Consider the following 122,938-nt stretch of genomic DNA (forward strand, 5'->3'; position numbering starts at 1 on the left):
TTTTCTTTCTCTACACATAGAGACATGCTTAATATCAATTTTAAACAAAAACTGTAAAAACCGTATAAAGATAATTTATTCGTGAACACGCTCCATAATATACAAATTTTTAATGGTGATATTTTCATGAATTAATTGCTAAAATATACAAAACTTACAAACTAAAGAATATATATATATATATATATATATATATATATATATTGTTTTTAAGAACTTCAAGTGAATTTTATTAAGAATATATATATAAAACAGCAAAAATAAGGAAGATGTTTGATAATGTTATTATCAAACCCTTTGCTCTAAACTTGTTTCTGCTTCCAAATCTTTATGCATGAAAAGCTGATTGAAATGTGCAATGAGCAATGGATTTCTTTTTAAGCAAGTCATGAAATCATCCTTGCTAATCTTACCATCACCATCAATATCAAACAAGTCAAAGAGTCCTTGTACCTATATACAAATCCAAAACTTTTAACACAAAGAACCGTTAAAGAATCATTTTTTTACGGTTTAGAGTGAATGAAAACGGATTAATGACCTCGCTCGTGGTCAAGTCGGGGATTGCTTGGGTGGTTGATCCTCCAAACTGTTTATTATGCATAAGAAAATAAGTTAAAGACTTCAAGAAAGTAGAAACCAACAAAAGTATTAGAAAAGTTTATTAAATAGTTACTAAAGTGAACTGCGGTTTTTGTCTCTGTGGTTTGTCAAAATCTGCGGTTTTAGTCCAGTAGTTTCAAATTTACATTTTTCGTCCCTGTGGTTTCATTTCACTTGCAATTAAACCCGAATTCATTAACCCCGTTATGTCTGGTCGTTAAACCCATCAGCGTGTCCCTCACGTGAAGGGCAACTTTGTCCTTTTTCTCCCCAAATAAACCCCAACCCTACTTCGCAAGCCCCCTCGCGTGGGGCTGAGGTTTATTTGGGGAAAATGGACAAAATTGCGCTGATGGGTTTAACGACCAGACTTAACGGGGTTAGTGGGGTCGGGTTTAATTGCAAGTAAAATGAAACCACAAGGACGAAAATCGCAAATTGAAACTATTTGACTAAAACCGCAGATTTGAACAAATCACAAGGACGATAACCAAAGTTTACTCTAGTTAATATTACCTCAAACAATGAAATGTAACGATCTCTGTCTTCGTCGCTTTCATTAAAAGCCACTTCACATGCGCGTTCGAAATAAGGCAGCTTCAGAACGTGAATAGACCCGACCAAGAACTGCGTGATCCAAACGAGATGAGTACGTAAGCCTTTCGGTAAATATCAAAATGGGGCCACAAAAAATAAGCAACCATAGAGTAATCTTACTATGAAGTAAGAACCACATATAATCAGAACAGAAACAACTCAGAGAAATTGGACCTCTGGTGGTCCATCCCAACACACATGGTCCTTTTTAAAAATGAATACTTTTTGGGGAAAATTCTCTAAATGATCCTAAAGAAGAGAGAAAAAAAATAATCATAATTAAGTCAAGATTCCCAAAACAACCCTTAAAATATGTATTGAGAAGAGACATTGGGAAAATAAACGACGATATTTTTTAACCAGTCAAAATGTGACACATGTAAAGGTACTGACACACCAGAAGAGATTTTCAAAAATCTCGTCTGGTCCGACCATATTTTTAAGTTAATTAACTTTTTAAAAAACCGTCTCTTCAGACGGTTTTTTTATGTTTCTCGTCTGGTCCGACCACATTAATTTTTTCTTGATATTTGAGCTTTTTTAATTTCGTCTTGGTAGACGCATTTTAATTGAATTTTGTCTTCCAAGTTCATATTCCAAAGTTTCTTATTTGGTGGTTATAAAAGTTTAAAATATCGTCTGGACCGATAGTTTTTTTCGTATTCTATCTTGACCGACAATGTCTTTTATTATTCCGTCTAATCCGACGGTATTTTTAATTATGTTTTAGGTAGACCCCACTTTACTAAATTAAACTATCAACTTTTCAAGTATTATTGATTCATCTTCATCTTCTTCCTTTTTATCTTCAAGTTCTTCTAGTTAGCTTTCAATTAGGTTTTATGGAATTTGATAATATTGTAGTTTGTTATGGTGGTAAATGGCAAAACAATGATGATGGAAATTATGTTACCGCCGTAGTACGATCCAAAAAATCCAGGACCCATCCGCAACCTCGACTCGATCTCCTCTCTTATACTTCATTTCGCTAAAGTGTAGTTATGATTTTCAATGATCGGAGTTATAGACATAAGAAGATATAGTTAGGAGAATAAAAGAGATTTGAACTCACAAGATAAGAAATTTTGGAATATGAACTTGGAAGACGAAATTCAATTAAAATGCGTCTACCAAGACGAAATTAAAAAAGCTCAAATATCAAGAAAAAATTAATATGGTCGGACCAGACGAGAAACATAAAAAAACCGTCTGAAGAGACGGTTTTTTAAAAAGTTAATTAACTTAAAAATATGGTCGGATCAGACGAGATTTTTAAAAATCTCGTCTGGTGTGTCAGTACCTTTACACGTGTCACATTTTGACTGGTTAAAAAATATAGTCGTTTATTTTCCCAATGCGTCTTCTCAGTACATATTTTAAGGGTTGTTTTGGGAATCTTGACTTAAATAAGATTATTATTTTTTTCTCTCTCTTCTTTAGGATCATTTAGGGAATTTTTCCTACTTTTTAACTTGTAAAGGTAAATTGAATTATATGTACAAAGATTAAACTAATTATCTGCAAAAGTAACAAAGGTATTTTAATCTCATAATCAATACTAGAATCATACAAAGATCTCATATTCAATAATGGAATTGCGGTTTTCGTCTCCGTGATTTGTCAAATCTGCAGTTTTAGTCTAATAGTTTCAAATTTCCGATTTTCATCCCTATGGTTTCATTCACTTGTAATTAAACCCGACCCCACTAACCCCGTTAAGTCTAGTCGTTAAACCCATCATCGTGCCTCTCACCTCAGGGGCAGTTTTGTCTTTTATTTTCCCCAAATACACCCCAGGCCCTCACGTGAGGGGCTGGGGTTTATTTAGGGAAGAAAAGGACAAAACTACCCCTCACGTGATGGGCATGCTGATGGGTTTAACGTCCAGACTTAACGGGGTTAGTGGGGTCGGGTTTAATTGCAAGTGAAATGAAACCATAGGATCGAAAATCGCAAATTCGAAACTACTGGACTAAAACCGCATACTTGGACAAACCACATGAACGAAAAGTCAAAAACGCAGTTTACTCTTTTTTTTAGATGAATTAACCAAAATGAAACTTATATAGACATTTGGTGTAAAATATTTGAGTAAATATAGTGACTTGGTTGGAAAAGGTTGTTTTCAACATAACACCAAGATTTAATGTTTTGTTGCGTACACCATTGATGACACACAAAGAATATGCCATACAAGTCCTGTTCATTCAGGCCAGTTTAACTCGTGTTGGTACATAACCGCATAACCAAAGGGGACCCGTAAAGGATGAGCTATGAGATTCATTTCGCATCTTGGATCCCGTTGTTTTATATAATTAATAAAGAGAAATGAGACCCACAATATTGTTACCTCTTTGAAAGTTATAAATCCATCCTTGTCACCATCAACAAATCCAAAAATCTGTCACAAAGAAGAGAACTTGAAGCACAAAATAATTTAATAAGTAACATTCTATGATAAATCTATACTAGTTATTAAGAGTTTTACAATTTATAAGGCATTAGGTACATGTTTAAGTGGGGATAAATTTGTCTTTTACACACATATCACTCACGTTCATTTTATTTGTATAAAAATAATTACAAGTATAGGGAAAAAATCCAATACAATAATACCTTAACGTACAATAGGTACCCGAATCCCCTTTTTTCACGAAATCGATCCATGAAATCACATCTCAGAATCGTCAATACATATCCAATTAATCATTGGTTCACCGAAAAATAAAGTTTTTGATCGTTAATCGATCAATTTTTTTACATTTTTTTCACGAAAACGTTTTTGAGCGTTTTAGGGTTTGGTTGAGCGTTTTTGAGTGTTTTAGTACTTTTGCCTTGTTTTTTTTTTTTGCCTTTGAGCGTCTCACGTACCTATCGTACGTTAAGGCATTATTGTATAGCAGTTCAACCCTATAATACCTAAACTTTACTTAAATTTTGAAAATTAAAGAAATAGTTACAACTTTAACCTCTCATGATTATCCATTTTTTACTCCAACTTTATTCTTTTTAGTTTTCTTCATATGTTTTACAAAAATATGGTTAAAAAAATCTGAACATACCTATTTAAACGAGCATATTTTTGTCAACGTTTCAATATATTTTTTTTTTCAAAACAGATCGACAGTTTAAAATATACAAGTTATTACTGCATGAATGTATAAGTTTTTTGAAGAACAAATGTTTATAATGTCATGTTTTCATATAGCTACATATTTAATCCTTTATCTTTTTAACTTGTTAAATTCAAAGTTTAGCTAATACTTACAACTTTGACCCCTCATGTTTATCCAAATATTACTCAACTTTAATTTCTTTTCCTTCTTATATGTTTTATAAAATTGTGATCAAAAGTATTCAAGTTATCTAAACATCTAAAATAATAAAACGAACGTGAGTCATGCTCGGTATGAAGTTCAAGTTGAGCTAGAGCTAGCCTTGGCTTGGCGTGCTAACAACCTTTAAGTATTGTTTCTCGCTACATCGTGCGGGCACCTGACTAGTTATAATAAAAATGGAAGGAGTATGTTAACTGACATGTTCCGAAAGGTGAGAATGTTTCAATCTTAAACCCCTGATAAAATCTTGATATGCAACATAGCCACTGCATTCAAAATCAGATTGTAGTTTACAAAGATTTAAATAATTAATAATTTTATAAAAAATGATTTATAGCTATATTATATATACCTGCTGTCTGGATTCATGGTAAGAAATCTTTCCAAGAACTGTACAGCTTCTGCAGAGCTCAACTGATATAACTGGAAATCATAAACAATAAACATATGATTATATGAACATTGTAACTATTTACTTCATCTAAAAGGCAAATATTCAAGATTTCAAGTGAGGATTAAAGGGTATTTTAGACAATTATCTATTTATAAGTTATAACTTATAACCATGTCTATAAATTTGGTTTAGTTTTATAAGAGAAACACAATACTAAAAACTTACTTTTTGAACTTGTGCCATTTCAACCATAAAGGGTGAGAAATTCTCCTGCAAAAAGAACAAATAATAATGCTTAACATTTGACAAAAAGTCAAAACAATTTCTTTGACAATGCGCATCGGTCAACCGATGTAACTTTAGTATAATATACCGGTGAGTTATACGCATCGGTCAACCAATGTAACTAAATTAGTGACAGTGAACTAAAGGGGCAGGCAGCCCGGTTATAACTTTTATCCCATTTATTATTATTATTATTATTATTATTATTATTATTATTATTATTATTTTCTTTTTTTTTGAAGATTTTTAACACTAATATGTGATTATAAATAGGTGTCTTGTACTTGTAATTTCTCATCATGAGTGGTGAGAAGCATAAAACAATAAAAATCTTGGCTGCAGCGAGTGGAAATAGGTTTCTTGTTGGAACCGAACAACGTAAAATCCTTGTGTTCTTGTGTTCATTTATATTCTTTGTTTGATCGTTCGTGATTGGGTGTTGTTGCTTCTGCATGCATATGCATATGTAGATACTCTAACATATACCTGTCCAGCTTTGTTTGCCTTTGAAAGAAGTGCATAATCCGCAAACGAATGGTATGTTTGTCCAACGTTTAGAGCCGAAGCCATTGCTCTCCCAGTCTGCACCAACACATACACATAGTACTTAAATTATTATTCGAGTGAACTGCGGTTTTCTTTCCTGTGGTTTGTCCAAATATGCGGTTTTAGTCCAATAGTTTTAAATTTGCGATTTTCGTCCCTGTGGTTTCATTTCACTAGTAATTAAACCCGAATTCATTTAAGTCTAGTCGCTAAAACCATCAGCGTGCCCCTCACTTGAGGGCATTTTTGTCCTTTTTATCCCCAAATAAACCCCAGTCGTAATTCGAAAGCCTCCCTCACGTGAGGGGCTGGGGTGTATTTGGGGGAAAGGACAGAACTGCCCCTCATGTGAATTCGGGTTTTACGGCCAGGCTTAACGAGGTTAATGAATTCGGGTTTAATTGCAAGTGAAATGAAACCACTGGGACGAAAATCGTGAATTTAAAACTATTGGACTAAAACCGCAGATTTGGACAAACCACATGACGAAAACCGCAGTTTACTTTTTTATTCCACCAAAAAACATTTTAAATAAAGAAAAAATAAACTAACCCTCTCAGCAAACCGCGCAGTACTTTCCTTATAATGTATTGAGGGTGACATAACGGGAAGATATTCAACCTGTTTTATTTAAAATAAATAAAAAAAATTTAAAAGTTTAAAAACTATAAAATGTTTTCAACTTATGCATACCTCCATGAAATTGTGAAACTGCATGAACATTCTAACCAAGAGGTTCGTTAACGCGATATGGCCCCTATATAAACATGATATACCAAGTAAAGATAATATTAACATTCAACAATGCAAATGAAACTATAAACGAGAGTCGGTTTTACCATGATTGGTCAAAATGTACATGAGGATAACGAATGACCACCGGTTGTATAGGATAACCAGGAATGAATGCACCGAGTTGGAACGATATGAGTTGCTTCCCGTTTGTTGTGGTCCCCTCGGGAAACAAAAGTACGCGAGGATAGGCGTTGATTGAGACCTTTCTCTGTATTGAAATCCTTGATATAACACATCTGTATCAAATTCCCTATGTTTTGATTCAATGCAAGTGTTTTGTAATTTGGAAAACATTTTGGTCAACTAAAGTCAACTCACCAATTTTCAACTATTTTTTTTTCTAAAAGTTCTTGAAGTCCCCAAAAACAAAACTTTTAACTATATTTGATTGACTGCAATTGTTTTACAACTTTGAAAATATTTTGGTCAACAAAAAGTCAACTGGCTAAATTTCAACTACTTTTTATATTACTTCATGAAGTAAAAAAAACAACTTTTCCCTATGCTTTGACTGGATACATACATGTGTTTTTATAATTTTTGGAACATATTATGGTCAACAGAAGTCAAGTCACAATTTTTCAACTAATTTTTTCTATTAGTTCAAGAAGTCCAAAAGAAAGACTTTTATGCATTGCAGTATTTTCTAATTTTGAACTTATCTTGGTCAACCAAAGTCAACTCACCAATTTTAAGCTACCTTTTCCTCTGACTTTTACTAAATGCAAGTGTTTTATAACTTTGAGCATATTTTGGTCAACAAGGTCAACTCACCAATATTCAACTACTTGTATCTATAACTTCATGAAGTCCAAAAAAAGAAGCATACCCATAAGTCCATAACTTATAATCAATGTTTTCATAACCGGATAGGCAACCAGTTCACCAGTTCAACCAGTCGAACCGGCCGAACAAATTTGGCCAAAAAAATGACGTGTTGGGCTGAAAAAAGTTTTTTCAAAAAAAAATATATTCTTTTTTCATTGTAAACCGGTTCAACACGTCCAGTTTTCCGGTTGGACCGGTTAGGACCGGCCGGTTCTCAGAGTGCCGAGCGAACTACATAGAACCGGACTGGTCCGTGGACCAAATCCTGGTCCGACCAGCCGGTCCGGTCTGGTCTCAACAACATTGCCTGTAATAACTAAAAAGGCGAAAACTTGAAGCTAGTAAAGCACATTTGTTAAAAAAATCAAACAATTTATAAAGATTAGGAACGAAGGCTTGTTACCTTTATTTCACTTACAGCCTGCTTCCGTGACTGATACGAGAATCGATTCACATATATCACCTAAAAATTAAACATTATAACAAAAATCAAATTTAATGTAACAAAGTCATGATATTAATAACATTATAAAACTTAACATAACTTTTTAATTACCTGCATAGCTCTAATTATGACTCCAACAAAGGGCATGGAATCATGGGACTCAGATGTGACAATTGTTGGACATAATTCATAAAAAAAGAAAATTGGATCAATATATGACACATGATTAGATATAACCATAGGGGCAGCTTCCCTTGGAACAGGTTTTCCTTTTCTTTTAATCCAATGGTAGCTGCATAATTTAAGTTATATAAAAAGTAACCATTAATACTATGATTTTCACAATCATTAATCTATGTAGGCTCCAAATGTAAGAAAATTAGGGGGTCAATCTTGTTGGGTTGAATGTTTAACCAAAAGACAGTCTGTATTTTTATTTGTGTAAAAAACATCAACTCCAACCCGTGCATACCTGCTTAACCTATTTATTTAAACGTGTCAAACAGGCTGGCGGGTAATAATCAAGTTATAAACTTGTTAATCAGGTTGTAAAAAATGTGTCACGTCATAAACGGGATAGTGGGTAGACATATTTAATTAAATATGTTGGCTGGTCAAACTATTTAAATAAACGTGCTAAACAGGTCAATCGAACACGACCTGTTTAATTAAACATGTTAGCTCGAACACCACCTTTTTTTTTTATGTAAAAAACATTTAAGCTAACCTTGAAATAGTGTAACCCCATTTTTTTAACGTGTCAAACGGGTTGACAAGTAATAATCAAGTTGTAAACTTGTTGATCGCGTGGTTGGAAAATGTGGGTTAAATGCATCCTAAACATGTTGACATGCCAACCACCTGTTTATTTATTTGTGTAAAAAACATTAACCCTAGCCTTGAAATAGTGTAACCCCATTTTTTTAACGTGCCAAACGGGTTGACAGGTGATAATCAAGTTGTAAACTTGTTGATCGGGTTGGAAAATAAATACATTATAAATAGGTTGACATGCCAACCTGTATAGCTAGAATGGTTAACTGGGCAAACTGAACACGACCTGTTTAATTAAACGAATAAAGATTCAATCTTACCCGAATGAAAAAAGAATAGCCCTCCCACACAACCTTGTGACATACATAACCCTACATCTCCATCTCGGCATGGCATTCTGATTATCTTTCCAACCATGCAAGGCACATTTCGTCGCAATATACCCAATAATACAAAACAATACAAACAACACAAGCCGAACCAAAGCTATGGGCAAACAAATCAACATTTTAAGCCACTCGTAAACTCCTTCAACTTTCGGCGTTTGATTTCTAAAGGGGTCCACCGTGGTGGACACAGGCGCTTCAAATCCATCGGACCCAAGAACCTCAAACGGGTTTTCATCCGTTCTTGCAAAAGCATTTGCAAAACGAGATGACTCGGTTGTATGGTGGTGGTCGTTGATGGTGAGGATGTGTTGGGAGGGGGAGTTGTCGTCGGCGAAGGTGTGTGTGAGGCTGTGGGTTGTTAGGATTAGAGGGCGTCGGAGATCGGAAATCGCTGCCATTGTTGGATGATCATGCAAAGGTGGTGGAATTTTGCATGGAAAAAGTTGGAAAAAGAAAGAGAGATGATGATAATCATTTGTATGATTTGGGACACCATGGAGTGTTTTAAGGGTGTTTTAATTTGTGTTTATGGTTGTGGTGCATTTGGAATTTTTGTTGTTATTATTATTGTTATTGTTTATTATTATTTGATTGATTGATAATATTTATTCTCAGCTTATTGCATTTCGATTCGGGTCGTATTTTATGGATACGATTATACCGTACATGTCTTTTTCATTCCGTCGAAAATCTATATTACGGTATAAACGCTCTATGTCCTGCGATAATGATTCATCCGGCATTACGACCTTTACCACAATAATGTTGTCCATAGATCAAATTATTTGTCATTTGAGTTTTGAGTACTTGTGGTTTAAGGTACCTTGAATTGTTATAAACCATGAGGAAACAAAAGTTGTTTTATTAGGAACTAAAAGTACTAATCTATGAATCATATTCTTTGTTTGAATCAAACAATTAAAGAGTAAAATGGTTACTAGTTGCATTAAGATTGGTGATGTCTAGACAACATTTTTTAAAAAATACCTTAAAGAAGTTAGCTACATATATAAACCTTATCACAGAGACAGTTGATTTGATACGGCATAAATAGTGTAGGGGGGGGGGGGGGGTCATTTTATCTTAAAGAAGTTAAAACCTTATTTGTGTAGTCGTTTAGTTGTTAACCTTTTGTATGGGAATAGAAGATGTCGATGATTTGAGAATTATCTTCTTCTGTGTTCTTCTAGCTTCTCTTAATCGATCATACGCTTGTAATGCCTTATTACCAATTTGTAAATGTGACAAATTCGGGTACATATTTGACGTTAAAACTTTCATTAACGTGTTAACATTGAAATAATAGTACAAGACATGTATGTGCACACTTTGTTATATTGTTCATATTCCAAAATGATATGGGAAGTGTCAGTGGCGGAACCAGAACATTTTAATCGGGGGGCGTAGCATAAATGGGTTTTTTTTGTTAAAGCACATCAATCGCTTTCTTTTACCAATTGACGTAGCGACTGGTAATTGTATCTATGAGACCCCATAGCTTGAAAGCTTTGTTAAACTGTTTCTTTTTCAACACTTGTAAAAACATTTTTCTCAAAATAACAAAATGGTTTTATTTTCAGACCCACTCAATTTCCACTCGGCTTCTTTTATCATTATTTTCATTAGAATTTAACGAATTTGTGATATTTGGGTTGTCTACGTATGCCTACAGGTGCATTTCTAAACAAAAAATTAATACTGTAGAAAATTTTGACAATAATTATGTGAATATTAATCTAATTGAATGTAACAGCATATGACGAAACAACCATACACCCTTCAATTAAATTTACTTATTAATTATTAAAATAACAAATAATAATCAAGAAAATTACTAAAATAAAAGAAACTTAATTATTGTGGTGATAGAAAGCTGGACCTATCATCTATGTTCACATATTTTTGAAAAAACTTGATCAGATTTTTTAAGAAACATAGATAGTTAATTATGACTTTCTTGAAAATATAAAATACATCAAATACAAATATAGGTTTTTAATTTAAACAGGTGGGCTAAACTCAAATTTTTAAAAAGCCCATAGTAATATTCCAAGTTTTTAACCCACTAAACGTTAATATACTGTGTCTTCTTCTTTGTTTACTCTTCAATTTCCTAAAGCATAACAATCCATCGGACCTCCGCCGGAAAACTTTTGTTCATCATTTCTTTTATTCTTTTAACCTTAACCATTTTTAAGACAATCATGAGGGTCAACTATAAAAAACCTTTTTGGCTGAGTACTCTGGTAACCTTCGAATTTGACCGACTGGAGGGTCGACGGACCCTGCTGGACCCTCCAGTAGATCCGCCCCTGGGAAGTGTGATCATGAATATAGACTCTTAACCAATATTAATGTATTATATGTCATTTAAATTCTTGTGTTAATATAGTAATATCTCATTATGTGAAATAATTTAATTGTATTATAACATTAACAAGATAATACATAAAGAAAACACATCAAAGCCTTTTCCTCATTTTAACAAACATGAACAAAAATCTTGAATATGTAATGGCTTAGGACAATCTACTTTTGGTCGAAAATTTAAGGGCAAAAATAGCAAATAGGTCAAAGTACAAGGAGTTTTGAGTCAACTATAACTATCTACCTATACTAATAAAAGAAAATAATTCTGGACACATGACATTCTGAGGTTAATTTTCACTATCAAATTCTCGTTAAAATCGCTTCTCTTCTATTGATGAAAAAGAAAGAAAAATCTCGGTTCTAAATATAGTATTGTTTATAAATTCAACATACCGTATTAATTGGTCAATCTCCATTGATTGAATTATTAATGCCATAAATTATATTCTAAAAATACTTAAAATAAAAAAAAATATTAATATAATAATTACGTGTCATAAATATATTTTCTTTAAAATGGAAATGTATATATAAAAGAGTTTGTGTTTAAAGAGTACATTATCATTCAATTTTTTGAGAGATCTTCATATTAAAGAAAACTATAGTATTTTTTTTTAATTTCTTTTACAAATATTCAGATTTAAAAATCATAAACAATTTTCCATTTTTGTATTTATTATAAGACTATTGTGATAGTTGAACAACAGTGTGTTTATAAGGACATTATGAAAGTTGTTCAAAAAGGAAAACCTGATGTCATTTTTGTTTATGACCGGGTATGGAATGTATAACATTTTTGTGAAAGACTTTAGCTACACATTTCATATCGAAAGACCTCATTGTTTTAAACGTTATTTTCAGTGGTATTGCTTCATTATTGTATACTGATGGTAGAACAACGCATTCTCAATTTAAAATTCAAATATATTTGATGATATAAAATGACTATATTTGTAATACATTTATTTTACATAATATAAAGAGACTTAAATTTCTTCTTTTAATTTGTATTAAATTATTCATTATAATTTATACATTAATTTATCCCATGTAAAACACGGGTTTCTAAAGCTAGTACCATATAAAGGAATTTGAGAAAGGATGGATATCCTTTCGACTATACATCATTTTCAACTTTAAAGATTTAGCTGGTGGTAAAGGCTCTTACTTTCGGGAGTAAAGATTAGGTTCAAACCTTGACATAAGTTTAGGAATAGAAATATATGGGTGTGTGTAGCCATTACAAAAATCATTTTCAACTTATCTTCTTTTTTACGGTGTTTGAAACAATACTTGGGTGAATTATTCTGAGAGGATATGTCAACCGTTCATATTGACATTGACGCTCATACCTGATTCACTGAAAAACCTCATCGAGTCAGGTTTTGAATATGTGTTAAAAAAAACTCACCTTTAACAATCACCCCATGCCATTGGACTACTAATAAAATGTTGTTTAATCAGCTTAAATATAAATCCAAAATATCCCAACTTTTTAAAATCGTATATCCGAATAAGTTATTCGGATTAGTTTATTTCTGTTTTGGTCTTCATAAATAGGGGTGTTCAAGAAATCTGAAATCCGAGAAAAACTGAAATTCGAACCAAAACCGAATTAAACCGACCCGAATTCTTATTCAGATCGGATCAATCCGAATAACTAATTCGGATATGGAATTTAAAAAATTCAGAATGCTCGGATTATTCGGAAATCCGTTTAATCCGAATAAAAAAACATGTTTTTAGTGGTATTTTCTGGTTTGGTATATTTATTAGAATATTATTTTGATGTTTGAACTTTAAATTCATGTTCAAGAGTAATTCATATATTTCGGTTTGTATGTTTATTGTGATTATAAACTATTAAATGTTATAAACAGAAAAGTAGGAAATTTTTTTCGGTTTATTTCGGATTATTCGGATATTATCCGAATCCGATCCAAATTGAATTCGGATAAATTCGGATCAGATATGAATATTCCTAAGTTGGATCGGATCGAATCGGATTTCAAATAGAATCCTAAAATTTTCAAATTCGAATAACACGAACAGAATAATCCGAAATACCCCTTACTCTCTCGTGGGTAAGATAGTAAACTTTTCTATCTTTTTTAAGACGCTTGATTATTATTATTATTAAGACGCTTCTATTCTTCTACCTGTCGATGAAACCCTAAATCGGCGAATTCACCTTCCAATTCACAGGTCCGTTGATTCGATCTCATTTCTAATTCCAATTCACATCTTCTAATTTCGATTTATTTGCTTTCATTCTATACATTATTAATATGTTCAGTATTATTAACAATAAATAGATGTGAATAAAAAGCTCGAAATGAGCCTAAGCCTCTAATAGTCTAATAAAGATCGTTTAGTTATCGAGCCCGAGCTCGAGCGTCGAGCTTTGTGTATTTTTTAAAGTTTTTACCTGAAGAAGCGTGGATCGACTTACTTATATACGATCAACGTTCCTCGGGTATGAGTGTGCTGTATCACCGATGGTTTTTCGGAATATGAGTTCTTCCACCTACAAAATGAGCAGCACCGTGAACTTACCCCTCAGAAAGGGACAGAGGGGTCTGTAACACCCCGACCAAAGGCGGATTATACATCGGGGCGCCACATATTGTTTCATTACTCGTGACACTATTGGGTGTCAATATTTAATAAATACATTCATTCGCGCACGCGCAAAGTAAAAGTAAGATAACATAAATCATCATAAATCAATATATTATCAATCAAAATATTCGAACAGCAATAACTTGTCTTGATACATTTTAATCTAGGTCCAAAATAAAGAAAACTTCCTATGTGTCCACAAGCTCCAAAACAGCTACTGCAACCCTGAACATGTGTTAAAATAAACGTCAAACACTTGCGTGTTGGTGAGAAATCAAGTTTAATACAATACATAGATAACCATAAATCTGCGCGCAACATGTGTATGTCTGGTTTTCAACAAGGGTGTAATCTGATCGGGACCAACTCTAAGATTCATAAGACTGCCAGTGCTCACAATTGAGCTCACAAACAAGACAAACTGTGCATGTGTAAACAAAAGAGAAAATCATAAACGATAGTTCTCCCGTGTTCATCTAATGGTACCATGAGAACTGCGGAATAGACCGACAAGACGGTTAATGATCCACACATACAAATAAACAGCCAAGTCTACGTCCTCAACACATGGGATACTGCGCAACTAAAGTTCATAAACAGTTTAAGACTCTAAGTTTGTATGAACACATGAACATCCCAAAACATTAAAAGCAAAAAGGGATTAGGTACGAGATTACTCACTTGATAAACGATGCGGTGTAAGATAAAGCAAGAACCAACTTTAAACAAGCACAAGTTAACCTATAAATAAGATTATTGTTTTAATGATTTGTTTTAAGTCTTGATTATAAGTTAGCATAATTAATAAGTAAATTATTATATATAATATATATATATTACCGGAAAAGCAGGGCAGAACAGGGAGGAAGACGGAGGCAGAGAGGAAGACGGCAGAGAGAGCAAGGAGCAAGAGAACAGGAGAGATTAAGTGTTTTGTGTGTGTAGTGTTAAAACATTATTATTATTTATAGGAAAACCCTAGGAGACATAATCCCTAGAAAAGGGGAAAAGATCTTTAACAGGATCAAGCAAAAGATATCAAAAAGCATAAGAATCCAAAAGCAAAAGATATGGAATGATATGGCAGCTGCAGAGGCAAGATAAAGCTGTCAGGGAACAGTAAAAAAAAGCATGGGCGGATCAGATAAAGGTGCATGTCAGGCATGGAAAAAGCAGATCTCCAAAGATAATGTCAGTCACTTTTTCTGCCAACCAATGGGGTTGGTGCGCATGCTGCGCCAAAAGTGGCTTTTCAGACATAAAGCAGATTAGGTCAACAGCTCAAAAGATAAGACAACACAAAAGCAAACGGCTAGATTAAACAGAAGAAAACTCAAAGGGTTTAGCGCGAGAAGGCTGGAGCGCGAAGGCAAAAGTGCGCGAGCGCGAAGGCAGACACAGAAGGTCAAGAGAGCGCGAGCGCGAAGGCAGACAGAAACAACCTTAACGCGTCGCGGAAAGAACTACATTTCTAAGCGCGCCGCGGGAAGAATCACATTTCTTAGCGCGCCGCGGGAAGAACTATAATTCTTCGCGCGTCGAGGGATGAACTACGATTCTTAGCGCGCTGCGAGAAGAACTACAAATCCTTAGCGCGCTGCGAGAAGAGTTCGTCTCGCGTAACGCTGAAACAGGTGGTCTTCACGCAGGATTCCTTGTAAGGGGTCTGGCGCGTGGAGCTGCGCAGACAACCTTAGGCGGGAAGGAACAAAGGACAAGCAAAGAGTTAGAAGAAAAAGAGGGAAACAAGGCGTAAGGGCGGGACGGCGACAAGAGGGAAAAGAAGGCGGAAAGAGAGAAGGAGAGGGACGGGACGGCGGAAGGAAAAAGAGAGAAAGAGGCGGGAAGGAAAATATATATTATTATTAAAAGTAAAATATAAGTATAAATAAATATTAAATCATAAAGAAAGAGATCGGGTAAGAGAAACGGGTACCTGGGTCGGGTCGGATCAGGGCAGATGTTACAGTCTCCCCTACTTTAAGAAATTTCGTCCCGAAATTTATCTCGAAGTAGGTTGCGCAGAGAACAGGTGCGGGTACTTGATCTTCATTTGATCTTCCCTTTCCCATGTAAACTCGGCTCCGCGCTTGGACTCCCAGCGAACTTTCACGATAGGGATACGACTGCGCTTGGTTTGCTTAACCTCGCGATCCATAATCTCAACAGGCTTCTCAACGAAATGCATAGTTTCATCAACTTGAACTTCATCAAGCGGAATGTGAAGGTTCTCGTCAGCTAAACACTTCTTGAGATTGGATACATGGAACGTTGGATGCACATTACTGAGCGCGGGCGGCAGGTCAAGTCTGTAGGCAACTTTTCCCACACGCGCGAGAATCTTGAATGGTCCAACATATCGAGGAGCAAGCTTACCTTTCTTCCCAAAGCGGACAACACCCTTCCAAGGCGACACTTTGAGGAGAACAAGATCACCAACTTGAAATTCGAGAGGCTTTCGTCTGCGATCTGCGTAACTCTTCTGTCGGCTTCTAGCAGTCAGCAGATGATCACGGATCTTGGCGATTTTATCGGTTGTCTCTTGAACAAGTTCGGGTCCTGTGATTTGAGTTTCACCCACTTCATTCCAACAAATCGGGGAGCGGCACTTACGACCGTAAAGTGCTTCAAATGGGGCCATACCGATACTGGAATGATAGCTGTTATTATAAGAGAACTCGATCAAAGGCAGGTGCGAATCCCAATTACCTCCAAAATCAAGAACACTAGATCGGAGCATATCCTCAAGAGTTTGAATAGTTCGCTCAGACTGTCCGTCAGTCTGAGGATGATATGCCGTACTCATGTCCAAGCGAGTTCCTAGCGCAGATTGGAGAGATTTCCAAAAGCGAGATATAAAACGGCCATCGCGATCGGATATGATGCTCAAAGGAGTACCATGGCGGCAGACAATTTCCTTGACATAAAGCTGCGCGAGTTGCTCAACACGGTAGTTTTCACGAATGGGCAGAAAGTGAGCAGACTTAGTCAATCGATCCACTATTACCCAAATGCTATCATGTTTGCTTGCTGTCAAAGGTAACTTGGTAATAAAGTCCATCGCTACACATTCCCATTTCCACGTAGGAATTTCTGGTTGTTCGAGCAAACCAGATGGGCGTTGGTGTTCAGCTTTTACTTTAGAACAAGTCAGACATTTAGCTACGAACACAGCAATATCCTTCTTCATACCGGGCCACCAATAAGTTATGCGCAAATCCTTGTACATCTTATCAGCGCCGGGATGAATAGAATATCGAGATTTATGCGCTTCAGTGATATTCCAGCTCGGGCGGTATATGTGATCGGCTTCCTGCAAACACAAAGCAACGCAAAAGCAACGTTTTAGTCATCTAAACACTAACCTGGAAGTCCGCACAGCGGAGCAAAACAAACTTATACCTGCGGAGAGCCGACAAAAAAGTCAGCGCCAGCCCCACGAGAAGAAGGCTGCGCCACGAAATCTCGTGGCGTTACAGGGCTTGCGCGGCCACCATCAGAGCCTTCAGAATTGACCTCCTCATCATCCTCTGTAACAGGTATCTTCTCCTGCGACTTGGAAAAATCAAAAACAGTCTCACGAGGGCTGCGCGCAGGAGGAGGTGAGGGAGGTCTTGACGCCGTTAGATCAGCGCGTAAAATAGTCTCCTGCTCCTTAGTAATCCCAATGAGAGGAGATTCAGTGCTTGTTGGAGCAGGAGCAGAACTAACGGCGCCGGCGCCGGCGCCAGCAGTGCCACCAGCAGCTTGTGTGCCAGCTATAATTCCTATGAAAAAACCAACAAGGAGAAATGATTCATGACTTGATCTAAAGGAAAAAATCAGAAAATCAAAGCGCAATAAATACCTTGGCGCACCGCCGTCCGCGAATTGAGCATCGCCATGAAGTCCATTTTCCCCCTTTTCGAGGGTAAAACAGGGGACTTCAAAGCAACCTTCGGAATGATAGCTCTTAATCCTTCAAAGCAAAGGATAGCTCAATTCGTGGGGCTGGCGCTGACTTTTTTGTCGGCTCTCCGCAGGTATAAGTTTGTTTTGCTCCGCTGTGCGGACTTCCAGGTTAGTGTTTAGATGACTAAAACGTTGCTTTTGCGTTGCTTTGTGTTTGCAGGAAGCCGATCACATATACCGCCCGAGCTGGAATATCACTGAAGATAGCTCATTTCAATCCATGGGCGTATGTGAAGACTTCTGGGCTCACTCTGTTCCTCCGGCTGAGAGGAGGTTTCAAGAGGACCGCGCTCGCGTGGACTTGCTTAATGACCACCTTTTTGCTGGGTCTGCGTTCTTTGCTGCCTCCCAAGAGCTTCGCAATGATTATATAAAAGTGCGTGATGCCCTTGTGGAGGCCAAGCGAGAGGCTAAGGTTTCAGCTTGGAATCTTTCTGATGCCCGAGAGAGGGCTGAGAAACTCCAAGCGGAACTTAGCGAGAACCGGGCAAGTGCCAACGCTGCTTTTGTGAAGCGCGGGCATGAGCTGCAAGCTGCGCGGGAGAAGCTGCAGGTGGCAGAAGCGGATGCCGCCAAGTACGCGCGCCGGGCGCGTGACCTGGAGTTGGAGGCAGAGGCGCGTGACCAAACTCTTGCGCAGGCTAACACTAACAAATCTTTATTAGAGAATGAGGTTGCGCGCCTGAAGCCGAGCTCAAGATTTGTCAGTGTTACCTATTTTGTACTTTACTAGTTTTGCACTCTATAGCCGAGCTCAAGCCGAGCTTGGGCTCGTTTAAGGTACTGCACGACATTGAGTTGAGCTTAGGCTCGTTTATAGTTTTCTCAAAATATATGAATATAATTAAAAGCTTATATAAATTTAATTAATAAATAGAAACGAGCCGTGCTTGAGATCGAGTAAGTCAAAACGAGCTCGAGCCTAGTCTAGCTCAGGCTTGCCTCGGCTTGTTTACACCCGTACCAGTTACGATTGCGTTAGGTGGTATAATATATTTTACTACCACCGAACACAATCGGTGCGGGTACCGGTACTCGTTTTTTATGTTATTTTCAATGGTACCAGTATCGGTACCGGATTGATAAAAACTCAAAGTGAGCTGAGCTATTTCGAGCTCAAGCCAAGATTGGGCCACAAATAAAGCTCGTTTAGTTATCGAGCCCGAGTTTGAGTCTTGTGTATTTTTAAGTTTTAAGCTATTTTGTACTTCTATGGTTGAGCTTGAGCCGAGCTTGGGCTCGTTTAAGTACTACACGAGCTTGAGTTGAGCTTAGGCTTGGTTACGGTTTTCTCAAAATATATGAAAGTAGTTAAAAGCATATATAAATTTAATTAATAAATAATAAATGAGCCGTGCTCGAGCTTGAAGAAACAACTCACGAGCCGAGATCGAGCTCAAGTAAGTCAAAACGAGCTCGAGCCAAGTCTAGCTCGGGCTTGCCTCAGGCTTGTTTAAACTTAATACCCGTACCGGTAGCGACTGTGTTAGGTGGTAAAATATATTTTACTACCACCGAACACAATTGGTGCCGGTATGGGTACTCGTTTTTTATGTTATTTTTCAATGGTACCAGTACCGAACTGAAAAAATTGGTATGCAGTTTCACTCGTTATCGGCATGGTACCGATACTGGTACTGTATCTATTAATATACACTTATACAGTATTTTGATCTGCTTGTGTTTTAAATTTGCTTTTGCTTATAATACAGTATATTTATATGCTTCTGGTTTAGATTTGCTTCATTATGTATATATGTTTATGAGAAAACAAAGGTGTATATGGATATGTTTCTGATTTTCTGGTTTTAGCGATGTGAACGAGCGGGACTGATGAAGCGATGATAAGGATGATTGTCTAATATGTTATATTTTTTAGTCAAATCTATACCACATCATAAGATATGTTTATATGTCAGTCAAAAGTTCGATGACTCTAGGAAGATTTAATGAGATATCATTATAGCCATAGCTGATGTTAGAATTTTGTAAATTAACGTGTAAGGGTAGACGAAAACTTAAAAAGTTAGAACACTAAATGCTTAATAAGTCACATCAAGAACCATGAAAATAATAATATCATATGAGCATTTTGTTGAAATTTGTGTAAACTCAGATTGCATAATTCCTGGACTGCCTTTAAATCACAATTAGTAACCAAAATATAAACCGTGACTTGTTTGTAAATACTACAGATGAATATAATGCAACTAAATTTTTTTTTTCCTCTTTTTAAGTTACAGAAAGCATTTGTGCGTGTGTGTATATTAATTTTATTTAAGCATTAAGCAATATGAAGAGATAAATAACAAAATCTGATAATATTAATGTTTATCATATACATTAATTTTAAAACATTTGCTTATTTCATCAATTTGCTGTGATATGTGGATATTGGGTATGTGTGAACATGTGAAATGATATTGCTTTTATGTTTCAGGGTGTGTTTCCAGAAATCAACGATCTTTCGCCCATATTTCAAAGGTTAGCTTTACTACAGTGAATGATTATTAATACGAATCTGTCATTTTAACTTTTATCTCTAGCAGGATATAGTAAATATTAAGTCTGCAAAGTCGTAATTCATATCTGTTTAGTTACAGCTTTTTATAAATATGTTTATAACTTTATATGTTTATTGCATGATGCTTTTTTAATATTGCTTATATAATTGTTTAGTAGATATCGTTAAAAAAACAATTTTAAGGTTCTATAGTTACGTTCGTGGCAAATTAGATAAGTTATAAACTAGAAAGTAATTTTTGAATTTCATGGATAGATGTAAACCTTATAATAATTATATGAAGTAACTGTTAAATTAACAAAATATAAGTCATTTAGGGGTGTAAACGAGCCGAGCTAGGCTCGTTTTGACTTATGAGGGATTGAGCTTGTTTATTATTTATTAATTAATTTATATATGTTTTTATTTATTTTTATGTTTTGAGAAAACCATAAATGAGCTTAAGCTCGGTTTGAGCTCGGTTGTGGAGTGTGAAATTAGTACATAGAAGTACAAAATAGGTAAAAACTTAAAAATACACAAGGCTTGTGAAGGCTCGACGAGCTTAAACGAGTTTCCCATTTAGCTCGGGCTTGATAACTAAAGAGCTTTACTTGACGCTCAGGCTCGACTCGAGCTTGAAAAAGCTCGGCTCATTTCGAGCTTTTTATCAATCCGAGCTCGAGTAGCTCGCGAGCAGCTTGGCTCGTTTGAAACATAATTTTTGATAGGTAAGCATTAATTTTTAAAAAAAATATTTGCTTTAAACTTGTGGTTAATGATTTTTTGTGTTTATCTTTTGCTATGTACTATGTGTCTTAAATTTTTTTTTACATGTAATTACAATGATTGTCACACACATTGATGGAGTATGACACATTTTTTCCCAGTTACAGCGTACACATCCACCCGAAATGCGAACACGCACAAGAAAAGTCCCGCTCGATCCAGTGGTCTCACTTGCACTACGAAGCGCACGTAACAAACGATACTATGAGTCACGCAAAGCCGCTAAGCTATTGCTTAATCTCGCAACGAGCAATCAGCCCGAGACTGCTCCAACAACAAACCCAACAACAACTACTAACAAAACTGCTCCACCAACAAACCCGACAATGACTACCAAAACAGGTCGGCCAGATCCAGCGGCCTCACTTGCACTAGGAAAAGAAGGTACTAAACGATATTATGCATATTATGAGTCATGCAAAGATGCTAGACAATCGTGTAATCTCGCAATGAACGATCAGGCTCAACCTGCTCCAACGACTAACCCAACAACTACTACACAAACCGAAAGCTCAACTGGTATTCTACAACACCCAATACACTTCTTCTCATGCATCTACACATCATACATATCATTGTTACTAACAAGTTTAACGGTTTTTTTTTCAGCGTCTCCTGATTCAATAACCACTACGCCAACCGAACAGGAAACTCGTGTTCCGGTGTCCACACATGTAAACAAAGACATGACCCAGTAACAAACCACAACAGATTGGGACGAGGAGTGGTGGTCGACCCACATGGAGGAGATAATCAATATGTGCGAATCTCATGACAAAAACTAATCTTGCAGCGTGTATCGGCTTCTTCCCACCCGGATGTTTATTTCACTTTTTTGCTTCGTAATAATGGCAATGTTCGGGTTCGAAGGTGGAAACATCTTATGTAAAACTTTTGGTGATTGAAGCATAAATTGAATCTTGTGTTGACACTGTTTCGCATGTGCTATTATTTCTCATGCTGATTGCTAATTTTTTTAAGTCATTTATAACCAACCACAAAACAAAACAGTTAACTAACCAAAAACAAATAAGACACCCCACACCGTCGACTGTCACACGCGTGGGTACCCAACTAGTTTAGGTTACCCAACTGTTTTTCTCTTTCCACTGTTTTTTGTTTTGTTTTCTGTTTTGAACCCAGTTCATGTCGACTCGTCGCTGTAACGTCCGGGTTTTAGAAACCAAATAAATGTTGTATAACTATATTACTTCTTTGTATTATAAGCTATATGAGTGTTTTGAGAGTTTGCTAAATTAATTTTACGGTTTAGAGCTAGTACCGTAACGAAGCTAACCGATGCCAACCGACTTTGTGTCCCTTTGTCATAAGCTGCATTTTATTATTATAAGTTACACAATTGTAGCTGTTGTTTTCTGCGTTGACATATTAACCCATACCAACCGAATAACCAAATGCATGTTGATTCACCACCACAACACAAACCTAGTTTATTATTATATTTTAGTATCTATAAACAATTAATGTGTTAAATATGAACCAAAACTATTTTACTTACAAGGTATAATGCAATTGGATATATTTCATACAACTTATATTAACTGTTTTACAAACAGACTAACCAAACCTACAACTAGGTTAGTGTTAATGATTCTCATTTCAATTCACAAAATTAATATCTGGTTACAAATATGTATAAATCTGCTCTAACCTCAGAAAATCTAGTCAAAATTGGATAAAAGAAATCCTGTCTCATATGTTGCCAAGAACAACAAACTTTGCAACACATTTCACCTTCACCTGCAATTGAATTATTAACTAATTAAATATAAAATCCAAGCATTTCAATTATTAGGGGTGCAAACGAGACGAGCCCAAGCTCAACTAAGCTCGAGCTCGGCTTGTGAGTTGATTTTTCAAGTCGGGCTCGGCTCGTTTATTATTCATTAATTAATCCATATTTGTTTTTAATTATTTTTATATATTTGAGAAAAACCTTAAATGAGCCTAAGCTCGGCTCGAGCCATCTAATACCTTAAATGAGTCAAAGAGGTAAAACTTGAAAATATAAAAGGCTCGACAAGCCTAAACGAGCGTCTTATACAAAGCTTGAGCTCGAGCTCGAGCTCGAAAAAGCTCGACTTGTTTTGAGCTTTTTATCGATCTAAGCTTGAGTAGCTTGCGAGCAGCTCGGCTCGTTTGCACCCCAAATTTCAATGGGAATACAAGTACAGTCAGATAACAAACAGTGCAATACGCGTCATTTTTTGGTAAGGGTCGAAATGGGTCGGGTTGACCCGAAATAATTTGTGTCAATAAATTCAAATTTTTATAAAAGCAATTTTATTAATAAATGATGTTTAGAACAAAATCTACAAACAAATTCAAGAGTTATTTAACCTCTTTCTACAACTATATACACAATTTAAAAATAACAAAAATCATTACCTGTAAACAATATGTGCTCCAAGCTTTCAATGATCTTTTGTTCAAAAAGCCCATCATTTACGGGCCCTGCGTTTCTTTTCGTCGAATGGAATCCGAAGATCCCAAAATTATAAATGCATATATTAAAATTAAAATTCAAGATTTCTTGATTTTAAGTTTTTAACTTATTCAATCACCTAATGTTACAGATGTATGTGGATTCAAATGACAACCCTTTTCCTCCATGACATCAGCAAGCTCCGAGCACTCGTCACGCAACCCTCGTTTCAACAATCCGTCAAGAAAAATCTTCCACACAACTTCGTCCGCGTTGTATTTATACCCGTCAATCAAACTACAAAAAACCTCCTTACCCTTTTCGTGTTTTCCTTCATCATATAACCCGCAAATCAACAGCTTATACGACTCTAAATGAGGTAAAATCCGGTGTTCAGTCATAGTATTTAGTAAAGTCAACGCTTGGTCAAACATTCGCAAGTAACACGAACAGTTTACTAAAGAAGTGTATATATGTTCGTTCGGGTAAAGCCCGATTGTTAACATATGACGAACCAATCTACACGCTTCTTCGAGCCGGTTTTCGTTACATAGCCCAATGGTTAACGCCTCAAACGTTTTGACATTCGGTCCACACCCCCGTTTGACCATTTCTGAAAACAAACTCATAATGGTCTCTAAATCGATTAACTTCCACACGTTACCGATATTAATATCGAAAGTTTGAAACTTCATGTTTTCTTTTCGTTGCAAGATTAAAAGGTGCTTCACTATTATAGCATATGTATGGTAAGACGGTTCGTGTTTAGCATCCATCATACGTTTTAAGACATCGAAAGCCGAATCTAACCTTCCTGCACGAAAATACGCGTCGATGAAAACTGTATACGTTGCTGTATCGGGTTCTACACCTTCTTCTGTCATATTATTCATCATGTCTTCTGCTTCTTTGACCATGCCTTGACTACAATACGCAAGAATAAACGAAGTGTACGTACAAACATCGGGTTTCAATCCAGAAGTAAAGATTTCTAAGAAAAGCTTACGGGCATCAACAAAATCGAATCTTTTTAATAACCCTTCGATAAAAACCGTGTACGTAGTAATATCCGGCTTGAAACCTATCTTAATCATCTTTCCTATAAAAACCGAAGCTTCTCGAATCTTATCTTCTTTACACAAGCCATGAATAAGCACATTATACGTCCAAGAATTCGGTAAGCAATCGTTAATAAGCATTTTGTTAAATAAATCCAACCCGATATCGATTTTCCCAATTTGGGAATATCCATCTATAAGAGTCGTAAAAATAACTTCGTTCACATTTACGCCATTTACGTTTAGAAAATTTACCAATTCATGAGCTTCTTCTACGCTCCCTCGTTTACATAAAGCCTGTATAAGCGCACCGTAGGTCCACTCATCGGGAACAACACCGTTCTCTTTCATCAAACTAATCAACCTACGCGCGTTATCGGCATCATTGTGCTTACAATATCCGTTAACTAGCAAATTGTAGGTCATAACGGTCGGTGATATCTTCATCTTCGTCATCTTATCAAGTAAAGCCACAGCTTTATGAATGTGACCGGCTTTACAATATCCACCGATCAACTCGTTGCAAGTACGCACATTCGGTTTTACTCCTTTCGTTTCCATCTTTTCAAACAACTCGACTGCATCATCCATCTTTCCTTCCTTACAATATCCATCGATCAAAGCATTGTATGCCGTAACAATCCCAACGACTCGTTTCTCTTCCGTAACGTCTAATAACTTTCTCGCTTCATCCATCTTTTTATCTTTACACAATCCATCAATAAAAACCGTGTACGTATGAGCATTCGGCTCACAACCTCTTCCACACATCTCGTTAAACAATCCCGACGCTTCTTCTATTCTACCTAACCTACTTAACGCAGATATCAAAACAGTAAACGTATGTACCGTCGGGGAGCAATTATCATCACCCATTCGACGAAACAACTTTATCCCTTCTTCAACCCGCTTGTCTTCACAAAACCCGTGTATTAAACTCGTATACGAAACATCGTTTCTCCGACACCCTTTCTTAGGCATTTCATCAAACACCTTATACGCACTATCAACATCTTTATTCCTACAATGTCCTAAAATCAACGACGTGTACGTATGCATATCGGGACTAAGCCCCGCTCGAACAATCTTACTCACATACACACTAGCCGCATCAACTTTTCCTAACTTACAATACCCATTCACCATCGAATTATACGTGTAAATATTCGGCATAATTTCATCATCCAACATCTCGAAAAACACACATTTCATATCATCAACCATCAAAAACCTCGACAAACACATTAACAATGTATTATAACATCTAACACTAAGCTTAAATCTAACATCTTTATAACCATCATCATTATTATTAGCACAATTCATTTTCCTCAAAACCCCTAACACAAACCTTGCATCATCCTCTGTTACGCACGCTTTGATCATCGAAATCCGGGTCTTTTCGGCGACACCCAGAAGCCGATTCTTGATCAAGATTGTTACCAGTGAAGCAAATTGGTAACAATTGGGTTTTTTTGATAAAAAATTGAAAATTTCAAGAATTTCAAGAATCTTGTGTGGATTCAAATTAGGGTTATTGGTGAAGAAATAAGTGATTTGGGTTGTTGAAATTGATGGGATTAGGGTTTTGAGAAGTGGGTTTTGGCGCCAATTGGGTGATGATAAAAGGGTGAGTAAATTGGGTTCAATTGGTGGTAAAGATTGTGATGGTGAAACAGGGGAATTGAGAAATGATGATAATGATAAAGATTTGAAGTTGGTGTTGAATGGATGTGTGGATTGTTTGAGAGTGAATGTTGATCTTATTATTATCATTGTTATAATGTTATTGTGATGATTGGTTTACTGATTCATTTTTAGATGGGAATGGTGTTTGCAGCTGCAACTGCAAGCTAGGAAGAAAGGGGGGAATCTTGGGAGAATTTGTATATATGTATCAGGATTTCGGTTTTCCCGAACACCCCTGTCGATACGTACGGATGCAAATGAACCGAACGAATACAAAACATGCCTTGTTTATGTTCGCTTGTTAATTGGGACGAAGCTTACTTAGAGCCCCCCCCCCCCCCCCCCCCCCCCCTTTGTGCGGTAATGTAAACTGACCTCTTTTTCGTCCGAAAATTTGAGGTCGCCCCCCCTATTTTATGATTTTTATACCAATACATTTTGAGTCAGGCCTCCCCGACGAACTCGTCCAAGCTTCGCCACTGTTTGTTAAGGAAATAATGTGTTCACGAACACTTACCGAACGAGATTTTTATGTTCATGTTCGTTCATTAAGGAAATGAATGTGTTCACGAACGGTTCACGGACACAAATAAAAATTGGTAGTAATATTTAATTATTGTCTATAAGTAATAAACGAACATAAATAAACATACATAAACAAACACAAACGTACGTTCATGAACATAAATGGACGAACAGGACATGTGTTCATGTTCGTTCGTTTAGTTAAATGAACTTCCCATCGAACAGCTCACCGAATGTTCGGTTCGTTTACAGGCCTATCTATAAAACATGTATTGGCTTATATGGGTCGTATAGATGGGAGAGTGTGTCAAGAGAGGTTGATCAACAAATTATACGCATCGTGTAGGTTTATACGATTCATATCTATCTATACAAGTCATATAAACGTTCATACACAGATGCACTTATACGAGTCGAATAGCCTTATACTAATAAATATAAAACTTTCGGATATTGGATTTTAATAATCCAAATTTTGTCCAATTAACCGGTGATAAACCAAACTTTAAAAATGTATCACTAGTCACAATTTCACAATATTGTTTTAAGATATTTGTGGATTTCAATCCTTCTGAAAATGTGGGCTGGATCCTGCCTGGGCCTATTTCTTCAAATCTTTTCTTTGGTTTTCCTTCGGCTAGTCTTTACTTCTAACCCAAACCCACCAAATCAAAAGTAACCGAAGAAAATCAGTTATAATCTTTTTGTATCCTCGGTTTACCAAACCAATCCACTCATATTTCATATATTGCTAGCTTCTATATCTATATTTTATCATTTCATGTATTTATACCTCTATTTTATATATTTATATCTTCATTTTATATATTCCTAAGCATAAGATTTGCCAAAGTTTGATTTTGGTTATTAACAAACCGAATACCAACAAACTAACCGAAAATCGGTTATCTGAAAACCGGTTGATTAATTCAGTTGAGCTTAATAACCGACCCGAACCGAACGTAACCATAAACACCTTAATGTGGAATTACCAAGTCTTTTTTTCTTTTTGTTCTACATGCGGTTATAGTGCACAAAGTACAACCAATGATGCATAGACTAATTCAGGCCTACAAGTTACAATGTATGGAGTACAAATAATAATGCATGTTGCATAAACAACGATGTCGTGAAGGAATCTGGAAGTCGACGTTATAACATGCAGACAGACATCTCCAAATAATAAGCCAAAAAGTTGGGTACAAAATTTACATAAGGCTGTAACCTTTGGTGTTTGTTGACTAGACTTCATCATTGCTAACATTTTTTAACGTGTTAAATTTGCAAAGGACGTGTGGCTTTCATGTGTCTCTCACGAGTTTTGGGTATGGGTCGTGTTCGGGTTGGGCCCACCAACATACTAACACAACCTGCTTAACACCCCCACCACTACCACCCCCACCCCCCAACAAAACCATTTTATTCAATTATAAGTCTGATATGATAACACAAAATTTAGTTACTTTTTTGTTGTGTTGGAATATACTCAACGACATTTTTCGTAACATGAACATAACTACGTGAGATTTGTCTAGGATGTCATAAACACCACCATAGCACTAATAGTTCACGATGAGATTTGTCTTACGATCATAAACTATACGAGTGACTCTAGCCTTCTTATAAAGGCGTGAGGTTCTTTGTAATCACGTATCTATTATTTGGAACTCGTCAACTAAAGCAAAGTTAAAAATCTATCATATGTATTAATTTGAAATCGCAAATAGTTAAAGTAAACTTTAAGATGAACTTATGACTTTATGAGCTTTTAAGTAATGTTTTAAAATTTTCAAATACCTTTGACTAAAACAATGACCAAATAGCAATTTGCAATAAAAAAGATAACTAACTTAAGCCAAAGTTCCATTTTGAACTATGCTATTAAATGTTATCGGGCTAATAACTTTGATTATGTAAGAATTTTAGTAAGGTATAGTAAATTACTACTATCTAGAATAAAAATTTTTGGGGCTACAGACTAGATACATAGAATAGACTTTGTTCCATGGACCGTCCGAGAGGGGGGAGACGGAAAGGTGCATGGTCCCTAGGAGAGGCGAGAGAACGTGATGTTTCGTAAGGGGTAGTTTAGAAAGAGACGTCATCGTGTTACAGTTGTACTATGGTTTATGCTATTGATTGATAATAATCTATTTACATAATGTAGAAGGTGTACAAATTATGTCCATGTAATTTGTCAAATGTTTATGCGAAATTACAAGTACCGTTTTATAAATGATGAACTTGTGTTTAAACATTCGATGGATCGTATTCATGAACTAGTTAATGTGGTGCGATAGTGTTTATGTTAACGATTATTCGGTTTGTGGAATCAATATATGCTACGTCTATAAGCCAATCAAATGGTTCTTTTGTTTTAGTTTTGTGTGTAGGTTAGTACTTGGTTTAACTGTACGTAATTTAATCTAGCATTAGCATAGTTTGTCATGAATCAACGACATCTTTGGTTTTAGTTATCATATTCAAATGAACTTTATAATACTAACAACATGCCGATACCTTAATTTCCATAGTTTATGTAAACTTGCCTTTTATGCACCACATTTCAAGCCTACGAAAAACAACGATGGCAATCCATATATACTAAGGGTTTCCCGTGCACAAAAAATGACGATGACACTTGGGTTTTTAGGAGTAAAACTATTCGAAACAATAAAACGCTTATGTAAAGATGTGAGTGAACTAACATTTAGGCTTATAAATGATACCATTAGTTTATAAGAGAGAATATGTATGTATAATAACAAATACGCTCTTGGGTTTATAACACATTAACATTGAAATAGACAGAAGATAGTGTTAGATCCTGAAAGTATCAGATATTCAAAACCAAAACAAAATAATATCAAACTTGTTATTTTGTAAAATTAGACTACCATCCCGTTTATGTATTTATTTTACTTTTATTTTAATTTTGAGTGGTATTTTTATTTAACTTCAAAAATAAAAAACACGAAAAAATTAAAATAAAAACATAAATATTTTTGTACAGTAAATATTCACATTCCTCATCGAGACATGGAACCAGAATTTATGTTTGGTGGACCCATTTGACAAAAGACATGTAGGTGAAATCAAATAATTACTTGACTAAAAAACACAAATAGTTAAATTGTTTTTATTTTTGTTTGTAACACTCAATATATTCTTTATTTTACGAGACAATAAAAATACAAAACCAATTTATTTCACGCTACAAAAACTATATGGATTCTTCATACGAAAACTGAAAGTACACTAGTGTGTCATAAAATACATAAAGTGACAACAATAAAAATCAAATAATTATATGTGTGTTAAAACTAGCTTTTCATAGGGTTTAAAATCAAATAACTACTTTTTAAGTAGGGTGCAAAGAATAAAGCTGCTCACGAGTTACTTGATTTCGAATCGACAAAATTTTGAAACTAGCTGAGCCTTTTCAAGCTTGACCGAGCCGAGCCTCAAATAAAGCTCGTTTAGTTATTGAGGCCGAGCTCGAGTTGCGTGTAGGAAACTAGAATAGGGTCGTCGAACTTTAACTAGTCTTGTGTATTTTATAATCTTTGCATCTTTTGGACTTCTATGTATTTAATTTCACACTACACAGTTGAACTTAAGCTAAGCTTTGGCTCGTTTAATGTACTAAACGAGTTCGAGTCAAGCTTAGGATCATTTTAAGTTTTTTTTTCTTCACAAAATATATAAACAAAAAGTTTAAAATGTATATATTTTAACTAATAATAACGAGCTGATTCCAAGCTGGAAAATCAACTCACGGATCTTGAGCTCAAGCAGTCGTATGTCAAAACGAGCCAAACTCGAACCTAATCAACCTCGGGCTTGATTACACCCTTACTTTTAAGTATAACAAATTATAGCATTAAAGGAAAATTATATTTTTTATAACAAAGATTTTTATCATAGGTGATAAACATCCAAAGAGTTCTAGTCTTCTAGATAGTATGCTCTTTCAACTTTACAACACATTGTAACACTCGTTGTTAATGATGTAATAATATTTGGGTTGGGCATTTGATCAAACACCTTTGGTACCATTTGTCCCCACATTATCAAAGAATGGCCTTGTTATTTGTATGGTGGTCCAATTCTTGGCCCCAATACTCACCCATTCACCATCATTTACCCAATCCCACATCTTCTCTTTCTTTCTTGAATTTAGAGAATCGAAACCAAACCAAAAATCGAAACTTTTTCACATCTTTTCAATCCCATCTCCAGTTCTGCACCACCATGTCCTCACCGCCGCCATCACCACCACCGTCAGTTCCTTTAATCCAACTAAAGAAAGAAACTGTATTGGAAGAAGAACAGCATCAACAGCTGTTGTCCCAACAAAACCAACCGCTGTTGTTGCCACCTCATCCTTCTTCCCCGCCCCTCTCTACTGCGCCACAGCCAGCGCAGTCTTCCAAACGGTCCTCCACCAAGGACCGCCACACAAAAGTGGAGGGTCGGGGAAGAAGGATCCGAATGCCCGCGACATGCGCGGCGCGGGTATTCCAGCTCACCAGAGAGCTCGGACACAAATCCGACGGCGAAACAATCCAGTGGCTCCTACAACGAGCCGAACCATCCATAATTGCCGCCACCGGTACCGGTACCATCCCCGCAATCGCCACGACAGTAAACGGCACTCTAAAAATCCCCACCACCTCCACCGCCACCACCAATACCAATAATAAAAGAAAACTCCCATCCGATTTCGACATAAACCGAACCGGAACCGGAACCGGAACCGAAAACGTAAATACCACCTCCGCCACCGTCACCGCCACCGTATTCGCTCCTATCACAACCACCACCGCCACACACCCTCAATCTTTAGTACCGGTATGGGCGATACCGGTTAACGGAACGACGGCGTTTTGGGCGTTTCAACCACCCGCAACGCCATTCGTAAACTTATCCGCCGCCCCGATTTCATTCCTCGCCACCGGAGAAAATAAACCAAAAATGACGAATGTCACACCTACTGCCAGCTCCACTTCCACCACCGGTACTCAACTAGTGAGCAACAGCAAAGAGTTTCATTTCATTCAGACAACAAATAGTCCAACACCTTAACAACTAGTTTTCAACAAGTCATGTGTTTGTTCATCTTCCTCAATAATAATAATAATAATAATATTTTTTAATTTTGTTTATCATGTGTGAGCACGTGAGTGAAGAGTGGGGTCTAAAAGGTGGGCAGGCATTGGGGTCTACGGTAAATGTGGTGGGGTCCATGTTAGGGGGCCGTGGGGCCCAGTAAAGGACCACAGATGGTGGAAAGTGGGCCAGTGGGTTTTAAAAACCGTTGATTTTATGCGCGTTAAAGTGGGGCCGGGCTTACGGTGGGCCTGCGAAGCATACGGCAACGAAGTCTGCCATGCGTTTTATTCGGGATGGCTTTATAATACTTTGTAGGGCTTTGACACGTGGGTGTTTTACATTGGTTGGGTGTTGTTTTTAAGTTTTTAGTTTTTTTTTTAATATTATTTTAGTGGGTCCATATTTAGATGCACGCGGGGTAGTCTAGTCTAGTGCTCCTCCACCCACCTAGTCTTGTATTCCTTGCTTTAGTGACTTGTACTTTATGCGGTTAAGTATGTACGATCTTCAAAAGTCAATTTTAGAACCTTACACCCGGAATGTTTTTAACTTTTTATAATTAAGCTAAAAATAGGGGTGCAAACGAGTCGAGTTTTATCAAGCTTGTGACTTAAATATATCTTGTTTTGTTAACGGGGTGAACTTGAGTTTTATATGAGAAGCTCTTTTAAGCTTGTCGAGTCTTACGAGCGTTTGTATTTTTTTAGTTATATCTATTTTGGATTTCTATGTTTTAATTTCACGTTTCTCGACTGACCCCGAGCTTTAGAAAAAAGGTTTGAAATGAGTTGAGCTCGAGTGATTCAAGTAATGTTAAAGTTTTTATAACCTAGTGATAGTATATAAATTTTTTGAATGTCTTCTAACATTATAGCATAGATGAACAATTTTTCAAAGTTAATGACACGATAACATTATAGCATAGATGAACAATTTTTTCAACGTTAATAATACGTTAAGAACCATGAGCATAACGTATTATACATTTTGAATGTGATTTAAACAATGTCTATGTAGCCACTTATATATTTATCTCTCTTACTACTTGTGATTATATTATGTGCACAACGTATGTAATAATCTTATCATATTATTGGTTATGAAATGAACATGTTCCTATATCATTTTATTTGAAAAGATAAAAAGCATTGACCGGTTAAATGAAGACCTTCTGTCTCCAAACAAGGACTAACATTCGATATTTATCTCTCTTACTACTTAAGATTATCTTCTAAGCAAGACGTATATATATGCTACGATCTTATCATATTATTGATTATGAAACAAACATCTTCCCATATCATTTTATTTGAGAACGGTAAAAATCAAGGACTAAAAATCAGCATATTAGATTTTTAATAGAAGATATAAGTTTTAAAAATCCCTCATGCTTCATGAGTAGTTTAAAAAGGTATTATAAAGTTGTTGATATATAGATATATTTTATTAATTGTGATCTCTATAGTCTATAAACCATCATAAAGCAGCTTTATATCCATCCACATGGAGTTCGTTACCTGTGACATCCAGTATGGGATTCAAGTTTATTTACTCTGTTTCTGGACCAGTTTTTTAAGTGCGACCATTTAAGATGCTTTTTTTCAGACTTAATTACTTTATTAAATGTTGGTTCGGTATTTGTGTTTAATAAACATTGTGTATATTATTGAACTAGATGGGTGCCCGTGCGATGCAACGGGAAACACATACATATGTAACCACGTAACGAGTTTATGGATGTTCGTTGTTCGATTTGAAACCGAAAAACGTTCAAACTGGTCATTGGTTTGATTTCACCATTGAGTTTTTTCATTAAATTTTGGCTGGTCGTTTTCAATTTTTAAAGGTTCGTTCTGGTTTTCGACGACAAAAACCGGTTACTAACGGTTTGACCCACGATTTAATTTAAAATCCATTAAAACCAGACAACAAACGCCTCTACGTAAAATGATATTTTTTAAATGAAAAAACTATAACAATATGATACTCAAATTAAAAATAAAAACATGCTCGTTTTTATGGTATAATTTCTTTAAAAAAATATTAGCACATGAAAAAGTTATTAATAGTTAAAAATAATGAGGGAGGTTGAGTTAAAAATGAAAATAAAAATCATATAAGAGTGAAAGATCAAGGATCATAGTTGTAACTATTTTTAAAATTTATAAAAGTTAAGCAAAGTGAAGGGGTCAATGTTGTAACTATTTAATAACCTCTTTTAGTTGTTGACAAGTTTGCCCTTATTCTATATGCATTAAAGGTTGTACTATATGTTAATTGATTTGTGAATCCCTTAAAACCAAGGTGTTTTAATTTGCCCTTGTTTGATGTATTATATATAGTATAGACAGATATACAATATAATCTTAAAATTTGAAAATGAGTTCAAATTTAGAATATAAACAAATATTGTTTAGTTCAATGGAAACTATTAATATGTAATTCTTTTGAAGATAAACAAATAAAATATTTTTTGGTTAAGTTATACGTTCAAAAGTTAGACCAAGTTCATGAAATACAAGAGGGACCAAGTTCAAAAGTTTGCACATCAACTTTAGGCTATGTGTAATTGATGTGTAAGCACGGGAGGGCTCATCCAGACATCCACAATAGCACCAAGCCCACAGAACCCTACGTCCGTTGTGAATGGGGCGTGGGGAAATCTATCGTGAGCAAGCCCACATGTGTTATACTCGTTAGGCTATGTAGAGGATTTAAAACTTAATTTGGGAGCCTATCACATATACATATTATATACATATTAAAAACCAAAGTTAGTAGCTTTCACTAAAAACGCTATTCATCATTCATTCTTTTTTTTTTTTACTTTTTCTTAAGCCTATCTACAACTACATTATGAATAATCTCATGTCCATGTGTTACATCGACACGTAGTCCCCCATGGTAAGCATAATCTTTACCTTAAGTTCATTATTTTATGTTTCCACATATTTTTTTTAATAATAAATAATTTGTCTATATTACGATTTACTCAAAAATATGTACATACATCATCGACTTTTATATGTTTACTAATTTTATTCGTATTAACTGTTTTTAGGCATGTTACAACTTTGTTTTTTAGGTTTTCTGTTTAGGTTGCTATACCAGAGTGTCGGTAACATTTCAATATTGTAATGAAGTAAACCGATGCCAATTGAATTTTTGCTTTAACGCGCATGGAAACTTTACTAGTTACCATAAATTTGGGAAGTAAAAATTGGGCTCTCAAATAATTTGGGCTTTGAAAATAGTGGAATGGGCTTTGGCAATTAAAAAATATCGGTAAAACTAAATCTGAATATGAGATGGGCCAACAACACAGCTACACTGGATTGGTTGCTTGTCATGACTCATGAAGATTACATTAAACCAGCTAATTTGGCATTTTTTTTCACTGGAATGTAATAATTGTTTGAGCTATTGGGATATTAATATACGCAATAACTTAATAAGATGGGTAGATGATAGATATATGGTGAGAGAATGAGATACATTTAAATTAGTTATCTGTCATTTTTGTTTATGTGATTTGATTATTTTTTTTCATTTCCGTTCAAAAACATATTTTAGTCACTTATCCTAAATTGATATCCCGTTCATTGTCTTTGTACGCTTATTCTTTGATTCATAGAATTCACTCTCAAAAATCTCGTACTCATTCTTGATCTCGTTGAGTTTTATCTGATTGAGACATTTAAAGAACCACAAAATAGTTTCAAAGAAATCGAAGTTATTATTCTCAAATTCCTCAATAGTGGTTTCATATCATATAATTATTTGATTTTGATTGTTTGTCACGTTATGGATTTTACGACACACAATTCGCCTTTCACCTTTCGTACGAAAAATCCATATAGTCTTTGTTGCGTGAGATAAATTGATTATTATATTTAGGGGAAAGTTAACGTACAAATGAAATTAACGTGCTAATTGTGAGAATCAAGTAAAGTGATTATATAATTACATCATAGAGTAATTACTCTATTTGTATATTTAATTACTTTATTTGATTTTCATATTTAGGACGCTAATTTTATTTGTATTTGATTCAACCCATTAATATTTATTCTCATAAATTAAGAATTATTGAGAGTTACAAACAAAAATAAGATTAAATTTAACTATTTGTGTTTTTAGTCATGTACCTTTTGATTTCACCAACATGTCTTTTGTCACAAGCGTCCACCAAACATTAATTCTGGTTCCATGTCTCGATAAGGATAATGGTACGTGAATATTTTCTGTTATTAAAAGATTACGTTTTTATTTTTAATTTTTCATGATTGTTATTTCCGGGGTTATATACAAATAACGTTAAAAAATTTACAATACATACACAAACGGTATATTAGTCTAATTATAAAACTAACAACCTTGACGTTTATCATGTTTAAATTTTGTGATACTTTCGGCTCTAACACTAACTTGTGTGTATTTGGGTGTTAAATAGCCCCAAGTGTTATTTTTCCTGCCTTGTCTTCGGCCCAGAATTTTAACAATTTTCAAAGACAGCCATTCATGTCGAAACATGTGAGGTATTATTTTGAATCGGAATTTCAATAGGAGTGGTTCATTGAGTTTTCTACAATCGTGCGAGTTAGATATACCGTGTCGTATAAGAAGAGATAATTTTCATATTCACGACACATCATCATGTATATACCAATAGATTATAAATCAAATTATTGTAATCAATGCTTCGAATATCTTGTCACTAATGTGTTTTTTTAGATGAAGTTTTTGTTGCTTAATGTGTTTTCTTTAGTTGAAGCTGAACTAGATTATGTCAAGTGCATGTGTTCTCATAAAATCGATGAAGAAGAGATGCTTATATGATTGTTAGTGAGTAAATAACCATGTATTGAATTAATGATTTAATAAGCAATCTCAATAAATACTAGATGATAGCATTTGTGTTTTACCATATATCTAATCTAAAATCTTACTAATAATTAAATCAATACAATTTGCCACATGTCATTCTACTAGGCTATCCACCTAGGCTTCCACCTCACCAAATTTCCATTCTAAAAGTCTCTATTATGCTGACATGTGTCATCTCACACACTATTTAAACCTTAGAATTTTCCACCATCATTTTAATCATTTTAATCTCTCTCTCTCTCTCTCTCTCTCTCTCTCTCGGCTTAATTATTAACTCCACCATCTTCTATATTCCGGTAATGTATATCGAGATTAATCGTTTTCCGGTAAGGTTATATATTATATTTTAATGGCCAATAATGTTATATGATTTTCCGGCAAGGTTATATCTTTTTCCGGCAACATCATATTTTCTTCCGGTTATTGTAGATCTAACATTTTTATCTTTATTTTCATTGTTAAGGTTCTAAATAAAAAGGGCAATGAAGCTAATATTTGTACGTATTTACGTTAATCCTGTAAGTTATTCCAGTAAGTTTTCCGTTTATGTGTTATATCTATAACAATGGGTGTTTTATATTTATTTGAAGTTTAATATTTTTCCTGTTTTTTTGTTATACATGTTTTTCTTCTAGGTTCTATATAAATCAGCTTCATCCATATTCAGTATCATTATTTCGTTTTTCCGGTAAGGCACATTTAAATTATCCGATTATAAATTATAATTCTAATATTTCAAAATATCAATGTTATAACAAAACTTTATTATTTAAGGTAATTTACCAGATTGATTTACGGAAATACCATGGTTATTATCATTATTTGTTATTTTCCGGTAAGACATTTAAATTTTTCGGTTATAAATTAAATATCAAATGTTCCATAACATAAACATTAATATTCTACTTTATAATTTCAGGTAAATGTCACGAGTCATACAACCTAATTTCAATTTAAATTCTACGAAAAAATCCGAGATACCATAGTCATTCTCACAATTTCGTTTTTCCGGTAACACCTTTAAAATTTTCCGGTTATTAATTATAATTAAAATACTCCATAATATCAATATTAATATTTGATTTTATTATTTCAGGTTATTAATACAATTGATTTAGTTTGACTTTTCTTATTTGTCTGAATAACTGAAGTAACATGAATATGATAATTTAAATACTTTAATTATCTCAATCACACTTTAATTAGCATCAATGTTGAATATTGACTTTCCTTATAAATAATAGTCCATAATAATAATGATTTGACTACAATATATTATTTTATATAGATTTAAATTTTGACTAAAATTTAAAACAAAACTTATATTACCGTAGTTTTATAATTTACAAAATTATTTGATTTCTATTTATATTCTAATTTAAAAAATTTATCATCGTTGTAAATTTGATCACCATATATAAGTATATATAATGGATATATGGTTATGCTCTAATAAACATTAATATTCTACTTTATAATTTCAGGTAAATGTCACGAGTCATACAACCTAATTTCAATTTAAATTCTACGAAAAAATCCGAGATACCATAGTCATTCTCACAATTTCGTTTTTCCGGTAACACCTTTAAAATTTTCCGGTTATTAATTATAATTAAAATACTCCATAATATCAATATTAATATTTGATTTTATTATTTCAGGTTATTAATACAATTGATTTAGTTTGACTTTCCTTATTTGTCTGAATAACTGAAGTAACATGACTATGATAATTTAAATACTTTAATTATCTCAATCACACTTTAATTAGCATCAATATTGAATATTGACTTTCTTTATAAATAATAGTCCATAATAATAATGATTTGACTACAATATATTATTTTATATAGATTTAAATTTTGACTAAAATTTAAAACATAACTTATATTACCGTAGTTTTATAATTTACAAAATTATTTGATTTCTATTTATATTCTAATTTAAAAAATTTATCATCGTTGTAAATTTGATCACCATATATAAGTATATATAATGGATATATGGTTATGCTCTAATAAACATTAATATTCTACTTTATAATTTCAGGTAAATGTCACGAGTCATACAACCTAATTTCAATTTAAATTCTATGAAAAAATCCGAGATACCATAGTCATTCTCATAATTTCGTTTTTCCGTTAACACCTTTAAAATTTTCCAGTTATTAATTATAATTAATATACTCCATAATATCAATATTAATATTTGATTTTATTATTTCAGGTTATTAATACAATTGATTTAGTTTGACTTTCCTTATTTGTCTAAATAACCGAATTAACATGAATATGGTAATTTAAATACTTTAATTATCTCAATCACACTTTAATTAACATCTATATTGAATATTGACTTTCCTTATAAATAATGGTCCATAATAATAATGATTTGACTATAATATATTATTTTATATAGATTTAAATTTTGACTAAAATTTAAAACATAACTTATATTACCGTATTTTTATAATTTACAAAACTATTTGATTTCTATTTATATTCTAATTTAAAAAAATTATTATCGTTATAAATTTGATCACCATATATAAGTATATATAATGGATAGTCATAAAATTTATCACGCACTCAAAGTTGATCTTACATATTTAAGGTCAATGTAGGTCAATGCTTTGAATATGGTAATTTTAAACAATTTTGGTATATGATTAACCATTAATTTATAATTAATGGTCCATAATAATAATGATGATTTGACTAAAATATATTTTTTATATACATTAAAATTTTGACTATATTGTTACATTTAAATAACTTAATTTTAGAATTAATAATCAATAATTTAAATAATAAGTTGACTAAAATTTTCAAAGATAAGTTATATTACCTTATTTTGATAATATTTTGATAATTTACAAACTATTTGATTACTATTTATATTCTAATTTCAAAATTTTATTATCGTTTCTATTTATATTATATCTTACATAATATAAGATATGCAAAATTCGGCATATCGTTTCAAAATTTTATTATCGTTTTTATTATTGTTTCTAATTTCAAAATTTTATATCGTTTCTATTTATATTATATCGTCATCCAACTTTTCATTTGTTTATATTTGATCTTTTATAATTACGCCTAAATGTTAAAATTAATGTCTAAAAATAAACCCCCAAATTAATAATTTCAATCTTCTATTAGAAATTCAAATTAGAATCATCATTATAAGTTACTTTTAAGTAACTAAAAATATACTAAGGTGTTGCTTAAATACGAAATTTAAATAAATCATTTCGAATTTATATTTAAATTTCAAATTTTAAATAGTCATTATAATTGCTTAATTTATTGTTAATAGTCATAACATAATTAAACCCGATTAATACGTAATTTTACAAATTAAACACACACTTTTAAAGCTTTCCATAATTTTCAATCTCAACAAAATTTCCATTTTTTTATATTTGACCATTATTATTATGTCTAAATGTCAAAATTAAATTCTAAAATAAACCTCCCGATATCGATGTTTCAAAAATAAAAAACATTTCTATAATTTTTTGAAGTTGACTAATTAACCATTTTTTTAATATTTTGTAATTATTTCGAAACGTGTTGTGTTAATTTTAAAAGAGTATCAAATTTGTTCGGTATGAATTCTTGTCGTCACAAGTTATTTTTAAGTTATCCTATTTTTTTAACTAAAAAGGCATATTCATTTTTCATCTATAAATCATTTCGTAACCAAATTTGACAAAATATCAAATTTGTTCGGTATGAATTCGTGTCGTCACATGTTTCATCTACATAATACGTTTAACAAAATTAATATTATCTAATCCTATTATGTTTTAATTTGTTGTCAAAATTTTGAATTTCAAATAAGAACAAATTAAATTCTTGATTGTTTTTACAAACTATTTTTGTTAAGCAGTCAATAAATTAATTTAAAACCGATTTGACATTTCCATAATAACAAATTATATTTTAAAACTTTTTAGAGTTAAATACATATTTTTTTAATGGGTCAGCTCGGGTTTGATTTTCCTTTTAACACACACACACACATACACACACACACATACACTTATTTAGCAACCAATTTTATGATAAATTTAATCTTTCCAAAGTTATTTGAAAATTCATTTATTGTAAAACGTTTTAAGTTTTGAAAGTTTAACAAAATATTAATGTTAATGATTTAAAAGTTTGTTACAAGATTGGTCAAAAATGAAAAATAAGTGTTCAAGATGAGTTTCTTTTGGTAGAATGTTTGAAGAAGTTTACAATTTATTCTAATAACAGTATTATTTATTATAATATATTTAATTTGGATGCTATTATTTTATTAAATTTTCAGGTGGTGAAGCAAAATGAGTTTCTTTTGGTAGAATGTTTGAAGAAGTTGACGGTGGTTTAATATGAAAGAACATGTTTATGTCTTTTGTTGATGTTTTTTATTTGTTCGGTGTAAATTAACTTATTATAACTTTTAACTTTTAATATCTAGACAAAGTAAATGGTTAACGTTTTGGTCTGAAAGTTTGAAGAAGTTTTGTGTTGCTTGAATTTGTTATTTAATTTTATTATGTTTGTTGACATGTTTTTCCATCCGCGTGTTACGTGGGTATATACCCTAGTTCATAATAATTAACCACATATCTACAAGATAGCATACCAAATTAACATCCACACTAACCAATAAGACTAGAACCCAAATTATAAACAATTAAAGCTTAGAAGTTCATTAAAACTCTCTTATTTTAACCATATAGCATACGAAATGACAAAGCCAACACGCTGGCATAAGTAAACAAAAAGTAAAGAAATTTATGCGTGCCTTTAACCATGAAGCATTGCTAGACTAGCAGTATAACTAACAACATGAAAAAACGAGCCATACCTCTAGTCTTGAGTTCTTGCACCTCCTTGATTGCATCAAGCAACATAAGCCTTCCATCATTCAACACAATTATGGATACATTTTAATTCTTGGGCCAAACTTAGCTATTAAGGACTTAATTATCGTGTCTTTGGTATCTTGCTTCACTAGATAGTCAATCATGTATATTTTCTTCTTTGTATACTTAAATTTTTAGCGGTTGGGTTTAAGTCCCGACCATCCATAGCTTCCAACACGTACTCAGGATCGATAAGATACAATATTAGTTTTTTCAATGTGCAACATCGATTGAACATAGTTTATGGTGAAAGATCTATGGTATCATCATTTTCTTCCTGTCTGACCATTGTCATCATAGTGAATGCGACATAGGGTAAACAATTGTGTGTGTCGTTAATTCACATAGAGGCAGATATAGGGGGTAGCCGGTGGGAGCCTTGGATACCCCTCAACTTTCATGTTGAAGTACAAGAATCGTGCATTTTTTTCTTCGCTGTTATATTTATTTGGATACCCTGAGCAAATATTTAGATATCTCTAGGTTTAAAAAACTTTTTTGGAAACCATTGAACTTATCTTCTTTATCTGCCACCAAACAATACTATGGGATAAATGTTGGCCGTTGAAAACAAAATTCCAACATTGTTAGGAGTTAGCCTGTGTGATTATGGTTTTAATAAATTATACAGAAGAATATAACTTTTAATGATGAGTTTTTCATAGAAAACAAGCATAATTAACTATATTATTTTTGAACGCCAATTATTTTTATAAAAAACAAGCATAATTAACTATTAATTCTTTTTGAACATCAATTATTTATTAACTAATATTTACTTATAACATTTTGAGAAGCCAATTTAAAAAAAAAACGAACTTAATAAATTTAAGTGAAAACGTAAATAATAAATTTTGTATATAAATATCGTTAATTTACCTAAATAAAAATATGAGTTAAAAGTTAAAACAATTCATCCTCAATGTTTATACAAGTTTTATTGGTTTTTTTTTGTTTTGAAATTGAGAAATGTTGAGGTGGCTTAAAAAATTTTAAATGAACATAACTGAACTGATAAACTTATATATCATCCTACCTTGATGCTATAGGGTGAATAAAAAATTAATCTTTAAAACTATTAAATAAACCGAAAACAAAAACAATCTTTTGAAACGTATAAAATACTGATTTTACCTTTTGTTTGAAGATCGCATCTCATTTTATAAAGAGAAGCAACAATGGAGTGAGAGGTAGAAGTAGAACATTGTACCTCTAAATATGAGTATGAGTAATTTACATAGTTGGTCCCTATGGTTTAGGCAAAATCTTGGATCTGATTTTCAAATAATGTTTTTGGCGAATTCAGTCCCCATGCTTGTCTTTTTTATTCTTTAAAGACATTAACAATTCAGCATCTTTTAATGCTTGATATTCTTGTGATAATACGCAAACATCTTATGTGATTGATGTTTTAATATAACTAAAATTCGATGTTATCATCAAGATTCCTACATACTATTTTTTTTAGATGAACATACAAGTATACAACTATATATTCATGTAATTATTGTATGATGGTAAATATGAATACTTTAGATCAAGACTTTCGTACCAATCCAACATCCAATGAGTTCTCTATACAATAAAACCATATTGCACACCATTTTAACAAGGCTCAATTGCGTTAACTTCTTATCACCAGATATTTGCCAAAGATCAAAATACGCACAAAGAGATTAGGTCTAGATCATATGGATTATGGATAATGAGGATGTACATAAAGATAAAAGATGCCAACAACTGGGTCCTCGGCCGGAACACACACAAACAGAGTGACGGATACAAGAAATTTCCAAAGGGACAAAACACGGTTGGATATTAACGCACGTAACATATATGCTAAATAAGTAGATTGCCCTTACATCTTGTAATTTAAAAAAAAACCATCCTTAAATCTCGTCCAACTCCTTTGATAGGAGACTAAAGATCTTTTAGTTGAAATAAGAAATTTATTGATTTCGCAAATTCACCTTTTGAGGAACTTATATCAAATATATTGAGTTATTATGAGAGACCAAAGTAAACATATATAGCCTGAAATTGCTATTTTGCATAAGGCATGTCGTATGTCTCACTTCATGGGCACACACTACATCAAGCTTAGACATATATGCCAAAAACGTTAACCCATTACTCGAAGGCGTATTTGAAAAGTCTCTTCATGTTTAGCGTTGAGATGTTTATCATCATAATCAAGCACGTTCTTACTTCTTAGACGTTCCACTTCTCAAGACACGCGTTACGCAAATGATGAGGAAAATCATGGTGACATAGCTAGCCACCTTAATTATTATTGTTAACTATGTGGCAAGGCATGTCAACCCTTTCCTAATTGAATCACAAGTTGAAAACTTCTTACGTAATTAGGCCGATAACATTAGAAGTTGATAAGATTTTATCGATCCATTAAGTGATCGATGTTAACAAGATAATACGACTTGGTTTACGTCTAGAAGTTGAGAACGTTACACCACCATATATACTCGCTTAATTGATTTTGCCAACCAACCACAAATTACGTTATGCAAATGAGAAAATCATAGTGATATAGTTTGCTACAACTATTATAGTTTATCAATATTCATTCATGTGATTTATAATGTAACAAGTTTCATGTTATAATTTTTTTTTTGAACAGGCAACTAAGTAATAATCCAAAACTTTCATCACTAAAGAACTAAATTATTTTCTTCTAGGGTTGTTCTTAAAAGGGAAAATATTTTTCTTACTTTCATTGGCTTCCTCTTAAGGTTACACACCTTCTTCATATAATACATATGGATGCAATGTAGCATTGTTACTATTGTACAGCACTCAGCAGCTTTAAGCAGACTATACAAACAATAAATGCTACTATTTTTGGTTTTCTACATTGTAACTTTTTTGGTCGTTTTTGACCTTATCTATTTTGAGGAATGCATTCAAATGGTGTTTAAAGGACACCAAAGTAAAAACAAAAATTGGAAAAACTAATTTCTCTCTCTTCCACCTATACAACCCAATCCAATCTAAAATTTCACTCACTGTCAAAACCCAAACTAAACCAATATTTTATTTTAAAAAATATGCTTCATTTTTTATCAAATTTATATAAAAAATGTTCAATATTTTTTTAAAAAATAAACCATGTTGTTGTATTTTTTTAAAAGGTTAAATGTTGTAATTTTCATGAAAAAACCAAGTTAGATATAAAAGTTTGGTTGCAAACTTGGGTTGCTGGAACAACCTAGGTTGCAACCGGTTGTGGACAAAAAAGAATTTCCAATTATTCAATTAAAATGTTTTCTTGTCATTTTGTGCCATCTTGCAACCGGTTGTGATAAAATGCTCATCATAATGGATAATCTTAGACGGTTATTACTATAAATGGTCACCATAAGCTTCGTGATTGTGAAAACGATTATTACGAGTTTGAGTTTTTTTTAACTCAACGTGACTAATTACATATATATTAGTGACACACTCGTTACCGAATAAAATTTATGTCGAAACGCACCCCCACTTGGATTTATTCCGTCGAATCAAAATGTATAATATTTGACCCGACTTGTTTCCTAACAAAAATTACGTCAGACTGTAGACCACTTGAAATGTACATAAAAATAAGTATGAAAACGTGTTATATATACTTGACGTGGAAATGTAGATCGACTAAAATTTAGACCAATGCGAACATAAAAATAAGCGTAAAATCATATCAGACTTGACAAATGGCGTCGAAACGAAGATCAACCCGAATTTATGCCGACACGTATATAAAGTTAAGCACATATAGTTAGTTTTTTTTAATATATATTTTTAACTTAGGAAAATCAGATTATGTATACTATAGGGGGTAAACCCAAAAGTTTAGACATTTTAGGAGATGAAAGCGACAATATACAAAGTTGAAGGGGTGTTTGGTCGGTAACTTCTAAATGTGTTTATATATGTAAGTTTGTTTTTTAAAATTTACAATTATATACTTTATTAGGTTAAATATTTTCTTAACTTGCTTAATCAAAATATATTCAATTTTTATAACTTTTTAAATTAATATAATATTTGCAAAGAAATCCATAATCGAAAATAATAGTAATTATATTGTATTATGATACATACCGAGTGTAGAAAGCCCTTTGGTTTTTGTAAAATGACAACCGAGTTAAACAGAGAGGTTTAAGAGATGAGTCATAATGTTAAAAATGGATTACATGGAAGACACCACTTAACCAAAGTAAGTAAACATAACAAAAAACAACGTTGAAGTATCACAACCAATGTTGTAAAAGTAGGATTATAAGGCCGAGTACTCTCTGAGTACTCGCTACAAGGTATGTCACCGAGGCGAGTTTCAGTAAATCCGCCTAGTTACTAAGAATCGGTCAAATGTGGTCAACCTCAGCCAGAATCACATCTTATCGGGGAACTTGGACCGATTTTGACTCAAAAAAATAAAATATAATTGTTATTTCAATAATATTAAAGAACAAATATTATTTTTTTAATTAATGGTTAGTAATTTTTAGAATATTTTATATTTAAAAATGTATTTCTTTTATTTATATTGATATTCACCTATTTTGTTATAAATATTAGTAAACTTAAGATATTTGACATATATATAATAACCAAGTGTTAATTTTCTTTATATTTACTATGTCCGAGTACTCTCCGAGTACTCCCCAAGTACTCTGAGTACTCCCTCCAAGGGGGTCGGCCGCCTAGGGACCGCCTAACGACTTTTGCAACATTGATCACAACCACGTTCCAACATGTTGCGAACTAATGCGAAATTGATTAGTACCGGGACAAAATCGTGAACATAAATTAGCACACACAAACGGTTACATGTAAAAACAAAAAAGTACAAATAAATAAAAAATAACCAAAATGACATGGCACAACAACGTATTTTCGAACAAAATTTACATCGGAACATAGACCAACTTGAAACGTACATAAATATAAACACGAAAACAGCTGATTTACAAAAATAAAAAAAAAACAAAAACAAAATAAAAAATGGATATATTTGCTCATAATCGATGCATTTTGTTTATATCAAGAACTAGACATGTAAGTGTAACGTGTTTCGGCCCAAACCAAAAGCTCAATCAGCTTCGCTGAAAAAACAACAATGTATTCTCAGCAGTCAGCACCGTCTAGTCTTTGACTGAAAAAAGTTGACCAATATTTTAGTCAAAGTTAATATGTTTCCCCATCTTGTTAATGCACAAACATTAAAAAAACTCAAAAAACCAAATTTACAAACTATACCGTGTGTATTTGCTATTTTGCCAAAAGTTTTCGTCTTCTATACTGTTTATTCAAATTACACATTTCACATTAGTCAATTGTCTAAAATAATCTTTACAATTAAAATGCTATGACAAGATTTCAAAAATGAAGACCTGATCGAAGAGAAAGAGTTTAGATATTTGTAATGATATTTGACGTATTTTTGTTGATTAGCTTAAGTTGGATTATTTTTTGTAATAATATTTTGGAATACTTTTGGTGACTCCCTTTTGTAATGTTATTTTGAAGTACTTTTGTTAATTATCGTTAGTTTTATATTTTTATACAACCGAACCAAAGCAGACCAAAATACTTGTATAAGGCGATAACCTCCACAAATCTCCGGGGCCCATGAAAAGAATTTTTGGGTTCGTCACGTGTTGTATATGTTTTCATATTTAGTAATTAAACATTCGATTTCCAATCTGAGATTTTAATGGGTCTTTCACATGTGTGAAGGTATTATTAATAATCGGAATAAACCTAAGAGGGGTTCATTGAGGTTTCAACAATTGTGCGAGCTGAATTTATTTGCCTAAAATAGTTATTAGAATTGAATATAAAATCAAAGCCTTTAAATGTTGTATATATATATATATATATTATACCAATTAGTATCAAACCCTAATAACAATGCATGCTAACGTAAAAGTGGTGAAGGACGATGATAAAGATCAAATTAGTAAGTTACCAGATTGCTTGCTTTCTCAAATCCTTGGTCGTTTACCTGACACAAGATACGCGATTAGAACGGGTACACTCTCCAAACGATGGAAACATATTTGGACCAGTGTTCCAAATCTAGTTTTCATACATCCTCACTCTATTAGCATTAAAGTGAACCCGAGTTTCTTTTCTTCTGTTGACAAATCCATAACTCAACGTCAACGATTAAGGTTGAAGAAATTCAAATTGCATAGCAACTACAGTCCTCGGTTCGAATCACAAGTCAATAGTTGGCTTCATTATGCCATCCATTGTAACGTTGAAGACCTCTTTTTGAAGTTATATGGTTTGGAACGTAGAAATAAATTTTCGTTGGATCAGATTTTTCTCAGCAGTTCATGCTTTACTGATTTGTCATTGGCAGGCTGTATGTTTGATCCAACGAGGGCGGTTAGTTGGCAAAACCTGACGAGTTTATGTATTTCGTATGTGACTTTAAATGAAGATTTGATTGAAAACATACTATCGGGTACTCCTGCGTTGGAAACTCTAGAGTTGAAAAATTGTTATTGTTATAGGTATCTCAATATCACCTCAAAGAGTGTTAAGAACCTCGTGCTCTCGGGACAAGTCCCTCCTTTGCAAAATTGTTCGGAGATCATTGAAATCAATGCTTCGAATATTTTGTCACTAACAATCAAAGGACGTTACGCTTTGTGGAAGTTTGTGTTGCTAAATGTGTCTTCCTTGGTTGAAGCGGACTTAGATTATGTCAAGTGTCCCTGTTTTCGTAATACAGATAAAGAAGATGAAGAAGAGATGCTTAAAGGATTTATACTCAAACTTCGCAATGTTAAGAACCTCAAAGTTGGGACTTCCTGTTTTGAGGTTAAGTTACTTTTCTTATTTTGTTAATTTAAAAAAAGTAAATAATAATAATAATAATAATGATAATAATAATATTTGACATTTCGTTCTCATTTTTTGTTTGTAGGTTCTTGCTCGTTTGAAAGCAAAAGGTTTTGTTTTTCCATCGAACTTGAAGGTTCTTGATTTTACTCCTTAACCTTTACATTTTTTAAAACGACATCTATACCATAAAAAAAGTATCTGGAAAGCAATTAGATAGTACGATACATCAATACAAATCAACCTATAATTAAAACCGAAGAAAACTACAGCTAGATAGAATGTTACTCCTTGAACTTTGTATTAACAATCTTAGTTGATTAATGTTACTTTATATTCATGTTTAGTTCCGAAGTGATTTTGACATATAAGTGTTTTATTAAACCTAATTAATTACGACTAAAATATATTGCAGGCGCCGATCATGATGATATGATGATCTTTGTCAGCTCAGCCGTGTAATCAGTTTCTTGTTTCAAGATGTGCTCATTGCAAAGTCCGGGCATTTTTCACACAAAGAGATGGTTTGCAGTTTGCAATTTGTGTGAAAAATTTTAGACTCTTCTTTGTATTAAGAACAAAGTATTTGGGTTGTTTATGTTTTATTTAAACATCATAATATATACCTATTACATCATAATTGTGAGTAAAATGAATATATATATATATATATATATACTAGTTTTTATCCCCCGTATTACAGAGGTTGTTTTATATTGTTTGTTCTAATATTTATTTATTCTTTGAATTTATATTTTTTTTTATTGTATGAAAGTTAATAATATACTAATGGTTTGATGATAAATTGTTTCACAAATAAATGAGATGTTATAACCCGGTTTAAAAGCTATATGGTTTTGATAAGACCCAAGACCTTTTAATTTTTTTTACTATAAAATTGGGTTTTTAATTATAATTAAACAATATTTATGAAAGTTAATAATATACTTATAGTTTGATGAGACCCAAGTTTTTTTACTATCAAATTGGTTTTAAATTTAAATAATATATTTATCTTTTTTAAAATAAATAAGATATTAACTTTTATTATATTCTATTTTATAGGATTTTTACATCAATAATTTGGTGAGAATAATTTTAACTTAATGAGATGTTATAACCCGTTTAAGGAATATCTGGGTTTGGTAAGACCCATACCCATGAATTTGGGTCAAATGCATGAGAAACCTCCATTTAAAAATCAAGCAAATCTGGTGACTCCAAAAAAAAGGAGAGCGACTACATCGCGACACATAAGATTTTTATGTCTTCGTTTATATATATTATAGATACCAACCGGTTTACGTTAGAACATAAAAAATATTCCTTAAAAGTTGACGAATAGTACAATATAAAATCTAAGCCCTTTAAATATTAAATTGAGCCCAAAGGCCGAAGCATAAAATCTTATATATATACCAATTAGTAAACCCTAATAGCCATTAAAAAAGGTATCAAACTTCCTAACAACAATGCATGTTTCCTCCCCTACTGTATCGTCACCACTGTAGAGTTTAACCACCAAGTTCGGGATGGGTTGGTGTGGTTTTTCTACGCCTAAGACATCAGAATATCAAACCATGGACGAAGAAAGGTATAAGGATCATGAAGATCGAATTAGTAAGTTACCATATTGCTTACTTGCTGAAATCCTTGGTCGTTTACCAGACACAAAATACGCCTCCCCCGAGGGCATCATGGTTGGAAAATCAAAATCAATGCTCCGAATATCTTGTTACTAACAATCAAAGGACGTTTTTGTTTGTGGAAGGTTTTGTTGCTTAATGTGTCTTCTTTAGTTGAAGCTGACCTAGATTATGTCAAGTGTCCGTGTTCTTATAATTATAAAACCAGTGAAGAAAATATGTTTAAAGGATTTATACTCGAACTTCGCCATGTCAAGGACCTCAGAGTTGGGAATTTATGTTTTCAGGTTAAGTCGCTTTTCTTGTTTAGGTAATTCAAAAAATAAATAATAATATTGACATTTTGTTCTCGTTTTTTTGTTTGTAGGTTTTTGCTCGTTTAAAAGCTAAAGGTTTTATTTTTCCGTTGAACTTGAAGGTTACTCCTAGTCCTCGACCTTTAAAGCTAAAATTGCGCTATCAGATCATGAAGATTGGATATTGATTACAAAATCCATGCATTTTTCACATAAATAGATGGTTTGCATTTTGCAATTTTGTGTGAATACAACTTTAAATTCCTCTTTGTATTAAGAACACATTATTTTGGTTGGTTATGTTTATTTAAATAACATAATATTATTATAAGCTATTTGCCCTGCTTGCGGTGCACACATATAATGTATATGTGTGTGAATCCTCTGGTGGGCAAAAGTGAAATTGAACTAATTTTGACGTTATTTTACTAATCTCGTGAAAATAACGTTAAAAGTGGCGGAATGTTAATCAGGCATCATGTGGTGGCGTTGATAGCCGAAAGACAAGGGTACATGCACCAATCGGCGGTGTCCCGATGGTTGAGTGTTATGCGCCTTATGTCCAAGGCTTGATGCAAAACTACTATCGAGTCGGGGGTCTCACCGGAAGCAGTCTCTCTATCCATACGGGGTAGAGGTAAGGCTGTCTACATCTTACCCTTCTCAGACTCTACCATAGCTTTGCTATTGGTGAGATACTGAGTACGATGACGATGACGAAGAAGAAGAATATTATTATAAGCTATCAAAAGACACAAGTTAAATCCATTTTGGTCATTTTCATATGATGACCCCATTTCAACCTCAATTTTATTTCTTCTTAAATGTTTTCTCTAACTGAATTGATCAAAGATTTACCCATGACATCAAAATTGCGCGTAAAATGTATATGTATTAGTTTCCGTACCTTTTTTAACTAACTACGCGGATGATCCATGTGGTTTTAAACTAGTAGTGTATAATACCCATGTAATTATCCATCTTTCGGTTAAGTTATAAGTCCGAAAGTTGAACCAAGTATCAAGTTAATGAAATATGTAAATAAAGTTTGCACGTCAACTTTAGGCTATCTGCAACGGGTGTGTAAACTAGAGAGGGGCTTGGCCACATCAACACTACGACTACGTCCACATAACACCTTGATGCAGTTTTGTAAGCGGGGAGTGGAGGGGTCTATCGTGAACAAGCCCACGGAGCGTTGAGCTATGTCAACATGGAAATTTTAGTTCATGTATGCTTAAACTAAAGAACCCAACTTCAACTTTTCTTTTAACTTTTAGTTTTCGACATTCGATAACCAACCGGTTTAGGTTTGAACTTAAAATATTTCTTAATACTTAGAAAATAAACACGCCATGTTGTCAACCCATATACCCAAAAGTAATTGATCACAATATCATGCCTGGATCGCTAATATTTAAGGGTGGTACCGACTACCGAGTAGGGATGACAATGGGTCAGATACAAATCAGGCATTGGTATCATATATGAAGATAAACAAATATCCAATGATTCCTGGATCGCTAATATTTAAGGGTGGTACCGACTACCGAGTAGGGATGACAATGGGTCAGATACAAATCAGGCATTGGTATCATATATGAAGATAAACAAATATCCAATGATTACCTTAAACTTAGTTAACAAAACATTATTATTCCATAAACGAACGGACTATCTTCCAACTTCATGAGAAAATTGCATGCATATCAAACTTCTAATGAAACTTGAAGTTTGGAAAACATTTGATTTAACTTACCATTGTATTTCTATTTTAATCAAGAACCAGACATGTATGTGTAACGCATTTGAGCTCCAACCAAAAGCTCGATCAGTTTCGCTGCAAAAACAACAAAAGAACAACAGATCTTAAAAACACGATATCAACAAATTTTAAGAATACAGAAAGAATGTCGTTATTTTAACCGTTGTTACCTGTAAGAAACCCGACAATAGGTACATGTTCCAATGTTTTCTCGGCACCTTCTAGTCTTTGTCTGAAAAAAGTCAACCGATATTAAGTCAAAGTCAATTTGTTTACTAATAAAAAATCGAATTACAAAATATACCGTGTGTATTTTCCAAAGCACGGGTCTCTCATAAGGTAAAGCGCCAACAAAAGTTTTCGTCTTCTCATCTGAATTTTATTCAAATTACACATATGTCAATTGTCTAAAATACCCTTTACTACTAAAATGGGAAAAATAAATAATAAAAGCATTTTATTTTTACCTCGTCCTTCTCGGGGTCAGATAGACGAAGCTTCCGGTCTTGTTGACCGGTCAACAACATAGTCGATGAGCTCATCCCAACGAGGTCAATGGTCAAAGAGACAAACCAAGGAAGCCATGACCGGGATCCGTATTTTCTTATTAATAGAACATAAACAAGCGGTCTTGCTATAAACATTACCTCCCCAAATAATAATAATCCCCCGGAAACACCTTTCTCGGACAAGAAACCAGAAAGTGTAGGTCTTTTTACGTCAGTTTCTGTAACCATTTAACCTTAAAATCAGCAAATAAAAAACATGAAAAAAAATAAAAGAATGTTTAAAGTTTAAACTTACCGGGAAGTGGCATAATTGCACGTTGATGATGTTCGGCTCTGCGAAACCATGTTGGATCAGAAATCATTCTAGCATTTTCACCAAATCTACTCATTGCAGATAGAGCTCTTCCTTCAGGTGTGAAATTACCATTTCGCCCCTGATGGAATAAACGTCCATGGGTCGGCGGTTGGTTTGCATTGTTTGCAGTTTTTTCGTCATTTATCGTCTCACCTCCTTGTAATAACATTTTGTACCCACTATTTCTCAATAAAGCTAGTCTAGCTAGTACCCTGATGACATTGTGACATTATATAGTCAAACCGTCCGCTTTTCAACTTTAAAATTTTACATAAATGTTCATGATTATATAGGCCTGTAAACGGACCAAACATCCAGCGAACCGTTCGGTAGGAACTGAGAACTTCGTTTATGTTTTTCCGTTTAATTAATGAACATGAACAAAGAATTCCATTCGGTAAGCTTAGCGAATGAACACGAACAGAGGCCGTGTTCGTTCAATTGTATTCGTGAACGTTCGGTAATGTGTTTGTATAGGTTCGTTCGTTAATCTTTGTTTACGCTCCTTCATTTTCGTTCGTCCGGTTACGTTATTTACGTCTGTCAAGTTACGTTCACATATACATGTTCATTTATTAAAATTATACTACTACTATTTTTTATCTATTTATTTATTACTATTACTATTCGGATATAATTATGTTCAAAATTAGTTAACCTTTTTTTGAATATTATGTGGTGTACTTCCGGATTTATAGGGTAATTTTGTGATTATTATTCTCAAATTAATATATGTTCGTTTTTGTTCGTTGATGTTCATTTGTGTTTGTTAGTGTCCATTTGTGTCCATTTACGAACAAGCTCAATTCCTTAACGCACGAACACGGACACGGAGTTTCGTTCAGTAAAGCGTTCATGAACCGTCCGTTTGTCCGACAAAAGCTTAACGGACGACCACGAATAAGGTCTCGTCCGGTCCGGTTCATTAGAGCCTAATAATATATAGTGTACAAGAACTTTACTAACAAAAAGATTCTAAAGCGAGAAAACTGCGGTTTTCGTCCTTGTGGTTTGTTTAAATTTGCTGTTTCAGCCTAAAAGCTTAAAATTTGCAAAGTCTATCCCTAGAGTTTCATTTTCGTTGCAATTTCCGTCCTTGTGGTTTGTTAAACTCTGCTCTTTCAGTCCAAAATATATTAACGAGATGGATGAAAATTTAGCAAATTTCAAACTTTTGGACTGAAATATAAATTTTGAACAAACCACTAGGACGAAAACCGCAGTTCATTATGAAATTATGAAAAATGTGCATAAATTTTGAGTCTTGGAAGAACAAGATTTGACTCGCGAAAGTAAAAGGTTGACTATTGAAAACGAAAAAAGTCATTGCTTACTTTGTGGCTTCTGTGACAGCAATGAAATTCCATTTATTATCATCGCCATAGAGTTGTTGTGCCATAACTTCAACCAAAGACTCCACATCTTTCATTAAAGTCAAAAACAAAGAGTACGGAAAAACCGATCCTTCCGGAGGTCTCGTGTGCGTTTGAGCCGGGTTCGTTGGAGTCGTTTCGATTATATGTTCGTTGACAGATGTCACGATACCCAATATCGACGTTACTACATAAAAAAAAAATTAAAAATGTTAGAAATAATCCGCTTTTGACGTTTAGATGTCTAGATTTTAGTTGTGTATATCAAGAGTAGATTTAGAAATGTGATGAAAATTATTTTGTTACCAAAATATCACAAAACCTGCTTCTGGTATGATTTCTGACTCGGCAAATCTCTCGGGAAGAAGCCATGTTAATCCCTGAATATTTAACAGCAGAGCGTAAACATCAAATAAAGAATCACTAATTCATACTAACACAGTTATCAAAGGAATATCATGTGCTTGAAGCCTGGAACAGTTATGCAGATTTAGAAGTAGACGTATACAAAATCGGTTCAGGTTATACACCGGTTTAGGAGGAAAAAATGTTTGAACCTGTCAAAATGATTCGTTCGGGTTATAAACCGGCTTGGGGCGAAAATATGTTTTTTTATCAAATCGGGTCGGGTCCAAAACCAGTTTCAGTGAACGCGACTACAAAGGCGGGTTGGGTCGGCTCCAAACTGGTTTACCAGTCCCAGATCGTTTTTTTTACACATCTATTTAGAGGTGTGCAAATCGGTTAATGGGCCCAAATCGGTTCGGGTTAGCAGTGTTCAGATTTTGTTTCGGTTATTAGTCTTAACCATAACCGCTAGCTTCAGTTATGGGATTTCACTAACCATAAGCATATCCATAAATTAACCAAGTCAAAATTTAATTAAATAAACATGTAAAATGAATCGGTGGCATCAAGCGGGAACTGAACGAATGTCAATATATATATATATTCTCATGTTTCTTTTGTTACAACATTGACACATACACCCAACCCACACATTTAAATGTATATTCATCTTGACGTAAGCATATCTTAATTCTTTTCAGTTCGGTTAATGTTCAGTTATGAGACTCCCTTATCCATAACCATAACCATAACCGACTAATTGGTTAATCAAATAACCTTCACCAAAACCGTCAGTTAATCACAGTTATTGGTTAATTCAATTCAGTGGCAGTTCTGTTATCAGTTAACTTCGGGTTATAAACCGGTTCAGAAGAAAAAAATATTCAAACCTATCAAACCGGTTCAGGTTATAAACCGGTTTAGGAGGCAGTGGCGAACGATATTGAGGGCCAGGGGTGCCACCCCTGTTTTTTCGCGCAGCAGTGTACATTTAGCCGTTTTTCGTCCGAAAATTTTTATACGTAGTGTAAATTTACTCGTTTTCGACAAAAAATTTGAGCCCAGCCCCCCTCGTTTATAGATTATTAAATACATTTTGAGTCCCCCCCCCCTCTCCCCCGCGGCATTCGTGTCCAAGCTTCACCACTGTTAGGAGGAAAATTTTTCAAACATATCAAATCGATTCAGTCTAGGTTATAATCCGACCCCGGACCAAAAAAATCGCTTTTTCCCCAAACCAGGTCGGGTCTCAAGCCGCTTTAAGTCTCCGAAGTGCGAACTGGTTTACAAAACTGGTATACAAACCACCGGTCTGGGTTGGGCTGGAAACCAGTTTGGTGACTTTGGTCGGTATCGAGACAGTTCAGGAACCAGTTTTTTTCGCAATCTCTATGCAGGTTTACAGTTACCTTATTATTACATATTTCACTAAATGTGATTATTTTAAGTACCCTAAATAACTAAAACACAAAATCATAATAAAGTATTTCAAACAAATACTGAATCACACACTCAATTCATCAATTCCCAATTCACTAAAATAATAATATATCAAAAAACCTAATAAAACACAAGCAAATTAATAATAATAATAATAATAAGATTGAGTGGGCTTACATTAGCAAGAGACTCTAGGGAATGAACATACTCCTTATTCCTCCGAACCCATCTCTTATAAGCTTCCATAGCTTCAAAATCAACTGAATTTACAAGTCAAAACCCTCACTCAAGAAAGTCAAAGATTGAATCTTTATGGCAATTGAATTGCACATCAGTTCGAGTAAGAATCTGGGTAAGAAACCCACAAGAAAGAAGCACACAAAGTTGGAATCTTTATTATAAAGTTTGGTCAATTTGGATCAAATCAGGGGAAAATAATATCATGGATATATTATTAAAACCAAACTAAAAACCAAAACTTTGGTTTTTGGAATTTTTGATCTGTTCGGTTTCGGTTTTTCGGATTTCGTTTTGATTTAGTTCGGTTTTGGTTTTTTTGGTTTTTGTCATTTGAGCTTGAAAATATTAGACTGAAAAAAAAGTTGACAAAAAGTAATGAATTTAGATATATATACTTTGTTAATTATAAAATAATATAATATTATGCATTTGATCAAAAATATTGGAATTACATATTTATTAAATTCTTATAAATCACTTGATGTAAAATATTAAAAAAATAAAAATTTAGGAATTTGGATCGGACCGGTTTTTCGGTTTTTTTCGTGCAAAACCGAAATCGAACCGTTAATGCGGTTTTTACAAAAATATAAAACCAAACAGTCGGTTTTTGTTTCGGTTTGTTTTTTCAGTTTGGAGTTTTCAGTTTCTTGCACACCCCTAGAATCAAGTTGTGTAATTATGTAAGTATACTATGTTATAATCACGTTACATTGTATATATAATTACACTGATTGATTAAAACAGTTAGCACGTTAATTTAATTTGTATTTGATCAAAACCCTATACAACAAAGGATTCATAAGAATAACTGAGATTTAAAACTTTCCAATTGAAAAATGTTTTATTATGAAGAATAATATTATTGTGTGTAAATTATTAGTAAAAAAATATCCCTATAAGGTGGGTATTTTAGCTAGGCGTGAGTAGTCGGGAGGGTTCGGTCATTCGGTTTTGTCTTTGCTGGCTAAACGGAATATTGAAGTAGGCTCCTTGGACTGTCTGGCTTGTGAAAAGATGGATGAGACAACTGAGCATATTTTTGTTTTGTGTACTATGATAAAAGTGGTTTGGCAAGTTATTTCACTTTGGTGTAAAGTCTCAAATATTTTTGCTTATAATATTTGGGTTATTCGTGATCTACATAAATTCACGAAGTTCTGAAGGAGAATGGAGAAATCATTTAATGCGGTTTGTCTTGTCTCGTTAAGGTGTTTATGAAAGGCACGTAATGATATGGGGTTTAATGGCTTAACGGCTACGGCGGAAAATATGGTGGGAGTGATAAAAGCCCTTAGCTACCTTTGGATATCGTGGGAGGATGTGGTAGGTTTAAAGTGTAGCTAATCGTGTTTGTAAATGTTGGGGGTCATGTTGGTGATGCCTCAGGGCCGTGGGCTAGTTACTTGATAGACCCAACTCGTGTACTAATTTGTTTATATCAATATAAGCGTTTTTGTTGGTAATTAATTAAAGAAAATGCAGCAATTGGCCTTCTGGCACAATGGCATGGGAGTGATGGTTAAGACTTGGGATCCTTGAGGTCTCAGGTTCGAAACCTGACTCAAGGGGGTTTTCTCACAGTGGTGGGTTTCCTCGTTGATGGTGTTCTTGAGTGAGTTAGGTCTGGAGCGTCAAAATCAGTACGGTTGACATCCCGTCTCAGGAAGGCTCACTCAAGTATTAGCGGGGGATCCAAACGCTATTCAAAAAAATTAAAGAAAATGCAAGTGAGAAATTTTTTTGGCTTCTTAAGTTATTATATTTAGCATTGAGAATAGAAATATTAGTTCGTAAGGAATAAATCATTAGGACAAATTATAAAAACTTTGTAGTATAGAATAGTGGCATAATACATCCAAAAAAGGTAGAATTTAAAAATTCACAAGGCTCGTTAAAGCTCACACACACATAGAATTGATGTTATTAAACAGGCAGAAAATTCTGCTAAAAAGGAGGCCACTGTTAACTTTCCTACGGATCCTCTTAAAGGGATGTCTACTTTACGACCAGCTGATATTCTTGTGTTCGGGTGGGCAGGGGGAAACACGTCTGTGTGGATCTTACAGGAGTGTCTCCTCTGGTTGGGCTCAGGGACAATGGGCTTGTTGTGGGTCAGGCTGCATTGAAGGCTGAATTGGGCAAAATTGTTAAACACGAGAAAGCTTGTTTAGATCATCAACATGTATTTCTCTCATTTGCTTTTGATACATTTAGTTTTCAGGCCCCAGAGGCTGTGAATTTTTTAAGTAGGGTTCAGTGTGTCGTACACGGAACCTCTTCGGCTCCTAGGTCCCAAAGTTTCGTTTTTCGTAGGATTGGCTTTGCTATTCAAAAGGATGTTGCGATGGAGCTTGTTGCCCGTTTGTCTGCCACTTTATTGTAATCGTTTTGTACTTATGTAAGACGATTTATTAAAAACAAAAATTATCATTAAAAAATATATATATATATATATAAGATCCAATCATATGCAACAGTAATGCAAATCTTTGTCTAGAAAATCATTTTCATGCAATTTGTAAATCATCACTTATTTGCAATAACATCAGCAGCAATTGTTGGTTCAGATTTTGTTTCCGACTTTATACGTTCGGCTTCCTTACTAGCTAACCATCTTGCACAATCCGCACAGCCTTTCGTTGTCTTTTTATTATTGATGCTACTAGTCGCTTTGCCCTCGTCTTGTCTTGGTTCTGTCATTCTTTTAACACTTGTTACCGAGTAGTTCCGAAACAATAATATCGATCGTTAGAAGTTGAAGAAAACCTATCATGTGACCTTAAGTAAACGTAAGCATTGAACAATATTTTTGTGAATTGACGCCTATGTTTACATCTCACATACGACATATATCGAAATAAACCTCATAAAATGTCAATATATTTTGGGAGTATTTGCTCATTATTTTTTATTACAAACTACAATTCGCATCATGTGACATTATTTTGTAATCTCACATATGACATACATTTAAATACGCCTATGTACGAATGTACATGAACATCTTAATCGGGTAACAAAGTTGTAACGCATGTTCAAATCAATCAGATAAAATCTGGCTAGACTGTATTCCGAAAACACAACAATATATGTTGCAATTTGATTCGTGAAACATGAAATCGATCATACCTGTACGTGGAGGATGAATTGATCATAGCGTATTGTAAAAAATGTTAACACAAAATTAAGAACATATATGTAGAAAAAATCCATGTTTTTAGGAGTCTTTAACTGACTTGTGTCATTTGAATGAACGAGTCTTGTACGTTTTTTTTCTGACCCTAAAAACTTGGTTATATAAATATTTATGTAAGTACATTGTACATATTAATAATGTGTGTAATGGTGCTATTCAATTGTTTGATTTAATATTATTCACTGATGGGTTCAACTTAAATTTCATAATGTTGTTTAGAATGGGCTTAGGGGCTGTTTGATTCATTCAGATCTGAATTAGTCAGATCTGAATTAGCCTCTGTCCCATTCAGCAACAACAATAAGTCTGAATGATTCAGACTTAATTTTAACCATTCAGATGTTATTCTGTTTTGAAGCAAACAGTCTGAAGTCTGAAGTCTGATGTTTACATCTGAATGGTTCCATTCAGATGTAAACAAACACCCCCTTAGTGTATTTCTAGTTTTTATGTTGGGTTCGGGTTTACGCTTGAATAGACCGATTTGTATCTCTATAATAATGTCGATGTAGTTTTACAGTTTAAACATTAATATCTACCGTAAAAAAATATATGGTACGCACGAGCACCATTTATGATTTATACTTGTTATTAACCCATTTATGGATGAAAAAGGTGAAGGTTTGTTTTCTTTATAAAATACTTTAGTTATGCAAGACTATGTGTAGTGAGCACCGTTACCATCAATAACATAAGTACTTGGGAAGTCAAACACCATGTTTGGGTGATAATGACAACCCTCGAGAGTGTTAAGGTGCGACATAGTGGAGTTCAATATTCAGCTGCAGAGCCAGTGATAAGGCAATGAAAACCCACCGTTTTGAGGAGGGGACACCTTAATTAAACTACACGTAGTCTAAATGTTGCACATTTCTTCCCAATGCCCAAAATGTAGCGCCCCACCCCCTCGTTTCATCTTCGTTTGGGATAGCTCGTTGTGTAGACAACGGTCGTTGTTAACTCGGTGGGGTCAAGAAGGAAAACCGGCCAATGATCATGGAGGTGATGGAGGTGGGGTGTTTTTGACCGTTTTCCATTATGTGTGGTCCTAGAGTAAGAGGTCTAAATGGGTTGTGTCACTGTACTTGAAAACAGCCTTCTCCATTTTTCTAGCATTTTATATATACACAGAATATTATAAATATAAAAATAATCAAGTAAAAATAAGTCTATTGGGTGAATTTTAAAATGTTTGTTTTTTAAGACTTCAACTATAACCCAGATTCCATATTTTAGGTAAATGGGCCTTTGGGCAGATTAGTAAAACCCGAACGGTGGTAAAGCCCAAGTATTATCGGTCTCAACTGTTGAGCCGGTAGGTCGACATAAATTTGATCGGTTTCGGTGACATGTGTTATTGTACCAGATTTAAAACCAAATATATAACAGAAAAATATAAAAGTTGAGGTTGTTATAAATATATATTATTATTATGGTTATCAACATCTAAAATAGATTAGCTTCTTCTACATGTATTCCTCTCCTATATATAATCTATTACATCTCATTGTAATATACACATGATTAATGAAATCTCCATCTTTCTCATATCTCTCTTTCTCATATGCATTGGCTATTAGGCTTGTTTCACAACACGTTATCAGCACGAGTTTGCTTTTAATGTTGGATCACACAACACAAGGTATGTCAATATTAACCTATCATTATTTGTTATTCTCTCAAACATAAATCATATTTTAATTAATACGATTTTAGGTTGCATTAGATATTTGTTTTGTTGTTCTTAAACTCTCAACATAATCCATATTGTGATTCATACAATTTTGAGTTAAAACGAGATTCATATGTATCAATTTTATAATAGACTTTATGACTTCAATGAACAAGATCTTTATCTTTGACAAAATATTTTTCTTAATATTTTTCTTTTAGGATTTCAGCCCAATTAATAAATTGAAGCACATCAGAAAAGATTTTGATGCAATATTGTTTTTCAACCATGTTCACTAAATTATTTATATTGTGTACAAATAAACAATGTTTTGGTCATCATATTGACTAGAGATTTTGGTCTTTATGTTTCTTGGTGGGTCGAACCACCCATGTCAAAGAGAACCGCGAAAGGTACACACCGAATATTTTAATAAAAGCAACCAAAGAATATATATATATATATATATATATAAGGATTTTCTAATAGCTTGAAAATGATAAAAATATACTTTCTTTATTACACCTCTAAATGAACTGTTTTTGAAATTATATAAAATATTGGTTAATTATGGTTATTATTCTACCATGTCATTAAAATTGATGTTATAATTTATTAAATTATTAAATAAACAACGTTATGTTTAAGTGATCGGTTATGGTTTATATTGATAATGTTTATTTGCATTAAATGTGTTAATAAAGATGGCAAGAATAATAAACATCTAGCAGTATTTTTGTAGAGTAAAAAGTCTATCAATTATTTAACTATATCAATATTGATCTTGCTATTGATAATTGATTTGATTTTTATTTGCTTGAGAATCTTAATTAGTTTGTCATAAACATGTGTTTTATATTAATTTTATATGGTATATTTTTATTAGTTATAGATAACTGATTTACGAAACACATGACCTAATCTCATATATGTTTACCTATGTTAGTTTTGTGTATCATGTGGTTTTCAATTTCTCTCTTGATATTTTATGCGAATGAATTGTTAGAAGTTATATATGTTATATTTTTTATTCCAATTATGAGTAAAGCAATGTCTAGCTATATTTAAGCAAAACTTTTGGAAGGTCATTAAAATTTTAAATCATGGAAGAAAAGAAAGGAGATATTCACATATTTTGAAGTATTGTTATGATAAGTTTTAGAAACTTTTAAATTATGGATACTTGTGATGGTATTTGTCATGATAGGTTTTCATATAATTGGTGATAAATTATTACTATTATTATGGATACGAGAAGTTATTAAATAACATGTCTAATGTGTTTATTGCAACATTATCATTATTACAATTTCTGATATCATTGAAATAATAATTGTAACTCTTTTTATTATATGTAACATATATAATGTTTCTATGATATCATTTATTTATATTATCATATAAACTACAGTGAATAGAACAACTAAACCAAAGTTGTGGTTTATCATTCAAAGTTGTGTTTTATAATCCTATCATGAAAGATTTTATATATGTTTAGTTATTACATCTCCAGTTAGCAGTTTGTTGAAGGTCATTAGATTTTTAGACCAATAAATCTTACGTGACTCGGTCATATAGTTGTTGCTCACTTTATATAATGGGAAAGAAAATTGTTTTAAGGGAAAACTAGATAAAGGTTCCCATTTTGCTGCCCCTGAGATATGCTCCTGCATTAGCAATCACTTGAAAAGTTGGAAATGCTTTCATATCCATATCTTCAAAAAAATTATGAATAAACCACGAAAAGTGTTTGGTTTGATATCTTTCTCAGAATTGAATGTGAATACGCACTGATTGTTGCGATCATGGACATAATAGAAAATTTGTAACAATGATTATATTAATAATGAGATCGACCATCACACGTGGCAAAGAGATTGATCATATATGAAAACAAAATGTGGAAATACAAAAGTGAAATCACATGATCGTTTGAAACGATAATAGAATGTTCTTTCATATTTATAGTCTTGCATTAAAGAAGCATACAACATATACAATCATAAACTTGAAGTTTATGAATCATGATTATCTAATGGCACGATCGGTTAGACCACACCGAGTCAATGATGTGAAATTTATTGACGAACCAAAAGATTCTTCATAATAATTACACATGTAATATTGCTCTAAAGGGAAACCATTTATTTACCAACTGAAGGAGGGTGTGAATCCCTAGATGTTATGAAATTGAGAAAAGGATACACATATCCTAACATGATACCATTTAGTGTTTTGAAAATCGATGCATCGTCTAAATGGTTATCAAGATCGCAACTTCATGTTTGCATGATCTATGGCTTAGCTAATAAGATAGCAAGCATATTATTCCAGATTGGTATATTTACATTCGGTTATAATAATGAATTTGATTCCTAAGTTAATAATGATCATTGGAATAATTGTTGAACTTCATAACATATTCTTACATAAATTGTTTTGTTAAAGACGATTACTCAACGTCTGTAAATGGTTGCAAAGGCAATTATCACGAGAGCAAAGGTTCATGTTTGTATTTGAGTACATATGATTTTACATGTTTTTAAACTAATTTACACCAAGCCAACAAGTTATGATACTTCCTCCCCATTGCAATTGGTTTTTTTTGTCAGTAACCAAATATTTCTCATCTAATATTTCGTATGTGTGTTATATACTGAAATTAATCCACCACAATACACAAAGATGAGACCACAAAGGAAGTTGGGAATTTATGCCGGTATTAAATATTATAGATGATTAAATACTTAAAGCCATTAATGAGATATTTGTGTATGGCTCATTGGTTTTCACTTTAGTGAATCGATGTTCCCAACATCAGGGGGAGATATAAGGCAGTTGGAAAACGAATTTAATTAGAATGAATTATCATTGATCCTCAAACTTATATGAACTAGAAGTTCAAAGGATAATTCATGTATGAAGATTAACGAATCAATTACCAGACGATTCACTGATCAAAAGAGAATGTCTAGCTAAGACACTCATACGAACTACTAATGCTCCAATTAATAAATGTCCCTGAAGGACAAACACATATTGATAATAATTCTAATGCACGCTTGTAGCGTGGTAGATTGATCGGTTCCAAAGTTAATATTTCCTCGAAAATTGGAGCAAGTAATAAAGATGGTCAAGTCGAGGTGCGGTAAAAGATCTCTTGAAAGAGATTAGACATGATGGTTCTTGAAGAACCTTAGGTACCTGAAAACAAAGAGCTCTCAATAATATATATTGTATCATGTCTACAAAGATATATGGAATCGAAATAAAGTCGACGTCGTTATACTTTTTTATATATATATATAATTAGCGCTTGAAATGATGATGATGAGGATCAAGATTCTAAATCTACCTATAAAAATGATTGGCCAAAGTGGAAAGACGCAAACATGGCAGAGTTGAATTCTCTAAATAACGGAAAGTTTGTCGGACCAGCAGTCCATACAACTGAAGTTGTAAAATATGTTAGATATAAATGGGTCTTTTAACTGAGTTATGAAAATTCAATAAAGTGATATAAGGCAAAATTGGTAGCACAAGTGATATAAGGTAAAATTGGTAGCACAAGGATTTTGCAAAGACCCGTGATTAATTATGAGGAGACGCATTCTCCAATGGTGGAAGCATTGACTTTTCGATATCTAATTAGTCTGGTAATATAAAGAGAGAATTGATATTCCTCCAATAAATATTGTTATTCAGTTGATACTGAGAGTTTACAAGAAAATCTATGAAGGATTTGAATTATCAAATCATGTAAATTAGATTCTCGAGAACACTATGACTCATGTTGTATACAGATTCATATTTGAATATGTTACGATTATTGAATATGTTGAACATAAATGTAACCTAAAGAGTTTCATAAGGTAGTTGAATACCTGAAAGGTTAACTAATACATCTTAATGATGGAATTCTTGTGCATCAATAAGCAATGCACATAGAAGAGAATCTATATGATGAGTACAATGTCTTAATAAACAAAGAAATGGTACAATATGGATTTTGATATGTGATACAAAATTGATGTATTAAATGAGCAAGTTTATGCAGCAAAAATCCTAGAAAAGTGAACACACATGCATAATTCGTCAAGTTGGAAAGAAGTTCATGATAGATTGGAAAATGCATAGAGTTATGCTTATTGCATATGGACTAATATAGTCGGATTGAGCATTGTACAATCAATAATTATTTTGGTAAGGAGGGAGATAAGTTGGATGTCATTAGTCATACTTTTATCAAAATTCTACTCTTAAAGGTTCATATAATCACAGTTTACAGTGATGATGTACACATCATCGAGAGAAAATGCAGAACTTTTAGAATGAGAATTTTTGAAATACCTGGACACGATGTGATTATTGCTCGACCTGCAGTTTGAGTATATGTGTAATTATATGTGTATCAATCTATCAAAGTCCATCTAAAAATGTTGAGACAATTTACCAAAGACAAGATTCATTCTTTGTGTACGTTAAAGGATATCCAACATTGCACTCTATATCATTTCCTATCATAATATGAAACATTATTGGTTCAAAAGTATCATAACTAAATGCATATGCGCATTAATATGCGATGCTAACTATACATGATTTTATATCTTTTATTTATATTTATCAGCATGTGTCCGGCTTGGAGACATCAGAATGGGTTAATACATATATTACAGGTATGAAATATATTAGTTTATATTTACTAACCCATCAAAACAAGTTTGGCTAGTATTGTCGATGCAGATAAACACAACAGGATCATAGTGTTTACCAGATGAAGCAATAGAAGTTTTCATGTGAAGATAATACAACATTATTCAACTTGAGGATTCAAATTTCAAGGGACGGAGATGCAAATGATTGACTACAAAAGTTTTGGGCAACTTTCACATAAGATCGATATTTACAATTTTAACGGATATATAAATCAATGGGAGACAATACGCGCTGCACTCTTTTTCCCTTATCTATGGTTTTGTCCCACTGGGTTTTCCTAGCAAGGTTTTTAACGAGGCAGCATCTCCAAGCGTATTAAGTTGATAACCAATGGGGAGTGTTATAACTATATATTATTATTATGGTTATCAACACCTAAAATAGATTAGCTTCTTCTACAAGTATTCATCTCCTATATATAATCTATTACATCTCATTGTAATATACACATGATTAATGAAATCCCCATCTTTCTCCTATCTCTCTTTCTCATATGCATTGACTATTAGGCTTGTTTCACAACAGAGGTGGACTATTGAGGTAGCGTCAGTCGGTAAAACTCAAAAGCTCGACGCTAATAAAACAATTGCATAATTTTATATGGGGTAAATTTATCAAAATCATCACATGCCATATAGTAAAAGCCTAAGAAAGTTTCTAAACACATGATAAAAATAATTAAAAGATGGGGTAAATTTTCATCAAAATCATCACATGCCAATATGCCATATGTGGAATTTCCAATTATACCACTTGATGTCTTGATGCCAACTTGTATCATTTCACATTCCACTCTACAGATTCTGTGTTTTTCTTTTCAATTATTATTATGATTATGGGTATAATAATATTTTGGTTTTTATATTTATATGATTAAAATGATAACAAATACTTTAAACTTGAATTTATAACAAATTTTGTGGTGTTCTTTCCATGTGATTAATTCATACAGTTTATATGCTTTGTTTTTCTTTTCTCTTTTATCTAACATGTGACATGTTATTATAAATATGGTTCATGATATGTTTGAAACTTTAAATAATTTATTAGAAAAGCTTCTTTATATATCCTTTTTATTTTTTGTTTCACTATAAAATAACAATGATTTATGTAAGTTTGGTTTAATAAATGCAATGCCATGTGTATGAAATTTTTTGAAACACAAATACAAATTTGTTTTTCATAGGTACTTTTGGCAAAATATTCTTTAAAATAACTTGAACCCCTAATCATCCCAAGAAAAAAAACCCTTTAGAAAAATCTTCCTAATCATATCATGAGAGTGGTGATTTAAATATGTATTATTTGTTAAAAAAGTAGATAAAAATTAGTTGAATAACACAATAATGTTAAGGTAAATTTAACTTATATTTTTATAATAATTTGATTTTTTTTAACGGCAAATATTATCAAAAATATAATTTTAGAAATATGTTCTCCTACTAGTCAGTTTTTTTTTACTAATTAAGGTGTGATGCTTTTGATTTTGCTATTTAAGTATACGTACTATTTAATTTGTCTCAAGCAACTTGGTTAAATATAATTGCTAACTAGAAACCGATTTAATGATTTAGTGGCGATGTGAGTGTGAGATGTAACATAATTATCAAATAATATGAATTAAGCTGATTCTTTAAACTTGCCTAAATATTTATAAATATTATTGTGTAATTAACTTAATTTCAAATTAAGTTATTGACATTTGAATAGTTATGTTGAGTAACACAAATCATCACGTACACCACTATGCCAGTATGCAAAGGCACGTAATCCACTATGCCCACAATCCAAACACCACTTAAATGACACAATAACAACATATATATCACAGGCTAATAATATAGAAGTTTAAACGAGCCATATCAACTTGTGAGCTATTTAATATGAACATTTTAAAAACTCGAATATGCCCGAGCTTAAACAAGTTTGGGCTCAAGCAAAATAATATACTTATTTGGTAATTGAGCCCGAGATTCACTTATCGAGCTTGCGTTGACTCAACAGCCTCAACAAGTCTGTTGTTTATACAATTTTTAGGTGAGGTAATAGATAAATATTTATATAATAGAATTTGTTATATGTAAGATTAAAAAAAAAATAACTAAATAATATATATTAAGGTATACATAAAAATTATAAATAAAAATTGTATAAAGAAATCTAGGATGTATATAAAATAATTAATAACTAACAAAATGAGCTGAGTTCAAGCTTAAAAGAAATTTTCAAAGCAAGCCGAGATTAATCTCTCGTAAGTCAAAACACGCCGAGTTCAAGCTCTTATGAGTCAAAACAAAGCAAATTGACTGAGCCCAGTCAAGCTCAGGCTCGACTCGGTTCGTTTACACTTCTACACTACCCACAGAAAAGAAGGCTAAACTAAAGATCAACTTTTACAATAAACCGGTTAAAATAACTAACCACATGGAGTAAACATAGAGTTAAAAGTTGCATATTTTTAATCATTTTCTTTATTTTTATTGGACCACTTTAACATTTAATTACTTTCACAAAAATATATAGTCGGCCTTCTAGTCCAATTATATAAAAATGATAGTTAAAGTTTAAAATCTTCGATGTCTCAAATTCTAAAAATGGCTTAATAAAATTTTCCCACAATGATGGTTTTCTTATTTGATTATATTTCTGAGTGAATCAAACATAAAACATCACTAAAACTCATTCGGACAATCGGACATCTTAAAACAAGTTTGACAAAAACAATTGCTTCCAGATCACTTCTTACCTACACATCTTCTCTCCTACTGCCACGTGTATAAACATCCTTTGCTTCAAACTCGGTACCACCTCGGAAACAAACATACGACCGCTTCCTGTTTGTTACTCATGCACCGTCACTTGTACGTTAAATAATCCGCCACCTGTAATACTCATGGTCCGTGTGGGACCACTATGAAAGTTGTTATTTTCATTTCTATTTATTTAATATTTATTAAATGAGTTGTTAATACAAGATATGTGAGTTTACTATTACATGATATCGTATATTATCTAGACTTCAACTTTAACATTATAACTAAAAATTTATTAAGAAAGTTGTATTTTCTGTACTATTTGTTTAATTTCTGTTAAATGTGTTTTAATGACTGAATGTCAATTTTACTATTTCATGATGTTAAATACAAGTCTGACTTTAACTATAAGAACAAGTATGATGGATCATGAATAAGGTTAGTTAACAAAAATAAAATATCACGTTGTTACGTAGATGGATGAATATTTACTAATTATGTCCTTAAACAGCCATATTGGTTTAACTAAAGAGCAATTATTATTTCATATATCTTTTTTATTATTAACATGTAAGCAAAATATTTTGATTGGTTGGATTTGTAGTTGTCCTCGTCCTTTCAGGTGTTATTGCACTAGCGCACATAGGGGGCTCGACACCCTCCTCTTGAAGATGTGTAATGGTTTGGCATTGAAATTGACTATATGAACAAATTATTTTAGAAGATAGAAAAAAAAGATTAAATAGACTATTTAATTCGAGCGATAACAAATTGAACAATCTTAATGTATATTGTTAATTCAACCAGTTATACTTCTAAGATCGTCTCCAACGGTGAGAGTTCGTCTCCTCATGTCCAGTGCCATCTCAAATTGCTCAATTGTTCCCCCCTCCTCTGCAACGTGCACCGAAGCTATGTCCCACTTCACCCCCTCGGAATTATAATCTCTAAGCCGTCTTTTCATCCAAATCATCACGTCATATGGTAGAGAGCCTAATTACACGATAATGATAACCGTTATTTTAACAAAAAAAAATACATTTATTCTTGTAATATATTTCATACTTCAATTAAGATACAAAGATATTCAAACCGTAAAATAGGAAATCAATGGTTCAAACCATGTATAACACGACAAGTAGTCGTTAAAAAAGTTGTTTTTTTATTTTAAAACAATAAAATTAAAAGTTAGATTTACATGTTGGAACAAGACTATTCTTTATAGCTGGAAAATATCTTTATAACTATTTCTTAATGACTAATTATGAAGTAATATTTTCAACAAAGGAAATAAATATCTCAAAAGAAAATAATAATAATAATATCTTAAATAGTCAAAATCTGTTAATGACTTAATTCACTTTCACACACCACCACCTCTTCTTCAAAAACCAGACTTCCATACTTTCTCTCTCATCAAGCTTTCTCTCTCTAAAGCTAAACATTAATAATATATTTTTCGTGTGTATTTATTTTGGTACATGTTTGTTTACCAATATATTATTTATTTCTCTCTATAAACTCAACATGCACAAATATATGAAGTATTATTATTAGTCTTTGATCCTTCATATTGATTGATATAAATCAAGACTTTTTGAATAATAATAATAATAATAATAATGAAGAACAATGAAGAACAATCTCGATCTTTGTTTGGGATTAGTCTCACTGATAGACCAAAATGGCAGCAGTTTCTCATATGTTCTTCAGGGTTCTTCTTTGGATATCTTGTTAATGGTGTTTGTGAGGTAAGTTTTCTACTGTTGTTTATGTAAATTTTGTATATTTTTTTTCAAGATTTGTTAAACCCATGTTGGGTTTTCAATATTATTCATGGGTTTGGTGTTAATTGGTTAAATTTGTGAGCTTTTTTTAAGAAATTGGTGTTATTGAAAAACCAAGTTTGATGTGATATTTTTCAAGAATTGGGGGTTTTTTTATATAAATTTTGTCCTTTTTTTAAAGATTTATAAACCATGTTGGATTTTAATTATTATTCATGGGTTTGGTGTTAAATTGTTAATTATATAACCCATGGTTAAATTTCTGAGCTTTTACAAGAAATTAGTGCTATTGAAAAACCAAGTTTGGTTTGATAATTTTTTTCAAGGAATTGTTTTTTTTTTCATGTAAATTTTATATTTTTATTTCAAGATATGTAAAACCCATGTTAGATTTTTAATATTATTCATGGGTTTGGTGTTAATTATAATACCCATGGTTAAATTTATGAGCTTTTTCAAGAAATTAGTGTTCTTGAAAAATCCAAATTTAATTTGATGATATTTTTCAAGAATTGGATGTTTTTGATCTACACAAACCCATAATTTGATTTGCTAAAGTTTTTAAGAATTGGGATTTTTCTTGTAGAAACTAAAACTAATAAAATAAATAAATAAATAAATAAATAAAATTTATTACATGCAATACTTTGTCCAAATTGGCTGGATATTTTTTAGGCTTTATTGACTCTTTCTTCCTCTTAATCTTTTACTTTTTCCTTAATATTTACGCTTTTTATCTGTATCTTTTATTAAAAGATTTTTAAGTACTTGATTACTGCCTAACTGCCTTGAACCTTTTGGTGAATCCTAAATGGGCCCCACTCAAATAATAAAGTTAATTCTTAACTCAATTTGGTATCAAATAATAATCCGTGCAAACTACAAAGTTTTGTTTGTTTTAAGTTTTGGATAACATCAACATCTCTCTTTGAGTTTCAATTATTTATTTAACAAAGAGTGAACTGCGGTTTTGTCCGTATGGTTTGTTTAAATCTGCGGTTTTAATACAATAGTTTCAAATTTGTGATTTCTGTCCATGTGGTTTTCATTTCACTTATAATAAAACCCAAATTCATTAACCCCGTTAAGTTTAGTCGTTAAACCATCAGCTTGCCACTCACGTGAGGGGCATTTTTGTCATTTTCCTCCCTAAATAAACCTCAGTCGTAATTCGCAAGCTCCCTCACGTGAGGGGCTAGGGTGTATTTGGGGGGGGGGGGGGAAGACAAAACGCCCCTCACGTGAAGGGTACGCTGATGGGTTTAACGACCAGACTTAACGGGGTTAATGAATTCGGGTTTAATTGCAGGTGAAATGAAACCACAGGGACGAAAATCGCAAATTTGAAACTATTTGACTAAAACCGTAGATTTGGACAAATCACATGGACGAAAACCGCAGTTTACTCTTTAATAATATATTAATTTATTAATAATATTATTAGTATAGTACTTACATTCAAACCCCACATCCCGCTTCAAGATTTGCGATGGGTCACATTAGAGATTAATTATTGGGCCATAGACAAACTGGAAAATACAAGTTTTGTTGCTTAAAGTACAAGTCTTTATTGCATTTATGTATCATGGAAGAAAGAATGAGAATTTATCTATTTGTAGATCACTAAACAGATCACTAAACTTGTTTTGTATACTACTTAAAGCTATTGTGTGTTGCGTTAACTTGTGCTTTTGATCTTGTACTTTAATGGTTTACAAGTTAAATTAAAGTATGCATGGTACAATTTTTCTTGAGTTTAAAGATTCAAAGTCTTAAACTTGATGCTATGTGACTAAATAATCTGCATAATTTCTTGTAGTATTATTATATCTTTTAGCTTAATGTAGTTAATAATAATAATAATATTATTATAATAATAGTAATAATATTATTATATCTTTTAGCTTAATGTAGTTAATAATAATATTATTATTATAATAATAGTAATAATATTAATATTAATAATATTAATATTAATATTATTTGTGACTAATTATTATTATTATTATTATTATTATTATTATTATTATTAGCTTAATGTGACTAATTATTATTATTATTATTATTATTATTATTTGATATTGAAAAATATGTCATTTGACCTTCAAAATTCCAACTTGGTTACTCTCTATGATGATCATAATGCTAATAAATTACATTCATACTGTTTTATTTTCAGGAATATGTATATAATAGGCTCAAATTCAGGTAAGCTAGATAAATTCTTGAAGTTAATCATTCTTTAAAGTGTCAATTACCTAATGAACTAGCTTAAAAATTTTGACTTATTTTTTCAAACTTTTATTTTGTGTAGTTATGGCTGGTATTTTACATTCATTCAAGGATGGGTGTACCTTGCTTTGATTTATTTGCAAGGGTTCACCACAAAACAAATGGTGAACCCGTGGAAGACGTACGTGAAGCTCTCGGCGGTTCTTATGGGCTCGCATGGTCTCACCAAAGGCTCTTTAGCTTTCCTTAATTACCCTGCTCAACTCATGTTCAAATCCACCAAGGTCAAATCTTTATTTCTTTTATGCAATGGTTGCATATTGTTAGGGGTGCAAACGAGCCGAGCCGAGCCCGCGCTCGACTAGGCCTGAGCTCGGCTCGTTTCGAGCTCTATTTTCAAAGCTCGAGCTCGGCTCGTGAGTAGATTTTCAAGCTCGGCTCGTGAGTAGATTTTCAAGCTCGGCTCGTGAGTAGATTTTCAAGCTCGAGCTCGGCTCGTTTACTATTTATCAATTAGTTTTTATATAGTTATAATTATTTTTATATATGTTTTCTATTATAATATTTTATGTATAAAATAATATATATTATTTAGTTATATTTATTTAATTTTTCATAACATTAGATATATTAATTAATAATTATTAAATATATATTTTAAAAAAGTTATATAAATGGCAGGCTCGCGAGCCGGCTCGAGCTCGATAAGTGAAGCTTGGGCTCGGGCTCGATTAAGCTCCGCTCGATCGAGCTTTTTAACGAGTCGATCTCGAGCAGTTCGGCTCGATTGCACCCCTACATATTGTTTGTGATCACAATGTCGGTTTATTGGTTAAAGTTTTGGAACCAAAATTTGGCAGGTTCTTCCGGTGATGGTAATGGGAGCGTTTATACCTGGTTTAAGACGAAAATACCCTCCTCACGAGTACGTTTCCGCGTTACTATTGGTTGTCGGTTTGATACTATTCACTCTTGCGGATGCAAACACGTCCCCGAATTTTAGCATTCTTGGTGTTGTGATGATTTCTGGCGCGTTGATCATGGATTCGTTTCTTGGCAATTTTCAAGAAGCTATTTTTACCATGAATCCCGATACAACACAGGTAACTCGAATGTGACTTCATAGTAAAAAGTCGATTTTTTTAATGGGAATATTGTGTTTCTTGTGCAGATGGAGATGCTGTTTTGCTCAACCGTTGTCGGTTTGCCTTTTTTGATTCCGCCAATGCTTTTGACAGGAGAATTATTCAAAGCATGGAGTTCTTGCTCTCAGGTGAAGTTTGTGTTCTTTAATTAGTTAATATATGTGAATTTTATATTAAATTTTGTTTGTACTCGGTTTCGATTTTGGTCAAGGTTCCAGCGTTAAATTTGAACTTCAAAACTTGTTACTTTGACCTCAAAAGGTCAACTCTCTAAATATTATTTTAACTTTTAACTACTTACAAAAGTTTTCTTTTGAAAATTTCAAGACTTTCTTGTTCATATTATAGCTATTATACAAATCTTGCAAATTTACAGAAATCTTGTTAGTTAGACCCGAAAGTCAAGATTTGACCTTTTTGGTCAAACAGACTTGCAACTTTACATATTTTGTATTTTTGTTGGGTACAACATCCTTGTGTGTACGGTTTTCTCTTGAAAATTTGAAGACTTTCTTCTTTATATTGTATTTGCTATACAAATCTTGAAAATTTAGAGAAATCTTGTTAGTTTGACCTGAAAGTCAAGATTTGACCTTGTTGGTCAAACAGACTTACAATTTACAACATTTCATATTTTTGATAAATTTTGTTTTGTTGGGTGCAGCATCCATATGTGTATGGTGTCCTGGTCTTTGAAGCAATGGCAACATTTATCGGTCAAGTCTCGGTTCTTTCCTTAATCGCCATCTTTGGAGCTGCAACCACTGCAATGGTACATTTTCTTGATTTCAGTTAACTTGTATATAGGTGTGTGCGTGGTGCGGTTTTTGGTTAAAACCGAACCGAAAACCAAAACTTCAGTTTTTAGAGTATCTGAAACCGTTCGGTTTCGGTTTTTTCAGTTTTGGTTTTTCGATTTTCCTTTTGGTTTCGGTTCGGTTTCGGTTTATTGCGGTTTTTGCCATTTGATCTTGAAAAATTTAGGCCGAAAAAAAGTTGGGAAAAAATAATGAATTTAGGTATAAATAATTTTGTTAATTGTAAAACAATAGACTATTATATATTTTACCAAAATATTTGAGTTACATATTTATTAAATTCTTATGAAGTACTTAATATAAAATATAAAAAAAATAAAAATTTAGGAATTCGGTTCGGTTTTTATTACATGCAAAACCAAAACGAACCGTCAGTTTGGTTTTTACAAGAACATAAAACCAAAACGTCGGTTTTTGTCTCGGTTCGTTTTTTTCGGTTTTTTCGGTTTCTTGCACACCCCTACTTTTATATTAATACCATCTCGTGTTTAATCCGTGCTTCTGAACTTTTACTTATAACAGATAACAACCGCAAGAAAGGCGGTCACATTGCTGCTATCATACTTGATCTTCACAAAGCCATTGACCGAACAACACGGGACGGGGCTGATTCTGATATCTATGGGAATTGTTTTGAAGATGATACCCGAGAACAAACCGAGTCCAAGAACGGCCATGAAGATGAAAGAGTTGGTTTCGGTTAAAGACGAAAACCGAAGAGAAGATGATGAAGAAAGGAGGCCTTTGGTTTGATCATACAAATATTATTATTTACTTGTTTTATTTTATTTTTTTGTTTGGTAGAGATGATTTAAGGGATTAAGAGATTCTTGGATAAGTTAACTTACAAGTCCACAGGAATAATAATAATCTATATATCTATCTATTCTTTATTAATGTTTTGATTTGTTTAGTTTTTTTTAGTAAAATGGGATAGCTATATCAAAATAGATTATTTAGGATTTTTATGAATTTCTTTGGTTACTTTTAGAACCTTTTATATTTGTGGGTTCATCAATATCATGCAATCATGCAGGATGATCGTTTTTTTTAAACGACTAAATGTTGCATTATAAAGGTCTACGGGGTTTGAACCTTGACATTCTATTTCATATTCTAATCACCTTATCACCCCATAAAAATAGGAATGACCAAGATCTTGTCTCAAGCGGAAATCACACAACATAGTAAATTTTTGGGGTATGCATAAAACCGAGAACGCTTGTCCATAACTGAAAAACCGATGGTTTACTTAGATTTTTATTATTTGTAAAAATATAACTTGCGTTTAAATTTTCGGGGTATGCATAAAACCGAAAACACTTATCCATAACTAAAAAAATCTAACTTTTGTGTTTATGTTTTGGTTTTCCATGCAACAAAATTCAAATTGAACTTTATTTCAATATTTATTTTAAATTTGAAGTAATTGATGTAAATTCAAACACTTATAATAATCAATTAATAACTATAACTAACATAATTTATGTCTAAAGTCCTTACTTTGGACCAATTCTTTCTTTTGACAAAAAAATTTCAAGCCTAAATTGTAAACGAAACCGAACGGTATACAAAAACTTTGTTTGGTTTTAGCTCAAAACCGCACATAGAGCCATGCATAACCCTAATAAACATAAGGGGACAAATGTTAATTTAAAGTTTATGAAAATCAACCAAAAGGAAAAAAAGGTATGCAAGGGTTAATCTACAAGCTTCAAACTTCATGTTCAATTATCAATATATCATAGTCATATTATATAACTTATAATCAAGGCTTAAAGCCTTAAACTAACCAACATCCAGCCAACAGTAACATGTACTACACTTGGTGCATGAAGTACAAGTGTACATCAGCATTGCAACATTAAAATATAAGCAACTTAATGCATTTAAATCCCAGAAATTTAACACAAAACAATATACCAAGACATCAAAGTCTAGTGAAAAAATAAGGTGATATTTGTTAACGTTAAAACGGTACGTTTTAACTACTTTCACTCAAAGCTAATTGTAACGCGTGTTCTGCTTCTTTGAGAAAATGTCGGGTGAGTTGCTTTTGACCTCGCCTGTACACTATGCTTGCATATTTGTTTCGACTCATTTCTTGATTTTTAGATGCTTCATTGGCGCCATTACTTCAATCACAAATTAAAAAAAAAAATATTGATGTTAAATGTCTAAAATGCCCTTTAATGAAACTATAATTGTGTATGGAGTAAACTGCGGTTTTCGTCTCTGTGATTTGTCCAAATATGCAGTTTTAGTCCAATAGTTTCAAATCTGCGATTTTCGTCCCTGTGGTTTTATTTCACTTGCAATTAAACCCGACCTCACTAACCCCGTTAAGTCTGGTCGTTAAACCCATTAGCGTGTCCCTCGCATGAGGGGTAGTTTTGTCTTTTTTTCTCCCCAAATACACCTTATTTCCTCACGCGAGGGGGCTTGCGAAGTTGGGGAGAAAAAAAGACAAAACTACCCCTCACGTGATGGGTACTCTGATGGGTTTAACGACCAGACTTAACGGGGTCAGTGAGGTCGGGTTTAATTGCAAGTGAAATAAAACCACAGGGACGAAAATCGCAGATTCGAAACTATTGGACTAAAACCACATATTTGGACAAACCATAGGGACGAAAACCGTAGTTTACTCTTGTGTATGCATAACCGCAAACAAGTTGACTTTAGAAGTCAAAAGTTGACTTTTTTACGTACCTTTTGCCATCTTCTAGTGTTTTATTTTTGTAGCAGTTGACTTTCTCGAGTAACTCAGTGTCGGAATCTTCCGTCCCCGAGCCCTCTTCAAGATCCATCATCCTTTCAATTTCACGAAACCACAAAAGTCAACGTTGACTTTTTTTTAAAAAAAAACAAGTAACTGAAATGTAGGCCAACCTTGTATTAAGATCAACGAGCAACTGTAACGCACTCGCATCCCCACACGCTTCCCATACAGCTGCACGGACTTCTATATCCGATGGTTGTCTGTCCCCTTCCGAATCAACAAGCTTTAACAACCAAAAAAATTGGTTATACAAAAAGTCACAAACATAAGCAAAAAGCATAAAAAGAATCAAACTTTCTAATTTTAAAGTACCTCTTCAAGCAAAGATGTAACTCTAAATATTTCGTCTTCACTCATCGCAAGAGTCCTCAAGCAAGTTAAGAATTCTTCTGGGAAAACTAGGTTGTTCAAGTAAGACGGTGTCTGGCGTTGACCACTCCAACTATAGTTAACAACTTCAGTCTTTTTGACGTTATCTCTCGTTTCTTTTTTATTTGAAAAGAACCCGTGATTAAGCAGATTTTTCGATAAAAGACACCTCATTTCAGCTTTCTGTAGATTAAATAACTAGCTTATTAAATATTAAATTATCAATACACTAAGTTATTAATTTTCTATTAAATTAAATTAATAAATTTTTATGTGCATCTTATAGGTGGAAAATGTATTACGTGTAGTCGTATACTAACGATTTTTGAAAAAATAAAAAAAAAATATGTAAAAATCAATATTTAGTTAGATTTCGAGAATACATGAATTACTATATAATGTAATTTGACTTCCATTTACTATTTGATTGAAAACAAAGGTTACATAATTAGATATTAAAATTTCTTAATAGAAAAGATAATTTAAAACACTTGTGTTTTAGTAGTATAAACTGTATAATTAGTATTTTTTTTAAATAAATCATTATTAAAAAGAGATAGGTGTATTTAATAAGAGATTTTTATGGAGGCAACACATGGCATGAAAGATTTTTATTTATTCTTTATTATACAAAAATACAGAATACATAATATATAGATGTAATAAATTAAAACCTTGAATAATATAATGAACTAATGGTCAATAATTTGTAATAATCAAAATTCACAATGAAGTAATTAATTTGACTTACTTGTGCTTCTAAGAGTTGTAGTTTGGTTTGTGAAAACGGTGCATCTTTGATTGCTTCGGCTGGATAGTGTAACTGCACATAAAGAAACATGCTTAAATAAATTGACCATATTACCCCCAAGAAGCTAACCATAGAAAAATGCCGATAAACGATTACCATTATATAATCATTGGATTATTATCAGTGACAAATCCATATAGGTATAGAAGTTCCTCATTTCCTTTGTTACCGTAGCTAATTGATATCTCTTCCCCAACTTGAAGACGCGCTTCTTCAACTATATTATTACAAAGGGCAAAAAGGTCAATATCAATAATTTAATTTTTTTAGACTTAAGTAAGTAGTCAAATATTGTACTTAAACCATGTTGTTGACTTTTAAGTCAAACATCACAATTTTCATGGAAAACAAGAATTATGATTTATGCATATATTAATTTAAGAATAATTAATTACCAGAAAGAAGATACATCGACAAAGGAACACTAGTTGCTGATCCTGTTCCATCAACTTCCCATGTTGCAGCAGCCTTCAAATCTGCGAGACAAAATATTTGACTTTATTGTTGACTTTGACCGTAACTTCTCAGTTCTTAGAAACTAAAATACCATGATTGCAAAAATCAATGCCGGGAACAAGACCCTCGACCCAAACGGTCTCTTCTTGTATCAAAGAAATATCAACCTCCGATTCTGAAATGAATAAAAGAATACAATACAAAAGGTAATTATTTCAATTTCATTGAAATTACGGGTGGCAAGTGTGACCCATTGGGTTGACTGGGTTGTATTAAAATGTATATAATGGGTCAAACTAAAAAAAATGATTGTAACAAGTCAAAACGGTTGAAATTTCTCAAGTTTTTTTTTAATTGGAACGAGAAAAAGGTACTTTTACTTTTTTAGTTTTTGATATATATTTCGAGTTATGATTTTAAAATTTTTTTTTTTTTTGAATTTTTTAATGAGGGGTTTTCTAAATGGGTTGAGCTTTCAATAACCCATTTTGACCCATTTAAAAAACCCCTCATTAAAAAGTTTAAAAAAAAATCATTAAAAAATCATAACTCGAAATATAAATCAAAACCTAAAAAAGTAAAAGTAAGTATCCTCCGTTTTTCTCGTTCCAATAAAATAAAATAAAAACTAGAAAAATTTCAACCCGTTCTGACCCGTTTCAATCATTTTCTTTTTTTAGTTTGACTCACAATGACCCATTATATACATTTGAATACAACTCATTCAACCCAATGGGTCACATTTGCCACCCCTAATTGAAATGGATAATATGTAAAAAAAACTCACTTTTATCATTATCACCATTAGTATGGTTATCTTCGTCTTCTTGAACTTGGGGTAATACAAAAGACCGAGGAAGAGGTATACTCAAAGCACGGGTCCAAAACATTGAATTAGCCCTATAAATATAATTCCATGTGAAGCGTAAAAGAACATAATAAGTGTAAATTTAGAAATAAAGATAATAGCTTTTTAGAGAAAGATGAATAATACCAAAGAAAGTCATTGAAACAAACTTCACTACAAAACAGAAAAACACACAGCCGTCATTAGTAAACAAATAATATTATTACGGGTAAAGTTAAAATACAAAGGGAGATAAAAATGAGAAGTGTGAGAAGGATTTTTGACCACACAAAAAAACCCCTTAAAAAATTCAAAAAAAATAATAAAAAAATCATAACTCAAAATATAAATAAAAAAACTAAAATGTTTTCGCCATCATTCCCGTTCAAAAAAAATACAAAAAAATAAGAAAAAAATGACGAAAAAACACAATGACGAAAATGAACAAAAGACACAATAGATCGCAAAATATGACACAATGCCGAACAAAATATAGCACAATGTTGAGTAATATAACACAATATAAAGAAAAAAAGACACAATGTTAAGGTAAAAATACACAAATCAATGACGAAAATAAACACAAAACACAATGATAAACAAAAAGACGACGACTTTTTTCACTTACCATTGTGGTTTTATATATATATATATATGAGAACGAGAAAGAAGGTAGAAACATTTTTGTGTTTTTATTTTTTTCGTTTTTTTATTATATTTTGAGTTATGGTTTATTTATTTATTTATTTTAATTTTTTTAGGGGTTTTTTTGTAGAATAACTTGACCCATATTACTACAATGATTTGTTAATAAGATTAGTAAACAAAACATGATTTGCACCTTTCTAAGTCGCCATCAAGAACCAAAAGCTTCTTCACTAACTCTTTCACTTTATTATCATACAAAGACTGCAAACTCTTTTTCTGTAATATAAACATGTGACATGTAATATGTTAACACCTCTTAATGAAAAAAATAAATATTGTTTTTTTACATTTTTTAGTAGTAAATAGTACCTGCAATTCGGTTGCCTTAAACAAAGTAGTCCCTTTAAGATCCGATAACTCTCCTCTGAGAACCAAAGTGGATTTCCAAAAGTAGTTGGAAGCATATCAAGGTACCAAATTTATTAATTAATTCAACTCCATTTCACATTTTCAGAATAAGAGAAGGGGTAAATATATATATATATAAACAGACCGAACGTTCAATGAACAGTATTTGAACAGTCGTGCGAGAAGTTCGTTTATGTTTGTTTATTAAATAAACGAACGAACATGAAGAAAAGAACTTGTTTATTTAGTAAACGAACGAACATGAACACATCTCTCGATCAGTCGTTTATTAATTTATGTTCGTGAACGCTCGTTCAATTAAGTTCGTTTATGTTCGTTAGTTTAAGTTCGTTTATCAATATATCCATTTGAAAATTTGACCGTAACAACTACTCGAGTTTTAATAACTTTTTAGGCCCAGCACATTGTTCTTCAAATTAATTTTAACTTGTTTTGGCTCAGTTATAAAGCGTTCGTTTATACTGTTAACGAACGTACGTACATGAACATGTTCATTTTCTAAGCGAATGAACAAGAAAACCATGTTCGTTTAATTGTAAGTGTTCGCTCGTTTTTTCGATTAAAGTAAATGAACGAACACAGACATGCATGTTCGTGCTCGTTTGTTTCATTTACTAGTAAAGCATGAATCAAAGTTTTTTTACGTACGGTTTCCATGAAGAACTTTTTCGTATAGACTCGAATGTAAGAAATAATATTATCAAGAATCTGTCGTCCACTTCCCCTTCCTCAAACATTGCTGAGCATACAGGTCCCAAAACCGGATCTTGCAATACCCTCATTGGAGTTATAGCCAAATTAAGAGGAACCACCAATAAAACCCCTAAAAATATTTCAAAGTTAAGAATCATCATTCACTATACAGAATTAGGAAATCCACATTTAATATCATAAATTCATTTTTGTTGGGTTGTCCGTTCATTTATTCGTTCGATTAACTAAATGAACGAGCACGGACATAGGCCATGTTCGTTCAGTTGTGTTCACGAACATTCGATAATGTGTTCTTTAATGTTTGCTTTTTATGCTTGTTTATATTAAAGGTTTTTTATATTTTTAATGATTTTTCTAATAGTATCATATAGATTTAAGTTGGAGCTCAAGGTCTTTGAAAGCAGCCTCTTATTCTCTGGGATAGAGGTACGGTTTGCCTACTTACCAACCTCCCAAGATGCCAAATTCTGCTTATAGCTTTGCTATTGGTGAAATTTCACTGGGTATGATTGGTTGATTGATCATATAGATTTAAGCAAAAATATCAACTATAAAAATGAAAATATACGAGTATTACGTGACTAAAATTTGGGGTGCTCACAATGGCGAAGGTTACTCAGGGCCCGGGGTGGCCCCAGCCCCCGTGTTTTTTTACGCAGTAGTGTAAATTTACCCTTTTTCGTCCGAAATTTTTTATACGTAGTGTAAATTTAGTCGATTTCGGTCGAAATATTTTATACTTAGTGTAAAATTTAGCCGTTTTCGACCGAAATTTTTTATACGCAGTGTAAAATTTAGCTGTTTCGGACAAAAATTTGAGCCCGGCCCCCTTTGTTTGTGAAATTTTGTATACATTTTGAGTCCCCCCCCCACCCACCGGTGTCTTAGTCCAAGCTTCGCCACTGGGTGTTCATCGTTTCGGGTATCGGTTTATTCGATTGGTTTGAATCGATTTATTCGGATTTGGAATTTGTTAGTCACTAACCGAACCAAATCCAACCAAATTTCATAAACAAAGATGCATATTATTATTCGGTTAAATCGGTTAACCAAAAAATCCGATTTCATAAAAATGTAAACCAAAAACCAAATCGTGAATTCGGGTACCAACCGAAAACCAAACTCACAATTCAGATCATTTTTTCGCTTACGAATACGGTTCGGTTTTAATATTCTTTTTCACATCCTACTTAAGATCTAAACATTTTAACCCTAACTATAAAAAACACCTTAACTTCATATACTTATAAAAAAAACAATAAATTAAATATATAAAAAATTCAAATTACCATCAGTGGCAGCATGAGATGAATACACACCAAACCCTTTATTTGAATCATTGTATTTGATGTCACACCCACGGAATTGGACTCCATTTAACTGGGTTTTTTATAAAGATTCAAATAATGGGTTAAATAATTAGAGTTTAATATGAAAAGATTGATAAAAATGTTACCTTTAACCATTCAAGAAGAAGCTGAAGCTTTGATTCTTGATTCTCAGCCATGGCTGCAATTTAATTTTTTAGTCTTTGGGTTTTGGGATTTTTTTAATTTCTTTTGTGTTTGTAGATGGGGCCCTTGTAATTTTGATAATAACAATTTCAGTCCAAAAATAATATTTTAGTTGTTTGAACTTTGTAACCATTTTAGCTTATAACACTAATAATGTTACGTGTATCCTTATGCGTACTTAACTATCACGTAATTTGCCACATAATATTCTTACAGATCCTTTACAACCTCAATCTCATCTTCGATCATATTTATACTTTATATAAAACTTTTTTTTTATTTTGGGTCCACTTTTTCAGAAGAGCCGAGACAAACAAATGTTCATGTGTAAGGACACTTCACTTAAGACTATCTCCAATGCCTCGTTAGAATACATGCTCTTTCTTGTCCTTACAAACCCTTACCTTCCACAGTGACGATTTTTTTGTTTTTTTGCATATGAGGGGGGGGGGGGGGGTACATTTACCACTCCGTTTTACAGCTAAATGTTGTACACTGTGGGTATTAAATCTTTGACCTCCCATTTCACACCTCACCTGTCTTACCAATCCATCAAAATGAGAATGACAAAAATAAAAACCGCGGTTTTTATGTATATATGTTTTTATGTCTTACCAATCCATCAAAATGAGCATACTGTACAATAATGTCTTAACGCACGAAAGGTACACGAGACGCTCAAAGGCAAAAATATTGAAACACTCAAAACGCTTAACCAAAAACCTAAAACGCTCAAAAACGGTTTTCGTGAAAAAAAGTAAAAAAATGATCGATTAACTATCCAAAACTGTTTATTTCGGTGAACCAATGATTAGTCGGATATGTATTGACGATTCCGAGATGCAGAGATGTGATTTCACTAAACAATTTCGTAAAAAAAAAGAGAATCCGAGTACATATTATACGATAAACTATTACTGTATTGGATCTTTCAACTAAAATAAATACTAAAAATAATGCTCTATGGAATTTAATAAAACGTGGGCCTGGGCCGGTAAACCGAACTCTATAAATAAACGACCGACGTTCTTTTTACATTATTATTATTGCCTGTTTCGTCAATTAGGGTTTGTCAGTTTGTTCGCAATGGTTCTTGTTCGTGCCAACAGGTACTCTTATCAATCATGTTTAATTCACTAATAATAATAATAATCATAATAATAATAATAATTCTGTTTGTATAATTGATTGATTCGAAATAATAATAATATGTTGTAGGAATAGGAATGTTGGCGGGACTTTGAAGGAGACCTCACCATCATCATCATCTCAGGATGTAAGAACCCTAAGTTGTTCATCTTCTTTCTTAGACTTGTTGATTTTAATTGTGATGATGAACAGGTTATTGATAATTAATAAATAATAAGCAAACCGAATCGGTAACGTGTTCGTTTATTTATGCCTAATGATTGGGATTAACAAACAGTGTTGTTTTATATTTTCAAATTAATATATGTTTCGTTTACATTTATGTTTGTTTAGAAAGTTAACGGACAACCATGAACAAGTCTATTTCTTTCGGTTATGTTCGGTTTGCTTACAACACTAGCTCTGATATTATCATTATATATAGTTAAAGGGAAAAGATCCAATACAATAATATCTTAACCTACAATAGGTACGCGAATCCATTTTTTCACGAAATCGATCCATGAAATCACATCCCTACATCTCGGAATCGTCAATACATATCCAATTAATCATTGGTTCACCGGAAAAAAAACAGTTTTGGATGAATTTTTCACGAAAACCTTTTTTGAGCGTTTTAGGTTTTTGGCTTAGCGTTTAGGGTTTGGTTGAGCTTTTTAGTACTTTTGCCTTTGAGCGTCTCGCGTACTTTAAGCCATTATTGTACAGTATCTCTACCCATATAGTTAAAGACTTAAAGCATTCGTTTTGAAAAAAATTAAACATACATAATAACAATTCTTAAACATAAAAACGTTCTTACAAAACATTCATAGTCTTAAAACACATTACTTACTCTGTCAAACATAAAAACACACTTAAGAAGAACTAGTTTCGTATTCTTTTTGTTTATATCTGGATTGTTGAAGAACTGATGAGATGTTGAAGTTGTTGAGTAGAAGAGATAAGATGGTCAAAAGTTGGTGAAAAGATTTTTGTACTATAAACTTACGTATATAGCAGGCAGGAGCCTGTTGGCATGCCTTTCGAGTGAACAATCAAATAGCAAAATTATTATTATTATTATTAGGTGTTCGTGTTTTGGAGTATAGTTAACTGTTATTTGTGTTTTGTCAATTTCTTTTTCAGCTGGAGGTCAAGTTTGCCAAGTTGCATGTTACACCACGGGAAACTGATGTTATGGGGATCAGTAAGAAGCCGAGAAAGAGAAGGAGTTGAAAGATCTCATCCATGGATAAGGTAACGGCACATTTTATTTTCGTATTTTTTGTGTAAATCAATTCCGTCTAAGCGTACGTGTTATATTGTTTCTACAGGCAAAGTCTGCTGCTAAGCCAAGTGGTTCTGGGGTCACTGATGGTAATATTTCATTTTCAATTTCAATTTCAATTCTTTTACCTAAAAGTTTAAATAAATAATGCATCCTGCAACATGATTAAATTTTCTAATTGTCTACGCATAATATATATATATATATATATATATATATATATATATACAGTGTTTCCTCTCCCAATTCCACTTGATCTGTATGAGTTTGTTAAGGAGGCTATAGAAGTCATGAAGCGTCCTAACTGGCGCACTGACACGCGCTCTTATATTGAGTTGGGTTCAGCTGAGTATAAAATCGGTGTCTTATCTCGCTGCTTCCGCACTCGTCTGCCACCTGGCTGGAAATAGTATGTTCCTGTTTTGAAACTAAATCTTTTTTGTTCTTATTATTGAGTAGTTAATCAACTTCAAGTTTTGTTTTTTTTGTTCTTTTGCAGTGAACGTGAGAATGCCAGCTCTCTTATTGCCGGCCGTGACAAGGTTTTCACAGAGAATGGGATACGATATATTATGTAGTGAAGTTTTATATAGTTTTGTATTATTGTTTGGTATATCAAAGATTGTATGGTGTGTGCAAGACTTCTTGAAGTTGCCTGTTGAAAAAGTCTGATAAATAAAAATCCACCTTTTTCTCTACAGTCTACACAAGTGGATTGTCTTTAAATTTGTTGTCACTGAAAAATTAAACTTATATCGATAAACAAAACAATATCGATTGATTTGATTGATTTGTAAGTGTGTACGTAGATTTGTGCCTAATATGATGCTTTGAAGAGACTGATTTGCTGTTGTGCTTAACCAAGCATTATTTTCTCTTATGTTTTCAAGAGTGCCACTTTCAGATACATTAAGTAGGGCCTTTGTAAAATCAGTGACCATTAAAAACCTTTTGGAAGTCTAGAGAAAATAATCTGGTGGTAAAGGATAAACATAGAAGAAGTTGGGGACTGTGTTTCCATTCAATCAACCATAACACAAATGTGCAATATGATTTTAGTTTATATTAGCTCATTTGATAAATGTGCAATCAGATTTGCAGTCAACATGTACAACCCCGCCCGAAATTAATTCAGAATTTAATACCTTTTGGCTTAACTAGTATATGTTAGTGTGTTAACTTTCTGTAACTCTGCACCTGGCGCTTGTTTCTCTTAACTAGTATTTGTTACAGTTGATGCCTAATGTCAATGGGAATCGTTTTGAAGATGATACCCGAGAACAAACCGAGTCCAAGAGCGGCCACGAAGATGAAAGAGTTGGTTTCGGTTAAAGACGAAAACCGAAGAGATGAAGATGAAGAAAGGAGGTCTTTGGTTTGATCATACAAATATTATTATTATTTACTTGTTTTTTTTTTGTTTGGTAGAGATAATTTAATGGATTAAGGGATTCTTGGATAAATTAACTTACAAGTCCACAGGAATAATAATAATCTATATATCCATCTGTCGAAGCACGAAATGAATCTGACCTGATCCATGACGATGTTTCCACGGATTTTCGAGATGAACGAACCACGTCTTGATCTTCTTCTCCGGTTGCTTGAGACCTGCAATGGTTTTTCGGGGGTGTGGTACTAAACCCGGTTTTACGACCCTAAATTTATTATGATTGGCTTATTTTATTATATGGACTAATACAATGTTATTGGGCTGAGGGGGTTTTGTGGAGGTAACCCTAACTGGGCTAGGCCCATTAGGGTACCATGATGGTGGCCATGAGGCTCTCTATATAAGGAGGTCTCCACCTCCTTATTCAGGGTCATGCTCAATAAGAGCCACCACCACTTTTTGTGTCTGTAAACAAGAGATCGTTGAGATTTCTTAGCAGTCACCTCCACACCCCCGAAAAACCATTGCAGGTCTCAAGCAACCGGAGAAGAAGATCAAGACGTGGTTCGTTCATCTCGAAAATCCGTGGAAACATCGTCATGGATCAGGTCAGATGAACGAACCCCACGGATGGCGCCAATGTCGAAGCACGAAATGAATCTGACCTGATCCATGACGATGTTTCCACGGATTTTCGAGATGAACGAACCACGTCTTGATCTTCTTCTCCGGTTGCTTGAGACCTGCAATGGTTTTTCGGGGGTGTGGAGGTGACTGCTAAGAAATCTCAAAGATCTCTTGTTTACAGACACAAAAAGTGGTGGTGGCTCTTATTGAGCATGACCCTGAATAAGGAGGTGGAGACCTCCTTATATAGAGAGCCTCATGGCCACCATCATGGTACCCTAATGGGCCTAGCCCAGTTAGGGTTACCTTCACAAAACCCCCTCAGCCCAATAACATTGTATTAGTCCATATAATAAAATAAGCCAACCATAATAAATTTAGGGTCGTAAAACCGGGTTTAGTACCATACCCCTACACCATCTATTCTTTATTAATGTTTTGATTTGTTTAATATTTGTTGCATAATTGAATAGTTATGACAACATAGATTAGTTCTTGCAAAAATAAACAACCTAATCTATATCCATGATTTTTATAAATTTTTGGTTACTACTTTGGGGTCCATTAATATCGGACTAACTAAGGGGCTGTTTGGTAGCCTCTTAACTGTCAATAAGAGGTTATCTTTTAATGAGTCATAACCTTTTAATGGTTAAGAGGCTATCTCTTAATTGCTAACATTCAGACTTAAACCTATTAACCATTAAGAGGTTATGAGCCATTAAGAAGTAGGCTCTTAATGACTGTTAAGAGGCTACTTTGCTTCGGTTAAATCCTACAGGTGTGCAACATAGTAAATTTTAGGGTCATGAGTATCGGGCTAACTAACATGATATCTTGTGTCGGTTAAAGCGCTCAACATAGTGAATTTTAGGGTTATCAACATCATACTAACTAACAGGATCTTGTGTCGATTAAAGCAAATAATAACATAGTAAATTTTAAGTGTGTAAGTAAAACAAAGAACTACTTGTAAGTGCAAAAAATAATTGTTTGGTTTTTTTTTTTTTTGTAAAGATTTAACTTTAAGTTCAGTATCAGTTTTAAAAATCTAATTGAACAGAATTTATAGATTTTCATTTTTTATTTTGAATTTTAAGTAATGTATAAAATTTTAATAAATAATTACTTAAACAATTTTACTTAAATGTATAATAGTTAATCATTATTTTGGGCCGTTTTTTTTCTTTTTGCCAGAAAATTCAGTCTAAAAAGGTAAATTGAATACCAAATTTTCGGTTTTTAGTTTGGTTTTAGTTCAAAACGGGTTTTAAACCACGGACTGACCCATGCAGAACCATAACAGATTTAAGGGTATAAGACTTAATTTATAGATTATAAAAATCAACCAAAACAAATGACAATTTGTTAAAAATGCATCAAGGGTTATGCACAAGCTTCAAACTTATGTCAATATATCATAATCAATATTTAATATATATAAAACTTCCAATCTAGGCTTTTAAACTAACAAACATCCAGCCAACAGTAACAAGTACCACACTTGGCGCATGAAGTACAAGTGCACATCAGCATTGCAACATCAAAATAATAAGCAACCTAATGCATTTAAAGAGAAATCTGCATTTTGTCTCCCTGGTTTATATCGACGTTCGACGGGTTAACCGCTGAAAAAGTTTTTGCGAACTTTGGACCATTGTGATATATGGGCGGGTCAGTATGTGCCCTTGACGTCAGTTGACCGTGAGTTGACTGACCAAAAAACGTTGAAATTACCATTTTACCCCTGAGCCTATAATTAATCCTAAAACTAACTTCCAAATTTCGTGTAGGTTCGAACCCCCGACCCCTAGTTTAAAAACGCACAAGACCAACCAGTTGAACTAAACTAATATTTATTATAAAACTTATCTTTCTTTCATTATTATTAGATAAATATAATAATATTAATAATATTCATCTAACCCTATCACCTTCAAACTAACCCTATCACCAAACCCATTTCAATTTCACAACACATTCTTCTCCTTCTGCTCTTCTTCTTCTCCCTGTTCTCCGCTGCCGCCGGAAACCCACAAAGTCGACGGCCGCCGCCGGAAACCTTAACAAACCCACCTTCCTGCTCTTCTTCTTCTTCCTGTTCTCCACACCAAAGCGACGCCCGCGGCCGCCGTGTTTGCCTCCACCGGATCTGGCGTCTGCCATGGCGGCTCCGGCACTGTTCATCTCTAAACCCTCAATCATCGCCGCCACCCGCTCCGGCACTGTTCTGGCGTTTGCCATGGCGGCCTCCGGTGCCGTACTGTTTGCTTCTATGTTTGTGAGGTGTTTGGAGTGTTGGGGTTTAGGAGTTTGGTTATTGGATTGGTTTACGGATTGCATTATGTGTTTAAGAGGCGATGGATTCTTTCATTATCCGACATCTGGAACGTCACCACGCCGTCACCGGAGCTCCGAAAACCCGTTCCGACTCACCGGATCTCTAACAAACCATCACCGGAGGCAATTAATCGAACGGCGACTGGGGAGCAGCTTGATGTGATTATTACTGTTATGTTCAATAATATGAAGATGAAGATTACTATTGTTATTATTGTTCAATATGCTCAATATATGAAGATGAATCTGGTGTATGAATATGATTTATGTTGTATGAATATGATATTATTATTATTATTAGAGAAATCTGCAATTGGTATATGTTGTTAATATTATGCTGCTGATGGTATATGAATATAATATATTAGTATATAATAAATATAGATGTCATGTAGCTGCTGTTGCTACGATGATTATTATTATTATTAGAAGAAGATTACTAAAATACCCTTGATATGTTGGTATTATTACTAAAATACCTAAGGTCAACTAACAGTCAACTGACAGTAGGAGTCAGAAGAACCCGCTGGAGAAACATAGGGGCCCAAAGTTCGCAAAATCTTTTTCAGGGGTTAACCCGTCGAACGTCGATATAAACCAGGGAGACAAAATGCAGATTTCTCTGCATTTAAATCCCAGAAATTTAACACAAAACAATGTATAGTAAAAAAATTAGGTGAAAATTGTTTAACGTTAAAACGGTACGTTTTAACTACTTTCACTCAAAGCTAGCTCTAACGCGTGTTCTGCTTCTTTGAGAAATTGTCGGGTGAGTTGCTTTTGGCCTCGCCTGTACACTATGATTGCATGTTTGTTTCGACTCATTTCTTGATTCTTGGACGCCTCATTGGCGCCATTACTTCAACCATAAATTAAAAAAAAAGGAAAATATAGATGTTAAATGTCTAAAATGCCCTTTAATGAAACTCCATACATGTTGACTGTAAAAGTCAAAAGTTGACTTTTTTACGTACCTTTTGCCATCTTCTAATGTTTTAACTTTGAAGCAGTTGACCTTCACGAGTAACTCAGTGTCGGAATCTTCCGTCCCCGAACCCTCTTCAAGATCCATCATTCTTTAAATTTCATAAAACCACAAAAGTCAACATTGACTTTTTTTATAAAAACAAGAAACTGAGAAATGCAGGCCAACCTTGTATTAAGAAGATCAACGAGCAACTGTAACGCACTCGCATCCCCACACGCTTCCCATACAGCTGCACGGACTTCTATATCCGACGGTTGTCTGTCCCCTTCCGAATTAACAAGCTTTAACAACCAAAAATATCGGTTATACAAAAATCACGAGCATAAGCATATTGCATAAAAAGGATTAACTAGAGGGGTGTGCGTGATGCGGTTCGGTGCGGTTTTCAGCTAAAACCAAACCGAAAACCAAAACTTCAGTTTTTGGAGTTTTTATAACCGTTCGGTTTCGGTTTTTGCCTTTTGAGCTTGAAACTTTTAGGCCAAAATTTTTTTTGCAAAAAATAATGAATTTAGGTACAAATAATTTTGTTAATTGTAAAATAATAGACTATTATATGTTTGACCAAAAATATTTGAGTTACATATTTATTAAATTCTTAGAAATTACTTAATATAAAATATAAAAAAAACAAAAATTTAGGAATTTGGTTCAGTGTAGTTTTTTCGGTTTTAATTACATGAAAAACCAAAACCAAACCGTTAGTTCGGTTTTCGTAAAAAAATAAAACCAAACCGTCGGTTTTTGTTTCGGTTCGGTTTTTTCAGTTTGATTTTTTTCGGTTTTGAATCGGTTTTTTCGGTTTCTTGCACACCCCTAATCACAAGCATACGCATATTGCATAAAAAGAATCAAACTTTCTAAAATACCTCTTCAAGCAAAGATGTAACTCTAAATATTTCGTCTTCGCTCATTGCAATAGTCCGCAAGCAAGTTAAGAATTCTTCTGGGAAAACTAGGTTGTTCAAGTAAGACGGTGTCTTGCGTTGACCGCTCCAACTATAGTTAACAACTTCAGGCTTTTTGGCGTTATCTCTCGTTTCTTTTTATTTGAAAAGAACCCGTGATCAAGCAGATTTTTCGATAAAAGACACCTCATTTCAGCTCTCTGTAGATTAAATAACTAGCTTATTAAATATTAAATTATCAATACACTAAGTTATTAATTTTTTATTAAATTAAATAAATAAATTTTTATGTACAACTTATAGGTGGAAAATGTATTACGTGTACTAACGATTTTTGAAAAAATTAAAAAAATATGTAAAAATTAATATATAGTTAGATTTTGAGAGTACATGAATTACTATATAATGTAATTTGACTTACATTTACTATTTGACTGAAAAAAAAAGGTTACATAATTAGATATTAAAATTTCTTAAAAGAAGGGATAACTTAAAATACTTGTGTTTTTAGTAGTATATGTATATAATTAGATTTTTTTTTAAATAAATCATTATTAAAAAGAGATAGGTGTATTTAATAAGACATATTTATGGAGGCGACACGTTGCATGAAAATTTTTTATTTACTATACAAAAATACAGAATATAGAACATATAGATGTAATAAATTAAAACCTTGAATAATATAATGAACTAATGGTCAATAATTAATAATAATCAAAATTCACAATGAAGTAATTAATTTGGCTTACTTGTGCTTCTAAGAGTTGTAGTTTGGTTTGTGAAAACGGTGCATCTCTGATAGCTTCGGCTGGATAGTGTACTGCGCAAAAAGAAACATGCTTAAGTAAAATGACCATAGTACCCCCAAGAGACGAACCACGGAAAAAGGTCGATAAACGATTACCATGATATAATCATTTGGATTATTATCAGTGACAAATCCATATAGGTATAGAAGTTCCTCATTTCCTTTGTTACCGTAGCTAATTGATATCTCTTCCCCAACTTGAAGACGCGCTTCTTCAACTATATTATTACAAAGGGCAAAAAAGTCGATATCAATAATTTAATATATATATAGAGCAAGATGCTTTTATAAAAGGTGTAATAATTTTTTTTAGACTTAAATAAAATAGTCAAAGCTTGTACTTAAACTATGGCGTTGACTCTTAAGTCAAACATCACAATTTTCATGGAAAACAAGAATTATGATTTATGAAGATATTAATTTAAGAATAATTAATTACCAGAAAGAAGATACATCGACAACGGAACACCGGTCGCTGATCCTGTTCCATCAACTTCCCATGTTGCAGCAGCCTTCAAATCTGCGAGACAAAATATTTGACTTTACTGTTGACTTTGACCGTAACTTCTCAGTTCTTAGAAATTAGAGTACCATGATTGCAAAAATCAATGCCGGGAACAAGACCCTTGACCCAAACGGTCTCTTCTTGTATCGAAGAAATATCAACCTCCAATTCTGAAATGAATAAAAGAATACAATACAAAAGGTAATTATTTCAATTTCATTGAAATAAATAATATGCAAAAAAAAAACTCACTTTTGCCATTATCACCAATAGTATGGTTATCTTCTTCTTCTTGAACTTGGGGAAATACAAAAGACCGAGGAAGAGGTATACTCAAAGCACGGGTCCAAAATATTGAATTAGCCCTATAAATATAATTCCATGTGAAGCAAAAAAGAACATAATAAGTGTAATTTAAGAACTAAAGATAATAGCTTTTTAGAGAAAGATGAATACCAAAGAAAGTCATTGAAACAAACTTCACTACAAAAGAAAAAAACACGCAGCCGTCATTAGTGAACGGATAATATTAATACAATTATTGTTAATGAGATTAGTAAACAAAAATATGATTTGCACTTTTCTAAGTCACCATCGAGAACCAAAAGCTTCTTCACCAACTCTTTCACTTTATTGTCATACATATGTGACATGTAATATGTTAACACCCCTTAATGAAAAAAATAAATATTATTTTTCATTTTTTAGTACTAAATAGTACCTGCAATTCAGTTGCCTTAAAACAAAGTAGTCCCTTTTAGATCCGATAACTCGTCTTCAGAGAACCAAAGTGGATTTCCAAAAGTAGTTGGAATTATCAAGAATCTGTCATGAATCAAAGTTGTGTTACATACGGTTTCCATGAAGAACTTTTTCGTATAGACTCGAAGGTCAGAAATAATATTATCAAGAATCTGTCATCCACTTCCCCTTCCTCAAACATTGCTGAGCATACAGGTCCCAAAACCGGATCTTGCAATACTCTCATTGGAGCTATAGCCAAATTAAGAGGAACCACCAACAAAACCCCTAAAATATTTCAAAGTTAAGAATCATTATTCAATAAAGAAAGTTAGGAAATCCACATTTAATATCATAAATTCATTTTTGTTGGGTTGTCCGTTCATTTATTCGTTCGATTAACTAAACGAACGAGCACGGACATAGGCCATGTTCGTTCAGTTGTTTTCACGAACATTCGATAACGTGTTCTTTAATGTTTGCTTTTTATGTTTGTTTATATTAAAGGTTTTTTATATTTTTAATGATTTTTCTAATAGTATCATATAGATTTAAGTTGGAGCTCAGGGTCTTTGAAAGCAACCTCTTATTCTTTGGGATAGAGGTACGGTTTGCCTACTTCCCAACCTCCCAAGATGCCAGATTCTGCTTATAGCTTTGCTATTGGTGAAATTTCACTGGGTATGATTGGTTGATTGATCATATAGATTTAAGCAAAAATATTAACTATAAAAATGAAAATTAACGAGTATTACGTGACTAAAATTTGGGGTGCTCACAATGGCGAAGGTTACTCAGGGCCCGGGGTGGCCCCAGCCCCCCGTGTTTTTTTACGCAGTAGTGTAAATTTACCCGTTTTCGCCCGAAATTTTCTATACGTAGTGTAAATTTAGTCGACTTCGGTCGAAATATTTTATACGTAGTGTAAAATTTAGCCACTTTCGACCGAAATTTTTTATACGCAGTGTAAAATTTAACTGTTTCAGACAAAAATTTGAGCCTGGCCCCCTTTGTGAAATTTTGTATACATTTTGAGTCCCCCCCACCCCCGGGTGTCTTAGTCCAAGCTTCGCCACTGGGTGTTCATCGTTTCGGGTATCGGTTTATTCGATTGGTTTGAATCGATTTATTCGGATTTGGAATTTGTTAGTCACTAACTGAACCAAATCCAACCAAATTTCATAAACAAAGATGCATATTATTATTCGGTTAAATCGGTTAACCAAAAAATCCGATTTCATAAAAATGTAAACCAAAAACCAAATCGTGAATTCGGGTACCAACCGAAAACCAAACTCACAATTCAGATCATTTTTTCGCTTACGAATACGGTTCGGTTTTAATATTTTTTTTCACATCCTACTTAAGATCTAAACATTTTAACCCTAACTATAAAAAACACCTTAACTTCATATACTTATAAAAAAACAATAAATTAAATATATAAAAATATAAAAAATTCAAATTACCATCAGTGGCAGCATGAGATGAATACACACCAAACCCTTTATTTGAATCATTGCACTTGATGTCACACGCACGGAATTGGACTCCATTTAACTGGGATTTTAATAAAGATTCGAATAATGGGTCATAAATAATTAGAGTTTAATATGAAAAAATTGATAAAAATGTTACCTTTAACCATTCAAGAAGAAGCTGAAGCTTTGATTCTTGGTTCTCAGCCATGGCTGCAATTTAATTTTTTAGTCTTTGTGTTTTGGGTTTTTTTTTTAATTTATTTTGTTTGTAGATGGGGCCCTTGTACTTTTGATAATAACAATTTCAGTCCAAAAATAATATTTTAGCTATTTGAACTTTGTAACCATTTTAGCTTATAACACCAATAATGTTACGTGTATCCTTATGCGTACTTAACAATCACGTAATTTTAACAATCACGTAATTTGCCACATAATATTTTTATAGGTCTTTTAAAATCGCAATCTCATCTCCGATCATATTTATACTTTATATAAAACTTCTTTTTACTTTGGGTCCGCCTTTTCAGAAGAACCGAGACAAACAAATGTTCATGTGTAAGGGCACTTCACCTAAGACTATCTCCAATGCGTCGTTAGAATACATGCTCTTGCTTGTCCTTACACGCCCTTACCGTTGAGGAATTATTTCCTTAGGTGTTTGAAGCAACCAACCCTTCCACATTGACGATTTTTGTTGTTTTTTGCATATGAGGGGGGATACATTTACCACTCCGTTTTAAGGCTAATGTTGTACACTGTGGGTATTAAATATTTGACCTCCCATTTCACACCTATACTGTCTTTCCAATCCATCAAAATGAGAATGACAAAAATAAAAACCGCGGTTTTTATGTATATATGTTTTTATGTCTTACCAATCCATCAAAATGAGCATACTGTACAATAATGTCTTAACGTACGAAAGGTACGCGAGACGCTCAAAGGCAAAAATATTGAAACACTCAAAACGCTTAACCAAAAACCTAAAACGTTCAAAAACGGTTTTCGTGAAAAAAGTAAAAAATTGATCGATTAACTATCCAAAACTGTTTATTTCGGTGAACCAATGATTAGTTGGATATGTATTGATGATTCCGAGATGTATGGATGTGATTTCATTAATCGATTTCATGAAAAAAGATGATTCACATACATATTATACGATAAATTATTATTGTATTGGATCTCTCAACTAAAACAAATAGTAAAAGCAATGCTCTATGGAATTTAATAAAAACGTGGGCCTGGGCCTAGGCCAAGGCCAGGGCCATGGCCGGTAAAACCAAACCCTATGAATAAACGACCGACGTTCTTTTTACGTTATTATTATTATTGCCTGTTTCATCAATTAGGGTTTCAGTTTGTTCGCAATGGTTCTTGTTCGTGCCAACAGGTACTCTTATCAATCATGTTTAATTCACTAATAATAATTTTGTTTGTATAATTGATTGATTCGAAATAATAATAATATGTTGTAGGAATAGGAATGTTGACGGGACTTTGAAGAAGACCTCACCATCATCATCATCATCATCATCTCAGGATGATGTAGTAAGAACCCTAATTTGTTCATCTTCTTTCTTAGACTTGTTGATTTTAACTGTCATGATGAACATGTTATTGATAATTTGTTCATCTTCTTTCTTATACTTGTTGATTTTAATGTTGACGGGTCATCTTCTTTATCAAGTGGCTTTTCATGAGCTCCTTCCTGAAGAAGAAAAGACAAAATTTGAAAATTTATATATAAGTAAAATAAAAAGGGTTAAACAAATTTTGTTCTTTTTTTTTGTTTTTTTGGTGGGGGGGGGGGGGGAGCACAAAAGTCTTTTAAGGGAGGCATGAGGGTTTGGGGTGTTAAACGGGTCGTGCTTGTGGGTTCAATTGACCTGAACTCGAATCTGAAAGAGATAGACATGTAAACCCGAACACGACACAAAATTTCACGCGTTCATCTAAGCATGACCCGATTAACCCAATAGTTTCTTATTTATAATTATAAAATCTTATGCAAATTTTGGCAGAAAATTATACCTATCCAATTTAATTTGTCACATAAAAAACTTAAAAAAAAAAAAACTAAAATGGGGTAAAGGGGACAGGGGTTATAAACTAGCGAACCCACCCGCCTGGCTAAACGGGTTTGCGGGTTCTACCTAAAACTAGCTCGAGCACGTTTATGTCAAACCCAAGCCCAGAAGTCTCATGTTAGGTTTGGGTCGTGTTTTGTTAAACCCAAACCCGTGAATTTCGTGTTAGGTTTGTAAGTTGTTTTCTTAGGGGCTGAAAAAGTTGACACGCTCGAAACACAATCCAAATCCGACATGAAACATACATGCTTTGGGTCGGTTCAGGTCGACCCGTTTTGAAAACAAGTCGGGTTCAGGTTGACATATTTATTTTTTTTGTTTTTTCAGTTTTCCAAATTTTTCAGTAAATGCACTTGCAATTGACAATTGATTTTCAAAAATTTTAATATATATATATATATATATAAAATAATACGTATTACTCATTTACTCTACCAACTCTAATAATATCCTTTGTTTTAATGATAAATGAGATAAATGGAATTGTATTATTTAACCAGACCCACTTTTACCGAAGGATATTTTACCCCCACTTAAAAATCCCATAATTGTTACTCCCCAAAGGATTCCCAAATTTTGTAATGCAAATAGGAAACTAACCTGCTCATTAGCAGGATTCCCAAATTTTGTAATGCAAATAGGAAACTAACCTGCTCATTAGCAGGGGATGTTATGTCATGTACTGGGACCATTATACAGTTGAAGGAGTCGAATGCAGTGATAGAAAATCCTTCTAAGTCCCCAACCTTTTTCATGACTATTCTTAACAAAACATTTATGCTCTTTCACGAAGCATTAATTTTCTTCATTTACCTGAAAAATATGTTAAAATAATTTTGTCAACACGAATGTTGGTGAGCTTCTCAAATAAAAACCGGGATGTAACAGTTCTCGACTTTACTCTCATTTATTCATCATTCTTATAAATGATAAATTTCATTATTCACCATTCTTATCAATGAGAATTTAATTGTCCACATTTTCAAACCTAGTTATATATTTCTTAAACAAAACGCGTTAGTTGTAAACGAGAAAAGAGTACAACACATGTATGACTATCATTTATGATAAATCTGATGCATACCAAAATTAAAATATTCCCGCCTTTTCAACCAGATCGACTGGAAGAGCGGGGGCGTCGCCCCGATAGATCTACCAATATTTTTAGGCCATTTCTCTCTAGGTTAACGGTTTTTCCTTTCATAATAACTCATCTCATTTAACACAATTTGTAAAATATATAGCCCTTTCTTTACATATGTCCCCCCAAAAAACATTTATAAATCATTAAAATATTTAAAAGTGGGGATTTTACGAGAAAACTCACATTTGCCTTAACTCAAAAAAATTTCAGGTGTGATAATATGCCAATCGACGTCAAGATCTTATTAACAGTAATCCAAATGATTACCAGATTCCTATGTTTAATACCAAATATATTAACACATAAACATCGATACAATAGAATCTTATCATAACTTAATTTATTTATCCTCACGTGTCTTATTTATGATAATTCTAATAATCAAATTATAAACTTTTAGTGTTTAAACAAAATCGTAACTGAATCGAACGTTTCAGAATATCCTAATATATATATTGGAACATCATAGTTTCATTAACAGTTGTAAAACTAATATATGTTTTCGAAACAAAACTTTGACGTTATTTAATATATATATATATATATATATATATATATTATAGATTATAATAACCTTTTATTAACCTATTATTCGAATAAAGTATTTTGTTCAATTATCGTATATATATTTTTATATCATAAATTTACACGAATGCGTCCAAGTCTCGATTGTACTATTTTTATCACTCGATATTATCTAGCGGTTTTCTAAATAATTATTAACAACATTTTGTCCAAGTTATTTTTGATAACAATATTTTTACTAATATCTTGTTATCTATCTTTTTTAACACTTAAAGATATATACCTCATCGCGTACGGTTCGAGTTTAACAATCTGCTCAAAACCCACATGAAATGCGATCTGGATATACCAACACGTTCGTTTTTGCGGCACGAATGTTTCTCCGATCTCGGATCGTCCGCACGACACATCAAAATCTACATGCTACTAGTTTTAATAAAATATTTTCATTCAAGAATCTGACCAGTAAATTACTGAGCTTATAACTCACCATCCATACATCTGATCATCGATTCCTTTGGTAAAATCAAAGATCTGTATGTTAGGAAGATTCACCGAAAATTTCAGCTCGGTCCGACAGTCAGATCTCCGGGAATCTGCATTTATTTAAAGCTGCGTTTCCAAAATCCGCCCAGCGAGATGAACACGAAAACTGGTTTAGAACCCCAAATTAAACAACTCAGATATTCATCTAAACCGCTCAAAATAATTATCTATGGGTTATGAACGCTCTGTACATAAATAAAGATGATCGGATCGTTAGATCTTCCGTTATAAACATATCTTGCGGACATGCAAGACTAATACAATCTGTCCAGATTTTAAAACATGTTTTTAACGAACTTAAGCTCATATTTAAGACAAACGGAGCTTACCATCGTGTTCGGAACGTCGAAAAATGGTTATGGGTAGAAGACGGTTTTGGTCGCCACCGGACCACCGCGCCGGAACACCACCGGCCACCGCGGACCACCGCCGGCCACCTTGTCGGAATCCTCTAACCTCTCTCTAACTTTCTCTCTCTAAAATGCAGAAATATGAAGTAAAATGAATGTAAAGTGGGGGTAAGCCCACTTATATAGTGCTGTTTTAAACGCATTTTGTGATCGCGTTTCGGTCTCTAGCTCCAACGAACCGTTACTTCAAGTGACGTTATATTTTCAAAATATATTTCGTCAAAATATTTATTTCATACTCGACTTAAAGTTGTCTCGCTAGCTTATGATTTCCGCTAATAAATCATTGACAATCGTTACCCGGTGTCGATTTCATGTTATTCCAAACTTAATAAAACTTGTGTAGTTGTTTTTCCCAGAAACAACTCATCCAAACTTATGGTGTCTACTTGATTTATTTTATCTAAATAATAAACCTTAAATACGGAGATAATATCAACCTTTACAAGCTCATCGGTACATGGGCTTTAACAACCGTGTTCGAAAATTCTAATTTGCATTTTCCCGCTTTGTTATAACTCATGATTGAGCCACGTCTTCGCTTACTTTCTCGATTTTCGATCCTCTGAAATATTCAAATGGATTCACCGCTTGACACCTTCTCGAATATCGGGTTGAATATCCACACGTTAAACCGAATACGTTCATTTTTCCATTATTTATCACCGAAATTTCTTTATCTCGTCTCACTTCTCACGTGTTTTACAATGTATATATTCCGTTCATTCCTAGCTTAAAATATTGTAGTTAACTTATGGGTCTTAATCCTCACTTAACTTTTATAACTCACAAATTATATAATCTAAAAGAAGTAATAGCCAAATACATGAAAATTAAAATCCAGACACTCTTTATATTAAAAAAAACCCTAGATTTAAAAAGATAACATACAAAAATTTTTATTTGTGTGTTGTCACTGTAGTGTAGTATAAAGCTATCCTCATTCACTTTATTCGGTACTCACAAGCATGCCTTAAAAACAAACAATGTACTATCTTCTTCATTTTTTTAAAACAATACCACATACATTAAACACCAGCTAGCAGAATAAGTTATTTGTCTCTGTTTTCTTATATTTCTAGTCTCAGGCCAGGTCGGGATTTTGCCGAGTCGGTCCGGGTTTTCCTAAATGATCACCCTTAGTTTGTAGACAAGCCGAATAAGTCAAACAAGGTTTATAAAATTATTCTTTTAGTGAGTTTCTTATAAATATATGTATATGTATAATAAATGTCTTACCTATTAAAGGATATAATAATAATAATAATAATAATAATAATAATAATAATAATAATAATAATGATATTTCGATTTTTGTTTATTATGTTGTACTAGCTTTCACCATAATGCTGTTGATAGTATATGAGGATAAAAGTATTTGTTAACCTTACCCCTTCCACTTAGTTTACTTTTTTGTCTTTTTAAACCATCCAGATTGCAAACACAACTCTAAGCTGACTTTTATTATTATTATTATCTTTTTAAATAAATAATCATATACTGAACAAAAGGATTAAATTACAATAGAGAGGTTGTAAGCGAGTAACAAGCTGCGTCGTCACTCCCTTTTGAATGACAAAACTAATCCTACTGAAAATAAAATTATCGTTCTTCGACTTCGTTGAACAGCAAGCAAGCATCGATCATCAGTTGAAACAACAAAATAAGAAATCATGGATTTCCATGAATTATATATTATTATTATTTAATTGGTTAAACTCTCTTACTTTATAAAAATGGTTAACGGTCAATATTATAAGAAAAAAATATATTATTCGTTTATTACACATGAAGTTAATATGAACCGTTTCAGTTGCGAAACGCCAAACTCGTTTCCAGAACATATTTAAAAAATTGGTACGTTTATAGGTTTTTTAATTTTTAGGTCCAAAACCCAATTAAGTGAAACTGACTATTAAGAATCATAAAAATGAATGCCAAAACACATACCTCAAACTAGTTTTCAAACTCGAAAATACAAAGCTTAGCTCGTGGCTTAGAAAAAACTCGTTAGAAATTGGTTCGGTCTGAAACCGAAACAAGCCTATTCATCTAGTCATACACGATACATTTAAAGCTCGTCTACCAAAACGTAGAAACCTATTTTTCCAAAGGGGTGAGTAGATAGTTACGTGTCTCTTGAGAGAAAAGGACCGTAGAATCCATAGGTATGTTTCCGTTCATTAAAAACTATTACAGATATACATAAATGGTGATTTTTTTACATATGCGCGTATTCGTCTGTATAGTTTAATATCGAAGATAGACAAGTTTATAAGACATAAAACACTTCATGAAAGAAAAAGAGTTGTAGTACCTTAACTATGATTTGATGAATTTTTTTATATGTCATTTCCATATCATATCTATTTTAACGTTTATAGGTTTATGTCTTTTAAGTTTCATCAAATTCAACGTATGGTGATCATTGTAACTTTGTAAGATTTTTATTCTATTAAGATAAATTACAAGTTACACACCTCCCAACGGATGTATCAATCCAAACATGTTTTCAGCGCCGGCTTTGAGAAAGCAAAAAAAAAATAATTGGGTCGAAGACAAATAATTTTTTGGACCTTAAGTAAAAAATAGTTTCTTTTAGGTTTAAACAATTTAATTTTTATATGGGTTTACATGGTTATAATTGGGTTGTGTACGTAACTTTTGTATAAAAATATGATTAAACATGCTTCAACTGAGAGTAGAACCCGTAAGATTTTGGTTGGGAGTAGTACCCATTTGCCACTAAATCAAGCTAATGGTTATGTAATTGAATTTAAACACTAAATATACATATTATTTTTATAGAAATACATAGTTTTTTTTTAAAAAAATTTACGCCTAGCGGGGTGTCGGCCTGTGGCCTTCGACTACCTGGCCACACCTTATGGCCAGCCCTTGCATTTGTAAATCAATGAGTTTTAATTTCGATTAATGATTTCAACTATTTTTTAAAATAGTTTTGAATGGTTAATTACCTTTTCATGATCATTAGTTTTGTCGGTTGGAAACAGTGACAAGCTATCATTGTTTTAGAGATATTGAAGAAACGTGGATCTACTCACTGGTAGCAGATCTACTTTCCTCGGGTGTGATTATACTATTTCACCGATGGTTCTTCTGGGTCTGTGTTCTTCCACCTACAAAATGAACAGCGCCGTTACTTACCCCTCAGAAAGGGACAGAGGGGTCCTCTTTGGGGTAACCCTCCGGCGTGAGAATCAGTATATTTGTGGAGAAGATAATAATGTGTGTAAGGGAATCTCAAGAGTATTGCTGAATAGCTTAATACCCCCTGATTGTGAGACTGTCTGTTTTGTATGTAACTGACTGTGAGTGAATGTGATTCAATATGATTGAATGTGTTATCACTGCTTGTAACTGTCAATGATTGAGTATGAATGTGTCATCAAAGTGGAGTTGATGCTGTATTTATAGTGCTAAGGTTACCACCGGTTGGGCTCAACCTCGTTGGCTTCCTCCAATCGCACTGCGCCACGTGTCCTCTGGGACACCTGGCGCTTTCTCGTTGGTTGTAATCACGTGGTAACACATGTGTCATGCTGAGTTGTCGACCTTCCATTTGGCAGCTGTCAACATCAGCATATTCTTACTCCTTAAAAAGATGCCTTCTGGAAGGTTGTCTGACGTGCACAATCAAGGTTGCCCTAATCCTGATTTGGATAAGGACGAGGTTGATTATGCGCACGTGTGATATGCGCCCATCCTGAGGATGCGCGAGGTCTTCTCTTTATTCTCACGCGCAGATATTTCATGCGCAGATGTGATATGCACGAGCATGTGATATGCGCCGCGCGCTGATGCGCTGCGCGCATATGTGATGCGCGAGCATGTGTGTCTGGGCAGATGTGATATGCACGAGCATGTGATATGCGCCGCGCGCTGATGCGCCGCGCGCGTATGTGATGCGCGAGCATATGTGTGCCTGGGCATATGATGCCTGAGCATGTTTTGTATGCGCCATGCGCATAGGTTTTTGGCTTTGTGCCTTCATAATGTCTTTATCTTGTGGGTTGACCCGCCTTGCTCGGTGTTGAGGCGGGTACATACCTCTTCAAGCCCCCCCAGTCTAATGTGTGTCTTATCTCGCGCGAGCGCGGTAAGATGGATATTAGACTTACTGATTTGGTCTTTTAAAGGGGTTTTTGTCGTTTTATTGGTTGTTTCCATCGTTGCGCGAAGTTCTATCCATTTGGTTGAAAACGAAGGGTTGAAAACGAAGGGTCCGAACACGTGGTTAGTTGGTGGTGACGTGCGCCGTAAACATGTCAGACGTTTCGTGTGCTCGAGGTGCTACAGTTGCCTTTCACGTCCCCTCACACAGCTGTCTTGAACACGTGTCGCGCTCGCATTGGTTAGCACCTGCGAGTGGGGGCGCGTCTCTGCTCCGTGGCAGGTCCGTTACGTTTTTATGTCCCCTCAACAGTGTTAGGGACACGTGCCGCGCCCTCGTTGGCTTACACCTGCGAGTGGGGGCGCGTGAAATCCCATCAGTTACCACTTTTCTCTCTCCTGGGCCTATAAAAGCAGGCCCTTAGGAAATTTTTATCTTCATCTTCATTGTTTCAAATTTTCTATTTTCTGCCTTTCATATTCTGAATTGAGTATATTCATTTTTTCGATTTTTCGATTATCTGCTGCTGCAGTTGTATGTCTGATAGTTCAGACTCGTCTAGCCCCTCAATCACCTCTGTTGCCTCTCGAAGACGCCGTGTGAAGTCTGTGGTGATGTCGACATTGAAGCAAAAGGGAAAAGGGAAGAGGGTTGTTGAGACCACATCGGAGGAAGTAGGGAGGACCAAGGCCACCAAAAGGTGGAATGAAATCCTCTGCAAATTGAAGCAGGCCGATCTCGACAACCTCATCGCCTCTCAGGGCTTTCCCACCCTGTTTGGCTGCATGTTGCCTAGGTCCGGGCAAACGGCGGCGGACCCGCCTGCCGGCTATATATCCCTATATAGCCACTTTTTCACCCACTGCAACCTTCGTCTCCCGATAACAAGGTTTGTGGGTGCACTGCTGAAGTTCTATGGGATTCATATATCCCAAGTCCATCCGTTTGGACTCGTGCGCGTGACTCACTTTGAGTTCATGTGCAAATCCCAGCGCGAGGAACCCACTCCTCGGCGCTTTCAATATTTTTACAAGCCCAAGATCCAGGACAATTGGATCTCTTTCATTCCTCGCAGTCAGAAGGTGAAGTGCTCCACTGTTTCATTCAAGAGCCTTCATGACTGGTCTGAGAGGTTCTTTTACATAAGGGCTGGTGTGATCCCCATCCGTATGACCATGCGCTCTATCTCTTCTGCGCCTGCGGATGAGGGTGTCCTCAAGAACCCAACTGGCGCCTGGGTTAAGAAACTGACCGCCGAACCATCCCCCGCGAAGAAAATTTGCGAGGAGGCGCTGGTGGGGGTCGGCATGAGTAAGCTATGGGCCGACAGCGCGCTTGAGCCCGTTATCCAAGTCGACGGGTTGTGTAAGTTTATTTCATTGCTTTATTTCTTTTTCTGCGCGAACATAATTCTTTTGCTGATATCACTTGACTTGTTTTTGCGCAGTCACCAAGGATTATGTCTTTGCCGCTTATGATGAACAAGTGGAGGGTGGCTCCGTCGTGCTTGGCGCTGGGGAGGTTGGTTTCCCAGATCGCTTCGATGACATGTTCATCCCGGTGGATCTGGAATTTGACTTTGACAGTGACGCGCCTGGTAAGCCTTCGCACTTATGCTCATTCCTTTAGAATACCCAAGTTTATTAACAGTTCTGTTGGTTGTTTTTGCAGATGCGCTTGAAAACTACGAGCTGGAGCTCGCGGAAGAGGAGGAGGAGGAAGAGGAGGCGCCACTACTAAAGCGCAAAGCTAAGGGGAAATCTGGCGCAGGGGCCAGTAAGAAACAGAAGAAAAATGACACCCCTGTTGCTCATCCCCATGCTCAAACGAAGGGACCTAAGGAAACCCAGGTGTTTACCACCAAGGTTTCTTTAGCTTCCCTGCCTGTGAGAGTGGGCAGACCTCCTGTCCACTTGAGGTATGGTGGCGTCACCTCCTCCGTTCGCGCGGCTGAAGAGAGAAGCAGTGCCGCGCCTGCAACAGGTATACTTTGTTTATCTTCATCTGGCTGAATTGTTATTAAACCTTTGCTCCTTTGAATGTTTGCAGAACCGGCGACGGTAGCAGATCAGCCACAGGCGCCACAAGGTGCTGAGGCTGCGCCGGGGACTGCTTCGGAGTCCCCTGTTCTACCCTCTGAAAAGGGTAGAATGAACTTTATGGCGATGTTCGCCGCGCGAACAGAATTGCGCCAATGTATGTTTTGCACACTTGTCTTCTTTATTTTTCTTTTGGATTCAGTCATAAACCATTTTTCCTTGTTGATTTGTTCATAGGAGTTGTAGCTGGCGTACAAGTTGCTGGCGACACTCCTGGCGCCGTTGGCGGCGCCGCTGGTTCTGGTCCTGCTCCTGCTAGTGCTGATTCTCCCCTTATTGGGGTTACAAAGGAGCAGGAAGCCGTATTGCGCGCCGAACTGGCGGCGTCGAGACCTCCCTCGCCTCCTCCTACGCGCAGCCCTCTCCGCGAGGCTGGTTTGGAGCCCCCCAGGTCGCAGGAGAAGAGGCCTATTCAAGAAGATGAGGAGGATGAGGGGGCTCAAGCTGAGGACTCCTTGGGAGACCGCGCCAGCCCTGCGATGCCACAAGCCTTCGCAGCGCATACTTCTGGTGGGGCTGGCGCTGACTTTTCTGCTTCATCCCCGCAGGTATGTTTTAATTTGTTGCTCCGCTGCGCGTACCTCCATATAAGTATGTTTATGACTTAGAACATTTCTTGTGTTTTGTAGGAAGGTGACCACGTTTATCGCCCGAGATGGAATATTAATGAAGACAGTTCCTTCCAATCCATGGGCGTATGCGAGGACTTCTGGGCTCATGCCGTGCCTCCTACTGAAAGGAGGTATCAGGAGGAGCGCACCCGCGCTGACTTGCTCAACGATCACATTTTCGCTGGGTCAGCTTTCTTTGCTGCCTCCCAAGAGCTTCATCGCGATTATATTAAAGTACGCGATGCTCTTGTGGCAGCCCAGCAAGAGGCTAAGGTGGCCGCCTGGAACCTTTCTGATGCTCGCGCACGAGCTGAGAAACTCCAGGCGGAGCTCAGCGAAAACCGAGCAAGTGCCAACACCGCCTATATTAAGCGCGGGCATGAGCTCCAAGCTGCGCGGGAGAAGCAGCAGTTGGCGGAGGCCGAAGTTGCCAAGTACGCGCGTAGAGTGCGTGTCTTGGAACAGCAGGCTGAGGCGCGTGACCAAGCTATCGTCCAGAGTATCACTGAAAAATCATCACTGGAGAGCGAGGTTGCGCGCCTGAAGAGGGAGTTGGCGGCCGCGCAAGCCGATAGAGATGAGGCCTTGGCGACGGCGGCGTCCAGCCAGGAAGCTCTTGGTGCTGCTCAGGCGGAGAAAGAAAAAATTTTGGCGGCAGCAGCGTCTGATAAGGAGGAGCTAAAAAAGACTAAGGAAACTGTTGAGTTATTAAACTCCCAGGTTCCTGTCCTCGAGACGTCTGTTGCTGGCCTCGCGCAGGATCGCCAATGGCTGGTGTCACAGGGCATAAATCGCTACGCTTTGGCGATGAAATATTCCGCCGAGTTTCAGGCCCTTGTGATGGACTGCAATGCCGCCGCGCGCTTGGTGGGCCGAGCTGAAGGGTTTACGGATGGGTATGAATATGGCATGTTGAAGAAGAACCCATCCGAGTACCCTTACAAGAGCGACGCGGCCTGCGCGGACATGGCCGCGGTGGGGGAAAAGTATATGAATACTCCCATCCCCATCCTTATGCAGGTACCTTGACCTTAATGAGTTTTACTTGACTAATTTTTCCAAGTGTTTTGTACTCAATACTTTTCTAATGATTTGCAGATAGCTGCGCTTGCTGACCAGCCCGACCTCGGCGCGCTAAAGAAGTTGCTCGATGAATGCGAGAGGGCTGGTAGCGATGATGGTGGCGCGGGGGATGTTGCCCCTGCCAGCGGCTCTGGCGCTGCGAATAAATCTGCTCCTGACACCGTCGTGATAGAAGACTCCAATGAGGAGGAAGAACTTGACTATGGTCAGTTCGGAGATGAGGAGCAGGCCGCGTCAGATGCTGCGGGAGATGATGAAGGTGATGAAGTGGCTGACGTCGACGTGGAGACTTGAGAAGCCCTTCATCAAATTTTACATATTTAATTTTTTATACTTGTAATTTGTAACTCATCATACTTGTAAATTTCAATCCAATGGAATGAAACTTGTTTTCTCTTTTTCACATCTTGCGCATTTCCATTCATCTCTTCATGTTTGCTTGTATAGATATAAGATATGCTTGCACGTTAAAATAAGAACAAGGTTGTAAGGAAATTATTCACTTAACCTCTGTTCTATTTTGTTTGTGGTTTCGCAGTATCTTGTTTATGCTGACATGCGCGCTAACTTTTCATTATTTCTTTTTTGCGCGTCGTTGTCGCGCGGTATTTATATGGAAGTATGAGTTTAGCCATTACATGTCAGCGTGTGTTACTCAGATATCCACTATGATTCCGCGCGCGACCTCGACCTGAGACCTTAACATGATATGGCATGTACTTTGCCTTAGTTGTGTTTAAGGATTTTTATGATCAGGCTGCGCGGGATGTAAGATGGATGTTTGTGAGTGTTTTGAGCTAAGGCTCTTTGTTTTGGGCTAAGGCCCTGACGTTTTTAGAGTTAAGACTCATTAACGTGTTTGAGCTAAGGCTCGTAAGTTTGGGCTAAGGCCCTGGCGTTTTAGAGTTAAGACTCGTTAACGCGTTTGAGCTAAGGCTCGCGCATGTATGTTTTACTTCGCTTTATTTTGCTTTGAAGTCAATATAGTGTTGTCATATTGTTCCAAATTAATAAAGGAAGTGTGAAACATGTATGCAAAGGTAATAGAACAAATATTGAAAGATAGCGCGAATCATCATTCATGATGGCTTAAAAGCCTTGATTACATATTTGAACATTTACATGAAGCATTTTCTAAGCTGTGCTGCGTTCCACGCGCGCGGTATCTTTTTGCCATTCAAATCTTTTAAAGTGTACGCGCCTTTCCCCAAATCTTCTGAAATTTGATAAGGTCCCTCCCAATTGGGGGACATTTTTCCTGGGGGTATTGCGCGGCTAGCTTCATTGTTTCGAAGGACAAAATCATTTTTCTTGAAGTGGCATTCTTTAACGCGCTGATTATAATATTTTTCCAGCTTTTTCTTGTATTTGGCTTCATTGATGATAGCCGCTTCTCTGCGCCCTTCAAGCAAGTTGAGGTCCAATCTTCTTTCGCGCTCGTTATCAGTCTTGCTCATCATGAGTACCCTATGGGATGGGCATCCAATTTCTGCTGGGATCATAGCCTCTGTCCCATAGGTTAGGCTGAACGGGGATTCGCCATTGCTAGTTTTGCTTAATGTCCTGTGCGCCCACAGGACATTAGGTAACTCTTCGACCCAAGAATGAGATTCTCCCTCCAATCTTTTCTTCAGCCCATTTAACAAACTTTGATTCGCGCGCTCCACTTGGCCATTCCCTTGAGGGTGGTAGACCGAAGTGAAGATTTGGTTGATGTGCAGTTCTTTGAGCCAGCTGGATATCTTCCTGTCAGTGAATTGTTTGCCATTGTCGCTCACAATTTCCATAGGAAGGCCAAAACGGCAAATGATGTGGCTCCAGATAAATTGCTTCATCGCCTCAGCTATGATTTTTGCTAGTGGCTTGGCCTCAACCCATTTTGTGAAATAGTCTATCGCCACTACCAAAAATTTCACTCGCCCTTGCGCTTGCGGCAGGGGCCCCACAATATCAATGGCCCATTTTTGGAAAGGCCATGCGGAGGTCACTGGAATCAAGTTGTTCTTTGGACGCATGGTGTTTGGCGCGTAGCTCTGACATGCCTTGCATTTTTGGATTTCTTTTAGCGCATCCAAGTACATGCCTGGCCAATAGTAGCCTGAGCTCATTGCCTTGGCAACCACCATGCGCGGACCAGCGTGTATTCCACAGATTCCTTCATGAATCTCCCTAATCACATAGCTTGCTTCTTCAGCATCCAGGCATTTCATGAGCGGTCCAAGATAAGAGCGCCGATATACTGTACCATCAAGTAGTTCATAATTCTGCGCCTTGTGTCTTATCTTTCTCGCCTGTGCGCGATCGTCCGGTAACTTCCCCTCCTTCAGGAATTCCATTATTGGAGTTATCCAGGATGAAGGGGTTGTATGAATTACAAGAACAGATTGCGTTTGCACTGACGGGTTGCTCATCACTTCCACCCTGACATCTTTGCCAAAGTGATCAAAATTAGTTGAAGCCATCTTACTCAACGCGTCAGCAGACTTATTTTCGCTGCGCGAGATGTGTATGATTCTGAAGAAGTCAAACTGCTCGACGAGCTTTTTTGCCTGCTCTAGATATAGAGGCATTGTGTTCTCCTTGGCGTCATATAGGCCGTTGACCTGAGCAGCTACCAAGTAAGAATCAACATGGGCCTCTAGCCTTTTAACTCCAAACTTGCGCGCAATGCGCAGGCCAGCCAGCAGGGCTTCATACTCAGCCTCATTGTTGGTACTCTTGAAGTCCAACCTAATAGCATAAGTATATTCATGATTATCAGGGTCCACCAGTTTGAGGCCTGCGCCGGACCCTTCGCTGTTGGAGGCTCCATCAGTGAATAGCCTCCAAACATCTTCCTCATCGTTTGCTCGCGGAGGGTCTACCTCGCACTGAGCTTCTTCAATCTTTCCATCGGGGATTTCTGTGATGAAATCCGCTAAAACTTGACCCTTTATTGCTGGACGAGGCTTATAGGTGATCGTGTGTACACCTAATTCCAGCGCCCACTTTGTCAGCCTTCCGGAGAGCGCGGGGCGTCGCAAGACTTGCTGGATGTTGTAACCAGTCAGAACTTCAATAGGATGACCATTGAAGTATCTATGGAGCTTGCGCGACGCGTGTGTTAGTGACAAAACTAACTTTTCCATGATGGAATAGCGCGTCTCAGGGTCTGTGAGCACCCGACTCACATAGTATATTGGCGTTTGGATCCCCTTGCGATCCACCAATAATACTGCGCCGATCGCGCGGTCTCCAGCTGACAGGTACAATGTAAGGGTTTCGCCAGGAAGTGGAGCTGTGAGCGCGGGCAACTTTGTGAGACATTCTTTTATCTCAGTGAAAGCTTGCTCAGCCTCAGGCGTCCACTTGAATTGGCTCTTCTTCAAGCAGTTCCTCAAGGTGTTAACGAATGGAGTAGATTTGCTGGCGTGGTTCGCTAGGAACCTGTTGATTGACACCAATCTACCATTCAGCTTCTGAACCTCTTTCATGGTGGATGGTGAAGGCATGTCAAGGATGGCTTCCACCTTTTCAGGGTTCACCTTGAAACCATCCTTAGTGACCATTACACCAAGAAATTTCCCCTCTTCTGCGGCGAAAGTACATTTGCTCGGGTTGAGCTTCATGTTAACTTCCGTTAGGCGCTGAAGAGTTTCCTCGATGTCTTTGAGCATTTGTCTCTCCTCCCTGCTCTTGATCACCAAATCATCAACGTAGACTTCTAGATTTCTTCCGATTTGTTCACTGAAAACCGAATCCATAAGTCTCTGATAGGTGGCGCCCGCATTCTTTAAACCAAAGGGCATTTTTGTGTAACAAAAAACACCCTTGTCGGTCCTGAAGGCCGTCTTGTCTTCGTCTTGTGGTGCCATTTGAATCTGGTGATAGCCTTTGTAGGCATCCAGGAAACACTTGAGCTTGAATGGCGCCACAGAGTCCACCTTTGCGTCGATGTTTGGGAGGGGGTAACAGTCTTTCGGACATGCTTTGTTGAGGTCCTTGAAGTCAATACACATCCTCCATGACCCGTTGCTTTTCTTTACCATCACAGGATTGGCTACCCACGTCTGGTATCGGATCGGGCGGATGATGTTTGCGCGCAACAGGTCCTCAACTTGCTCATTCATGGCCTTCGCCTTTTCATCCCCCATGATTCTCTTTTTCTGAGCAATTGGCTCCACCGACTTGAACGTGTTAAGAGAATGTTGCGCCAAGTCTCGCGGGACCCCAGTCATATCGGAGTGTTGCCACGCGAAGACCGACGTGTATTTTGTGAGCAACCTTTTCATTCTCAATCTCGTTTCGTCTGAAATGGTAGCGCCAATTGTGATCGTTTGCTCGGGGAATTTTGGGTTTAAAATCCACTTCTCTGGCGCATTGTCCGCCATTTGAAGTTTCATTCTCCCCTCCCGCGGCGTACTTGTCACTGCGCACAAATGATCGCGATAAACAAATGTTACGCCCGTTGGTGTAGGAAACCCCAAAGCGCCGTGCGCTGGCGACGGTACAGCATTAAATTGGGCAATCGTTCCCCTACCCAGGATCATATTGTGGCATGACGTGGTGGGCAAGACCAAGAAGTTGACAACTTCTGCTCGCTTGTGCTCATCATCCCCCATAGTTAGTTCAAACTGAATCTGGCCCAGTGGATGGATGATTTCATTTGAAACACCACAGATTGGTGCGTTCACAATTTCGAGCCGCGCTTGGTCTGCCGGGTCTAACTTTCTGAAACACTGCTCATACATAATGTCAGATTCGCTTCCAGTGTCCACCAGGACCTTTGACACTTCGTAATGAGCAATGTGTGTGGTGATGACGAGAGGACTGCTTATTGAAGGGCCTCCCCTGATTCTTGGGAAGATGACTTGCTGCTCGCGCCAATCTCCGTGGATTTGCGCGCTTCTCTTTTTTGACGTCTGCCCTTGTCGTCCCCCCTCAGCCACACAGATTCTTTTGTATTTCTTGCTGGCAGAGGCTCCTTCCGGTTGCTCATCTTCTATTCTTTGGTTTTTTACCAAGTGAGCCAGCCTGCCTGACTTTACATCCTTCTCGATCGCATCCTTTAAATGATGGCATGCGTCGGTGTTGTGGCCCGGGGACCTGTGAAATTCACAATATTTGCCACTGTTTTGCGGTCCCTTGTAGTGTAGTTGCTTGGGGGGCTTGAATTGGACATTCTCAGTACTTAACACCTGTGAAGGTGTTTTAGTGAGGGGTGTCCATATTCTTGGCAGAGGTCTGCTAGGATCTCTGCCGCCCTCCCTCTTGTCACCCTCCCCGCGATTACGAACTTCTTTTTGGGGCTGGGGTGAGGTTGGTTGCGCTTGTTTTTCCGCGGAAGAAAAACTTGTTGGCTGCAACCTGGACCATACAGAGTTCTGTTTGGCCCTCTTCTCTTTGCTGCGCGGTGATTCTGCCTGATGCGCTCTTTCTCTTGCCCTATCTTGGGCAATCTGTTTCTCATTTCTCGCGAAAACTCGCGATGCCTCCATTAACTTGGCCCACGTGGTGGGCATACCATCTTTGCTTACGAGAGCCCGGCGGAGTTGATCACTGCGCGCGCCTTGTATAAAGGCCACGCGCAGGAGCTGCTCAGTTATACCCCCGATTGCCAGGGATTCCTGATTGAAACGAGTGATGTAATCTTCAATCGTTTCATCATTCCTGCGTATGCAGTGCATGATGTTATCAGGATCGCGCGTGTGCCTGCGCTGCTGTACGAAGTGGGCTTGGAACTTTTCTAATAGTTCATCGAACCCATCAATTTGCCCTGTCGGCAAGCTCTCGAACCATACCCGCGCTGCGCCCGTGAGGCAGCGAGCAAACATATGACACCATGTTGGCATCGTCCAGCTCTCTAGGTTTCCCGTGTTATAGAAACCTTGCAAAAAGTCATCTGGATCTGTTGTGCCATCATATTTGCCCAGACCACTTGGCATCTTTGTCTTGTGCTGGATGGGAGCCTGCGCGATGCGCGCAGTAAACTTTGAGTGTTTTACCAGGATGGCTGGTCTGTAGGGCGTGGTTACGTCCACTTGCCCTCTGACCGGTAGGCTGTACGGCATGTGCAGATCCAGATCTGCTCTGGCTCCAGGCGCCATGTTCACAGGCACGCGGAGCTGTGAGCCTCCTGCATGAGTATCCCGTGTCTTCCTCATGCTATGCACTTCTTCATCACTGAACTCAGTGTGTGCAGTGTGAACAGAATGTCCTTCTTCCGGCGCGCGCGGCCTTTTTGTAGTCTGCTTATCAAAAGCTTGCCTTTGTGTTTGGTCGGCTAGCTTTTTCTGCTTGACCATTTCATTGTATTTTTCCATCAGACGCCGCTGCTCGTTTATGAGCCATTCATTTGGATCATTTGTTTCCTCTTCTGGACCCATTGGTCCTTTCAGTTTCGCGCCGGCCATATTTTGTAACGTGAGATCGTCTGGAGGAGTTTCAGTCTGGCCGTGAGGGGTTGTGACGAAGGGACGGTTGCTGGTGGTACGCGTAGAATCACGCGGAACCCTCAGAACCTGCTGTCCGTCGTTAACACCCTCACGTTCAATATCCTCCAGAGCTTGATCAACGTTACGAACTCCAGAAACCATGGTGATTGATTTTTTTTTTTATAGATCTGATGAGATCTGATTGCCGTTTGTAACAGTGGATGGCGCCAATGAAGAAACGTGGATCTACTCACTGGTAGCAGATCTACTTTCCTCGGGTGTGATTATACTATTTCACCGATGGTTCTTCTGGGTCTGTGTTCTTCCACCTACAAAATGAACAGCGCCGTTACTTACCCCTCAGAAAGGGACAGAGGGGTCCTCTTTGGGGTAACCCTCCGGCGTGAGAATCAGTATATTTGTGGAGAAGATAATAATGTGTGTAAGGGAATCTCAAGAGTATTGCTGAATAGCTTAATACCCCCTGATTGTGAGACTGTCTGTTTTGTATGTAACTGACTGTGAGTGAATGTGATTCAATATGATTGAATGTGTTATCACTGCTTGTAACTGTCAATGATTGAGTATGAATGTGTCATCAAAGTGGAGTTGATGCTGTATTTATAGTGCTAAGGTTACCACCGGTTGGGCTCAACCTCGTTGGCTTCCTCCAATCGCACTGCGCCACGTGTCCTCTGGGACACCTGGCGCTTTCTCGTTGGTTGTAATCACGTGGTAACACATGTGTCATGCTGAGTTGTCGACCTTCCATTTGGCAGCTGTCAACATCAGCATATTCTTACTCCTTAAAAAGATGCCTTCTGGAAGGTTGTCTGACGTGCACAATCAAGGTTGCCCTAATCCTGATTTGGATAAGGACGAGGTTGATTATGCGCACGTGTGATATGCGCCCATCCTGAGGATGCGCGAGGTCTTCTCTTTATTCTCACGCGCAGATATTTCATGCGCAGATGTGATATGCACGAGCATGTGATATGCGCCGCGCGCTGATGCGCTGCGCGCATATGTGATGCGCGAGCATGTGTGTCTGGGCAGATGTGATATGCACGAGCATGTGATATGCGCCGCGCGCTGATGCGCCGCGCGCGTATGTGATGCGCGAGCATATGTGTGCCTGGGCATATGATGCCTGAGCATGTTTTGTATGCGCCATGCGCATAGGTTTTTGGCTTTGTGCCTTCATAATGTCTTTATCTTGTGGGTTGACCCGCCTTGCTCGGTGTTGAGGCGGGTACATACCTCTTCAGATATGGTCCGACCCAAACCGAAAAGTTAAACATCAAGTTAAGAAACGAAAATGAAACCATAGTTACGACCAAATCAATAAATACTTGTAAAATGGTTATAAAATAATTACTAAAAATAATGTTATATGCCAATGAGCTGGTGGGTGAAGTGGTAAGAGAGAAACTTGGTGTTTCACATGACCCACGTTTGATTCTTGTCCTCATCATTTAGTTTCGGCTGCAACTGGTGATGATGGGAGACTAGGCGAGTAGGCGAAGCTCACTAGTTTGATCGTTGAACTGAACGAGCTTTATCACACCACGTTATCATGTCTTCCAGTGAGTGTCCGCGAGCGTTAGCCTTAGATGAAGGTTTTCTCCGGATCAAAAGACGAGTGTATTTCGATGTAGTTAATTTAGCCAGTAGCCCAATTGTATTATTCTTTGCCAATTAAATAAATAAATAAAATAATGATTTAATGAAATTTATTTATTTAAACCAAATAAAACAGATGGGCCTGGTCCTGGACCTGGGCCGGTAGGGGCTTAGAATCAGCATATAAATAAGCAAATAGCCAACCATTTTACTTTTATACTTTGTTTCGTCATTCAAAATTAGGCTTTCGCGATGGTTCGTTCTCGTGCCACCAAGGTACATACTTTATCATCATGCATCACGTGTTTGTGTTTAATAGATTAATTAACTGATTACAAATAAACACCGACACAAAATTTTCTTATGTTATGAGTCCGATAAAAGCTTAACGAATGAACATAAACCAAACTTTGTTTGGTTTGCTTACGGCCCTTGTTTTGATACATAGTTAGAGCATTGTTGGTTCTAAATGCGTTTTGGTCCCAAAATCCGATGCGCAAAACGAGGCAACAATTGTCAAAAAATAAATACAAATAAATTAGTTATACATAACAATTCTTATATTGTTAATAAGTAATCATAAAAACATACATAGTCTTAAAACATTAAAACACATTACTTATAAAACCTACTTAGTCTTAAAACATAAAAACATGCATTGTTTTCAGTGTGCGCATATAATGTATACATGTGTGGGCTCTCGGGAGGCAAAAGTGAAAGTGCACTAATTTTGACGTTATTTTATTAATTTCGTGAAAATAACGTTAAAAGCGGCGGAAGGTTAATCAGGCATCATTTGGTGACGTTGATGGCCGAAAGACAAGGGTACATGCACCAATCAGCGGGTGTCCCAATGGTTGAGTGTTATGTACCTTATGTCCAAGGCTTGATGCAAAACTACTATCGAGTCGGGGGTCTCACCGGAAGCAGCCTCTCTATTCCTACGGGGTAGAGGTAAGGCTGTCTACATCTTACCATCCTCAGACCCTACCATAGCTTTGCTATTGGTGGGATTTACTGAGTACGATGATGATGATGATGATGATGATCAATCCCAGCCATCTTAACGAAATTATTATTATTAAGTGTTCGTGTTTTGGGGTTTAATTAACCATTATTTGCCATTTTAAATTTCAGCTAGAGGGCAAGTTTGCCAAACTGCGTCTTACACCACCCGAAAGTGATATTATGGGGATCAGTTGAAAGGCGAAAAAGAAGAGGAGTCGAAAGATCTCATCCATGGATATCGTAACAACACTTTTTATTTTCATATTTATTCGTTAACGGATTCCATCTAAGAATGCATGTTATGTTTTTTACAAGATAAGTCTGCTGCTAAGCCAAGTGCTGGTAATATTTCAATTTCAATTCTTTTACCTGAAAGTTTAAATAATAATGCATGCTGCAACATAATTAAATTTTCTAATTGTCTATGCATAATATATATGTATATATATATTGCATATTCTCTCCCAATTCCACTTGATCTGTATAAGTTTGTTAAGGAGGCAGTAGAAATCTTGAACCGTCCTGACTGGTGCAATGACATGCGCTCTTATATTAATTTGGGTTCAGCTGAGTATAAAATTGGCGTCTTATCTAGCTGCTACCGCACTCTTCTGCCACCTGGCTGGAAATAGTATGTTCCTGTTTTGAAACTAAATCTTTTTTTTTATTATTGAATAATTAATCAACTTCAAGTGTTTTTTTTTTGCAGCGAACGCGAGAATGCCAGCTCCCTTATTGCCGGTTGTAACAAGGTTTTCAAAGAGAATGGGATAAAATACATTGTGTAGAGTAGTTTTATATAGTTACATATTATTGTTTGGTATATCAAAGATTGTATGAAAGATCACTTGTGAATGTAGAGTCACCCAACATTGTTATATGCAATGATTTCAAAACCGGTATTTTATCTGTACCGGATTGGGCTAAAAAATCGTACAACCGGTTGAACCGAGTTATATACTGGGAGGTTCAACCGGTTGAATAGCGAGAACATACATGGTTTCTCTTGGGGTTTTCTTTTTAATACTCGTATATGTTTTCGAGTTTTAAAATTGGTGTCCAATGATCCAATGTTATAAACATGGTAAAATAACTAGCACAATGGAGTTATACTAGTTATGTGTTACCATGTGTTCATCTATGCTACATGTTCAGTAAAATTCACAACAAGACTTATTAGTTAGACGTTTCAGACCTTAAACAATACCGGCGATACAACATTGACGATGACGTGTTTACTAGACTCGTCAAGTAGGGTTTTACTGGGGTTTATTTTAAATTTCTAAGATATAAGAAGAGAAGGGTATATTGGTCATTTAACACCCCCGTAACAAAATTTTAATTGTCGGGTCAGTGTATTGGACGAAAAGATTGACAACATACGAACTTTAGGGACGCTCATTATACTTTTGGAATTTAAAAGACCTGATCCATAGGTCACCCAAACATAAAGAGCGTAATCTTTAATTTACCTTTAGTTTATTATAAAAATATGAAAAATAAATGTAAAAAAAATCTACATAGGGGTGTAAACTAGCTATGAGCTCGACTAGGCTTGAGATCGGCTCGTGAAATATTTTGTCACAGTTGGGCTCGACTCGTTTATTAATTATGATTTAATTTATATACATTTTTTTATTATTCTTTTTACATTTTGAGAAAAACATTAAACGAGCCAAAGCTCAGCTGTGAAGTGTTAACTTAATACGTGAAAGTTTAAAAGTGGTAAAACTTAAAATTGCAAAAGTCTCGTTAAGGTTGACGAGCCTAAACGAGCTTTCAATTCAAGGAAGGCTCGAGCTCAAAAAGCTCCGCTCATTTGCACCCCTATGTTTAAGGTTGTTTGGTTTTACTGTAACCCTATGCACAAAAAATGTTGTTATTTACAAAAACTTACTGGATTATTCAGCATGAACACAACAGTTAAAGTACAGACTAGGAACCCAAGGTTATGCAGTACTTATTTTAATATTTGTAATCACAATTTTGCTTGATTTTTTTGCACTTTGGATTTGATTGTTCAAATAAATTTAGACTATACCTTGGTTTAAATGAATTTTATATCTAAATCTTAATTCAAGTTAACCAAATCTTATCACTATTATGTGCAGATTACTAAATGATGTAATATATTTACATTATATGCACCTATTTGACTATTTAAAAGATCTATTGGGCTTTAATATCAGTTTTAGATATAAACATAAGTGTTGTAAAAATCGGTCTAGGCGCTAGGCCGAGTACTCGCAACTCCCTAGTCGACTGTCTTGGCAGCGCCTAGCGACTTTTGCAACCATGATTGTAAGATCAAGCTCAAGTTAAGCTTGTGCTAATCTTGAAATTGAATTTAAGATAAATCATTAATATTACGCATGTCGTTCCACGATGTTTAATATTTGACTAATCTACGAGTAATTATTAAAATGAACTCTAATACCTCTTTTTATAGGATATTTTCTATATTCTAGATTTATATCATAGTGTGCTTATAGTAAGAAAAACCGTTGGTTACCTATATGTATGATTTTTTGTTATATTATAATTATACGCATATATAGCTTAAGCTGCCATTTATTTTTCTCGTTGTAATTAGGCATGTAAACGAACCAAACCTTCAATGAACCGTTCGACTGGAAGTTAGTTTATGTTCACTTATTTACGAACGGACATGAACAATGTTTGCTTAATTTAACGAACCAACGTGAACACATGCTTTTCTCATTCATTTATGTTCGTGAACGTTCGTTTAATGTTCATTCATCTGTATTCTTTATGTTCGTTTTATATTTGTTTATTTGTGTTCGTTTATGTACTTAAATGTTTTATTTTTTTTCCTTTGTGCTCATTGAAATGTGTTCATTTGTGTTTGCTTATGTCCGTTTTCATTTGCTCATATACATTTGTTTAAGTTTGTTCAATTATGTTCGTGAACTGTTCGTTTTAGATTTTTACAAACAAATGCAAATATGTTCATTTCTTAAATAAACGAACAAGAACACAAATATTCGTTCGTTAACTGTTCGTGTTCGTTCAGTTTGTTCACAAGCCTAGTCGCAATCCACTCACCCAAACTAATATTTGTTACACAAATTCTTTTTTTGTCAAAATTAAAAAAATTTCTAAAAATGCATTTCCATTTGCATTCACATTGTTAATTGATGGTCTTTCTCTCTATCCTAATCAGCCTTGTTATAAATGTTGCACCTTTTATCACAGCAGTATGCTTATATATATATATGAACTTAAGGAAACAAAATGACAGCCATCATATCTCTTAATCTTTCACAAAGCATGCTCTGTGTATCCTCTACCTCCAAATCAAGATAATCTCGGTTTTACATTCTCATTACCGTTATCTTTAAACATAAAATGAGCCGAAGTAATTTACTTGGAAACTACACTCACACTCACACTCACACTCACACTCAATCTACTCGAGTCAAAGATATATGCATATTACTTGTGAATGATGATTATCTTTGTCAAAGTATCGTTGCAGATATGCTTGATCATTGTCGTTACGAAGTTTCACGTATATGCTTCGATCTGTTTTATCAAGATATGAAAAATATGAACTTTGTTATTTTAATTTTTATTATTTTTTTTAATATTATGTTTTTACAGATTTTCTTTATGAAAGAGAAATGGATGCAGTGAATAAGATATGGGAAAGAAAAGATATGACAGAATTGGTTTTAACAAATGTTCACAGAACATATGCAAAGCGACACGGGATTATCGAGCATATAGAAAAACAAATTCAACTGAAAGTCCTTTGTAAGTTTCATATTTTTTTACATTCTAATATAAAGTTACAATCTTTTTGGTCCAAGATCCATTTTTCATTAGTTTTTTTTTTTAATGAAATAGTGATGCCTTGGGGTGTCGATGATATTAATGTTTCTACGCTTGGTGGGAACGGATTTGCGGTGTATTATATGAAATGTAGTGTGAATGAAATGGACAATCTTTGGGCAAATGCATTGGCACGAGAGAAAAATAAACGAGAATCGTCGTCTGGGAAATTTTTACTTCAAGAAAATTCAGGGAGTAATAAAAGAATGTTGGATGATAATGATCAACTTGGAAATATAGAAAAGAAACCGCGGGTTAATTGGTCTCAAGAAATGCATCAAAAGTTCTTGGAAGCCATTGCACAATTAGGCGACGATAGTAAGATAATTCTTGATCTTGATTATTATTTGGTTGCAACTTAAAGAAAATAAGTATTAATATTTTTCCTTTTAAAAATTTATTTTCTATTAATTTGTGTCCAAATTTGATTATATTTGTTTTCTTGTTTTGGGAGTCAGAGGCTTTTCCAAAGAAAATAGTCGAACTCATGAACGTCCCAGGATTAACGAGAGCGAACGTGGCTAGTCATTTGCAGGTTTGTTGTTTTTCGACGTTAATATTATCTCGTGGTGCGTTTTTTTGAAGGGTTTATTTGGAAATAAAGGTGGAAAAGGAATAATATTAAGCATGCTTCATGATGATACCTTCTAGTGAGCAATTAAAATGAAATATTTTTTATTAATTAGTTTACCAAATAGACAATCATGAAATATACGCATTTAATACGTATTAAAAATCAAGATTTCGAAGTAATTAGTCGCGTGATTAACATTTTGGGAATGTCGTTTGTACACGTAATCGATTATAAATTTATAATGTATATTTCTAATTTTTTATTATTTTTTTTTTGTTTTTTGTTGCAGAAGTACCGAATGTGTATGAAACGGGCTCAAGAAGGATTAACGAGTTCTTCATACGATTATACTAACAAGTTCGGTTACAACACGTTACAAGAAAGTTTCCAACAATCCCGTTGGAACCCGTTTCAAATGGGATTAAGAAACACAAGTATACCACCACATTATAATTTTGATTATTTAAAATCAAGATCAAGACCACATCATCATAGTCTATCCCTTTTAAAGACGATCCGTTACAAACCCTCGCATAGCTTTAGCATGTACGGTGATCAAACGAAAAACATTCTTTTAAGAAGCATTGAAGACACCAGGATGCAGCCAAACACAAGTTTTGCTGGATTTAGATTAGCCCGTGACGGGAAATCAGTCGTGTTTGGGCAAGATAGTCAGTTAACACCACCAGTTCAGCAACAGTTTAGTTTTCCCGAAATGCGAAATGACGATTCTACCCTTTTCTCGCCTCTTTTAGGCGGCTTTACTCAACAATCATCGGTTAACATGTCCAGCCAGCTGCCGTCTTTAGCCGATCTTCTAGCAGTTGACGAACCAATGCCAGCCACGATGACTCAACCGCAAGGTCCGCAACCTTCTGCAGCACCGCTAGAGTTCGAGTGGAACAAGGTGGCGGTTCAGCCAACATGGTCTGGTTTGGATGAGCAACTTAAGTTCACATGTGAACCAAAGCAGGAGCTGCAGGAACCGGCTGTACCAGAAGCTGCAGGACC

General features: G+C 34.7%; 7 protein-coding genes, 2 long non-coding RNA genes and 2 pseudogenes across 13 annotated transcripts; 6 read left to right on the plus strand and 5 right to left on the minus strand.

Moving 5' to 3' along the window:
* Positions 1–288: 288 nt before the first annotated feature.
* LOC143563591 (lysophospholipid acyltransferase LPEAT2-like) lies at positions 289–9,576 on the minus strand. The gene is made up of 14 exons (XM_077051095.1): positions 8,926–9,576; positions 7,943–8,123; positions 7,790–7,849; positions 6,603–6,766; positions 6,457–6,520; positions 6,316–6,384; positions 5,704–5,799; positions 5,158–5,202; positions 4,891–4,961; positions 4,738–4,804; positions 3,551–3,601; positions 1,120–1,230; positions 542–589; positions 289–453 (listed from the first exon to the last, which is right to left on the minus strand). The coding sequence occupies exons 1-14, from the start codon at positions 9,390–9,392 to the stop codon at positions 289–291; spliced, it is 1,659 nt and encodes a 552-aa protein (XP_076907210.1). The 5' UTR covers positions 9,393–9,576.
* Positions 9,577–13,431: 3,855 nt separating this feature from the next.
* LOC143563592 (uncharacterized) lies at positions 13,432–22,019 on the plus strand. Its single transcript, XR_013140694.1, has 4 exons — positions 13,432–13,569; positions 20,378–20,421; positions 21,331–21,748; positions 21,839–22,019. It is a non-coding gene; the product is annotated as an uncharacterized LOC143563592 (long non-coding RNA).
* Positions 22,020–23,806: 1,787 nt separating this feature from the next.
* On the minus strand, positions 23,807–26,509 carry LOC143563593 (uncharacterized). The gene has a single exon (XM_077051096.1). The coding sequence runs from the start codon at positions 26,507–26,509 to the stop codon at positions 23,807–23,809; it is 2,703 nt and encodes a 900-aa protein (XP_076907211.1).
* Positions 26,510–30,855: 4,346 nt separating this feature from the next.
* On the plus strand, positions 30,856–32,035 carry LOC143563614 (transcription factor TCP19-like). The gene has a single exon (XM_077051111.1). It carries the CDS (start codon positions 31,028–31,030, stop codon positions 32,033–32,035), a length of 1,008 nt encoding a protein of 335 aa, XP_076907226.1. The 5' UTR covers positions 30,856–31,027.
* A 15,751-nt stretch (positions 32,036–47,786) lies between these two features.
* On the plus strand, positions 47,787–48,885 carry LOC143563616 (F-box/LRR-repeat protein 25-like). The gene is made up of 2 exons (XM_077051112.1): positions 47,787–48,707; positions 48,814–48,885. Exons 1-2 carry the CDS (start codon positions 47,787–47,789, stop codon positions 48,883–48,885), a joined length of 993 nt encoding a protein of 330 aa, XP_076907227.1.
* A 3,386-nt stretch (positions 48,886–52,271) lies between these two features.
* Positions 52,272–56,873, minus strand: LOC143563594 (peroxisome biogenesis protein 16-like). The gene is made up of 8 exons (XM_077051097.1): positions 56,638–56,873; positions 54,995–55,052; positions 54,634–54,859; positions 53,240–53,511; positions 52,903–53,162; positions 52,740–52,807; positions 52,606–52,667; positions 52,272–52,510 (listed from the first exon to the last, which is right to left on the minus strand). Exons 1-8 carry the CDS (start codon positions 56,704–56,706, stop codon positions 52,449–52,451), a joined length of 1,077 nt encoding a protein of 358 aa, XP_076907212.1. The 5' UTR covers positions 56,707–56,873; the 3' UTR covers positions 52,272–52,448.
* A 13,548-nt stretch (positions 56,874–70,421) lies between these two features.
* Positions 70,422–75,922, plus strand: LOC143563602 (UDP-galactose/UDP-glucose transporter 4-like). The gene is made up of 7 exons (XM_077051101.1): positions 70,422–70,794; positions 73,010–73,038; positions 73,145–73,346; positions 73,923–74,165; positions 74,234–74,335; positions 74,872–74,979; positions 75,548–75,922. Exons 1-7 carry the CDS (start codon positions 70,666–70,668, stop codon positions 75,776–75,778), a joined length of 1,044 nt encoding a protein of 347 aa, XP_076907216.1. The 5' UTR covers positions 70,422–70,665; the 3' UTR covers positions 75,779–75,922.
* An 857-nt stretch (positions 75,923–76,779) lies between these two features.
* Positions 76,780–83,994, minus strand: LOC143563605 (uncharacterized; annotated as a pseudogene). Its single transcript, XR_013140700.1, has 14 exons — positions 83,538–83,994; positions 83,371–83,461; positions 82,016–82,190; positions 81,308–81,433; positions 81,132–81,214; positions 80,438–80,464; positions 80,231–80,343; positions 79,535–79,618; positions 79,383–79,463; positions 78,928–79,204; positions 78,120–78,359; positions 77,918–78,030; positions 77,738–77,839; positions 76,780–77,160 (listed from the first exon to the last, which is right to left on the minus strand). The product of XR_013140700.1 is annotated as an uncharacterized LOC143563605 (transcript).
* Positions 83,995–84,667: 673 nt separating this feature from the next.
* Positions 84,668–118,494, plus strand: LOC143563604 (uncharacterized). Of its 3 annotated transcripts, none has more exons than XR_013140699.1 (7): positions 84,668–84,704; positions 84,814–84,871; positions 85,873–85,983; positions 86,061–86,103; positions 86,246–86,423; positions 86,514–86,680; positions 87,248–87,518. XR_013140699.1 is itself a non-coding variant. In XM_077051103.1 (7 exons), the coding sequence occupies exons 3-6, from the start codon at positions 85,975–85,977 to the stop codon at positions 86,590–86,592; spliced, it is 309 nt and encodes a 102-aa protein (XP_076907218.1). In that variant the 5' UTR covers positions 84,668–84,704; positions 84,814–84,871; positions 85,873–85,974; the 3' UTR covers positions 86,593–86,619; positions 118,289–118,494. The 3 variants fall into 3 exon arrangements, 2 of the variants coding, with proteins under 2 accessions (XP_076907218.1, XP_076907217.1); XM_077051103.1 differs by lacking the exon at positions 87,248–87,518 and adding an exon at positions 118,289–118,494 and having other exon boundaries at positions 86,514–86,619; XM_077051102.1 differs by lacking the exons at positions 86,514–86,680; positions 87,248–87,518 and adding an exon at positions 118,208–118,297.
* On the minus strand, positions 91,039–96,016 carry LOC143563603 (uncharacterized; annotated as a pseudogene). Its single transcript, XR_013140698.1, has 13 exons — positions 95,966–96,016; positions 95,797–95,887; positions 94,166–94,615; positions 94,043–94,069; positions 93,839–93,951; positions 93,673–93,756; positions 93,521–93,601; positions 93,151–93,299; positions 93,023–93,112; positions 92,232–92,470; positions 91,528–91,643; positions 91,349–91,450; positions 91,039–91,233 (listed from the first exon to the last, which is right to left on the minus strand). The product of XR_013140698.1 is annotated as an uncharacterized LOC143563603 (transcript).
* On the plus strand, positions 97,134–117,906 carry LOC143563596 (uncharacterized). Its single transcript, XR_013140695.1, has 3 exons — positions 97,134–97,204; positions 97,290–97,359; positions 117,628–117,906. It is a non-coding gene; the product is annotated as an uncharacterized LOC143563596 (long non-coding RNA).
* Positions 118,495–122,938: the final 4,444 nt, after the last annotated feature.

The sequence above is a fragment of the Bidens hawaiensis genome, unplaced genomic scaffold, assembly GCF_021521415.1.
Source record: "Bidens hawaiensis isolate Kalapana, Puna unplaced genomic scaffold, B.hawaiensis_p1.1 tig00021501_1, whole genome shotgun sequence".
Lineage (NCBI taxonomy): Eukaryota > Viridiplantae > Streptophyta > Magnoliopsida > Asterales > Asteraceae > Bidens > Bidens hawaiensis.

Bases quoted from the DNA above. Each gene is read 5' to 3' on its own strand.
- LOC143563591 (XM_077051095.1), bottom strand. From the start codon at position 9,392: ATGGCAGCGATTTCCGATCTCCGACGCCCTCTAATCCTAACAACCCAC. The intron at 5,203-5,703 runs GTATATGTTAGA...TTCTTTTTGCAG, and splicing joins AGGCAAACAAAGCTGGACAG to GAGAATTTCTCACCCTTTAT. The intron at 454-541 runs GTCATTAATCCG...ATTTGTATATAG, and splicing joins CCGACTTGACCACGAGCGAG to GTACAAGGACTCTTTGACTT.
- LOC143563593 (XM_077051096.1), bottom strand. From the start codon at position 26,509: ATGATAATAATAAGATCAACATTCACTCTCAAACAATCCACACATCCA.
- LOC143563614 (XM_077051111.1), top strand. From the start codon at position 31,028: ATGGCCTTGTTATTTGTATGGTGGTCCAATTCTTGGCCCCAATACTCA.
- LOC143563616 (XM_077051112.1), top strand. From the start codon at position 47,787: ATGCATGCTAACGTAAAAGTGGTGAAGGACGATGATAAAGATCAAATT. The intron at 48,708-48,813 runs GTTAAGTTACTT...TTTTGTTTGTAG, and splicing joins TTGGGACTTCCTGTTTTGAG to GTTCTTGCTCGTTTGAAAGC.
- LOC143563594 (XM_077051097.1), bottom strand. From the start codon at position 56,706: ATGGAAGCTTATAAGAGATGGGTTCGGAGGAATAAGGAGTATGTTCAT. The intron at 55,053-56,637 runs GTAAGCCCACTC...TTAAATATTCAG, and splicing joins CCCTAGAGTCTCTTGCTAAT to GGATTAACATGGCTTCTTCC. The intron at 54,860-54,994 runs GTTTTGTGATAT...TTTTTTATGTAG, and splicing joins AGAAATCATACCAGAAGCAG to TAACGTCGATATTGGGTATC.
- LOC143563602 (XM_077051101.1), top strand. From the start codon at position 70,666: ATGAAGAACAATGAAGAACAATCTCGATCTTTGTTTGGGATTAGTCTC. The intron at 73,347-73,922 runs GTCAAATCTTTA...AAAATTTGGCAG, and splicing joins TCATGTTCAAATCCACCAAG to GTTCTTCCGGTGATGGTAAT. The intron at 74,166-74,233 runs GTAACTCGAATG...TTTCTTGTGCAG, and splicing joins TGAATCCCGATACAACACAG to ATGGAGATGCTGTTTTGCTC.
- LOC143563604 (XM_077051103.1), top strand. The intron at 86,104-86,245 runs GTAATATTTCAT...ATATATATACAG, and splicing joins TGGTTCTGGGGTCACTGATG to TGTTTCCTCTCCCAATTCCA. The intron at 86,424-86,513 runs GTATGTTCCTGT...GTTCTTTTGCAG, and splicing joins CTGCCACCTGGCTGGAAATA to TGAACGTGAGAATGCCAGCT.